Here is a 122,403-nt window from a genome sequence, read left to right as displayed (position 1 = left end):
TGTCTCTGAAAGCACATTAAAATGTATCCATTCACTAGGGTGGTAAGACCAAAGAGAACCTGGGAACTCACCTCTGAGTTTCAATACTCTTTCAGATCCAGTAGGAACATACCCTAAATTGACTTGGAGAAGTACAGAATCCCTCCTCTGCTAATTAGTTTACAAGTCAAATTACAGCTGTCTGATATACAGAAGAGGAATATAAAGTATAAAAGTAAAACATGGTTTGAAAAAGTCGTTTAAGACTATAAAGTTGTTTTCATTCATTCTTCTCTACGTCACAGCAATTAAAAAAAAAAAAGAAAAAAACACCTATCATAAACCATAGTCCTTTCTCTATAACAGCAGTGTCATCCTTTCCAACTTCTCCCTTGTTGGTAGTGGCACAACTGTTCTCTAAAGTCACTGTGTTTGGAACGTCTAAGAATACTACCTCCTCCCTCCACCCACTGTCATTAATTCATCCAATTCAATTTTCATCCCATTGAATTCATTGCTGTTTCTCCATTTCCATAACTATTCTCCCAAACCAGATTTCAGTGACCTCAGACTGGATTACAACAATCCCTCCCTTACTCTCTGTCTTTCTCAAATTTGTTCTCTCTCTGACTGTAGGTAACCTCGACTTCCTTCCTCAACCACCCATAGAGGACCTCTGTTGTTTTTCACATCAAAGCAAAACTCTATCTTGACATTTGAAACCTCCATCAATTCTCTCTTTCTTATTCATGCATTTACTTTTTATTCATTCATTCATTCCGTAAATAAAAACGCTTTTGAGCACGTACTATAGTCCTCCTTCCTGAGTCCCAAGAATAGAGCAGTGAAAAAAAACAAAGCTCTACCATCTTGGACTTCTCATTCTAGAGCAGGGAGGCAGACAGGGAACAAATCAATGCAGAAACTGTTAGATGGAACTAAGTGCTATGAAGAAAAAACTAAAATGCAATAGAAAAGGTAGAGTTTGTTGAATGGACATATATTTGTATAAAGAAGTCAAAATGTTGGGACAGTCAGAAAAGGTGACATTTGAAAAAGACCAGAAGAGATATGAAGATGAAGCAAGCTAATATTTTGGAGAAGAGATTTCTTATATTGGTGGCTCAGTTGGCTAAGCACCTAGACTTTGGCTCAGGTCATGATCTTGGGTCCTGGGATGGAGCTCCAAGTTGGGGGGGAGCGGTTTTCTTGTCCCTTTTCCTCTGCCCTTCCCTGTCACTCATGCTCTTTTTCTCTCAAAAAAAAAAAAAAAAAAAAAAAAAAAAACATAAAATATTTTTTTAAAATAAAATGTGAAGATTTTATGTATTTATTTATTTGAGAGAGAGTGAGAGTGAGTGGGAGGGACAGGGAGAGAGAATCTGAAGCCAACTTCATGCCAAGCACAGAGCCACCATCCAGGCTAGATCGCAAGACCTGAGCCAAAACCAAGGGTCCAGCGCTCAGCAGACTAAGCCAACCAGACACTTAACAGCGTGGAAAGAATACTTCAAAAATTATGTCATGGATGTGTTTGTAGTGTTATATGTTGAAAGTTCATTGAGTGGTGTTACCATTCCACAGTGGGGTATACCTATTCCATGTTACTTTCCTTTAACTAAGTGCCTTGCCAGTGAGTTTCCCCAGCACCTGTGTCAGATCAGCAGTAGCCAGATTTGCACTTAGATGTATAGTTTCTTAGAAGTTACATTAGTTATACTGTGGAAAGTCAACTTGAAAGCAGGAGCATGATCTGATTAATTTCCTTTGAACTTTAAAAACACTAAATAAATATCGTGAGAAAGTTATAAAGTATGCATGTGTATGGGGTACCTGTGGCTTAGTTGGTTAAGCATCTGAAGCTTGATTTTGGCTCAAGTCATGATTTCAGTGTTGTGAGAGCGAGCCCTGCATCTGGCTCTGCACTGGGCGAGGAGCCTGCTTGAGATTCTCTCCCTCTGCCCCTCTCCCTGGCTCACACCAGCTTGTTCTCTCTCTCTCTAAAATAAATAAATAGACAAATAAATAACTATGTATGAATATTATAAAACATCTTACATTATTTTAAAATGCTTTTGGAGAAGGAGTGGGGGAGGGTAAGGCGGTCTCCCCAAAAGAACACTTCACCCTTTTAGGGTGTGTGTGCATGTGTGTGTGTGTATAATGTATATGAAATTGTTTGCATATATGTATATGTATATATGTGTCTGCATATGTATGTGTGTGTGCGTGTGTGTATCATCTCAGCCTGAAATAGTAAACCACTAAATGTTCAAGAGATTTAGTCAAATATTTGGCCTTGAATTTTAGTCCTTAGATTTTAAATCAAACAATTGTAGTATTTGCACATATATTGTACAATTTCTATGAGTTATAGGATGTGTGGGGGTTTGGGTTTTTTGGGGGGTGTCAACATATTTCACACTTTACTGAGCATACTTACATACACAACACATTTTTTAGATGGGTTTTAAAATACATAATTTTATCACCTGGTTTACAACTAAATATGTTGTGAATATTTTCTCTTTTACAACAACTAAAATAATTGCATTATATGGAGAAAACATAACTTACTATGTACCTTGTTGGGGAAATTAAGAATTTTTTTTCCAATGAGACTTCATTCTCTTTACAGTGCCTTGAATAAAAAGGGATGTTCTTTTCTAATACAATTTTTAATAAATGATAGAAATCTGTCCTTCAACTTAGCTTTTGAACTTGCTTCTCTGTGCCCATCTAATCATCAATCAAGTAATTTATTGTATTTTTTTCCAAGTGCTCTCTCCCATTTGCTTCCTCTTTTCTATCTGTTGTTTCCCTGGTACACACACTTCCATTACTCTACCATGCTATCCCTTACCTCCAATATCTGCCTCCTCTTCTCTTCTTGGCTCCCCTTACAAATGCTTTCTTTCCTTTCTTTTGAAAATACTGTTTTGATTTTGATCAACTCTACTCAAAGCTATATCATCAGTACCACATTAGTAACAGCTTTTAATAATCTGAAGATAGAATTTAATTGTTTAAAGGAAAATATTAGTAAGTCCCTTCGTAGAGTTCAGATGTAAATATTCCTTTTATCAGGCACTGCATGTTGTTTTAATTTTCTCTGAAATATTTCTGATTTAAACCACTATCACTTTGTGGTAAGGATTTTAAAAATAGCAATGTTTGGAAACACAATCAAGTTTGAGGTATTCTGCAAAGGTGTTGATGAAGGATAGTGGCAACCCTCTTGGGTTCCCTCCTTCCTAGGGACATTTGTATTATCACTTCACTATTGTTCAGTAAACTTTGCTTTGCTGCCCACCACTCTGTCTGGTCTACCTTTTCATTCTTTGAAGTTGTGTGACCAAGAACCATGGGCACCGGTGGAGGAAGAACTCTTATAACAGTAGCATATTTTAATAAACCACTAAAACCTGCTGTTATGTTAGTTATCATCTCCTGGTAAGATGGTCTTGGTCAAAATGGAGCATTTTATTCATAATTGCTGTCACCAGTTTGTCGTTTGCTGATTTTGTTTCTCATGTTTCAGAGGTGTACATTAATGTGGTACATACATGCATTTGTGTGTATGTGTGTGTGTGTCTGTACTTTAGATGAAATACTCTTTAGGTTGTCTCACACCATCAATGACATTCATAGGATGAAGAATTTGCCTTTTAAAGATGCTGAGGTTGACAAATCTTAAGGAAATCATTGTACAATGCTGATGTTTTTTCTTTGAGTGAGATACCATTTAGTTGCTTAAGCAAGATTTGAAATTATCATAATAATGTAAATTGACATATAGTTTTTTTCTTAGAATTTTTTATGCAAAAGAAAAAACAAAAACAAAAAAAGAAAGCAGCAAAGAAAAAAATTCAAGTGAAGAAAATTGTTTCACACCCACACAGGCTAGCTCAAAATACATAAAATTTAGTTGCTTTAATGGGTAAATTCAAGGAACATAATAGTCCTCTGTGCCTTTCTTTTTTAAATTATTCATTTGTGTAACAATTTTATATTCTTCATTTCTAAGGAAAGCCAAAAGCTCTTCATGATTTTTACTTCTAAAAGAAATTTAAAATAGTAATTGGAAACACAGAATTTACAAGATCTTTCAGCTACATGGCAGAGACAAAAATCAACTAATTATAGTTTCCTACATACATAATTACATTCATACATAGTCAGAAAATATCATTGAAAATATGCTGTTTACAACTAAAACAAATGTTTTGGAACACCTGAAAATAAACCAAAAGAAAAGTGCAAGACTACAACAATAAAAACAAAACAAAACCCAACAAATGGAAGAAAAGAAACATTGTTAAGGACCAATTTTTAAAAAGCCGAAAGCAATGAATAGATTATGTTTTTATGTAAAAATAGCGTAGTATTAGAGAGACATTAATTTGGGATGTGCCCTACCATATACCAATGATCTTGAATTCAGAGTAATTAAAGTAGCATACAATTAACACAGGAATAGATCAACAATATAAGTGGCTAGTACAGAAAAGATATCTATTATTATTGGACTTTAGGATATTATAAACATAGCCTGATAGCTAAGAGCATACATTCTAGAGCCAGACTGGCTGGGTTCAAATCTGATTCTAACACTAACTGGCTGTGTCACCTTGGGAAAACTACTTAATCTTACTAAACTTTAATTTCCTAATGTGTAAAATGGGGATAATAACACTACCTACTTATTTTTAGAATTAAATTAGTTAATCCATATAAAACAATTGAAAGGCTAAACAATCCTAGGTAACAATCAAAGATATTGTCATCATCATCATCATCATCAGAAGACATCCATAACTATTATCAGGCCATTGGAGAAAGGATAATGGTTTATTCATTTACTTAAAACATCCTTGAATCAGTTTCACATCATTCACAAAAATAACTTCCAGATCTATTTGTAACAACTGATTGTTCAAAGTAAAAATAAAACAAAATTGTATTTGAAATGAAATTATGCAGGGAAATTTAATTACAGTTTTGTAATGGGAAGACATTTCTAAGTTAGATACAAACCCCAACAACTAAAGACATAATGAATAAAAAAATTATGGGCATACTAATTAAAACTTCTGTGCAAAATACCATAAGGTCAAAAGGCAAAAGTCAGTCTGAAGAAAACATTTAAAAAAGAATGTAGAAAAATTATTATTCAGAATATTAAAAAACTAAAAGTCAGTAAGTAAAATTGAATCTAATCTAAAAATAAGTAAAAGAGATAGAGGCAATTTAAATACAAAAAATATATAAAAAGATGCTCAATATTACTAAAAGCTAGGGAAATGTGTATTAAATAAAAAAGACCTACAGTTTTTTTATGTAACATAATGGCAACAATTAAAAAGATGTCTAGTTTTGACAAAAAGAGGAAAACTAATTTTTCTCAAGTATTGTTTGTAGGAAAATGTATCAACCATGATATTTTAGAAAGTAAAAGGGCAAATTTTCTAAAAAAAATTAAAGGAATATATACTTCAATCAGTATTGACTTCTGGATATACATTCTACAAAAACACAGGAGGATAAGGGCAAAGACACAAAGTTGGTTTTTTACATTATTATTTGAAAAAGAAAGTTAGATACAAAACATTACAAATATCTTAAATACTGGAATATTCATTGCAGGATGTACTATGCAGCAGTTGAAGAGTAAGGTAAATCCTTACTTACAAGAAGAGACATTTAAGAGGAAAGGCGTCAAGATGGAGAAGTAGTAGGCTGAGACTACATCAGGTAGCAGGAGATCAGCTAGATAGCTTATCAAACCATTGCAAACACCTACAAATCCAACAGGAGATTGAAGACAAGAAGAACAGCAATTCTAGAAACAGAAAATTGACCACTTTCTGAAAGGTAGGACCAGCAGAGAAGTGAATACAAAGGGACGGGAAGATAGACTGCGGGGGGAGGAGCTGGCTCCCAGAAAGCGGCAGAGCAACGGAGCAAAAAATCAGGACTTTTAAAAGTGTGCTCCACTGAGGGACATCGCTCTAGAGGCTAAACCGGGATGAAGCCCATGTGGGGTCAGCATGTCCCCAGGTCCTGCGGGGTCATGGAAGGATCAGGGGTGTCTGAGTGTTGCAGAGTTCGCAGATATTAGAGCGGGGAAGCCGGCTGAGAGACAGAGCTGAGGAATGAACTCTCATCTCGGGGTTACCTTGAATTGGTCGCAGGCTGGGTGAGGTCGGAGCACGGCCAGAGGCCAGGGAGATGGGAGTGATTGGGCTCTTTTATCTGAGGGCTCACTGAGGAGTGGGGACCCCAGCTCTCGGCTCCTATGGGCCGGAGACTGGGAGGCCGCCATTCTCATTCCCATCCTCTGGAACTCTACAGAAAGCGTTCAGGGGACAAAAGCTCTCAAAAGCGTTGAGGTCTTTTATCCATTTTGAGTTTATCTTTGTGTATGGTGTAAGAGAATGGTTGAGTTTCATTCTTCTGCATATAGCTGTCCAGTTTTTCCAGCACCATTTATCGAAGAGACTCTTTTTTCCACTGTATTTTTTTTCCTGTTTTGTCAAAGATTATTTGACCATAAAGTTGTAGACCTCAGCGTGAGACAAGAATCCATCAGAATCCTAGAGGAGAACATAGGCAGTCACCTCTTCGATATCAGCCACAGCAACTTCTTTCAAGATATGTCTCCAAAGGCAAAGGAAACAAAAGCGAAGATGAAATTTTGGGACTTCATCAAGATCAAAAGCTTCTGCACAGCAAAGGAAACAGTCAACAAAACAAAGAGGCAACCCATGGAATGGGAGAAGATATTTACAAATGACAGTACAGACAACAGGTTGATATCCAAGATCTATAAAGAACGCCTCAAACTCAACACACACAAAACAGACAATCATATCAAAAAATGGGCAGAAGATATGAACAGACACTTCTCCAATGAAGACATACAAATGGCTATCAGACACATGAAAAAATGTTCATCATCACTAGCCATCAGGGAGATTCAAATTAAAACCACATTGAGATACCACCTTACACCAGTTAGAATGGCCAAAATTAGCAAGACAGGAAACAACATGTGTTGGAGAGGATGTGGAGAAAGGGGTACCCTCCTACACTGTTGGTGGGAATGCAAGTTGGTGCAGCCACTTTGGAGAACGGTGTGGAGATTCCTCAAGAAATTAAAAATAGAGCTTCCCGGGGCGCCTGGGTGGCTCAGTGGATTAAGCCGCTGCCTTCGGCTCAGGTCATGATCTCAGGGTCCTGGGATCGAGGCCCACATCAGGCTCTCTGCTCAGCAGGGAGCCTGCTTCTCTCTCTCTCTCTCTCTCTCTCTGCCTGCCTCTCCGTCTACTTGTGATCTCTCTCTGTCGAATAAATAAATAAAATCTTTAAAAAAAAAAAATAGAGCTTCCCTATGATCCTGCAATTGCACTACTGGGTATTTACCCCAAAGATACAGATGTAGTGAAAAGAAGGGCCATCTGTACCCCAATGTTTATAGCAGCAATGGCCACGGTCGCCAAACTGTGGAAAGAACCAAGATGCCCTTCAACGGACGAATGGATAAGGAAGATGTGGTCCATATACACTATGGAGTATTATGCCTCCATCAGAAAGGATGAATACCCAACTTTTGTAGCAACATGGACAGGATTGGAAGAGATTATGCTGAGTGAAATAAGTCAATTAGAGAGAGTCGATTATCATATGGTTTCACTTATTTGGGGAGCATAACAAATAACATGGAGGACAAGGGGAGATGGATAGGAGAAGGGAGTTGAGGAAAATTGGAAGGGGAGATGAACCATGAGAGACTATGACTCTGAAAAACAACCTGAGGGTTTTGAAGGGGCAGGGGGTGGGAGGTTGGGGGAGCCGGGTGGTGAGTATTGGAGAGGGCATGGATTGCATGGAGCACCGGGTGTGGTGCAAAAACAATGAATACTGTTACACTGAAAAGAAATAAAAATTAAAAAAAAAAAAAAAAAAGGCTCCGGAAAGCAATCCTGAGTGGATTACTTAGCCCTGATCCTGGTAAGGGCGGTGCAATTCCGCCTGGGGCAAAGACACTTGAGAATCACTACAACAGGCCCCTCCCCCAGAAGATCAACAAGAAATCCAGCAAAGACCAAGTTCACCTACCAAGGACAGCAGCAGAATTCCAGAGGAGGAGAAAGCAAAGCACGGAACTCGTGGCTTTCTCCCCATGATTCTTTACTCTTGCGGTTAATTTAATTATTCTTTAATTTTATTTTTTTTCTTCTGCTAATTTTTTTAACTTTTACCCTTTTCTTTTTGAATGTTTTTAAACTAGTTTCTCTAATATGTATATATTTTTTTCTTTTTTATATTTTTTCTTTATTTGTTTTCTTTTTTTTTTTTTTTTCCTGAACTTCTCTTTATCCCCCCCCCCCCCCCCCACGATTTGGGTCTCTTCTGCTTTGGTTAAAGCACATATTCCTGGAGTCTTTGCCACCCTTTTAGTATTTTATTCGCTCCTTCACATACTCTTCCCTGGACAAAATGACAAGGCGGAAAAATTCACCACAAAAAAAAACAGAACAAGAGGCAGTACTGAGGGCTAGGGACCTAATCAATACAGATATTGGTAATATGTCAGATCTAGAGTACAGAATGACAATTCTCAAGGTTCTAGCCAGGCTCGAAAAGGGCATGAAAGATATTAGAGAAAACCTCTTGGGAGATATAAAAGCCCTTTCTAGAGAAATAAAAGAACTAAAATCTAACCAAGTTGAAATAAAAAAATTAACATGATGTGCAATCAGAAATGGAGGCTCTTACTGCTAGGATAAATGAGGCAGAAGAAAGAATTAGTGATATAGAAGAACAAATGATAGAGAATAAAGAAGCTGAGCAAAAGAGGGACAAACAGCTACTGGACCATGAGGGGAGAATTCGAGAGATAAGTGACACCATAAGACAAAACAACATTAGATAATTGGGATTCCAGAAGAAGAAGAAAGAGAGAGGGGAGCAGAAGCTATATTGGAGAGAATTATTGGAGAGAATTTCCCTAATATGGCAAAGGGAATAAGCATCAAAATCCAGGAGGTGCAGAGAACCCCCCTCAAAATCAATAAGAATAGGTCCACACCCCATCACCTAATAGTAAAATTTACAAGTCTTAGTGACAAAGAGAAAATCCTGAAAGCAGCCTGGGAAAAGAAGTCTGTACCATACAGTGGTAAAAATATTAGATTTGCAGTGGACTTATCCACAGAGACCTGGCAGGCCAGAGAGCTGGCATGATATATTCAGAGCACTAAATGAGAAAAACATGCAGCCAAGAATACTATATCCAGCTAGGCTATCATTGAAAATAGAAGGAGAGATTAAAAGCTTCCAAGACAAACAAAAACTGAAAGAATTTGAAAACACCAAACCAGCTCTACAAGAAATATTGAAAGGGGTCCTCTAAGCAATGAGAGACCCTAAAATTAGTATATCAGAAAGAACAGACAATATACAGTAACAGTCACCTTACAGGCAATACAATGGCACTAAACTCATATCTCTCAATAGTTACCCTGAATGTTAATGGGCTAAATGCCCCAATCAAAAGACACAGGGTATCAGAATGGATAAAAAAACAAAACCCATCAATATGCTGCCTACAAGAAACTAATTTTAGACCCGAAAACATCTCCAGATTTAAAGTGAGGGGGTGGAAAACAATATACCATGCTAATGGACATCAGAAGAAGGCTGGGGTGGCAATCCTTATATCAGATCAATTAGAATTTAAGCCAAAGACTATAACAAGAGATGAGGTAGGACACTATATCATACTCAAAGGGTCTGTCCAACAAGAAGATCTAACAATTTTTAAATATCTATGCCCCTGACATGGGAGCAGCCAACTATATAAACGAATTAATAACAAAATCAAAGAAACACATCGACAATAATACAATTATAGTAAGGGACTTTAACACTCCCCTAACTGAAATGGGCAGATCATCCAAGCAAAAGATCAACAAGGAAATAAAGGCTTTAAATGACTCACTGGACCAGATGGACATCACAGATATATTCAGGACATTTCATCCCAAAGCAACAGAATACGCATTCTTCTCTAGTGCACATGGAACATTCTCCAGAATAGATCACATTCTTGGTCCTAAATCAGGTCTCAACCGGTATCAAAAGATTGGGATCATTCCCTGCATATTTTCAGACCACAATGCTCTGAAGGTAGAACTCAATCACAAGAGGAAATTTGGAAAGAACACAAATACATGGAGACTAAACAGCATCATTCTAAAGAATGAAAGGGTCAACAAGGAAATTAAGGAAGAATTGAAAAAATTCATGGAAACAAATGATAATGAAAACACAATGGTTCGAAATCTGTGGGACACAGCAAAGGCAGTCCTGAGAGGAAAATATATAGCAGTACAAGCCTTTCTCAAGAAACAAGAAAGGTCTCAAATACACAACCTAACCCTACACCTAAAGGAGCTAGAGAAAGAAGAACAAAGAAAGCCTAAACCCAGCGGGAGGAGAGAAATCATAAATCTCAGAGCAGAAATCAATGAAATAAAAACCAAAAAAATAATAGAACAAATCAACGAAACTAGGAGCTGGTTCTTTGAAAGAATTAATAAGATTGATAAACCCCTGGCCAGACTTATCAAAAAGAAAAGAGAAAGAACCCAAATAAATAAAATCATGAATGAAAGAGGAGAGATTACAACCAACACCAAAGAAATACAAACAATTATAAGAACATATTATGAACAACTCTATGGCAACATATTTGGCAATCTGGAAGAAATGGATGCATTCCTAGAGACATATAAACTACCACAACTGAACCAGGAAGAAATAGAAAACCTGAACAGACCTATAACCAGTAAGGAGATTGGAACAGTCATCAAAAATCTCCAAACAAACAAAAGCCCAGGGCCAGACAGCTTCCCAGGGGAATTCTACCAAACTTTTAAAGAAGAATTAATACCTATTCTCCTGAAACTGTTCCAAAAAACAGAAATGGAAGGAAAACTTCCAAACTCATTTTATGAGGCCAGCATCACCTTGATCCCCAAACCAGACAAGGACCCCATCAAAAAAGAGAATTACAGACCAATATCCTTGATGAACACAGATGCAAAAATTCTCACCAAAATACTAGTCAATAGGATTCAACAGTACATTAAAAGGATTATTCATCATGACCAAGTGGGATTTATTCCAGGGCTGCAAGGTTGGTTCAACATCTGCAAATCAATCAATGTGATACAACACATTAATAAAAGAAAGAACAAGAACCATATGATCCTCTCAATAGATGCTGAAAAAGCATTTGACAAAGTACAGCATCCATTCCTGATCCAAACTCTTCAAAGTGTAGGGATAAAGGGCACTTATCTCAATATTATCAAAGCCATCTATGAAAAACCCACCACAAATATCATTCTCAATGGAGAAAAACTGAAAGCTTTTCCACTGAGGTCAGGAACACAGCAGGGATGTCCATTATCACCACTGCTATTCAACATAGTACTAGAAGTCCTAGCTTCAGCAATCAGACAACAGAAAGAGACTAAAGGCATCAAAATCTGCAAAGAAGAAGTCAAACTATCACTCTTCGCAGATGATCTGATACTATATGTGGAAAACCCAAAAGACTCCACTCCAAAACTGCTAGAACTTGTACAGGAATTCAGTAAAGTGTCAGGATATAAAATCAATGCACAGAAATCAGTTGCATTTCTCTACACCAACAACAAGACAGAAGAAAGAGAAATTAAGGAGTCCATCCCATTTACAATTGCACCCAAAACTATAAGATAACTAGGAATAAACCTAACCAAAGAGGCTAAGAATCTATACTCAGAAAACTATAAAGTACTCATGAAAGAAATTGAGGAAGACACAAAGAAATGGAAAAATGTTCCATGCTCCTGGATTGGAAGAACAAATATTGTGAAAATGTCTATGCTACCTAAAGCAATCTGCACATTTAATACAAACCCTATCAAAATCCCACCCATTTTTTTTTAAAGAAATGGAACAAATAATCCTAAAATTTATATGGAACCAGAAAAGACCTCGAATAGCCAAAGGAATATTGAAAAAGAAAGCCAAAGTTGGTGGCATCACAATTCCGGACTTCAAACTCTATTACAAAGCTGTCATCATCAAGACAGCATGGTACTGGTACAAAAACAGACACACAGATCAATGGAACAGAATAGAGAGCCCAGAAATAGACCTTCAACTCTATGGTCAACTAATCTTCGATAAAGCAGGAAAGAATGTCCAATGAAAAAAAGATAGCCTCTTTAATAAATGGTGTTGGGAAAATTGGACGGCCACATGCAGAAAAATGAAATCGGACCATTTCCTTACACCACACATGAAAATAGACTCAAAATGGATGAAGGACCTCAATGTGAGAAAGGAATCCATCAAAATCCTTGAGGAGAACACAGGCAGCAACCTCTTTGACCTCAGCCACAGCAACTTCTTCCTAGGAACATTGCCAAAGGCAAGGGAAGCAAGGGCAAAAATGAACTATTGGGACTTCATCAAGATCAAAAGCCTTTGCACATCAAAGGAAACAGTCAACAAAAGACAACTGACAGAATGGGAGAAGATATCTGCAAATGACATATCAGATAAAGGGCTAGTATCCAAAATCTATAAAGAACTTAGCAAACTCAACACCCAAAGAACAAATAATCCAATCAAGAAATGGGCAGAGGACATGAACAGACATTTCTGCAAAGAAGACATTCAGATGGCCAACAGACGCGTGAAAAAATGCTCCACATCACTCGGCATCAGGGAAATACAAATCAAAACCACAATGAGATATCACCTCACACCAGTCAGAATGGCTAAAATTAACAAGTCAGTAAATGACAGATGCTAGCGAGGATGTGGAGAAAGGGGAACCCTCCTACACTGTTGGTGGGAATCCAAACAGGTGCAGCCACTCTGGAAAACAGCATGGAGGTTCCTCAAAAAGTTGAAAATAGAGCTACCCTACGACCTGGCAATCGCACTACTGGGTGTTTACCCTAAAGATACAAATGTAGTGATCCAAAGGGGCACGTGCACCTAAATGTTTATAGGAGCAACATCCACAATAGCCAAACTATGGAAAGAACCTAGGTGTCCATCAACAGACGAATGGATAAAGAAGATGTGGTATATATATACACAATGGAATACTATGCAGCCATCAAAAGAAATGAAATCTTGCCATTTGCGACAATGTGGATGGAACTAGAGGGTATTAGGCTGAGCGAAATAAGTCAATCAGAGAAAGACAATTATCATATGACCTTCCAGATATGAGGAAGCTGAGAGGCAATGTGGGGGGTTTAGGAAAGGAAAAAAATGAAACAAGATGGGATCAGGATGGAGACAAACCATAAGAGACTCTTAGGCTCACAAAACAAACTGAGGGTTGCTGGGGGGAAGGGTGGTTGGGTTATGGACACAGGGAAGGTCTGTGCTATGGTGAGTGCTGTGAAGTGTAAACCTGGTGATTCATAGACCCATGCCCCTGGGACTAATAATACAGTATATGTTAATAAAAAAATTAAAAATTAAAAAAAAGAAAAAAATGGTGGGCATGATATGGTAGACTAAGTACATTTATTTATATTTCCTTTTTTATTAATAAGGTTGAGTGTATTTTCTATGTTTATGGGTGCTTCACATTGGTCTTCTGTAATTGCTTTTTTGTGTCTTTTGACTATTTTTTTCCTGTTAAGCTATCAATCATTTTCTTATTGATTTGGAGGAACACCTTAAAATATTCTGGATGCTAATCTTTTGTTGTCATATATTTGAAACTCTCGTAACTTACCTTTTAACTTTTTTCACATTATCTTTTGATGAACAGAAATTCTTATGTTTAATAAAGTCTAATGTACTAATCTTTCTATTTGTGTTATGCACTTTTTGAATCTTATTTTTTTATCCTTCTTTATCCCAGACTGAAAAAATATAGTCTCCTAAACTTTCTTTTTAAAGTGTTAAGGTTTTGCCTTTCATATGTAAGTCATAAATTCATTGCCAAGTGGTTTCTCTTTATGAGCCAATACTGTGATCCAATTTATTTTGTTTCCATAGACTTTGTCATTTGTCTTAATATCGTTTATTGAATAATCCGTCATCTTCCTGCTGACTTTGCCACCTCTGTTACTTACCAACTCTGTTTCTCTAGTTTTTCTATCCCTAAGCCAATAATATACTAAGTATTAAGGTTTAAATATCAATATCTCATAAGGAAAACTCATTGTATCATGGTTATTCCTAACCCTGACACTTCACATATAAGAATCAAGTTGCTAATTTTCAAAAAATAAATTTTGGGATTTTGATTGGCAATCTCTGAACTATAATAAACTATTAATTCTCTATTAATCCATTATAAAAAATGTGTAGGATACTGAATCCTCCTATAAACATTAATGTCAACCTATTAGCTGACTTAGGACTTATTTAATTTTTCTGAATAAGGGTTTATCATTTTCTTCAAAAAGTTATTCTACATTTCTTATTTGATTTATTAATACACATAATCTATTTTGTAGTTATAATAATACATACCCCTTTAAATAATGTTTTCTGTTTGTTATTGGTATATTGACGTGGATTATAAATTGATTCTTTTATCACACAACAATCTTTCTTAACTCTACTATCAATAATTTATCTGCATTCTTTAAGACAGTTTTGGGGTCAATAATAATATCAATAATTATATCACCTACAATGATTATTATTTTTACTCCTACTGCAATTCTTTTTTTAAGATTTTTTATTTATTTGAGAGAGAGAGAGAACACAGAGGGAGAGTGACAGGGAGAAACTGACCCCCACCCTGCCCCCAAGCATAGAGCCCGATGTGGGCCTCAATCCCAGGATCCTAGGGTTATAACCTGACCTGAAGGCAGATGCTTAATTAACTGAGCCACCCAGGTCCCTGTAATCCTTTTTTTTTTTTTTAAGATTTATTGATTTATTTTAGAGAGAGAGAATGTGAGCAGTGAGAGGGGGAGAGGGGAAGAGAGAGAATCTCAAGCAGACCTGAGATGAGTATGAAGCCTGACATGGGGCTTGGTCTCACCCCTCTGAGATGATGACCTGAGCCAAAATCAGGAGGCAGACACTCAACTGACTGAGCCACCCACGCACCACTCCATTGCAATTCTTAAACTAAATTTTTATTTTACTGGTACTGTAGAATCTCTATTAGAATATTGAATATAAATAGTAGTCTTTCATGCCTTTGTTCTAATTTCTCAAATGAAGTGTTTTTAATAAATCATCAAATATGCTGTTTGCTATAGATAATTTTTGTGGATATACTATATTGAGATGAGAATGTTTTCCTTTATTCTTAATTTAATAATATCCCATTATTACTATTTCTATTCAATATTGTACCAGAAGTCCTAGGCAGTATTATAAGATGAGAGAAATTAATTTAAGGCAAAGGATTTGGAAGGAAAAAAATTAATATTACTATTTTTACATTAGAAAATGTAAAATTTACTTAGAAAATGATTCTATAAAAAATTATATACAAGTCCATTGCCATTCTATACATTAACAACATGCAATTAAAACATATGCTTATCGATGGAACTAGAGAGTGTTATGCTAAATGAGATAATTCAATCAGAGAAAGACAAATACCATGTGATTTCACTCATATGTGGAACTTAAGAAACAAAACAAATGAGCAAAGGTTAAAAAAAAGAGGAAGAGAGAGAGCCAAACCAATAAAGAGACCCTTAACTATAGAGAATAAACTGATGATTACCAGACTGGAAGAAGGTGGAGGAATGGGTTACAAAGGTAGTGGGGATTAAGGAGAAGTTGTGATGATGTATGTATGGATGTGTTGAATCATCATATTGTACACTTGAAACTAACACTACAATGTATGTTAACTAACTGGAATTTAAACAAAAATGTTTTAAAAATATGCTTAAAAAGAAGACACTTTTAACAACAACATAAAAATATCAAGTACTTGGAATGAATCTAACAAAGGATGTGAAAGCTCTTTGGGAAAACAAAAAAAAATTATTCAGGTTCAGAAAGACAATCTAACTGAATAAAAAGATATACCATGTTAATATAGAGGTAAAATTCATGTCATAAAAATGATAAGCTCTTCAAATTGATTAATATACAATCCGATGAAATGCCCATAGAGAAAATTCACTACCGGTATTGAAAGAAATATCTCAAAATGTATGCTTTTTCTGAAAATAGAAATTTTTTTAAAAGATTTTATTTATTTATTTGACAAACAGAGATCACATGTAGGCAGACAGGCAGGTAGAGAGAGACAAAGGAGGAAGCAGGCTCCCTGCAGAGCAAAGAGCCCAATGCGGGGCTAGATCCCAGGACCCTGAGATCATGACCTGAGCCAAAGGCAGAGGCTTAACCCACTGAGCCACTAAGGCGCCCCTGAAAATAGAAATTTTAAGATCTCTGTCATACATGAAAAATATGAGTTTGTGAGAAACATCGTAATTTTAAAGTATTTGAGTTATTGATCACTTTGATCACATTTTTGTGAACAATATCTTTATTTTAATTAAGGTATAGCTGACATATAACCTTAGATTCGTTTCCTGTGTACAACATATTAATTCAACAATTACATGCATGACAGAATGCTCACCATGATAAGTGTAGTTACCAACTGTTACCATACAAAATTATTACAAGATCATTGACTATATTCCCAATGCTGTACTTTTCACTCCTGTGACTTTTTATTTTACAACTAGAAGTGTATACCTCTTAATCTCCTTCACCTATTTTGCCTATTCTGTCACCCCCCTCCCCTCTGGCAAACACCAGTTCCTTCTCTATATTTATGAGTCAATTTGTTTTGTTGGTTTGTTTTGTTTTTTAGATTCCATATACAAATGAAATTATATGGTATGCATTTTTCTCTGCCTTACTTCACTCTGTGCTGAATATCTTACATTCGACTCCTTCAAATTTGTTCTCCAACCAAGAAGCTGGCTTGAGTGGATCTCGTCAAATACCTCCTAAGGCCTCTGGATTTAATTGGAAAAGCCTAAGGAGAACCCCAACAGGAGACCAGAGGCAGGCAGGACAGTGAGGTCATCTTGAGCTGATTATGTCAGCCAATAGAAAAGCTCTGTTCTCAAGTAGCCTGCTCTACACAAATTTATTTTCCTGGGTTCCAATGACCACTCTGTCTTCTCATCTTTTTAAAACTATTGCCAATGGTGTCTCTGTTTTTGTTGTTGTTGTTGTTGTTATTTTTACAAAGTGTGCTGATAATCTCCTGTCTGGTATTTAACCCCAAATTATTGAAGTATCCACTGTGGTTTTTCCTATATCCAATTTACACCTCATAAATTGTAAATAAGCCCTCTTCAAATTATCTTAAATTGAGTATGTCTGAGTGAACATTTACAATAAATATCACTGAGTGAAGAATAAATCAAGTCAAAGTAACCTAGGATCATCAGATAAAAGAGTATCCTGGGGGTACCTATGGGGCTAGTCGGTTGCGCACGCACCTCTTAGTTTCTATTCAGGGCATGATCTGAAGGTTGAGGATGGAGCCCCATATCTGGCTCTGCGCTCAGTGCAGAGTCTACTCATATTCTTTCTCTCTGCCCCTTGCTGCTCTCTCTCTAATGAGTAAATAAAATCTTAAAAAAAAAAGAGCACCTTGATCTTTATGTACCATATTTTAGTATCCAAAACTTTAGTGACTAGACATTGAAAAAAAACCTCACTGATATTTAAGAACATCAAGAAAACAGAATACTAGAATATAAAGTATAGGTGGTATTTTACTTATTTTTCTATAACTGGATCAACTAAATATTAAATATTACTTTTTAAAAATTTTTTTATTTTTTCAGCGTAACAGTATTCATTATTTTTGCACCACACCCAGTGCTCCATGCAATCTGTGCCCTCTCCAATACCCACCACCTGGATCCCCCAACCTCCCACCCCCCGCCCCTTCAAAACCTTCAGATTGTTTTTCAGAGTCCATAGTGTCTCATGGTTCACCTCCCCTTCCAATTTCCCTCAACTCCCTTCTCCTCTCCATCTCCCCATGTCCTCCATGCTATTTGTTATGCTCCACAAATAAGTGAAACCCTATAATAATTGACTCTCTCTGCTTGACTTATTTCACTCAGCATAATCTCTTCCAGTCCCGTCCATGTTGCTACAAAAGTTGGGTATTCATCCTTTCTGATGGAGGCATAATACTCCATATACAATATGGAGTATTAAATATTACTTTTGCAGCTTATTTAACAAATACTCAGGCATATAATAATATAAAAAATGAGCAGATCCATTTACCATTAGTAGAATCTTTGCTTGATTATGTTCCTTTTAAAAAAATTTTTTATTAACATATAATGTATTATTTGCTCAAGGGGTACAGGTCTGTGAATCGTCAGGTTTACACACTTCATAGCACTCACCATAGCACATACCCTCCCCAATGTCCATAACCCAGACACCCTCTCCTTACCCCCACCCCCCGCAACCCTCAGTTAGTTTTGTTAGCTTAAGAGTCTCTTATGGTTTGTCTCCCTTCTGATTATGTTCTATGCAGAGAAGGGCCCTAATATAATTTTTTAAGACAGGATGGGAGAAGGTAAGAGTTAGAACTTAAAAACTTGTGCTAAAATTTCCTAGTGAAGTACCTGGTAACTTGGGATGCCATTCTTGTTGGTCTGACATAATGAGAATTAGCCTACTATACTTATATTAGGTCAGTTATTTATTGATGAAGGAGGATTTAGAGGTGAGATAAAGGGTTATTAAAACATTGCTATAAAAATCAACAATTTTTGCATTAGGGGAAATTTAATGGTAATCTTAAAAATATATAGCATTTACATAATAACTATAGACTTGTTAAAAATTTCCACTAACATTAAGATTGAAATGAGACTAAGTTAAAATCAAATATTTGACAGAATTTTGCTTATGGTGAGGGCCTAGACATTGGCTTGAATTACCAAGGGTAAATATTCATGAGCATTTATAGAAGCAGTCCAAGAGAATTTTGACTATGCAATACCTAACTGCAAACGTACACAACAGCAAATGCATGAGTAACTAAAGCCTTCATAGTACACTAGTAATTTCTGCCAATCATAAAGCAGCCAGAATCCAACATATGAATTAACAACTAGTTATTGGTCACAGTGTTAAGTTACAACATACATACATTTACTTTGAGAAATTGGAGCATAAAAATTAGGCAAAAGACAATATATAATATAGTTTGGGTAGTCTGCATAGACATAAAAAGATGAGTAATGATGTTTACAACCCAAGGAGTCTATGATTCATAAATCATAATCTAAAATGTAATCCAGAGAACAAATGTGGCTTGTGACTGCATACATATATCAGTAAAGGTCAAGACAATGGAACATCTCCAAGCTAAATTATTCTCTAAAAACAGGGGATGGATCTGAGAGTATCAGGTTTTCTCTGTCACTTGAAGTCTACCAGTAAAATTCCAGCCCCTGTGCCAACTAACTACTAGAGATAATGAGAGATACGGGAATGTTATTTGAAAATATCTATCATATTTACAATTAATTTTTAATTTGAAGTAGCACATTAGCTTGGGATGGACAATTATAAGATAATTCAAGACTAACCAAGTATTTCTAACAGTGTGACATTATTTATTAGTTCTATGGAAATGATTCTATAGAAATTTTTTCTAGAGAATTTGGTATAAACTAATATAATAATATTCCTCAAATATGAAAAATGACAGCAAGAATTAACATTTACTGGTACCTTACAGTGCCAGGCACATAGTAATTATCACTTAAAATTTGTTATGATTAGCACATGTCCCATGCACTGTAATAAGAATTACCTTCACCATTTTATAATAATCATCATCACAAATTAGGTATATAAACTCAACAATATACGTTAAATATATAGATAAATGAATGAATGAATGACTGAGTGGAAAAATACAGAGGCTCAGAAAGTTTAAATAACCTGCCTAAGTTCACATGACAGAAGAATTTGAGACTTAAGGTGAGCCTTAAGAGTAGCTTTTTTGTTTTTTATTTATTTGTTTGAGAGAGATGGGAGGGGCTTGAGCAGGGAGGAGAGGGAGAATGAGGGAGGAGTAAGGAGGAGAGGGAGTAGGGAGGAAGGATAAGCAGACTCCCCACTAAACAGGGAGCCTGTTCTGGGTCTCTATCCCAGGACCCTGGGATCATGACCTGAGCTGAAGGCAGACTGTCAAGTGACTGAACCACCCAGGTGCCCCATTAAGGGTAGCTTTTGAATAGAAGAGGAAGACAGACATGCTAAGTATGGAAAACAGCAAGAAAAATAATACACAAACAGAATGAGCCCTAGATGCTTAAGGGGTAAAGAGACAATAAGTACAAGTAGGAAGGGAGTATGTGTGGTGAAGCATTAGAAAGCACATTTTGGTATAGGATGGGGACAGTGCAATTCTTTGAAGTCTAGAAGAAGAGTTTGAACATGATCCAGTGCTTGTAAGCAGAGTGACATGAGGAAATTTTTTGCCTGAAACAAGTGTAAACAGGCAGCATTAGGTAGTATGGGTATGGTGGAAAGAATCTATTTAATATAGGAGGAATTCACAATGGTCTGGATTTTGGTATTCATTACACAGAAAATAAAAGAGATAAGTCTAAGAAATATTTTGAAAGAAAAAAATGGATACAGAAGGAAACAGATTAAGCAATAAAGAAACCAATGTTTAGTAAGAAGATGTATCAAATGATGATTTCATTTAAAAATCAATATAGAATATAGTTTTTCTTCACTAAAAGGAAAAGAAAATAAAACTCGATACCAGTTGGACAAGAGAGAACATTTTCATATGGAGTTTGAGTTGATAATGTTGCTTCCAAATGTAGGCAGTCTGTTCCTATGTCAAAAGATCAGCCTAGGTAAGACACAGGTACAAATCAGCCTTGATTTTTTTTTTTTAAGTCCTGGTATGAAAAAGAAGTATGTGGGAAGAATATAAAAAGCAGACTGGATATAAGAAAGGACCCAAGTTCAAGTTCTGATTGTGAAATTTAACTTAAATAAGTCACTTACCACCTCAAACTGTTTTAAGTGGAGAAAATAGTATCTACTTCGCAGTATTTTAAGCGTACAAAGGGAAATGGTCTTGCAAATTGTAAAGCTATATAAAGATACCTTTATACAGTTAAAGTCTTGAGAACCAAAGGGTAGATATTTTAAGCTATGTATTTAAGGACTTTGGAATTGAGACTTCAGCCTTCTTCCCTTGATTGAAGATGCACGCCATACTATGCTACAGAACAAGTAATTCATTATTACAGAATTAAAAGGCCACTTGGTCTGTCTGCTTCTGAGACACAGCAAAAATAATACTGACAAGTTCTGACAAAATCTTTGAATAATCATCTTTGGGGTTTGTCTTATTGAGTAAATATAATCTTAACTAGCAAATAAAAGAGTAATTTTTGAGTTCAAAAGTTCTCATGGCATATTTACATGAGTAGAGAAGCATCTTAATATTGCTTATTCTTATTCTTTATTAGTCTTCAAACTTGACATTGCATAATACTAAATTATGAAGTGACACATTTAAGCACAGTGACTACTTGATTGAAACATGCATGATAATAAATTCTTGGGTTTTTTTATAAGACTTTTAAAGTTACTAATTACACTGAAATAAATAATACTGCCTTAGGAAATAAAACTGAAATATAGATGACTGAACAGAGTGCAAGCTCTTAGAGAAGCAGGACGAGGTACATTTTGTGTTCATAGACTATGTTTATAATATCATTATTTTATTTGTAAGGATTAATCTGAAAAAATATTTTTATCCAATTTATCCACTTTGATTGAATGAGACCTATGGATCTTGGTATTTCTTAAGGAAACTACAACTCAAGTTTGAGTACATAACGACAAGTTGTCTAATATAAATTCCAAATAAGTTGTGATTATATTTTACTTTGTTTCCCCCCCCCCTTATTTTTGCAGCCTTGTTGAGGTCTGAGCTATTCATTATAGATGTCACAGATACCACATTTCCACTTTTAAAAAGTAGGAAAAGGGTTATGTGGAAATTATCCGATTCTCTTCAATATGCCTGAACCTCCCAGACAGGAAGTATTTGTTTTATATTTGCATACTTAGCACCTTGGACAGTGTCGGGCATAAAATAGGCATTTATTTATTCTAGACCAAATGAATACATGAATGTTTTGTCCTATAGATTGCTGGAGCTACTAATCACCAGGACTTAAACAGCTTTTTATTTTGCTGTAATTATGTTGCTTGTATGCAAACTACTCTTAAATTGTTTTTATTTCATTTTTAATGCAAGATGTTACACTCAGAAAATAAAATCTCTTACACTAAAATTCATGTTAGCGTAAAAAAAATAATATATTGACCTCCTTTGTACCTACAAAACCACATATTAATGAATAAATTAGAACAAAATTAGAGCCAAAAATGCCTTTTCTAATGCAGTGTTTACTTTTATTCTCATCTTCAAGTTCACCAAGGAATTCTTTGAGGTGCAAGGGAGACCTCCATACCAACCCCTCCTCCCCAAAAAACACCGGAAGGAAAAATAATTTTCCAGTCGGATTTTAAAAATACTATTGTGGAGCAGTATAGATTAGTGTACATTGTAAAGACATATATTCTGAATTCCTTCCTTTCCTCCCTGAATTTCCTTTAATCTCCTATTTTATAAATACACTCTATGATTTCTGTTCACCATATGCACTACTATAAAGATTATGGATTCTAGCAATTGCTTCTTGAATGCACAACAGAAACGAGGATTTAATAAAGGAGAGAAGAGTGTAAACCAAGGGCAACCCCGCTGTAAACAATCTCTGTAAACCGATATTTATTAGGTTTGCACTAAATTGGTGGTGGCATCTCAAGAGTCCTTTGTCTGTGGGACGGTGGGTCTGGCAACCATTATCTACTCGGGGAAGCAACGTCTGTGACTCCGCCCGGGCTGGGGGTGGGGAGGGTGCACCGCGTGGAGGGCTGTACGAGAATTAAAGTGAGCGAACAAAGAGAACTCCCAGCAGCCGCCTGCCAGCTCCTCGCAGCTGCATCGGGAGACGTCAGTCACGCCCGGGAAGGCTGTTCGAAGACGCCTCCCAGAGAAAAGAGCTCAAGTGAATAATTGATGGAGATTGATCCTCCCAGGACAAAGCTTTGCAGAAAACCAGCGCATCCGATTTCGAGCGGTTTTGGAATCCTCTGCCAAGTACAGGATATGGGAGCGAAGCAAGGACTTGGAGCACGGCTACAGATCTTCCATCTCGGGTGTGGCTCCGGCCTTTTTGTCTTCTAGCCACCTCCCCTGTCACCCCCTCCTTCCCCGCCGCCCCCCCCCCTCCCGGCCCGTCCCCGCCTTCTTCTCTTCCCTTATGAAAGTAGCCTCTCTTTGGTTACTTCTACCCTATCCTCCCTTGCAGTCCCGCCCTCTCCCCTGCCCAGTCCGGTGAGGTCAGCTCATGAATATCAGTGCACTTCCTGAGGAGCGTCTGGCACCGCTTGGTACCTCGCATGTTCGCCGGCTTGGAGCCGCAGCTCAGCCGAGTCGCGGACCACGGGAAGTAACCGGCTCTGGGGGCCGCCGAGCCTGCACGTTAACGCCATTGTCTGGAGAAATCGAGTGGGTGTGGAACTGGGGCGAGAGGGCCCAAAGTCGTGCTCAGCCAAAAAGTCGCATATAATACTACGAAGTTAAACTTTCCTTTTAAAAGACGTAAAAATAAACCCTGAAGTCGCCGGAGGATCGTAAGGAAAACGCTGTTGATGCAACTTCGAAACATCGCGTCTGCAGAGAAGTGAGCAGTTCTTCTGGATTTCTAAAGGGATGGGGATGAGAGATGGGGTGGGTCAGTGGGCAGATAAAATTTGAGATTAAAATTGTTGGTTTGTGCCCATCCGGGGTTGCTTGGTTGGCGATTTCCACGGGGGAAGCTTTGCAGAGGCACAGCATCTTGTCACTTTGTGAGAATCACGTGACAGCATGGTACCTTTGATTGTGGGAGCCGAGTTCCTGAGCTTTCTCCTGGGTTAGAGCTGTCTGGGAGCCGAATTTAAACGTTGTCAGGGGACTCTCAGCTCCTAAGTGATTATGCCTAATTCAAAAACTAAAATAAGGTTGCATTGGCAATATAGCTTGGTTAAGTGGTCCGCATTAGTATGACCCATGCCGTTGAACTAGACCAGACATTCTAGGAGGATGTGGCTCCGAAAAACGTGTAGAAAATGAGTTGGTGGATAACTTTTTTCTCCTTAGTGACTTCTTTGTTCGCCATTATTTTTTAAACAGTTGGGGGAGATCCCAAAAGAGAAAGTCAGGGGCAGAAGGAGACTTCCAGTAATATTTCTTCATAAAATGAGGAATTGCTGCATGTTCACTAAGTTATGATATTTAAAATGGACAATAACAGGAATAATGCTAGTAAAATAACTGGCAAGCATCTCTTCTCCTAATAGGAGGATTTTTTTTTTTTTTAAAGCAGAACTTTCTGCCTAGTCATACTCCTTTCGGTGCTTTAAAGAGAGATGGTAGCTCTAAGGGAAAAGCATCAAACTGACAGTCGACCAGGTAGCTGGATCACTAGGCAGAAGAACCCAGGAGGCAATGGCTTGCTATTTTCCAGATTTTAAAAGCTAGTGATGGATTTATCTTGGAAAAAATACACAATAGAGGTTTATCTTGCCACCATGAGTAAGGATGCACCAGGTTTCTTGACTGGAGGGTCATTCTGTCTCAGAATTTGGCTCCATAGAAGGAATCCGGCACTTTAAAAGTACAACTTTACCTATGATATAAACTTTACCTGTGATATATACCATATAATAAGATGTTTAAGAATGAAAATATCTTCTATCTGGCAATTACACTTAAAACTAAAATGACTCACAAGAACTATAAATTCTGATAAATGTAGAAGTCATCACGTGTAACTTAAGACATTGTGCAGGGCTGGCAATAAACTTTTCCAAAAGTATTTTAAAAATTGTTTACCAAAGCTTAAAGAAGAATGCTTTTAGGGTTACTAATAACTAAACCTTCTAGATGATCCTGAATGCCGTTACTTTCTTAAAATGAAGTTGATTTAAAAACCACTCATTACTTTTGTCTTATTTCTAGTCTAAAAGAAAATGGGTGAATTTCTCTAACCAAGAACAACAATAAGAGTCAGACATGTCTGCGAAATGTATCCACAGCAAATTTCCTGTAGGAACCTACCTACATCATAACCCCTTTCCTTTCATTGAGAATAGTAATTAAATAAAATGTTCTCTACTAAACTAGGTTTTAAAATGCGGATTCAATAAGGAGGAAAACCAAAGTTGAAAAAGCAGGGTATTCAACTCTAGCATGTGGACTTCTTTTCCTTCTGAAGCTTCTTCCTGACTTTATCCCCTCATCTTTTTTTTTAATTCTCCCTTCCCATCAATTCCTTTCTGACCCATATCTCACCATTGCCAGAACCTGCTACTGTGAGAATTTTAGGTTCAGCTGCTTTCCGATCATCATCATTTTACTGAGATGGAGTGAGTTGGAGATGGTGCCTCCCTCAACAAAATGAAAATAGATTCTTCTGCATCCTCTTCCTAAATTCAAGGCTTCTGTTAAGTGCTTTACAAATTTCATGATTTTCTAGGGCTTCTCTTTTACGGGGAAATCACCCTTTGCTCCGTAACAATGCAGACGTGTTGTGTGCTTCCCTTCTTTTGTTTCTATCTCCGATTAGAAAGGAAGGTTGGCGGATTTGAGAAGGGAAAAGAATGATCTGGTGATGAACCATTCTCATCTCATCTGGTAGATTCTTTCTAGACCGCTATGAGTCAGCCACCGATGGGGGGCGCTGCCCCCGCCACAGCCACAGCTTCTGCAGCCACCTCTGCCACTGAGGCTCGACTGCACCCAGAGGGCAGCAGCAGAAAACTGCAGCGTGCTCAATCACCTGCCAGACTAAGGGACAATTCGGTCCGACAGACAACCGCGACCACCAGGTCCCCCGTGGGGGCCGGCACTAAACTCAATTCTGTTCGACAGCAGCAGCTGCAGCAGCAGCAGCAGCAGCAGGGCAACAAGACCGGGAGCCGCTCAGTGCCTCCGACCAGCGCCCGAGGAGGCGGAGGCGTGGCGGAGAAGGCTGCGCCCCTGGCGCCCAAAGGGGCCGCGCCGGGAACTGTCCATCTCGCGGCTGGTGCTGAAGCGGCCCCTGCGGCGACCCTGGCCCCCGTGGGCGGCAGGAGGCCTGGCCCGTCGGAGGAGCCATCCAGGGAGCTAGAGCCAGTGTCCGCTAAACTCGGGGAACCCCCTCCGCTCGGGGAAGGAGGAGGAGGGGGTGGGGAAGGAGGAGGAGCCGGCGGCGGCTCCGGGGAAAGGGAGGGGGGCGCTCCGCAGCCGCCGCCGCCGCCCAGGGGCTGGCGAGGGAAAGGCGTACGCGCTCAGCAGAGGGGCAGCAGCGGCGGGGAGGGGGCCTCCCCTTCACCATCCTCTGCGGGCAAAACCCCAGGCCCCGGCAGCAGAAACTCCGGAAGCGGTGTTGTGGGGAGCGGGAGCGGTGGCGGAGGGAGCTACTGGAAGGAAGGATGTCTGCAGTCTGAGCTCATCCAGTTCCACCTCAAGAAAGAGCGGGCGGCAGCGGCGGCAGCCGCGGCTCAGATGCACACTAAGAACGGCGGCAGCAGCAGCCGCAGCTCCCCGGTCGCTGGCGCCCCTGCCATCTGCGAGCCTCTTGCAATCCCTTCAGTCTCCCCAATGGCGGCGGCAGCGGAGGGCCCCCAGCAGAGCGCTGAGGGCAGCGCGAGTGGAGGGGGCATGCAGGCGGCGACGCCTCCTTCGTCGCAGCCGCACCCGCAGCAGCTCCAGGAGCAGGAAGAAATGCAGGAGGAGATGGAGAAACTGCGAGAGGAAAACGAGACTCTCAAGGTGAGAAGGGTGGGGGGCAACCCCGTGGGGGAGGGGAGGTGTGGGTCTCGGAGGATTAGGGCGTGTCCCGCCGAGGGTGAGAGTCTGTTAACCTGTTAGAGAGCCTTAAAAAGGGAAGGGAAGAAGAAACAAGAGGAGAGGGCTCCTAGGCCTCTTCTAGATTTAAAACGGCCTAAGATTAGTAGCCTCAGGTTTTAATTTAAATCCAAATTTGGGACTTCGTTCTCTAATTATCATGGTTTGTCCCACTTTTTCATGCAGAGAGGTAGAGTAGGAGAGTGCGAGAAGGCCCACAGAAGGCCCGTTTTTTCTAGTTTTTTCTTCATTCAGCTCTGTCACTCCTGTCTCATGAAGAGGGGGCAATAAAACTGACAATTTGGAGTTGGCATGGGGTACGTACGGTGCAGGTCCGGATGGCAGGGGGCGAGGTTAATTTTGACCCACGGCCTGTCACCGCCTCAGAACGAGATTGATGAGCTGAGGACCGAGATGGACGAGATGAGGGACACTTTCTTCGAGGAGGATGCCTGTCAACTGCAGGAAATGCGCCACGAGTTGGAGAGAGCCAACAAAAACTGCCGGATCCTGCAGTACCGCCTCCGCAAAGCCGAGCGCAAAAGGCTCCGCTACGCACAGACTGGAGAAATCGACGGGGAGCTGTTGCGCAGCCTGGAGCAGGATCTCAAGGTCTGCAGCACCGGGGCTTGGGTGGGGGGGGGCACGGGGCAGGGGCGGCAGGTGAGAGAGACCTCTTTGCGAGGAAAGGCCTTTACTGGTCATTAGCAAAGACACGGAGTTTCGCAGCACTAACCACGAAATACCAGGCTTCGGGGCAGGAGAAAGGGAAGAACAGACCACTGGGTCTGAAGGGTCTAGTGTGCGTGGAAGGCCTTGAGGAAAGCGAGGTCTGTGGGCTTTCCTGGGAGTAATGGTGACTCCTCCAGAGATGGTAGGAGGAGGGCGCCTCCCCCTACAGAAACGCGGGCGTGGTAAAGCGCAGACTCTGGCGTTGGTAGATCTGTCCTCCAGAGGCTGTCTTCCGAGCGAAGGCCAGGTGAAATCAGGCAGTCAAGAGCAGCGCGATGAAGACTCCTGAAGGGAGAGGAATTGAAGACCAGAACAGGAACAGCGTTGGAAAGATATTAGAGTTAGGGTTTCTCGCTGCAAGTCACCCTAACCTCCTTTCAGGACTCCTTCCTTTCTGTACTTTGCTAACTCCATGAAAGAAAATCTGCCCAAATTACCACCCCTTGTGGAGAAGTAAAGAGCGAGTGCAGTAAATGAAAGAACCTCACTCTTAATGTGAAGCTGTTCCTTTAGAATTGCCCCCAGTGTGGAAATTTTAACCTTGAAATACGTTTTTTAAGTAGGTGTGGCCTGTTCGGTTCAGTTTGACTGTAGGCAGATTCACTGACAATGCAAACCAATGTTACCTTCATAACCTTGGACAACCAAACATAATTTTAATTATTTTAACTTCCTCAAGATATGAAAATCAAGTGTCATTATCCTATATTTGTTTTAAAGAAAGCTGTGAGAAAACACTTAATGGAAGTCATTGTATTATTTTTTTTTCTTTTCCTAACATTTGTTGAGTGCTCACAATGCACCAGGCACTGTGGCAAGCATTCTTATATATAACAGTGAATTATCTCTCTAAATGTTAGCAGAAGACAAAAAAAAAAAAAAAAAAAAGGGAGGGGGACCTATGAGGTTGGAATTATTACTAACATCATATTGTATGGAAGCTGAACCTTTTCAAAGCTAAAGTGCCCAGCCGCCAGGCCTGGGAATTGGCTAATAGGTGGCCAGGCTGTCTCCCCACCCAGTAGAAAACCACAGTCTATGTCCTGAGCCACTATATAATACCACGCCAAAGCAAAGGCAAAAATGTACACTGTAGTTAAAACAAAACAAAACTTAATCTCAAGGACCAATATATTTCCTAGGATTTCATATTTCATAGGATCAGAATTCAATCCTCACACTTCACCTGTGAAAACTTTGTTTTCTAGTCTTGAAAATGAGTAATAACAGAAATATATAATGTTGTTGTAGAATCAGAGGAGATACGTGACATTTCTCTACGCATGATGAATCACAGTTGAACATCTATTACGTGGTGTAGTGTAGAGGTTTAGGGAACAGAGTGAAGAGCCAGACTACCTGACCACTTGTTAGCTGTGTGACCTTGAGCATATTATTTCACATCTCTGAGTCTCCATTTCCTCATTTGTAAAGTAGGAATAGTAATAGTCCCTATATCATGGGATTGTTGTGATGGTTAAATAATTTATATATGTGAATGACTTACATATAAAGCATACTGGTATATGGCAGAAACAATTTGCATATCAACTCTTATTAGTTTTATTTATTTATTTATTTATTTATGGCTCTTAGTAGTTTTAATGTGAATGTAACTTTAGCTCACTATTTTATTGTCTTTAATTATATATTATTGTTAAAACACTTTAACTTAGGTTGCAAAGGATGTATCTGTCAGACTTCACCATGAATTGGAAAATGTGGAAGAAAAGCGAACAACAACAGAAGATGAAAATGAAAAACTGAGGCAACAGCTTATAGAAGTTGAGATCGCAAAGCAAGCTTTACAGAATGAACTGGAAAAAATGAAGGAGGTTAGTATTTGATTATCTTATGTTCTGCTACATATACATTTAGGTCTTTAGAAAAGAATCCCCAAGACAAATATGACTGCTAAAATACTTCCATCTTTTAATGATTATAGATCAGTTTGTTGTTCTCACCCAATATACTAACAGATGCATGACTTCATACTAAATTAATAAGTAGCAAAGAAAAACTGACCTCAGCCCTACCTCTAACTTGATATATATGAGCTCTGACTGAGGTTCCATTCTGTCCTCTAAGTTCATGTTAAAGAGGGGCATCTGGGTGGAGCAGTCGGTTGAGCTCCTGACTCTTGGTTTAGGCTCTGGTCATGATCTCAGGGTTGTGAGATTGAGCCCTGTATGAGGCTCTGCACTCAGCCCGGACTCTGCCTGGGTTTCTCCCTCTCCCTCTCTCCCTACCCACCCCCAAATAAATAAATAAATCTTTTAAAAAAATAAATAAATTTATGCTAAAAAAATTACACAACTATGCAAGCACAAAGGATGTCCAAGATTACGAAGGACTAAGTCTTGCGTTGAGAAGAAAAAATAGTCCTCTGATTACTACTGAGTTCATAGAACTACAGACTTTTAGGATGAAAATGCCATAAAAATCATTTAATTGAATCGAATTGAATCATTGCTTGAATCCTCCTTATGACAAAACCCCCAAATGATCAGATGCTTAGAACATTACCAGTGACTGACCTTTAAGTTCATTTGCATTAGCCAATTCTGTCACAACCTAGCTCTGTTTAAAGGTTTTCTTTGTTTTGAGTTGAAATCTATGTCATTGTAATTGAAATTGACCAATTCATCTTAGTTCTTACCCTTTAGGGTAGAAGGAAGAGTCAAGAGTCCTCTTCCACATCAGGTATTTGAAGTTTCTATTTCCCCTAAATTTTCTCAAAGAACAAAATTAATATCAAAGAAAATAATTGGAGGAGAAAAGAAACAGAAAGGATTTATCAAGAAGTGATTAGCTTTGTTATGGAGAGAGTGGTTGGGTTATGAACATCGGGAAGGCATGTGCTATGGTGAATGCTGTGAAGTGTGTAAACCTGATGATTCACAGACCTGTATCCCTGGGGCAAGTAATACACTATATGTTAATAAAAATAATTAATAAAAATAAATAAAGAAAGAAGTAATTAGCTTTTTGATAAGTAGCAACTGAATTAAAATAATCATCTTTGAAAACTGCCTGAGAGTATATGTGCAACTTACGAAAATTATTATTGAGAATTAGCAAATGCACAAATCGTCCTCTGGACATTGTCCCCTGCTTAAATATGCAGAATTTAAATGAAAATCCTAACCTTTCCATGGACTAACTGAATTATTGCACCTTGCATTGCTTTGCTTATCTCAAAATGGTATAAAAATATATTTACAATGTAACAGTGAAAAAAGTATCAAGTCTGGTTAGGAATATGTGTCAGGAATTTGTATGTAATAGTTTCAGTGGGGTAAACTATTTTGTGATCTAAGTTTCTATTTATTATTATATTATCCTGATTTTAAACATTTTTTAACATGACAAATTAGGGCAAAACCATTTTCATGATCTGTAATTCCTGGCTAATAACTAAGGATGGCTGTGTGCTACAGGAGGAAAACATGGAAACTGGGAGCCATGTGACCATCTTTACCATGTAACTAACTGTGTGACTTAAAAAGCTTCACACTTGCCTCAGTTTATTCAGTTGTAAAATGTTGTCTTAATGATTCTCAGCATCTCCTGCAGCTATCATGACTTTTATCATGAAGTCCAGGACATTATCTTTAAAGAGTAGCATAGATTTTTTTTTCCTAAAGTTAAGAGAATAACTATGAAATTATGTGAAGTATATGCTTCTTAAACAATAATGTACAGTTGAAATTAAAAAATGAAAAAAATTAATTTCCAGGAAAAACAAGGAAATAGGCAGCTTTACTAGTTTGATAGGGCAGCTGTATCTAAGTACTGCCAACTGGGTAGTGTAAATAATAGACATTTATTTTCTCACAGTTCTGGAAGCTGGGAGTCCAAAGTCAAGGTGTAGTCAGGGGTTACTCTCTAGGAGAGCAGGATCTGTTCCAGGCCTCTCTCCTTGGCTTGTGGATGGTTGTCTTCATGTTTATACTGCATTCTCCCTATAAATGCCTATGTCCAAATTTCCTCTTTTATAGACATCAGTTGTTGTAGATTAGGACCTATCTAATTGTAGGTCGTACATTGTAGATTGACTGCTTCTGTAAAGACCCTATCTCCAAAAAAGGTCACATTTGTAGTACTCTGGGTTATGAATTCAGCATGTGAATTGAGGGGACCCAATTCATTCTATAACCATAGCAATTAAACACCTTCTTATAAGCAAGTAAAGAGAAAGTTCATTGTCAGTTCCATTAGGCTCCATTCCATGTTCATACCGCACTTGCCTTCTCCCATATTCCTTGTTTATACAATTAAGAACATTCAAGTCAAAACAAACTTCATTTGATGACCAGGAATGAAAGAGAAATACTTTGTGATTTGGTATCATGTGAATGTTTTTTAAGTGAATATCTGAAAGTTGGATTTAAGAATGGCATAAGAGCTTCCTGATTCCATTCTGTGTCCAGAAAAGGGGAAAATGCCTGTAGACTGTCCATTAGCCAGATAGATGGGACCTCTGCCATTGTAAAATAAAAGCCAGAATAGTCTGGCGACCAGGAAGGAGGGCTAGAACCTGAGAATGCCCTCAGGAGAATCACTGTAGAGATGTGTTTTGTTGATTCTGTTACCTAAACTCTTCCCTTAACTTTGTCAGTAAGGGCTCTGACTCTGATTTGGGAAAACATTCTTGTAGCATCAAACAATGTGGGTATATGTTCATGCCAAAAAGGAAATTCACATTCTCCTTGGAGTTCTTTTTTTTTTAAATTTATTTGTTTATTTCTTTAAAGATTTTATTTATTGATTTGACAGAGAGAGAGATCACAAGTAGACAGAGAGGCAGGCAGAGAGAGAGAGGGAGAGAGAGGGAAGCAGGCTCCCCGCTGAGCAGAGAGCCCGATGCGGGACTCGATCCCAGGACCCTGAGATCACAACCTGAGCCGAAGGCAGCGGCTTAACCCACTGAGCCACCCAGGCGCCCTCTCCTTGGAGTTCTAAAAGCCAAACTCCAGTCCCTGATTAGAGACTACAACAACAATAACAAAAAGTGGAGGGAATTTAGGAGCATGTATTCAGTATATTAGCTTTTAAAGTAACCTTTGATTAAAAAGATGGGCTCTACAATAGTATTCCCAGTTTGAGAAAGTGAGTGGCAGTGAAGAAAGGAAATAGAAATAAAGAGGAAGAACGGGAGAGTAGAAGACAAAGATCTGGGGGATTCTAAATGCAATAAAGGAAAAATGAAATATATTCTCACAGGAAAGTTCTGAAATCATTCATTTGAGGTTAACCTTCATAGTGCTCAGAAAAGAGTCAAGAATAGAAAGGGTAGTGTAAAAATATATTTGGAAATCAGAAATGTTTCATTAAAATGAGATTCTTGTAATAACTTTGTTATCTTCCTAGAAGATCAGTATTAAAACTTAGTTGCAACATAAGTGTCTCACTGTGTGGGGTAGGAGCTGTGAGTTTGAAGCAAGAGTTGGCCTCGTGTGACTGTGACAGTTTCAGATAATCATCTGTTTACTTGGTTGTAAAATGAAAACCTATTCAAGCATCTCCTTTTGATTATATATTCATTCCCATTTCAAATATCTATTAATTACAATGTTTGCAATGGCATGGCTTCATAGATCCTGTTCAATAAATGTATGTTGAGGGGCTCCTAGGTGGCTCAATTGGTTGAGCATCTGGCTCTTGATCTCAGTTCAGGTCTTGATCTCAGGATCCTGAGTTAAAGCCCCTACTTAAAAAAAAAAAAAAAAAAAAGTATGTTGAAAGGTTTGTTGCATTTGCTGGTGAACCATATCGATGGCAACTAAGTCTCCAACCATGTACACTACCAGTTTAACGAGGTCCTGGGGCTCTAGGCTGAACTTTGAGAGATCTGTGTGAGAGGTGAGCAGTTTATATATGTTTAAATATCTCCGTGGAAGTTCTTTACCGACACAGGTATTAGAGTTGTTTACTTCTCCAGCTTCTTTCTCTAACCTACCTTAAAAAGGAATTTGAAACAGTTCTCAATAAATCATAACCCTTGAACTAAGGGTTTAAAATTTTGGTCAAGTAAGAATTCTGGAGAGAGGAAAGAAAACTTAATCCAAGGGATGTGTGTGAAACAGCTTTGAGCTCAGTAGCAGTCGAGGAAGGGAGAGAAAAATTCAGAGAAGTTGCTTCCTAACTGTGGCTGGATATGGAGGCAATGTCAAGCTTTATAGGAGGCCTTCAGAGCAACCATGAAGAAAATTAATCCTAGTACAGGAAAATGTTCACAATTATAAACAGACAACCAGTAGATGGCTCACATGACAACCGGTGGATGGCTGAGCCTTCATAACCACTGTCAGTTCTCATCTATCCAGTCTATAAATTAAGAATTACCCTTTTGCAGAAAAGAACATCTAGACATTTTGTCATTAGTTGTGAATTTGAGTGTGGTTTATTAGAAAGTTCACATGTCATGGCATCTAGAAACTAACTTTGAGCAAATAACTTGAAATGTATCGTCTTTATTCATAAATGTAGAAGTTAAACTAAATACTCTCCAAGTTTCCATAAAAATGTCATTTTCTACTTTGTTATTCATCTCTATTCTCCTTGAAAGCTTTATTTATAATCAAGCATGCCAGTCTGTTTCACTACTATTATTTTTATTATTGTAATTATCTTTTCCCTTATTCAATCAACAGATATTTATTGAATACTATTTATTGCCTACTGTAATATGGGCATATAGACACCCCGCCCCCAGAGCATACAAAGACACAGATGTCAGGATGTTGTGTTAAACTCAGAGTTTGTCCTAAATGAGTGAAGTCATCAGCTAAACATCCAAACATTTTAATTTTGCTATTATTGAAATGATATGACTTCTGAGATTTTCTGAAGGTTCATGTCTTTATGTTTCCAAGAGTACAATAAAAATCTCTTTGAGGTCACTAGGCTTTTGTGTGTGTGTGACAGAGAAAAACCTCACGTAGAACTGACCCCCATTAAACAACCAGTCTTTTCCTTAAGGGACTCTGTTGGGTGTAACTGTGACCCAGCTAGTCCCTGTGGTGACTTTAGGTTTTGGGGCAATAATTCGTAACATTATTCTCTCCCACTCCCCTCTACCCTTGACTTCCTGAGAAGGGGCCACTTTTAGTGGTGCAGAAAATAGCATCTCTCTGCCTCAACATCTTCCTCAGAGCTAAAAACCAAAAACTTTGATCTGATTTAGCAAAGTTTGTTTGATTTAGCAAACATTTTATTGAGTATATATATATATTTTTATATATAGTGTATATAAGAAGATAACAGTTAGTGTAACCATGAGGGTATTCCCTGACCTCAAGTTAATTACTTTCTGATAGAAAAGACAGCCTTGTGGGGCACCTGGGTGGCTCATTGGGTTAAGCCTCTGCATTCGGCTCAGGTCATGATCCCAGGGTCCTGGGATTGAGCCCCGCTTCGGGCTCTCTGCTCAGTGGGGAGCCTGCTTCCTCCTGTCTATCTCTGCCTACTTCTGATCTCTGTCAAATAAATAAATAAATAAAATCTTTTTTAAAAAAAGAAAAGACAGCCTTGTAGAAGTTGCACTTTGACAATATTTACACATGTGTGTTACTATACTGAATGCTTTGATGTTCATTATCTCAGAATGGAAAATTTACGAGGATGAGGCTGACACCGGCTTTGATCACTGTAGTACCCTTAACATCCAGGTCACTGCCTGGCATTTAATCAATTAGACCATATTGTTCTGTAATATAATAACAACCATTATTCCATTCTTAATTTGTATATATCTTTTTTCCACACTAGACCATAAACCCTCTGGGAGTAAGAACTGAATCGTGTCTTACTCAGCATCATGCCCACAACAATCAGAAATTGTTGACACAAAGGCCACAAAGAATAAATAATTTTGAGTGAGAGAAATATGTGGAAAGTAGGAGAGGTATTTCAGACCCTATTTTGTATAGAACAAGAAATAGGATTCAGAAACAGGACTCTTTCCATGGGGCCTGAGTATAATAGAAACAAGATAGGAGGAAATCCAGGCTCACCCTGCTTCCAGAATTAGAGATCTCTTGAGACTTTGCTATCTCCTAGAAACTCCTAGTCCTCTACCTTGTTTCTTTCAAACCCGTTATTCCCCAGAAACAACAAGCCTTTCCTGGAATAAGGTCTCATAGTCTTGGGATGGGAAATGACAAGAGCTCAAAAACAAGAGGAAAACTCTGACACCCTACATGTCAGTTCTGTGTTTGACTTCTATATCCTTTGGTGAAACAATGCAGAATGCAGGTTTAGAGAACGAGAGAAGACTGCAGACTGCAGATCTTGTCACTCCCAAAGACTATTCAACTATTTGCTTTAAATCTCTGATGTTTGAGAGAGTCAGCTCAGCAGTTAATTTGCCTGGACAGACAAGGGAAATTACCCCAGGGCTGCCGCTGCTCAGTGGCTACAAGCACTGAGTGCTAATTATAAACCAATCTCTGTGCCAGATACTTCATGTATAATGATGTTGTTAATAGTTTCGTTTTGGGGGCACCTGGGTGGCTCAATCAGTTGAGCATCCAACTCTTGGTTTCAGCTCATGGGTCGTGGGATCAAGCTCTGCCTCTGATTCCATGCTCAGCGGGGAGTCTGCTGGAGATTTTCTCCCTCCACTCCTTTCCCCATTCTCTCTCTCAGATAAATAAATCTTTTTTTAAAAGTAGTTTCATTTTAGAGGTAAACACTCAAGGCTTAGCAAAGTTAATATCACTCGTAAGCTGGCAGGGTCCACACTGGTCCGCCTGCCTCCAAGCCCATAGTCTCCACTGGCCAATGCTACCCAGCCACACTGTTGGGACACAGGGTGCCCCTTCCACAAGCACCTCTATCTTCTTCCAGACCACAAGTGACCTGCCATCTTTAGGGACCTTAATTCTCTTAGACTCTCCTAAGTTTGGCACCTCTAGCAAACATTTAGAAAACGCACTAACATTGAGAGAATACTTCCAAGGTGTCCAAAGGAAAATTATGTTTTCTCCCACAGAAGGGAAACCCTTACAGGGAAAAAAAAAAAAAAAAAGAAAAGACTAGAAAAGAAAAGGGAGGGGAAGGGAGAAGAAAGGAAGAAAGAAAGGAAGAACGAAAGAAAGAAAGAAAGAAAGAAAGAAAGAAAGAAAGAAAGAAAGAAAGAAAGAAAGGAAGGAAGGAAGAAAGAAAGTGAAGGAGGGAGGGAGGGAAAAGGAAGAAGGAAAGGAAAGGAAAGAAGGAAGGAAAGGAAAGGAAAGGGAAGGAAAGGAAAGGAAAGGAAGAAAGAAACTGGGAACATAGGGCTAAACAACATGTTTTGCAGTCTGTTGATACCATCTCTTCTTTTTACAGATTTCATACCTGTGTTATTTCAGATAAATCACTAATAGACTTAATTGCCTCTTAAAGGAAAATAACTATTTTCCCTCTTCAATCTATTCTCAAGGACAGCAGAAGAGAATATATGTGGCATGCCTTATAAGCCCTAAGGTGGTGCAGACATCAGATGCTCTTGTCATTATCACATAGTTTTAGATTCTCTGATTAAGACTTAACTCTTAGAAAGAATGTTTGAGTCCATGAGAATGAAATTTGAGATGTAGCCAGGACTCCAACTCTTCTACACAGGCTTTGAAACACTTCTGCTTTATCTTTCCCCATGAGTGTCCACGACCACGAAGTTCTTCTTTATAGGTCCCTTCACTATAAAGCCATTCTAACTTCTTCCACGTGTCCTGTTCCCTCTATCCATGAGGCATGTTATGAGACCCGACCACTTCACCATCCAGCACTTCACCTTGGCAGAGGTTTGAAGGGACATGCAGACACTGCAGCTAGATTGTCTGTCCCCACACTCCCCAACAGGGCTGACCGCTGATTTGTCTGGGTGAATGTCTCTCCTACCTCTGCTGCTCTATAAATATTTTTCTTAAAGAGAAACATCTTAGCAGAGAGAGAAGGGCTATTGTATTCAAGTACAAGACACTTTAGATTGTTTTGTTCCTTTTAGTGACTCCAAAGATAACTCTGTGCTCTCCAAATTTAGGAACCATATTTCTATTTAATTCACAGAAAGACATATATACAAAAACTGTAAATGCTTTTAAATGCTTGGGCAAGAGAAGAGGTGTTTAGGAAGATGTGATTGCTATCAGAGGAGCTCATCTTTAGCTCTTAGATTGGAAGCGTTTTTATCATCGTCTTTGTTTTATCTTTTCTCATCTGCTGCGCGTGTACATTTCCTTTCTCCTCGTACGTGTTCTTGGTTTTTATTATTTTTTTCCCCATCTTTAGCTCTTAAATTAGAATTTACTCAATTCCTTTGTTTTCCAATACTTGTGTTACATCTGAGTAAATATAACGAGCAATTTCACCGTATATTAAGAAGTCTTTTCTAAATTGAAAATTCAGTTATATCTTGAAGATTTTAGACTTCATTGCATTTTAATGGAAATACAATCACTTATTTGATGACTCCATTCTAATTCCATTTTTACATTTCAGGGTCAGTTAAACTGATCTTTATCCAGATGGTAAATGACATTTGAAGATGACATTTAAAGATGTCATTTAGCTTCTCTCCTGACATTTTCCATTTTATACTTGTATATTTCACTTAATGGAGCCATTTATATTCAGTGTGATTCAACTCAGAGGTGCTTAAAATTAAAAATTCAAAGTATTCTATACTCATCTGCTGGCTAGTTCAGTTATTTCCAATTTGTCTAGCCAATTAATAATGGTGGTAAGTGTTTAATAAAATTAACTACATTATTTTTTCTTTCCTTCACAAAATAAAAGTTCTTACCATTATGTTGGCCAGGAACCTTGAATAAAAGCAGAAATAATTAGACAGCCCAATTGATTATTGTATTCAAGGGCATAATGAGTGACTTATATGTTGGTATGTAATTGTATCTACTGCCTTCTTGCATATGGAAGAAAAGATTTTCATAGAACTTGATCAAATGATAACCATCTGTCTATTTAGGATGGTCTGTTTTATGGAAAGTATTGTTTTTTGAGGATAAAATAAAGCTATCAGATTCACTTCTTTTAGAGATATGGCTACATTTAAAATAGAATAAATATGTTCTGCAATGATTTGGAAGGTAATTACTCTATTTTTAATTCTACTAGTATTGACTTTAAGAGTTTTTTCGGTAATACATTTATGATTCTCAATTTTTCTAATCATCAAATTCAAGAATAAAACAAGGAATTAAGAATTCTTTCTTGGATTACTGTTTGGTCTTTGTTAATTTAACATAGGATTATAAACTAAGATTTTTACTGTTACTTACTGTTATAGTATATAGTTTTGTTTTAAAGAATATCTTTTGCTTCATATGTAATTCAAACAATATACTTCCAGTTTCAATACTTACACTATCAGTGATTTTGAACCACAACTACATTTTTGAAACCTCAGTTTTAAATAATCTTTAATTTGATTAGATAATGATCTTGACTTTCTTTTTTATAGGAAAAATTTGTAGATGTTCTATTTCTTGACTCTTTGTATTTTTGAAAATAGCATGTGGCTGACTTCACACAGAAATGGCAGAATGGCATTAGCAAGTGAAATTTTTTTCTTTTCACATTATATATTCTGTTCCATTATCTTCTGGCATTTGTTTTTCAGTGGAGAAATATGAGATTGGCCTGATTTTGATTCCTTTGTAGGTCAGATTATATTCTCTCTACATAGTTATGGATATTTTTCTTTACCCTTTGTATCAATCATGGTCCTCTGGTAGGAAAGGAAAGTCAACTAGATAGATCATATATTTAAGATTACTTACAGTGGTTGGGCAGGATTCAGAGAACATACTCTTAATTTGGGCTGGTCAGGCATTCAGAGAAGACTGGCAACCCTCCCTACCCCTAGATATAAAGACGCTGCTGAGGAAATGGTGTTCCTGGGACTGTGGAGGACGGTCCACCGAGGGGGAACTGTCATCTGAATGTATCTTAGCTACTGCTCAGATACAGTGTTGAAAAAGTGAGGGAGTACTGAGGGTTGCTGGAGGGGAGCGGGGGGAGGGATGGAGTAACTGGGTGATGGATATTAAGGAGGGCATGTGATATAATGAGAACTGGGTATTGTATAACACTGGTGAATCACAGACCTGTACCTCTGAAACCACTAATACATTATATGTTAATTTTAAAACGAAATAAAAAAAAATAAAAGAACAGTTAAAAGAAAAGAAAAAAGAAGAAGTGAGGGAGTGAGGAGAAGTGCCTTAGACTCTCCTCCCATCCCTCAGCATTTCTGCAGTGACTTCAATTGGCCAAACCCAACTAGAAGGCAACTGGCAGGAAAGGTAGCATAGGTAAAAAAGTATGCAGAGGTAAGCCTCCTGAAACACAGAGTAGGACAGAGAAGGGGCAAGAATGAGTCTGAATAACTAAGGAGAATAACCAGTTCAAAAATATCATCAGGACGTATCTAGGCGGTGGTCTTTGGTTATACGTACAAAAATGTAGATCTGAAAATGAATACTTATTTGTTAATTATCTCAAAGAAGCTTTCTTGAGTATAGGCTTGACAACCACACATGCTTTATTTTCTTCACTTTGTACCCCTACTACTACTCATCCTTTCACCTTTTTTTTTTTTTTTTTTTGGTCCTTTTCATCTGTGTCCTTGGACAAATTCGCAAGTTTGTTCTCAGTATCATTGAGTTAATTTTCTGCTGTGTCAGTTGTGGTCTTTGAAGACTCCAGTGCAAAATTTAATTCTTATATTAAATTCAAGGTTACATGTGCAAACACATACATGTATTCTTTTTAAAAATATTTTATTTATTTATTTGAGATAGAGCATGGGGGCAGGGTGGTTGCGGAGCAGTGTCAGGGAGAGGGAGAGGGAGAAGCAGGCTTTCCACTGAGCAGGGAGTCAAGGAGCCAGATATGGGACTTGACTCCAGGATGCTGGGATCATGGCTTAAGCCAAAGGCAGATGCTTAACCAACAGAGCTACCCAGGGACTCCCTAATTCTTGCACTGAAGTTTAGTGTCCTCTGAGTTTTCTTATTCCCAACAGCTTCCTAGTCTTCAGATCTTAATCTTGTCTATGACCTTCTATTTTTAGTTCATAGAGGCCATGTTCATTATCTCATTAAGAACACTGTATTTTGGGGCTCCTGGGTGGCTCAGTCAATAAGCGTCTGCCTTCCGCTCAGGTCATAATCCCAGGGTCCTGAGATCAAGTCCTGCATCGAGCCCCACATCAGGCTCCCTGCTCCCTCTCCCACTTGCTCTGCTTGTGTTCCCTCTCTTGCTGTGTCTCTGTCAAATAAATAAATAAAATATTAAAAAAAAAAGAAAACAATATTTTTAAAGCTGCCTTCTGTTTTCCAGAGTAGTTTTCAAACATAGATTTTTGGTTTTTTCCCTTTCTCTTTAGCTGAATACATTTTTCTTAGTTTACCCCAATACATTTTATTGTATACAGATTTATTGGGGTATAATTTACATACCATGAATTTAAGTATTCAGTTTAATGACTTTTAGTAAGTGTACAGAGTTGTGCAACCTTCCCCACAATACAATTTTATAAACTTTATTTATCATGCTCCCTTGCAGTGACCTCCTATTCTCGCTCTTAACCCCAGTCAAGCACTGATCTGTTTTCTAAATCTATAACTTTATATTTTCTGACTATGTCATACAGTTATAATCATACAATTTTTGGCCTTTTGTATCTGGCTATTTCACTGAGAATAATGTTTTATATCAGTACTTCATTCCTTTTTATTTGCAAATAACATTTGATTATGTGTGTATATATATGTAAAAAAGTATATATATATATATATACACACACACACATATATATGTAGCTATATTTATATATCACATTTTAATTTATCCATTCTTCAGTTGATGGGTATTACTTTTTTCCCATTTTTATGAATAATGCCTCTATGAACATTCACATGTAAGTTTTTGTGTGGACCTATGTTTTGATTTCTCTTGGGTAGGTATCTAAAAGAAATTTATGGGTATATGATGAATTTATATTTAACTTTTTAAAGAAATTGCCAAATTGTTTTCCAAAGTGGCGGCACCATTTTTTTTTAATTGGTAAGGTACCACTTGATTGCCACCGTTGTCTTCTTTTCTTCCTCCTCTTCCTCTTCTTCTTCTTCTCCTTTTCTTCTTCCTCTTCCTCTTCCTCTTCTCCTCCTCCTCTTTCTCCTCCTCCTCCTCCTCCTCCTCCTCATTCTTCAGTAGGCTCCATCCCCAGTGTGGTCCCTAACACTGGGCTTAAAATCACAACCCTGAGATCAAGACCTGATCTTAGATCAAGAGTCAGACACTTAACTGACAGAGCGGCCCTGGGAGCCCCTGCTCCATTTTACATTCTACCAGCAAAGGAGGGTTCAGTTTATCAACATCCTTGCCAACCCTTATTGCTTATCTTTTTTGGTATAGTTGTCCTATTGAGCATTAAGCAGTATGTCATTGTGGCTTAAATTTGTGTTTCCCTAATAATGTTGAGCATCTTTTCCTGTGCTTTTTTTTCATTCATGTATCTTCTTTTGTGTAATATCTATTCAATTTTTTTTCACTTAAATTGGATTATTTGTCTACTTATTTCTGGGTTCTAATTTAAACTCTATTTACTCTGGGGGTTCCTGGGATGCTTAGTCTGTTAAACTCTTGATCTCAGGGTGGTGAGTTCAAGCCCTACATTGTGCTTAAACTCTAAAAAAATATATCTAAACTATATATATTCTGGATATACTTTTTTTTATTAGAGGTATGATTTATAATGTTTTCTGTGTTGCTTGCCTTTCAGTTTCTTTATGATGTCCTCTGTAATGCAAAAGTTTTTTATTTTGATGAAGTCCAATTTATGAATGTTTTTCTTTTATCGCATATGCTTTTGGTGTCACTTCTAAGAAATCTCTGCCTAACCTACAGGAAAATCACTCCACTGTTTTTCTAAGAGTTTTACAAGTTTTAGCGATTACATTCAGGCTTATAATCCATTTTGAGTTAACTTTTGTGTATGTTGTGAGTTAGGCATCTAAATTTATCTTTTTGCATATCGATCTCCAGTGGTCCCAGCACCATTTCTTGAAAAGACTATCCTTTCCCCCACTGAAATGCCTTTATCCATTGTACTTCTATTTCTTTTTCTACTTTTTTTCTTAAAAAAAGAAATACCATTGAATGTCAAACTTTCCTTTTAAATTCAGTGTTGTCTCAAGATACACTCACTGTGTAACTAGTTCGTAGTCCCTCTCACTACTTGCTTTCAGATCCAAAGCTATCTCACAACTTAATACACACAGCTCCAATAGAAAGTTTGATGGCCGGTAGACATTTATCTAGTTCTGGCCTGATCGGAAGGAATATGAGAAAGTCTACTACTGCAGCACTCAGGCATGCTGACTATGGGGAAAAGTTGAATCTTAGAAAAATACTCTTTTCTTTATCAGTAGTGTGTGAAAACCAACAAACCCCAATTTGGGTGTTCCCAAGGCTTTTCTGCCTGTGGTTCTACCCATGAAGCCCTGGATTGTAAAAGAACCTATCTCATGATTCATTGCACAGTTAATCATCTAGCTCCTTCCCTGCTTGGCTCCTACTTGTATTGGAGAATTGTAGTTCTGACAACCTGAGAGTTGCTGATTACAAATCAGCCAGACCCTTTCTCCAGATACATGATAAAACAGTATCTGTGCAATATTTATGCATGTATTAGAGAGAGAAAGTAGGGCTGGGATATAGAAGTGTTGGCTGCCCAAGTGGTTTGCTTTTTGATAACTTTATTGAGGCACATTTTGCATGTCATATACTTAACTCTTTCCAACTATACACTTCAGTGATCTCTGAGCAAATTTTCCATGGCATGCAATTACTACAATAAATTAATTTTAGAACATTTTCATTACCTTATAAGATCCCTCATGCCTACTTACTGTTAATCCCCATTTCTTCCCTCCTTCTTGCTACTCCAGGCAACCACTAATCTACTTCTTCTACCTATTGATTTGCCTTTTCTGGACATTTCATGTAAGTGGAATCATACAGTATTGTCTATTATGTCTAGCTTCTTTCACCTAACATAGTGTTTTTGAGGCTCATCCATGTCACGTCATATATCAGTAGTTCATTCCTTCTTTTTACAATTGCTGAATAGTATAGTATTGTATGGATACCATATTTTATTTATCCATATTTATCCATTCACCAGTAGATGCACATTTGAGTTGTTCCCAATTTTGAGCTATTAGGAATAATGCTTCTATTATATTCTTCTATATGTATTCTATTTTATATCTAATAATGCTTCTAGAATATTCTTCTTATAGGTGTACATCCTATGCGAATGTAGGTTTTCATTCCTCTTGGGTATTTATCTAACAGTGGAATTGCTGAGTCATATGGTAAATTTGTGTTTAACATTTTAAGAATTAGGAGTGTCTGGTTTTGTTTGGTCTGTGTTTCCATTTCTACTGTTTCAGACAGTAAAGGTTATGTATAAGATACGTTATGTTTCTTCATTGAATTCCATTGATACTGCTATTAAGGGAAATTTTTCTTGATTCTGGAAAATGCTTGACTGTTAACTTTAGTTTCCAGTGTTACTGCATCTATATTTGTATCTTTGCCTTCAAGCATATTTAAATAGGAAGAAACTGATAGCTTCATATTTTATTAGCCCCATATTCTTTCTGTTTGACTAACAATGTAAATGGCAATTATTCTTTAAAATATAATACCTTAGGAAATGAACCTGATTCATCTGTGATTACTTTCCATAACTTCCTTAATATATGGAATATTTTATTTTTATATCACTTGTATCTCAAGCTCTTATATTCATGTGTGTATTCCCATCAGGTGCTTATTTATTATTTATAAAGGCATTACTATATGCATAGCTGTTAAGTTGCTCTCATGTCTAAAAAAGATGCGTGTACACATGTGTATATTCTTGAGCATTATATCAAGGGACTAAGCAAATTCATTTACCCTAGAAAATGGTACTTCTTTTTGTTCAAATTAGAATTTCAGAAATTTAGTGATTGTCCATTTATTCCAAAATTACTTAGAAATGGACTGACTCATTTGGTCAAATACAATACACTTCCAAAGGACATTACAATACCTCTTAATATGAAGTAAAATCAGATTGTAAGATTTCAATAAACGTGTTCTCTAGTGATATCTATAATAGATTTCAGGTTATGTGTTTGATCTATAGATAAAAGTTACAGAGATTCTGTTTGGCCTTGTGTTTTAGAATTCACTGAGCAGGGTTTACGATATGCTGAAATGCCTTCCAGGACCAAGCACACATACGTATATACACATGCATGCTCCAAGACATGTATACAAATATTCACATATACACACAGACCTGTGCACAGACTCATACTCATTTGTTTGGTGAATGGGAACATACATGTACAAATAAAACACACTCCATGGATGTGTTATTTCATTTTAAAAGCTTGGGTTCAGTTCTTTGCCATTTTAAATATACTATGTAATTTTTTTAATTAAACCAATTACTATGGAGGGCACGTATTGTGTGGAGCACTGGGTGTGGTGCATAAACATGAATTTTGGAACACTGAAAAAAATTAAATTAAATAAATTAAATAAAAAATTAAATTATAATTAATTAATTAATTAAATGATATCACTTTGAAGGAAAAAAAATTACTTCTTCCCCAACTTTCTCTATTTTTAAAAACGGAAAAGAGCCAGTTTCTCAGGAATAGTTATTACTGAAATTAACCATGGAAACAGATTTTTTTCCAATCCATTTAAGATTTGCAGAGAAAATATTCTATAATCATACTTTATTCATGATTTTTACTTACTTGGTATATGATAGAGACTACAGGATTGTGATTGTCCTGGTTTATTCATCAATGTTTTCATAAATTTGTTACAGCAAGTTAACTCAGTCTTCCTTCTTATGTCATTTGTTTCAAGTAATTTAATTATGTCTCTAGTAAGCACCTATTATACACTAAAGAATGTCTAAGCAAAAACAAAACAAAAGAAAGCAAAACAATAACTGAGCAGAAACCTCCTTAGTAGCAATCAAGAAAGATACAGGCAAAGACAGAACAAAAAATCAAAATGATGTCAACATAAGAGAGTGCTAAAAAACCCACACTAATAAGATGAAATTTAATATGAATAAAAGTGATGTCCTATGATGTGATTTGTAAAAATGTACACACATACATTTTGTGTATATAGAGAATATATACAGAAATATATTCATAGCTATTTACACAAAAAGAGGCTTAGGGAGTTTAGTTGACCCAAAGCTAGATATGAGACCATGTCATATAATAAATGCTTATAAAACTGGGGAGTGTGGATGTATACATATATCCTGAAGAAGAAGAAATTGCCGCATGTGTATATATATGTATATATAGGCTGAAGAAGAAAATACTTGACATGTGATTGCTCTCTTCCAATGTTTGGAGGGATTTAATATAGAAGAAAAGATAGACTTTTTTAAAAAATTTTTATTTATTTGTTTGACAGAGAGAGAGGGAACACAAGCTGGGGGAGTAGGAGTGGGAAAAGCAGGCTCCCCGCTCTGCGGGGAGCGTGATGTGGGACTCCATCCCAGGATGCTGGGATCATCACCTGAGCTGAAGGCAGAAGCTTAAAAACTGAGCCACCCAGGCACCCAAAATATAAGATAGATTTATTACTTGAATCACTTTAATTTTTTTTTAAGTAGTCTCCATGCCCAGCATGGGGCCCAATACAGGGCTTGAACTCATGACTCTGAGATCAAGACCCTATCTGAAATCAAGAGTTGGACACCCAACTGTCTGAGCCACCCAAGTGCCCCACTGTGAGTCATTTTTAACTTTAAGTGGATTCGGGATCGAAATACAGACATTTTACCCATTAGAGCCATGTAAAGGGATTGGCTTGCCTGCCTCATGTGGGAACAAGCTTCTGGAAAAGCACCGGCAGAGACTAGGTAGTATACAAAGGATTCCTGTAGGGTGCTGAATGGAAGATTGGTTTTCTTAGCACCTTCCACATACATGACCTTAGCAATCCAGGGCAGAGTTTGAACATTTTACTGTCACTAGGGGCCAAACATTTATATAAATGAAGGAACCTCTTTGTGTAAGGCTGATGGGGCAAACTCAATATTGTATGTCTCAATATTTAGTTCCAACCCAAGGATGACATGCCATAATCAGGACCTAACATTACCAGGTCTTCCCATTTTTCAAGTGAAGCTGGAAATCTTGATTCTTAGAATGTAAATTGTCCACATTTTTTAAAAAATTGGCAACAATTCCAAAAATGTTAAAGCACAACTATGGGCTATAACTTTTTAACCTAGTCTAGGAATTATTCCAGGAACTAACAACTACTCCTTTTCAGTACATTTCAGAAATGATTGAGTACTCTGACCTTTAAAATTTTATCACAAAATATCTTAAATGTATGTATAATTGTATAAAGAATCATTTTAAAGTACCTAAGTACTCACCCCTCAGGATCCTGGCACGCCAATGGTATTTTAAGCGTATTTCTTCCAAGATTCTGAACTTAGTACAAAAACTTCTGTATTAATAAGGTAGAAGCTTGTTGAGACACAATATAAAAAAGACTAGACAAATCATCATTTCAGCTTATAAATGCTGGCTGCAGTATATTTTTTCCTACTTTAGTTCGGGGCAGAAAAAGGCCATAAGGCGCTGCTATTACTGTCCAGCCATAATTTTCTAAATGCATTTTAGTTGCTAAATGCAACGGCACTTAGATCTCAGTTCATTAACTAGAGCAAATTAGAAAGGAATAGAAAGCTCTATATGTGCTCATGACATTCATAGCATAGTGAGGATATATTTATTGCGGATAAAGGGTCTAAGGCATAAAATAATTTTTTTAAAGATTTTATTTATTTATTTGACAGACAGAGATCACAAGTAGGCAGAGAGGCAGGCAGAGAGAGAGAGGGCAGAAGCAGGCTCCCTGCTGAGCAGAAAGCTGGATGTGGAGCTAGATCCCAGGACCCTGGGATCATGACCTGAGCCGAAGGCAGAGGCTTTAACCCACTGAGCCACCCAGGTGCCCCCATAAAATAATTTTTAACAATTACTTCAAAATTCATTAACCAGGTTTTCAGACTTAAAGAAGTAAGTCTAACTGAGAGAGCTTCCCCTTGCTTGTGTGAATCTTTCCGATGCATTTGCATGTTATTTGCATGACACAAATAACAGAGAAGCACTTACTATGTTGTCTTTGTTTTTTTAAAGCAAGATGGTCTTACTTTGGGATCCGTTTACCATCAGTAGTTTGGAAAACCCACTAAAAACCTATACACTACTCTGAAAGAGGGTTTCTACAATGACAAGAGAATTTCTTGTATTAGAAACTCTCTTGCCAGTAACCTGGAGCCCCTTGAGGGTCCTAGAGTAGTTTGGAGAATACCGAGACTAATTCTCCCTGAGGATCTTGTTTTGATCATATGGTATGAAGCACACAATAGAAAGCGGGCAGTTATTCGTTCCATGCCCAACTTGGGGCCTGAACTCATGACCCTGAGATTAATGGTTGAGTGCTCTCCCAACTAAGCCAGTCAGGCGCTCCTTTTGGGTCCTAACTTTAAACAGATATTCTTCACAGATATTTTATAAAACCCAACTATTACAACTTCAACTCCAGCTTCCTCACTATGTCACTTCCTCTGGTCCTATAGTATAACAACAACTCATTAATGAGAAGAGCCTCCATTTTCTTTTTCTCTTTCTTTTTTCTCTCTCTGATATCCCATGGTCTTTAAGATCTCTTACATTTTCTGGGGTGAAGTTGAATATTTTGCTGTTCAAGTTTTTTGGCTTACCTGAATTTCACTGTACTAATCATGAAAAGTGAGTTCCAGTGTAAAAACACTTATGCGCTATTAGCAAGCTGTTCTCCATTCTGTCCTTTTCCAAAGTTGGGTCTTCTTAACTAATGATCAGTAGAAATTTGAAAAATCTAATCCTACATTACAGTTGAGGATTTTCTGGGTACAGCTTCCTTTAAATTCTTTATGTTTCACTTCTGAAACATAAGAAGAAAGTCTTAAAAAATTAAAGTTATTTTTATTCCTCTGCCTGGGAAATTCACAGAAACAAAAGGACAATCAAAATTTGATAAACTAAAGGTGGAACTGACATATAAATAAGAAACCTATATCTAGGGAAACACTGTAAATGTGTATACATCACTTCTTCCTGAAAAGGAAGAATAAAAGCTAAGTTCAGGTGTGTTAACTTCAAAAATGTGCTGAGCCAGACCCTGTAATAAGCCTGACTGTTAGGATGAACTTTATTAGCTCTTAACTCATATCACACCTTTGGTGCTAACTGAACACCTACTTTTATTAAAAAAATCTGCAATCTGCAATCTGGAACTGGAAGGTGAGCCTTTATAATAATTTATTTAAAGTTCAGTTTTATTAAAAAAATATTTTATGGAATCAAAATATTGACAAAGGCAGGAGAAGAATAGAAACAAGGAAAATACATTGAACTTTATTTTTTTCTTATGTTTGAGAACCCCCTTCAACTCTTTTTCTTGATCTTTTATGTGAATCTTTTGCTTTTCTGGAATTTTAAATAGGAGATTTTTTTCCCCATAAATATCAACTGGGGCTTTTTCAATTCCAATGATGATAAATATTTGGTAAATATATCAGCTTTAGCTGTGTAACAAACCATCCCACAATTTAGTGGCTTAAAACAATAATTATCTATTTACTTAATTTCTGTGGTCCTCTATATGGATTATTTTGGTCTTAATTGGGTCCCTGCATTTATTTTTGGTCAGTAACAGCTGACAATCAAGTCTCTGTATCTGGAAGTTGCTGGCTATTGTCTAGGACAATGGGAGTAACTAGGCCATGTGACTCTTTCTACCTAGCAGGCTGTCCTAGACTTATCATATGAGACAGCCTGTGTCCAAGAGAGAGTGAGCATAAGTGTGCCAGATCCTTGAGGGTAGTGTCAGAACTAGCATGTCACCTCTGCTACCACACTTTACTCCCCACCACATTTTATTGTTGAAAGCAAGTCAAAGGGCCAGCCCTGTTTGAAGAGGCACAGAAATAGACTTTGCCTTTTAATGGGGCATATTGCAAATGGCCTGCCTATTGGGAGGGGGAAAATACAACCAGTTTTGTGAAGAATCTTACTGTGGAAAGCCTTAACCACTTAAAAAAGGTGTGAAGTCTAATGTATAACAGACAGTAGTTGGGGCTCAAAGGTTAGTTGCCTTTATACCCATAATTTCCAGACTAGTTTTTGTAGACCTTTAGTGAGTGAGATGACATGGAAAGCAACTTTGTTCCCATCAGAATAATCACACTGATGTTTCTCCAAGGCTAGGGAAAGTGAAAGAGTTGGGCCAGTCACTGACTTGGTCCCTCTGTGACTGAGAGCAGAGAGAGAGCACTCTAGAAGACAAGTTGGAGAAGAGTCCTAGTGACCTGGGCTTGAAGGCAGGAAGAGAAGAGAAGCCCAGGCTCTGGAGACCTTGATGGCCAGGGACAGAAGAGAAATTCTGTAAGAGGAGCTGATGAGTAGAAGCCACAAAAGCTGACAGCCCATCAGAGTGTTGGTACCAGATATCCTTTCCAAAATGATTTTGAGATCCAGAATCTTAATTTTTGACACTGGGGAAAATGGGATTGGTAAAAAAAATCAAGAAAAGGATTAGAGCACAGTGAAAATATATCATATGTCACACTGTAAATACTTTCCAGCACATTCATTTTTTGCTCTTCAGACCTTTTCTGTAGAAAACAATGAGACATTTTTATTTTTGCAAGCTTTAAATGGACTTTTATTTATTTTTTGACCTTCTACCAAGTGCTTGGGTTATAATGCTTCAAAAAACAAATCCGTGTAAGAATTAAGGTCAAAGTGGTCATTTCTTCATTCAGGTGATGCTGTCTGAGCAACGACCTTGTACCAGGTGGACCTCTAACAAAGAATACAGAGTTCCTTTGTGGGTAGAGCTCACGGTCCAGAATGAGGATTAGACATGAATCAAATATACAAGTCAGAGGCGAAAGGAGCTATGGAGAAAATAAAGCAAAGTTAGAAGACAACCAGTGCATGGAGCAAGAGAGTAGAGGGGGTTATTTTATATGGTGTTATCTGTTATCTCCAATGAAATGGTTGGGTAAGGTTTCTGGTTAGGAACCCTGAAGAATTTGCAGGGGTGGGTACGGGAGCATAGGAAGGAAGAATGTTGGTGGGCAGAGCAAAGGCCCCTATTTGGAGCACGCTTGGCATGTTTGAAGAACCACAAGGATGTCTGTGACACGAGCACCAGGAAAGCGGGGGTGCGTGTGGTGACAGATGAGGCACAAGAGCTTGTTGGAGGTGGGGGGTGGCAGACTAGTCAGGCAGGAGAGCAGTGGTTCTCAGAGTACATTGTGCTCACCCTGCAAATTCTGAAAAAAATACCTGGGCCTAACCCCAGAATCTGTTTTAATTGGTCTGGGTTGAAACCTGATGCAACCTTTAGAAGACATTACCAGGATAAATGCAGTGTGTGATCAAGGTCTCTGTGGCCTTCGTAAAGTGTGGCTCTGATTCTGAATGAGACGACCAGCTGCAGGACGATTTTGCACAGAACGGCATGACCTGATTATCCTAGCCTGCCTCCTTCACCCTCATTCCCTTTGGCCCCCCCAAGATCATGTCTTTGTATAAAGCTTGGGATCCTGCTTCCCCCCCCCCTCCTTTTTTTTTTAAAAAGATTTTATTTATTTATTTGACAGAGAGAGATCAGAAGTAGACAGAGAGGCAGGCAGAGAGAAGGAGGGAAGCAGGCTCCCTGCTGAGCAGAGAGCCTGATGCGGGACTCCATCCCAGGACCCTGAGATCATGACCTGAGCCGAAGGCAGCGGCTTAACCCACTGAGCCACCCAGGCGCCCCCTGCGTCCCCCTTTTAAGGGAGAGAGTGGAGAATGTGGTCATGAGCAAGATCTCTGGGTGCTATTGCCGGCCCCTGCTCTGGCACTCTCTCTGGTAGGTGTCAAGGATACAATAGGAGGGAAGGAGGAAGACTTCTAGAGCCTCTCCTGTTTCCCTTCAAAATGGGTTGAAGCCTGTCTTAGTCCATTCGAGCTACTATAACAAAACACATACTGGGTAGCTTATAAACGACAGAAATTTATTTCTCACAGTTCCTGGAGCCTAGAAGTCTGAGATCAGACTTGTGCCCTCGTGGCCAGTTGAGGACCTTCTTCCAGGCTGCAGACTTGTATACTCACTAGGCAGAAAGGGCTGGGGAGCACTCTAGGTCTCTTTTGGTAAGGGCACTAATCCCATCCATGAGAGTTCCACCCTTATGACTTAAGCACCTCCCAAAGACCCTACCTCCAAATACCATCATCACATTGACCATGAGGATTTCAACATATGAATACGGAGGGTGGAGTGGGACAGAAATATTCAGACTGCAGCAGAGCCAGAGCCAGAGTTCCTGCGTCTCGGTTTTCCTCCAGCCTTCCACTGGAAATCCCCATGCCTCTTTCCCAACATTGCTGGAAATTTAGAGGATGAGTGTGGGTGTGTATGTCACTGCTGGTGAACCCTATGTTGAAAATAGAAAAAACATATTGCTTGTGTGTAATGTATGTAAACTAGGGCCCCAAGCCCAGGCAGCAGTGGTGTGACAGCATAGAGAACATGCTCAGGGATAATCCAGTCCTGTACTTTTCTTCCTTTGGTGTAACACTGTAATGTAATTATTCAGAACAAGAACGCTGAAGCTGGATAAATTACACCCTGATTCTAACACTTATTAGCTGAATGATTTATCCTTTGAGTGCTTCAGATAATTGGTGTCAACCTCCTAAGTCTGTTGTAAGATCAAATGAGTAGTTACATGTTAAAAGATTAGAAATGCACGTGACGCACAGTGAGTGCTCAGTAAATCCTAGATATTAATACAGCTATAGTTTCCTTCTTGATTTCATCACTGTACAAATGGATCTCTTCAATTTTAGCAAAAACATAGGAGGCTTTCATACATATCATGTCTTTCAGTACCATTTTAGACAGGTTTTTCTTTGTTGTTTAATTGCTGAAAACATAAAGATGCTACATATTAAGAAGTAGACCAGATTTCAATTGAGAGGGGGGAAAAGGCAGTCTCAAAATATTTTTAGAACATGAACAATCCATTTTCTATCATTGCTGTGCAAGCATGTGTTTTTTTCGGAAAAACCTTCTAATTCCTGGCCTTCCTATGGATGAAAAAGATTAGCAGCCTCTTTGGGACTAGTTGAGCCTGGGAAAGAAAAGAATTAAGATGTGGACAAGAAAATGCTTCCAACACTTTTATCTAGAGAGCCATCTGAAAAGCCTACTTTGAAAACAAATATGAAAATGTGAGATTTAATTCTGGTGTCCCAAACAGCTTCCCTGAACTCGTGTCTGAATTCTTTCCTGGATTTCATGCGTGCAGGTGGGACAGGATGATGGGGTGGGGAGTTGGTGATGGAAATTTACACTCACAAGAAAGAGACTGGACTTATGGGGTGTCTGGGTGGTTCTGTCATTTAGGCGTCTGCCTTGGCCTCCGGTCATGATCCCGGGATCCCAGGATGGAGCCCCACATTGGTCTCTCCACTCAGTGGGGAGTCTACTTCTCCCTCTCTCTTTCCTTCTCTCAAATAAATAAAATCTTGAAAAAAAAAAAAAAGAGAGAGAGAGAGAGACAGAGAGAAAGTGGACTTATATTAGTTCTCCAACTTTCTCTACCCAAATGAGTCCTGTCTTTGTTTTATTAGAGTCAGAAAGTTAATAAAAGCTTACGGGAATATGAAAAGATGATTAAATATTTATCGAACATTTAAATGTGATACTTGAAGGTACTTGAGTTAGAAGCGCCTTACAGGCAGTTTACCTTTCGTCAAGGAGAAATCTTTTCTCAGAGCTTTGGGTTTGACACCTCACTTGAGTGATATTCAAATAAAAGTAAAATAGAAAATGCCTCTTAGGAAAGGATGGCCTGATTTCAGCCTTTCTCCGATATTAATTTAGAGGGCTCATTTTAACATTGCCCACAGGATAAAGTCTAAATTTCTCAGCTCCACAATCTGACCTCAGTGCTTTAAAAGTGTCTCCTTCTCCCTGAGCTCTGTAGTGTCTCTACCCCCATTACTTCTTTTTTTTTTTTAATTTTTTATTTCTTTTCAGCGTAACAGTATTCATTGTTTTTGCACCACACCCAGTGCTCCATGCAATTTGTGCCCTCCCTAATACTCACCACCTGGTTCCCCCAACCTCCCACCCCCCCGCCCCTTCAAAACCCTCAGGTTGTTTTTCAGAGTCCATAGTCTCTCATGGTTCACCTCCCCTTCCCATTTCCCTCAACTCCCTTCTCCTATCCATCTCCCCTTGTCCTCCATGTTATTTGTTATGCTCCACAAATAAGTGAAACCATATGATAATTGACTCTCTCTGCTTGACTTATTTCACTCAGCATAATCTCTTCCAGTCCTGTCCATGTTGCTACAAAAGTTGGGTATTCATCCTTTCTGATGGAGGCATAATATTCCATAGTGTATATGGACCACATCTTCCTTATCCATTCGTCCATTGAAGGGCATCTTGGTTCTTTCCACAGTTTGGCGACCATGGCCATTGCTGCTATAAACATTGGGGTACAGATGGACCTTCTTTTCACTACATCTGTATCTTTGGGGTAAATACCCAGTAGTGCAATTGCAGGGTCATACGGAAGCTCTATTTTTTAATTTCTTGAGGAATCTCCACACTGTTCTCCAAAGTGGCTGCACCAACTTGCATTCCCACCATCAGTGTAAGAGGGTTCCCATTTCTCCACATACTCTCCAACACACGTTGTTTCCTGTCTTCCTAATTTTGGCCATTCTAACTGGTGTAAGGTGGTATCTCAATGTGGTTTTAATTTGAATCTCCCTGATGGCTAGTGATGATGAACATTTTTTCATGTGTCTGATAGCCATTTGTATGTCTTCATTGGAGAAGTGTCTGTTCATATCTTCTGCCCATTTTTTGATATGATTGTCTGTTTTGTGTGTGTTGAGTTTGAGGCGTTCTTTATAGATCCTGGATATCAATCTTTTGTCTGTACTGTCATTTGTAAATATCTTCTCCCATTCCGTGGGTTGCCTCTTTGTTTTGTTGACTGTTTCCTTTGCTGTGCAGAAGCTTTTGATCTTGATGAAGTCCCAAAAGTTCATTTTCGCTTTTGTTTCCTTTGCCTTTGGAGACATATCTTGAAAGAAGTTGCTGTGGCTGATATCGAAGAGGTTACTGCCTATGTTCTCCTCTAGGATTCTGATGGATTCCTGTCTCACATTGAGGTCTTCTATCCATTTCAAGTTTATCTTTGTGTATGGTGTAAGAGAATGGTTGAGTTTCATTCTTCTACATATAGCTGTCTGGTTTTCCCAGCACCATTTATTGAAGAGACTGTCTTTTTTCCACTGTATATTTTTTCCTGTTTTGTCGAAGATTATTTGACCATAGAGTTGAGGGTCCATATCTGGGCTCTCTACTCTGTTCCACTGGTCTATGTGTCTGTTTTTATTCCAGTACCATGCTGTCTTGGTGATCACAGCTTTGTAGTAAAGCTTGAAATCTACTGCTGCCAGTTTTATTTTGTTTTTCAACATTTCCTTAGCGATTCGGGGTCTCTTCTGATTCCATACAAATTTTAGGATTATTTGCTCCAGCTCTTTGAAAAATACCAGTGGAATTTTGATCGGAATGGCATTAAAAGTATAGATTTCTCTAGGCAGTATAGACATTTTAGCAATGTTTATTCTTCCGATCCAAGAGCATGGAATGATCTTCCATCTTTTTCTGTCTTCTTCAATTTCTTTCATGAGTGTTCTGTTGTTGACTGATGTTGTTGTCTGATTCCTGTTGCTAGGACTTCTAATACTATGTTGAACAAGAGTGGTGAGAGTGGGCATCCTTGTCATGTTCCTGATCTCAACGGGAAGGCTGCAAGCTTTTTCCCATTGAGGATGATATTTGCTGTGGGTCTTTCATAGATAGATTTTATGAAGTTCAGGAATGTTCCCTCTATCCCTATACTTTGAAGCGTTTTAATCAGGAACGGATGCTGGATTTTGTCAAATGCTTTTTCTGCGTCAATTGAGAGGACCATGTGGCTATTCTCTCTTCTCTTATTGATTTGTTCTATCACATTGATTGTTTTGCGAATGTTGAACCATCCTTGTAACCCAGGGATGAATCCCACCTGGTCATGGTGGATAATCTTTTTAATGTTCTGTTGGATCCTGTTTGCTAGGATCTTGTTGAGAATCTTAGCATCCATATTCATCAGTGATATTGGTCTGAAATTCTCCTTTTTGGTAGGGTCTTTGCCTGGTTTGGGGATCAGGGTAATGCTGGCTTCATAAAAAGAGTCTGGAAGTTTTCCTTCTGCTTCAATTTTTTGAAACAGCTTCAGGAGAATAGGTGTTATTTCTTCTTTGAAAGTTTGGTAGAATTCCCCAGGGAATCCGTCACGTCCTGGGCTCTTGTTTTTTGGGAGGTTTTTTTATCACTGCTTCAATCTTGTTACTAGATATCGGTCTATTCAGGTTGTCAATTTCTTCCTGGTTCAATTTTGGGAGTTTATAGTTTTCCAGGAATGCATCCATTTCATCTAGGTTGCTTAGCTTATTGGCATATAACTGTTGATAATAACTTCTAATGATCGTTTCTACTTCCTTGGTGTTAGTTGTGATCTCTCCCTTTTCATTCATAATTTTTTTAATTTGGGCTTTCTCTCTTTTCTTTTGGATTAGTGTGGCCAATGGTTTATCGATCTTATTGACCCCATTACTTCTTGTCTGAAGTCAGTGAATCTGTAAGGGCACACCTATTCCCCTGAATCCTTGCTTTTTCTTTCTTTTTTTTTTTTTTTTTGGTTTTACTTTTGTCAAAATTTTGTACAGCCTTCAAAGATCAGCCACCTCAGATGATTTTCTCTCATCTCTCAGGATCTGGAACTATAGTTGCCTCTTTGTCCTCTGAATCTTTTGTTTGTTCTTCATCCATTGCTCTTCGTTAATTCTGTCTACAGTTTTAGCTAATTATCTACATCCTCTTACCCACTGTAAACAGTTAGCTCTTTGGTGGGGAGGATAGTATAGTATATATGGCAGAACTCAACAAATATTTATGGAATGAATGAAAAATAAAGGCCCACTCAAAAAAGTGCTCAGAATCTTAGAGCCTACTTTCCCTCATTTCCCTTGCATGATGTCCCTTTACCTTGTGGCCATTTGGACTTCTACTTTTGTGTCTATGTATTTCTTCTATGACAATCTGATTATGGATACTTTTTGCTTGCAACAACCTTATTCAGTATCCTTCGAGATCTGATTCATGCCATCAGCATCATTTGCTCTCCTCACATTTTGTTACAGACCTGCTGAAATGTGTCCCAGAAATGGTTTTTCTACATGGAATGCTTTGTTTTTCCCTTCCCCTCTTCTCTGTCTTCAGCTGGCTGACTCTTCATCTACCAGATTCAAGATACTTCTTTCTGGAAATTTTCCCTAGCTCCCCACACCATCTCCAGTTCCAGACTGGCTTAAGCCTTTCCCCTCTTCTCTGTCTTCAGCTGGCTGACTCTTCATCTACCAGATTCAAGTTACTTCTTTCTGGAAATTTTCCCTAGCTCCCCACACCATCTCCAGTTCCAGACTGGCTTAAGCCTTTCTCCTTTATGACCTAGTATATAAAGATAAAAAATACTTGGGTCAAAACCTGATCCTGCTACTTACTGAACTGTAATTTTAGACCAGCCCTTCTCAAACTTTATCATACATAAGAATCACCTGAAGAGCTTGTTAAATCTAAGTGGTGTTTTAAGGGTGCCTGGGTGTGACTCGGATGACTACATGTCTCCCTTTTGGGCTTCCAGCTCAGCAGGGAGTCTGCTTCTCCCTCTCCCTCTGCCTCTCCTCTCTGCTCATGCTCTCTCTCTCTCAAATGAATAAATAAAATATTTTAAGAATTAATTGAGATAATATATGTAAAGTGTTAGAGATGAATTAGTGTTCAATCATTGCCAGTTTCTATTGTTTTTACATTATCATTGCTTTCATCACACTGTTTTAAATTGCTGACTGAATAGACCCTTTGCCAATAAATTAGGAAACTCATAATGAGCAGTGACTCTGCTGGTTTTATCATTACTGTATCACAGGTGCCATATAAAGTACATTAGTTAGCAGTAAATTAACATAAAATACACTGAAAATAAAAGCATTCAGTAAATATTTAATAAAACGAATTTGGGTGCTTCTTTGTAGGCAGCTTCTAAACAGACTGTTCTGGGATTCCCTAGTTCAGCTTACTATTTTGGGGGGTTTTCTTGGGACTGCTTTTGTTGATTGGTTCCCAAACCACTTTTGGTTATGGCGAAGCAGTCCTCACAGCCTTTGTTTCTAAGATTATGCAAGCAACATAGAGAACATCTTTACTTCTGTAGAGAAGTAGAAATAAATAAGCCCACAGGCCATTCATTTGGCTCTAGTCTGAGTTTCATACCGAGTTTCATACCGAAAGCAGTTGCAGCAATATATTCCCCGGCCTTCTGGACCTGACCATATGCCTGCATTTAACACGGGATATGGGTTAGAAATTAACACGGGAAAAATGCAGCGTGGAGATCTTTGCAGATCCATGAAGCCTCCGTTCCTGCTTTTACATTCAGTCTACACCCCCACCTTCCTCTTTGACCCCAGAACCTCATATTTTCTGAATATAGTCATCATGAATATGTTTCATTAGTTCAGTAAATATTTTTTCCAATAGTTGCCCTGTGCCAAGTACTACTCTGATGGTGGTAATACCACAGTAAGACAAAGCACTATTACACAGAACCTAAAGCCTGGCCTTTCCCAGCTTGTACAATAATTGTTTGCTTCTCTGTCTCCCACGGTATATTATGAGCTTCCTGATGATGTGCGCACAGTTTAATTGATATTTGGATATTACGTTCAATATGAGGTATGTGGTAGGTATTCATACAGACAGACCCTCTGTATTTTTTTGCTTACAAAGTATTGTTTGTCAGGGCACCTGGGTGGCTCAGTTGGTTAAGCAACTGCCTTTGGCTTAGGTCATGATCCTGGAGTCCTGGGATCGAATCTCACATCGGGCTTCCTGCTCAGCGGGATGTCTGCTTCTTCCTCTGACTTCTTCCTTCTCATGCTCTCTCTCTCCTCATTCTCTCTCTCTCAAATAAATAAATAAAATAAAAATAAATCTTAAAAAAAAAGTGTTGTTTGTCTGAATTTCAATCTGGCCAACCAGTACATAACAATCCAGATTTCTAGCTTCTCTAGAAAAAGCCCACATTTCTGTATGACACCAATAAGCTGCAGCTAATTCCCTCTCAGCCCATTCCTTAGATAGAGCCTGTCCTCTCCAGTTCACTGTAACGATTCCCTATTGTATTATATTATATACATGTGTATGGGCATTGTATTTGTCTGGAGAGATGTGTGGTGAGGAAAGAGCAAAATTCTTCAAATTCTCCATAAATCCTCTGAAAGTTTGTCTTTACAAGCTTATGAAAACCTGCCTTCAACTGGAAATACCCTATTCCTTTTTGTTCTTTGGTGAGAGGAATGCTAACAAGGATTTGCGTTTGTTTGGAATAGGTGGTATATTGGGTCATCGGTCTAAATTTTATCCAAGTTGTTTTCTGCAGTTTCACAGTGGGTTTCCTTAAATTATTTAGATGGTTGCCACTTACTCATCTACTGAAAAGTGTATCCCAGTCCTAGGTAAAAATACATGAAATTCTATCTGGTTTGTATTTTTTTTTCTTCTGGATGATGATTGAACTAACACAATTTCTTTGGTTTTATTTTGTCATATGACAGTAGACACTTTTGAGACCATAAAATGGAGTTAAAATAATAGTTTACCAAACTAAATATGTTCGTGCTTTGTTTCAGCTATCCTTAAAAAGAAGAGGAAGCAAAGATCTGCCAAAATCTGAAAAAAAGACTCAACAGACTCCCACAGAGGTATGTGGAAATAAAATTTCAACTAGTGTATCAAACACTTCTAAATGTATATAAGAATAAGCTACATCTATAAGTGGACATAGTAGCCAGATACACTCATGTAAAAAAATTTTTTTTTAATTATGCCTCTCCATTCTGTAGCTGTAGATAGAGGTAGAATAAAGCACTCAGTGTCTTTGCTTATAAAGCTAACACTAACAAACCTATTATTGCTTAAAATGTTATTAGTACCTTATGTGTTACTATGTTTGACAACTGTACGCACAGTGCTAATCATCTTCATTCATAATTAATAAGGTCAAGAGAATGGCTGTTCCTATAGCATCAGGAGTGAGTAGAGAAAGAAATGTTGTAGGAAGGGATGGTGAGGGGTGGGAGAGGCTTGTGATAAGGCCGTAGAAGAAGTAATTCTCTATGCCAGTGATTAGGGAAGCAAAAGAAAGGAAATGAATAAAAATAAAACTTAAGGGATGTACTAAGAGATGCCTAGAGGTGCTGATAGATGTAATGGAGGAGGTTTTAAAACAGAAGAGGAAATATTTGGGGGCAGAAATGACATCATGGCTCTTCATAAAAATTGGCTAGTTATTGACTTTTGCATGCATCAGTTGGAATTGCATACTATAACATACTTTTTTTTATTCTTACAATTTGTTTTCTCATTAAATAATAATTTTAACTAAAGCGATATTGAAATATCCAAAATTTGGAAAAGTTGATCTCAATTTTTTTAAAAACACAACTTATTAAATTTTTTTTAAAGATTTATTTATTTATTCATTTTAGAGAGAGAGCATACAGGTGGGGAGAAGGGCAGAGGGAGAGAATCTTAACTAGCCTCCCAGCTGAACACAGAGCTGAGTGCAGGGCTCCATCCCACAACCTAGAAGATCGTGCCCAGAGCTGAAACCAAGAGTCAGATGACTCAACCGACTGAGCCACCCAGGCATCTCATAAAACACAGCATCTTGAATGTTTATTTTCCCTTTTCTTCTCTCTCTCTGCTCTGTTCTTGGTTAACTTTTTTTCCTGGTCCTGGCACAAGGATATCAAGAAGGGTCAGCAGTTCAAAAGTCCCAAAGAGTCTCAGAGCCAGAGCCTTACTCCATTTTGTTGTGTTACTAGGTTCAAAGATGCTCTGTCACTGTAGCTTTCTCACTCTGTCTTTGCCATGACTGTAGCCACCTTCTCTACATATTTTGCTATGGGTCATTTCACATGTTGCTGTCAATTCTCTTCTCCACCTCATTGATGGAGAAGGGGCTATATTCTCCCTGTTCTAAAATCCTAAGTCAGCTTTAATAAGCAGTTTATTTCTTTTAAAACTCACATTTGGCCTATTCTTATACTTCCCATGTTAAAGTTTACTTATTTCTGCAACAATACTCTCTTATCCAGGAACATCTAAGAGTTTGTAGCTCTGTGACCCTCCCACTCTACGCACATGTGGGCACCTTTCTGTAAAAGACATCCACACCTTTCATGGGTTTCCCAGTGGGACCTGGGACCTTACAACAATCAAGAAACATTGCGGTCCACCTATTTTTGTTTCCTGGCCCAAACACCTGGGAAATTTTAAGTGTGCTGTTGTGGCCATTAAAGTCCCTGCTAGTGTTTCCAGTTCATTTATTTTCAGAGATTATTACCTGTAGTTTTTCAAAAACCACCCCAGTGGATTGAGCAGGACTGTCTTGGATGGGAGATCTCAATTATAAAGTAGTCCGCAGATGATTCTATTACTCAGTCAAGGTTGAGGACCATCGATTCTTAGATTACTGCCAGCCTCCTATTGTACTGTTTATATATTCATCTCCCATACCATCCCATCGCCAGGGTGGATTGTCATCATGGGTCATGTTATGCAGCTTTGACTTGTCAGTGTCTAGTGTCTGATACTACAACATGTTCAGTATGTGCTTTTGAATACTCTCGTGTCTCCTTTATCTAGATTGAGCCAAAAGAAATTGCCAACATGCTGTGATTTTGACCTATGTAAATGACAATTCCATATGGTTCAACCTACTATTATTTGTACGGCTTCGTACTTCATTTTTATTTGCTTCACCTTCTTCGATGTATGATTTACACGTTCCTTCAGCACCACAGTGACTTTATTTGCTGAGAAATTGTATCACACACAGTTAAGGGCAGTGACATGCCAGATGTATGGCCTTAGATGACTTACTTATTCTTTCTATGCCTTTGTTTCCTCATCTGTAAAAGGGGATCATAATAGAGAGTGGTACGAATTAAATGAGTTTAATCCATGTAATTCATTAGGAATGTTATTTAGCATCTAGTAGTGGCTCAGTCAAAGCTGGGGTCAACTCAGCTCAGCTGGCCCCTCATCGTCCTAATGCTCCCCTTCTTCACATGTCATTCATATCTTCTTAAGAGTGAGTCTTTAATATACACAAAAATAAGAGACCACTTGCTTCACATGTCAAAGCACTGTAATGTTTCTTGCCTAGCATTAACTGTGGACAATAGGAGCAAGCGGGTACTGCCCAGACACTGTCAACCAGGCACTTCCCATACCATCTCGGATTTAACGTTTTCAGCATTTATACACAGTATTTCCATGCTCAGTTGTAAATGCAGCTACAATACTTAGGTTACAGGCTGAGCATGCAGGGCACACTGGGTTACAGGTTCTTAAGTTCTTGGCATTGTAGAAACTATCACACTTTGTATACTGAAAAGATTTTATTTTATTTTATTTTTAAGATTTATTTATTTGACAGAGAGAAACACAATGAGAGAGGGAACACAAGCAGGAAGAGTAGGAGAGGGAGAAGCAGGCTTCCCGCCGATCAGGGAGCCCAATGTGGGGCTTGATCCCAGGACCCTGGGATCATGACCAGGGCTGAAGGCAGATGCATAATGACTGAGCTACCAGGCACCCTGAAAAGATTTCTTTTTAAGCAAATACAAAATAATTACTATGTTGTCCATCATTTTCTCCGTCCCTCATAGGGACTTTCTTACATGTAGTATATGTCCAAGTCTTAAAATAAGGTTTATGTTTTCATTCCTTTAAGGCCTGGGATCATGACCAGGGCTGAAGGCAGATGCATAATGACTGAGCTACCAGGCACCCTGAAAAGATTTCTTTTTAAGCAAATACAAAATAATTACTATGTTGTCCATCATTTTCTCCGTCCCTCATAGGGACTTTCTTACATGTAGTATATGTCCAAGTCTTAAAATAAGGTTTATGTTTTCATTCCTTTAAGGCAGGGGAGTTTACATATATGCAAATCAGGTAGCCTTCCCTTGCTAAAACATTAAACGTTAGGCTTGCTTAATGTAGCCGAGTGAAGTGTTATTCTGCTCCAGTCTGTGACTTAGACCACATCCAGTGCTATTTTGGTTGGATTCAAACTGCAGTATTTTACTAACACTTTTTTTTTTTTTTTTTTTTTTTTTTTTTTTTACTAGCAAATAAAGGCCTAGACTTGCAATCAGGGAATATTACTACACTCAACCTAACTTCCCAGTCTCCCCTACTCTGACTTTTTAACAAAGCGTAGCTTATGTAAAGGCATATTGGACTTGCTCATTGCTGGTCACCTTTCTACTCAAGCATTGTTTCTAATTCCTGCATGATATTGGACTCTCTTGCCTGCCCCGCCACACCTTTAGCCATGTCTTATGTGTCTCTCTTTCTTTTCTTCTCTTGGGTTCCTTTCAGAACCGCTGCCATAGCTTCAACCATCACCTCTATACATCTCATTCTTTTGCACCTGAACTCTCTGCAGGGCCAGAGGTGTAATCTTTGTAATCTTGGGCCTGAGAGTTCACTTGCCTTCGATAGATGTTTCCGCTAGATACCCCTCCACTGACACACCTCGAAGACAGCATTTTAATACGCTTAGACCCATCTTCTTCACACCTCTTCCTCTTTGTTCATTCTCTTTTCCTGTCATTAGCAGCACCAACCAGTAAGATGCCTAAGCTGGAAACATCAGGGTTATCTTTGAGTCTTCTGCTGATTCAATAGTAAATATTGTTCTGTGTCCTTAGTTTCATACTCACTGAACAGGTTTGAGGGTCCAACATATAGTCTCTTGTAGAACAGCTTCTCTTTTGCCTTGTGAAATAGAGTTTCACGTCAAATCTTTCTGTGATTTACACTCATCCTTCTCTCTCACTGTGCTCCTGGGAATTCTCTCATCTCTTCTCTCTGTGCTTCTGTCCTTTCTTCTAAACCCCTTCTAGAGGAAAGTATACAAACCAACACATCCGATTTCTTTTCTTTTACCCCATTGTCCTACTTTCCTTCTCTTGTGCTACTTTTCTAGAGGCAACACAGTGGAAAGAATAAGATTTTGGGAATCAGTCTGGTTACAGATGTGCTCTGTCACTTATTAACTTGTGCTCTACCAGGTTAACCAACCTTCCTGAAGCTCATCTGCCTTATCTATAAAGTAGAACTAGATCACCTTCCTCATAGGGCTAATGTCAGGGCATAATGATATAAAGAATGTGATGGTCAGGCTCTGTGGACTCATCAGCTCTCAACCCTTCCATATTAATTCTCATTAACAGAAAGGAGGACAGGAGACCTGTGCCCTCCTTGTTCTACATCTCTTCCATCTCAAAGGCTCTGGGCCATATTTAATGAGCATCTCTGGCAGAAGCTCATTATTCCCACCTTCACTACCAGTGGTTGCTGCTACTTTACCACAATTCATTTCAAACACAGCTGACTCATTGCTGGGCAAGGAAGGCATTTTTATTTCCATTTAAAAAATGAGAAGGGGCGCCTGGGTGGCTCAGTCCATTAAGCATTTGCCTTTGGCTCACGTCATGATCTCAGGGTGCTGGGATCAAGCCCTCATAGGACTCCCTGCTCAACGGAGAGCCTGCCTCTCCCTCTCTTTCTCCCCTTTCCCACCCTCCACTCATGATCTCTCTCTGCCTCTCTCAAATAAATAAATAAAATCTTTTATAAAAAACATATTAAAAAATGAGGAAAACAAAATCCACAGAAGTTACGCAGTTGACCCAAAGTACATACTTAAAAGCAAATGTGGGGAAATTGCCCTCAGGAAATGTGTCCTTGGGCATAATAATGTACTTTGATATTAGCTCTCAGCAAGTTGATTTCCAATTTTAGTTTGTTTGTACTTTTCAACTTAGTCAGCAATTAGTGTTTGCAGGTTGCCTAAGAATTGTGAGAAGAGCTTCCATAAGATCTACTCCATCATCCATTTACTGGGCAGAACCAACTTTATTCGTTTTTAGACTGATGGGGAATATATCTTTTTTTTTTAATTTTTTAAGAATATTTATTTATTTATTTGACAGACAGAGATTACAAGTAGGCAGAGAGGCGGGGACGGGGGCGTGTGGGGAAACAGGCTCCCTGCTGAGAAGAGAGCCCGATTTGGGACTCGATCCCAAGACCTTGAGATCATGACCTGAGCTGAAGGCAGAGGCTTACCCCACTGAGCCACCCAGACACCCCCTTATTTTTAAAATGATCTGGATGAAACACTTGCCAGTTTCTCCTTGGAGGAGCCATTCCAGTGTTAAATTTTCCTTACTTTAAGTAAGGTCTTTAAGTAAACAATTTTGCCTTGAATGAAGATGGAGGAGAGAAGACTTTCTTTGCTCCTTCAGAATGACCATGAGCCTTCGAGTCAGACAGAATGGAATTCAAATTTCACTTTTGTTTTTTGCCACGTACTAGCTCTGTAACCTTGAAAAAGTTATGGAGTATCTTTAAACCAGGCATTTAGGCATTTCACTCTAAACATTAAATTAGGTCAGATGGATAAAGAACTTTCCAGAAATTGTCTGAGAGTCCGTGCTCGATAAGGGGCAGTGAGTACACTTCATGTGTTCCGTCCAGGGAATAGGTTTCATATTTATTATAGTCAGGGGAATTCAAATCATGTAAAAAACAAAACATGCAAAAGGAACGCTGTTGAGATGACAGCCCCACAGTTGTGCTCAGTTACAAGACATGATGGTCTCTGAATAGTGATGACCATAGTGTTTCTCTTTTTATATTTCTTTCTCTTTATTGTTTCCAGGATGTGATATTGTCCTCGTCTTTTATCCACCAAATAATTTAAATGATTTGTAGAAAACATACAGTGTCTACTTATCTTGGTTTCATTGAATCTTAATTACAAGGAAAAGGCAACTACTTTTGCAGGTGTGCTTTTTTTGTGTGTTTTCGACTTACATAAAAGTGACCTCCTCTCCTCTGCCCCTCTTTTTCCCAAACGAGGAGGACAGTGAGGATCTGAAATGCCAGCTGCAGTTCGCGAAGGAAGAAGCCGCTCTGATGAGGAAGAAGATGGCCAAGATCGACAAAGAGAAGGACCGATTCGAACACGAGCTTCAGAAGTACAGATCCTTTTACGGGGATCTGGACAGCCCTTTGCCCAAAGGAGAAGCCGGGGGGCCTCCCAGCACCAGGGAGGCTGAGCTCAAGCTGCGGCTGAGGCTCGTGGAGGAAGAAGCCAACATCCTGGGCAGGAAGATCGTAGAACTGGAGGTGGAGAACAGAGGCCTGAAGGCAGAACTCGACGACCTGAGGGGGGATGACTTCAACGGCTCGGCCAACCCGCTCATGAGGGAGCAGAGCGAATCCCTGTCGGAACTGCGGCAGCACCTGCAGCTGGTGGAGGACGAGACGGAGCTGCTGCGGCGGAACGTGGCGGACCTGGAGGAGCAGAACAAGCGCATCACCGCCGAGCTCAACAAGTACAAGTACAAGTCGGGCGGCCACGAGAGCGCGCGACACCACGACAGCGCCAAGACCGAGGCCCTGCAAGAGGAGCTGAAGGCAGCGCGCCTGCAGATCAACGAGCTCAGCGGCAAGGTCATGCAGCTGCAGTACGAGAACCGCGTGCTTATGTCCAACATGCAGCGCTACGACCTGGCCTCGCACCTGGGCATCCGCGGCAGCCCGCGAGACAGTGACGCGGAGAGCGACGCGGGCAAGAAGGAGAGCGACGACGACTCGCGGCCGCCTCACCGCAAGCGCGAGGGCCCCATCGGCGGCGAGAGCGACTCGGAGGAGGTGCGGAACATCCGCTGCCTGACGCCCACCCGCTCCTTCTACCCCTCGCCCGGGCCCTGGCCCAAGAGCTTCTCTGACCGGCAGCAGATGAAGGACATCCGCTCGGAGGCCGAGCGCCTGGGGAAGACCATCGACCGGCTCATCGCCGACACTAGCACCATCATCACGGAGGCGCGCATCTACGTGGCCAACGGGGACCTGTTCGGACTGATGGATGAGGAGGACGACGGCAGCCGCATCCGCGAGCACGAGCTGCTCTACCGCATCAACGCGCAGATGAAAGCTTTCCGCAAGGAGCTGCAGACCTTCATCGACCGCCTCGAGGTGCCCAAGTCTGCGGACGACCGCGGCGCGGAGGAGCCCATATCCGTGAGTCAGGTACAGTTCTGCCTATTGCGAGCCACGGCGATGGCCAGGCTGGTCCGCGGATTCGTGCTCCTCGCTGGGGCGTCTCCGCGCACCGACCTCCACGCCCCGCTTCAGGGTTCCCGCGCAGAGCCTCACTGGGCTTCGTAGCCCCACAGCACACGTGTTCTCTCACACTGTCCTTCTTCAGGCCTCGGGTTTTCGGAACCCGCTTGGTAACTCCCTCCCCTCTGTTTTGGTTAAAAAGGAAATTTACACACACCCCCACCATCAGTTTTTGTGTAAAGATTAAAGGATCTTAAATATATATCATTATGTGTCGATATGTTCAGTATTACTCCACCGATTCTAATGGATCAGGCTGTAAGAAGATCCCAGATGGGAATCTTTAATTGTGTATTTGCAGGTTTTGAACTAAGATTGAAATTGAGTTTTCAAAAGTGGTTTAATTACTTAGTATCCAGGGTTATTGTGTAACTACTGGCAAATGTACAAGCCAACAGTGAAGAGAGGATACTGTGTCTAGATCCCTACCAAAAGGAACAAATAGAAGTCACTCCTTTACAAGTGGAAGTAATAGGATCGTTATTTCTAGGGGGGAAAAAAATCACTGCCATCTCTCTATGTCAAAACTGGGGAAGGAGTGTTCTACTTTAACTTTAATCCAACACTGATTCAGAGAAATAGTAATAACTATTCCCGAACAGGGAAAACCAGCATTTTTCCTTCATCCTAATTTGTAGAGGCACAACTGATGAATTGGACTGAGCTGCTCTAGCCAGGTATGGTGGCCAAAGACCCATGCATTTTGTCAGAATTAACCACATAAGAGAGAATTTGTAAAACACAGCAGGCAGCGCTACCTCTCTGGCAAGCCTCCTGTCCTGTATCCATTGGAGAACACACGGAAGTACAACAGCATGCATGGCTTTTAAGACATGCAAGAGATTTAAATTTAAAGATCACTGTATACGCAGAAGCATTATATTAAATTAGCTGCCTGTTAGTCACAACTAGAAAAATCGCAACCCTATTGCTTATTTACCTTGCATGTTGCTCTGCTTTGTTATGAAAAAAAAAAGTTTTGTGATAAAACTTGTTGAATTTTGAAATATTAAGGCTTATTGTTTCTCTAATAATGTCAAATGGTTGGCTTTCGGTTTCCTTGTAGCAGATTTTTGAATTCTTGAAGCATGTGGGTTTTCAATTATACCATCAGGGAAAAAAGTAGAAATCAGAGTGAGAGAAAGAACTGTATGCATTAACAGGTTTCAGATTTTGTAAATGCAGGCTTAAGGGAGGGTTCTTCTTCATCTTAAATTGAATGAATGCTTAGATTAGTTAATATGAATTTAAGTTTTAAAAATTATTATTAATTAACTCTTCTCTTTGTCTCTGCATTTACCTTCCCAGATGTTCCAGCCTATCATTTTACTTATTCTCATTCTTGTATTATTTTCATCACTTTCTTACACAACGATATTTAAACTTGTCTTCCTTTTTACGCTGTTTTTTGTACTGTAAATCTTTCATCATTTACCATTCATTGTAGTATTTTCAGTTTATTTATTTTGTTCACCCTTCAAGACAAGAAGTAAAAGAAGTATAATTTCTGTAGTAATCAATGCTATAAAAACACTGAAGACTGCCTATTTCTTTAAAAAGACCCATCTTACCACTACCAAATTCAAAAAGAAGCCCAAGCATTAAAATATTTCAGGTAAGGAACTAATTATGGCTTTTTATGTAAATCATTTCAGTTTTTGCTTCTTTCTTTTACATCTTAGTCTGTACTCTTCTTGCTAACTAATTATGACTGTAAAAAATGACAAAATCTTTCAATTACTTCTCAGTAGTTGATTATTATGGTAATTGAAAAGCTGGACATTAACAAGATGGTCACATCTCAAAATATAGATGGATTTATAAAGTATCATTGCTTGGTTGCATTAGACCAACAAGATAGTTTTGATATCCAGTAAACGTTAGCAAAAATTATGGTGAATGAATGAAATGTGGCCATCATGGAAAGTAAGCAATTTGTCGTGATGCTTGCTGATGGTATTCTGTTTAGAAAGATGTGTTTGGAAGCATGAAAGTGAATTACGCATTAGTTCATTGAGAAAGTGATTATATCCCTCCTACTGCATTTGACCAGCTCCAAGCAAAACAGCCATTTCTGCATTTACCTATTATACTTGGGCATTTGTTGCTGATCAAATTTGTTGCCTGGAGTTCTGGCCTCTCTAATAGGTTATCACATAGAACTGCTTCCAGAACAGATGGTACAGTAGGGAAAAAATAGTCATTTTCTAGAATTTCATCAAGTCGAAATCCAAGGCCGTTAACATCATTCCAGTGGGAGTTGTTCTCTAGGTGTAAACTTGCTTTGGTGAACCCGAGCATCTCCCTTTCTCTTCATCCCTAAAGCGGCCTGGATAGGTTCCATGTATCCAAAATGTCCTGTTCTGTCCATCTTGCTGACAGTGTACCCAGTGGAAAACTGGAATGTACCACTGCCATCAGGATTCAGAAATATCAGCACTCATGGAAGTCAAGCACTCAGAAATGCTTTGCAGCTTGGCTGGTGGATATGAAAATCTGTGGTTAAAGTGAGGTATCTTAAAATAAATAAATAAATAAATAAATAAATAAATAAAGTGAGGTATCTTGCACCTCAGCATCAAGAATAATATGTGGAAAATCTTTGCTCTACTATGAAAGTTGGTTCTGGTAACAATCTCTTGAACCCTCATCCCCCAGTACCTCCATTTCCCTTTGAGCAGTAATTTTTTTAAAAAAGAAAAAAAATACACTTCACAATAGTTGAGAATTCCATTTAAAAAAACTGCTCTTGGAAAAAATTAAAAAATTAAAAAAAAAAAAAACTGCTCTTGGTCTCCCAGTTGTTCTTTACATTTTTCTTTTTGGCTTTTGTTTTGTTTTGGAGGGAAGAGAGACCAAGAGTGAGGAGGAGTAGTTAGCCAACAGTTGGAATCTGTCACTATCTACTTGGCTTTTTGTCTTAGAGATTCAAAAGGCTAGGTAGAACTTTATGGCAAAAAGAAATAAAATAATCTAAGTGCCGTATTTAATCAATTATTCCACTGTTTCTTTAAAAAAAAATTATCTCAGGGAAGGCAACTACTTTAAAAATCAAAGTCCGTCTGTTAGAGCCTTGATTAAGCCTCCAGACTGCCATCTCAGGGGGACCATTTTAGTAACAGTACTGAAAGTCAGTGTTCAATGGCTGAAATTTATCGGAAATGTTTATTGCCTTTGAAGCCACACCCACCCACCTAAGTGATGATTCTCAGCTACCCCTGGAACATTGGGTGGTTTATGGAGGTGTTGTAGGTGGTCACAGTAACTGGGAAGCTCTAATGGCAGTAAGAGGAAAGGAATCAAAATCTCAAATAATTGTCCCACCCAAATGGTTAATATTGTCCCTCTGATGAAGCATGGTATGCAGTGAACGTGCTCACTTCAGAAGTATCATGGATAGTCACTACCCTGTGTGACTTTAAGAAACAGGCTTCAGAATTGTAACTTCCTTTATCATGAAAAGAATCAAGAACTCAATATCTAGTTCAGTGGTTTTCAGTCCTAACTGCACACTGATGTTCTAGGATGTTTCTAGAATTGAATTCCTAGGATGTTTCTAGAATTGAGCCCCCACCTCACCAACTGACACTGAATTTTTGAGTCCAGGCTTCTGTATTTTCTAAAACTCCCTCGAAACATTGCTTTAGATATTTGAATTGTCTAAAATATGCATACGCAGTCTGACCCAAGGCTGCGGCCAACTGTGTGAGGCCAGCAGTATAGAATCCTGAGCCGTCTAGGTTTCAGCAGACCTTAAAGCTTCCGCCATTCAGTGGATGTCCACATGCTCTCTAGGGCATTTCCATCTTTAGTATATGGCCTTTGCCTCTAATGACCAAGCAGCTCTAATTCCACAGTGGTGCAGTGTTAGAAAACTCTCTTTCATTAGCACAGGTTCTCGAAACCAACAAAAGCAGAGAAGACAAATGGGAAGAGGACAGGAAGAAAGCAGGACCAAGATGAATAGTGGGCGGGTGCAGGGTCATGCGCACACCTGCAAGTGTAGGCACATACACACCCTCAATTAGAGCATCGAGATGACCACAGTTACACACACACACACACACACACACACACACGGACAATCCACCAGTTTGTGGATTTGTATACAGTTATCTACTCCACAAAGCTTCCCGTGTGGTGTGCCACAAATCCTCTGGGAACGATAGGTGCCGGCTGACTGGTGTCCAAACCAAGATGAGAAGGCATATACAAGAGGTGTGAGAATGCAACAGAAATACAGAACATGGATCCCTGTGTATTTATTTATTTACTTATTTTTAAAGATTTTCTGTATTTCTTCATGAGAGACAGAGAGAGAAAGGGAGGCAGAATGACAGAGGGAGAAGCAGGCTCCCCACTGAGGAAGGAGCCCAATGCAGGCCTCGATCCCAGAACTCTGGGATCACAACCCGAGCTGAAGGCAGACGCTGAATCAACTGAGCCACCCAGGCGCCCTGATCCCTTGTGTATTTAACAAACCATGTAAGGAGGTGGCTGTTAGGTGCAGACAAAATGGAATTCGGTTTTTACTCTCTTAGCACTTTCAGTTGGTTCATTGACCCGGACGAACATGTGAACAGCTAACTCTAACAGGTACTCTTAGTGAAGTGTCAAAACAAATAAATAAAAAGGCTCATGGTGGGGTGCCTGGGTGGCTCAGTGGGTTAAGCCGCTGCCTTCGGCTCAGGTCATGATCCCAGGTCCTGGGTTCGAGCCCCACATCGGGCTTACTGCTCAGCGGGGAGCCTGCTTCCTCCTCTCTCTCTGCTTGCCTCTCTGCTTACTTATGATTTCTCTCTGTCAAATAAATAAAATCTTAAAAAAAAAAAGGCTCATGGTTGCAGTTTATTTTTATTGGACACCTGAGAGCATGTTGGATTTCCCTAAGAAAACAGTAAAATCCCAAGACATTTTTGCATGGAATGAAACAATAAACACATATATGCATGCATGCATACATACATACATGCCTACATGCTTACTTACTGGGGTGCTGCATATATCTCCACAATATCTGGTGGCCTGAATTACAAAGGAGAGGCTAGCCAAAAGAGGTCTAGGCTGATCAAAACACCAGCCGCATCCTTAGATCTCTTGTTAGGAATTAAAGTCATCCTGGCAACAGGGATATTAATCTCACCTATGAACTTCTAAGGCACTGGTTTTAGAGAAGAATTCAATCCAGGCACTCCATCTATGGAACCCCAGTAAGAAACTGAGGAGGGGAAACAGGACTGACTTGGTTACTGCTGCCATGTTCTGAGAGAATTGGGGTCACTCTGACAGTTTCTCTGAAGTTAAGGAGGCAACTTTACAATTTGGTTGAGTTCCAGGGAGATGCTTTCCAACTCTCCACTACCCGCTACATACCCCACTTTCCCATTTGTGCCCACATATAAGCACACCCCTCTCCCACACTGTAGTGTACAGTGAGACATGCATTCAGCATCAGGGAGTTCAGACCTGCTTCTATCTCGTGGGACTGCTGGGAGCAAGTATGTTGGAGGTGGTTTTAGCAAACTGCCAGGAAGTGCAAAGCAACCTTGTCCCTTGCTGCCTTCTCCCTGGAACTTAAGACTGTTCTGTGAGTGCCCACAGTCTGTGGTATATCATCCCTACATCACCATCTCTTACTGTCCCTATAGATGTTAACTACATCTATAGCCTGTTAACAGAGATGGTACCTGAGACCTCAGAAAGAGCATCCCCTGTACCTTCTTCCCCTTCCCTTTGATCCTGTTACTTGCATTATCGTTGTTGTACAAAGCTAGTTCTAAAAGAGGAAGGCCCAGGTTTCTTTGTTCATCAAGAGAACAAAGTCCTCCAACTACTGAGACAGGAATTTTCTCCTATTTGTACCTTTGAAGCTGTGCTATTTAAACATGACACTGACAAGAAATTCAAACAAGCAAACCTTATTGTAGACAATTCCGTTGCATGCACATTCTTGAGCTTAGGAAAGAGTGTCTTTGGTAAGTTGGCCTGGATTTAAGAAAAAAAAATTTAGTTGGCTATTTTTAAGCATAACTGACTCAAACTCATAAAACAGGGGAAAATTCAGTGCTGAGCTTGGAATGTATATTAGCCTGCATTTTGCAACCTTCCTTTCAAGCCATGTGACAGAGTTGCGACACGGTTATTTAATCAGCTGCCAGAGAAGTTTGGTATGTCAATTTGGTAGCAAAGCCCTAATTCCAAATATTCACACACTCTTTGTAGCTATATTTGGGTAGAACTCCAGCCCACTTTCATCTGGTAGTCATGCTTTGGGTCAGATGCTCTAACTGAAGGTAAGGATTGAAGAGAAAGTGGTAGAGCATATCAGAAAGTGAGAAAAGCTGTCCTTCAATGTTGATTTTCCGTGGTCCCTGCTGAGTGTTTGAGCTGAGCTGCTTATGTATCTATGTTAACAAACAAGACGTGATTTTTTTTTAAGATTTTATTTATTTATTTGACAGAGATCACAAATAGGCAGAAAGGCAGTCAGAGAGAGAGAAAGGGAAGCAGGATCCCTGCTGAGCAGAGAGCCCGATGTGGGGCTCGATCCCAGGACCCTGGGATCATGACCTGAGCCGAAGGCAGAGGCTTTAACCCACTGAGGCACCCAGGTGCCCTTTGGTACATGATTTTCTCAAAGGCTGACAAATAACATTTGTTCCTTTTTGAGGTTGTCCAACATAATGTACCGTGAAAGCCAGCAAGTCAGCTCTTCAAATTCATGTTGAAAATACCTATCTTGGGACGCCTGGGTGGCTCAGTTGGTTAAGCAGCTGCCTTCGGCTCAGGTCATGATCCCAGCGTCCTGGGATCGAGTCCCACATCGGGCTCCTTGCTCATCAGGGAGCCTGCTTCTCCCTCTGCCTCTGCCTGCCATTCTGTCTGCCTGTGCTTGCTCTCTCTCCCTCTCTCTCTCTCTGACAAATAAATAAATAAAATCTTTAAAAAAAAAAAAAAAAGAAAAGAAAATACCTATCTTAACTTATCTATGCGTTTGAAAATTAAGAGGGCGTGAGGGGCAGAGAGAAGCGCATTGGTTTGCCCAGTGGCCTCAAATGGCTTATAAGGGAAGAGAATTCGAGAGCTTTTTTTTTTTTTTTTTTCCGAAAGATACCTTATAGAGTCTGTTATTTCTTAAAGTCAGAAAATTCTGCTTAGCATCTAGTTTATAATTTCCTTTCTTTATTTTCACAAATAGGTGCAACTTTTGCACAATCCATGTCATTTCCTCTGAATCATGAATTCCTGGACAGACAAAACAGAGCTTGACTTTTTAAATAGAACAACCTATGTGGCAGCCTAAATCAGTTCTTTAGAACTTCAGAGGGAGAATGTTACTTAACAAGTCAGCAAAATCAGTTTATTCTGGATTTTAGATGACTCTTAGGAATCTGAGCAACTTTACCTGGGTGGGGGCGGGGGAGCATATCTGCTGAGGCACCAGGGCCACTGCATGGAAGGTCTTAGCCTTATTCTAACTGCTTAGACTCCATATAATGAAAATATCCACATGAAGCCCCCAAAGGAGGTAACTGATGGAAAGTTAGGATCCCCCAGCCTTGGATGCTATAAGCTCTTTGTTTGAAGTCCTGCTATTTGTAGAAAGTAGATGGATTCAAAAAAGCAAGGTAAACTCAGAACAGATAAGAAAGAATGAAGTTGTGGGACTCTTCCTGTGCAAAATATTTCGATGGCAACAGCATCAATAAAAGAATATGGTGTCAAGGCCAAGGACAGCCATTGGGGGTACTGTGTTTGCGTCTCTCGTGGATTTCCTGAGAGACCTTGGTGTGGGCCATGGGTCTGGCTGACTCTGCAGAGTGCTCTGATCACAATGTTCACAGGGCTGCCTGGAACTGTGGCTTTGGGCCTCGCTGTTTGTACCTCCATCTTTAGAGCCTTTACCATAGTCTTCCCACGTCATGATGACATATTTCTTCTCACTTGGGCACCAACCCATACATTTGGCACCCACCCAGACAATCTCCCATTCTCATCACCCCTCCTTCTCCCCATTTCATGTCCCATGAAACTGATTCTTTTCCCAAGCTCCAATCAAAGCTAACCTATATTTACTTGTTCCTCCCAATCCTTTCTATGTGCTGGCTCTTCTTCTTCTTCTTCTTTTTTTTTTTTTAATTTATTTTCAGCATAATAGTATTCATTGTTTTTGTACCACACCCAGTGCTCCATGCAGTCCATGCCCTCTCTAATACCCAGCACCTGGTTCCCCCAACCTCCCACCCCCCCACCCCTTCAAACCCTTCAGATTGTTTTTCAGAGTCCATAGTCTCTCATTGTTCACCTCCCCTTCCAATTTCCCCCAAATGCCTTCTTTTATGTGCCAATGTGGGACCAGCCAATAACTGCTTCTTCTGTCAATAAAATGTTATTAGACAATTACAAACTGGAAATACAATACTACCACCTATTGGTGATAAATCTAACATTTCTGGTAGAAGACACAGGTGGGCCGGCAACTCAGCAACTCAGCAACTCCCCAGGAAGGCAGGCGGGGAAGGGATAGGGAGTAGGGACTTCTTGCTCTGTCTTTGGCTAAAGGGCATCTCCGCCCTGCTTTACTGCTGGAACTCCTCTGAGGGAGAAATGACTCTGGGTGGCCCTCTTGTGGTGGACCAGCATTCCTGAGGTTCTTTTCTGAAATAAGAGGTAACTCTAGAACAATAGGTCCCGTTATTAGTTATTATTTAGATTTTGTTCTCATCATTATCCAAAGCTCCCAAGTCAAGAATCTGTAAATAATATAATGAGGTGCTAAAAACCAGTTTGAGAACAGTAAGCCAGATCTATCTCTAATTTTAAATAGCCCATAATCCTAAAATGTTTTATTGCTTTATTGTTTTATTTCTTCAGAACACAGACCAACACTTAAACAGAACAGTTCGTTTAAGACTGTTTCTTTTGAATATTTTCGTCATCTGGAAATGCCTGTACATAAGCCCCATGACAGATATGCTTGGCTAAAACCTCTGCTGACATGCCACCAACACTCAGAATAGAAGAGAGAGCCAGCATCCCATGATTCTAGGGGGAAAACATCCAGAACTGGGGAAAAAGCACATTTGCTGAAAACAACAATCTAAATATGTGACAATCTAATACTTTGTGTGTGACTCTCATAATCTTATAACCCAAAACAGATTCTTATAAGTATCAAAATTATATTGTTTTTGCTAAGACAGAATCCAAACCCTGTCATTCTTGGACTGAAATAACACAGGACCCAATTTGAGAGAACTAGCTATGGAATTTTGTAAAAATTGAAATCCTGGCCTCATCACCTGATTCCAAAGTCTGGGGGAATGTTCCAACTTTCCATGATTTTTTTTTTTAATCATTCTCTGAGTGATTGCAGGGTACAGCAAGGCTGGGAATTAACACTAAATTATGGTCCCCTTGATGGAATGCTGTGGGGACTAGGAGGAGAGTCTCTTCACATTTGTTTATAAGTTTATTTTTGGGTAGTGGACTACTCAGGATGTGGGCAGTCATGCCAAAGGTTACCCTTCAGGAATCATCAGCATTGACCAACCTCATTGTGAAAAATGATTTGTCTTACTCTTCTTCTGGGCCTTAGGATCCAACAGTTTACCTCGTACAGAGTTGGTGCTCACAAATATTTGTTAAATGGAACATTAATTGGAGTGCCCAAGACCTCTCCCGAAAGAATGAAAGAGAATTTAAGGGTCAAGAGAGTTCTACTAAACAATCAATATCATGTATCATAAAACATTTTGAAAATTGCAAAAGACATTATTCCAGAAGGAAAGATTATTTTAAATGTATGCCCTATAATAGTCTCTACATTTTAATATGCATAAGAATGAGTTCAGTTTTTCAAATTCATCCCCTTTTCAGTTGTTTCCATTTCCTTGTCAAGGAAAATAGAAATACGATACCCTTTCAACTGGTAAATATGTTTGAAGAGTAAAAGAAAAGGGACTTTAAAAAGTATGCAAACCAGAAGTCAGAAGCCACCAGCCTCATATACAGCCAGAGTTGCCATAGCATAAAGAAATTAAATAAATGACTGCTTTGCAAGGCTTCAAGATCATCATTCAATGAAAACTATAAATTAAATGTGTGCTGGCCTGCTAAAGGCAAAGTTGGAACATTTATTCCCAGATTTTCTTCAACCACCAAATTAAAATCCTGTATCTTTGCATTTGGACCCAAGATGCAGATTATCTCAGGACACAGGCCTCTGTAGGTAGGCAGTCATCAAGATAAATACTCTATTTGACTCCTATGTTATACTCGGAAGATGGAGTAGCCTCTCCCTCATGTGGACTTAGAAGACAGAATTTAGAAGTTGACAAGGCCAGAAATCAATGTCTCATGCCCCGAATCTTTTTCCCTTGAACTCCTTGGCATTTTAAACTTCAAGGTACTCCACCAAGAATGAGAAGACCAAGATTCTATTCCCGGCACTGCTCGTAAATGGCTCTCTGACCTTGACCCCATGATGTACCATCAGGGCCTCCTTCCTCAGCTGTAAAATGAGAGGGTTGGCTAGATGATTTCAGAGGTCCTTTCTGGCTCTAAAATTCTCTACATCTAGAAACACCTGCCATGACATTTATGCACTCAATGTTCTTGTTTCACCCTTTCCAAAATGTTTTCGTCTGTGGTCTAAGATTATTATGCATATAGACCTCTTTAAATCCTTTTTGGGATTTTCCTTTTTGTATCTCGACACCTAACTGGTGTTGCTGCATTTACTTGACATGAAATGTTATTTTATTCATGTCCTCACATATTAGTTCTACATTGAGATAGGATTAGTATGGCACCAGATTTGCATGATTCTTCCAAATTCTCTCCAAGAGGCAGAGCAATGATTTGGGTCAATTTCATATTTGAAGGCATAAATATATAAATTGGTTTAAAAGCAATCTAGATTATACCACAAATTGCATTTTTGCCATAAAGTTTTCAGCCATTCTTGACATCAGCTTGAAAATGTCAGGCACTTCAAGATATCCAGATATCCCTGAGGGGCTGAGTATACCAGCCTTGGTCTTTTTATGTACCTAACAGTAGGAACTTTTCTTAAAGTTTTTTTAAAAGTCTTTTTCGTGGAAAGATTCAAGAGCACCTGTGCTGAATTTTTAATTGCCATCCTGTCCTTTCATCATATATATTTGTGTATATAGCATGGAAATTGAACCTAATACATATAAAAATTATGCAACAAAAAGGGTTGGTAAACACTAGAATAAGTGATAGACATGGGGTGAAATTCTTGTCAAAATTCCTAGTTTGGTTCTGCGTAATTTCAGGTGAGTTTTACCATGACAAGAAGCAGATGAAGCACCTATGATAAATAATTACTAGGACTTCCATGAAGAGGGCATTGGAATTGATCCTGTTGAGTGACAGTACAGAGGATAGCCCAACATCATTTCTCCCATAACTTAGCCACATATTATCTGAAGTTCCAATAGGATTTAAACACCAGTCTTAATTATATTTACAAAGGACACATGGAAATGAAGAGGTTCAGAGTGGAAGAAAGTATAGGGGCAGAAATGTTGCCAGATAATTCTGTATAGGTGCTTTGGGGCAATCCTTTCCCCCCACTCCAGGATTTTCCTCCTGTCCTGGTAAGGATAGAGGCAGGAATACACTACCATTTTTGGGGTGCATGGCACTAAAAGTATCCCCTCACACTCTGACAACAACCTCAGGAAGTAAATATAAGTATCCCTTTACAGAAGAAACACACTCAAAATTTCACACAGATGAGTGGTGGCAGTAGGATGGCAACCAAGATCTCCATGACAAAATTCCCTGGCCTCCAGTTAGAGAAACAAGTTCCAAACCCTACTCCTCCACATGGGCATCTTTGTATGAACTTTGGGAAATTACTTTCTATCTCAGGGTTTTATCAGTAAGACTGGGTGAATAATATCAATAGATATATTTGCTATGAGCGTGAACTAGGATAAAGATACATTCCAAGTACTTAGTGCAGAGCTTTGCAGAGAGCTGCCTCTCCCTGAGTAATTGTTGTTATTGCTATAACCATTATGTTGTTATTGCTTTTGAAATCATGATGGCAGGCTTTTGAAACACAGCATGATTTCCTTCAATTGCACTAAAGTGCTACCATGAGCAGGTTATTATTACTGAACTTTTGAGCTCCCACAAAATACTCATCTGGAACCATGCAAAAAAAAAAAAAAAATCATGTGAAAGTGAATGTGTAATGTTTTAATGACCACGCAGGAAACTCTTCAGACTTGAGGGTAAGACCTTAGTATTTAAACCTTTAACAGGCTTATTTGCCAAAATACACACAAAATTGTTTTAGACACTTTCTCATAACTCATTTAAACCGAACATAAGCAGAGGCATGCGTGTACAAGTTCATGCACAACCTGGAAATGTTGCCAAGAAGGCATCTCTCCCAGTATTTCCAGGATAGATTGATTTGGCCATGGTCTAGGGGGCCCCTCCATATACTCGGGCTGCGGTATACCTCAGCTGAAAGCAAGTACATGGGTATCTCGTGGTGGTGGTTGTTGTTTTCTTCCCATGATAAATATCATTCTTTCCCATGGTCTCTGACTTCCTCTGGTGGGAAGACATCACTATACAGAGAGCAAGCTGTCATAGAAACGTGAAGCGTATGATGTTGGTCTTTCCCTATGTCCCACTTCCACTTTATTTAAAGTCAGACATTTGATACGTTTTCACAAATCTCTGGAGACGGCTCCCAGTGTTGTTCTGCCACATCCAGACACCTACTTGTCAAGGCACTGAAGAGGGCTTTCTGACTCTAGCTGAAAAAGGGAAAGAGAGAGGTATTCAAGGAGATAATTCTTGCCTATAAAAACTGAGTTGACTTTTCCAAATGAAATCTAAAATTGGCCATTGTCATTGTGTGATATTAACACCAGCACTTTTGGCAAGTTTGAAAATACTGGGCTCCATTATAAAAGCTAAAAATGTCCTGGACCTGGAGTTGTTTACCCAGAGTATGAGCTGCTCTAAAGTTACAGAGCTCTGGTTGGAAGACTGGCTTGAAGGCCGCCTCCAAGTAACTGACGTCACAGTCGTCTCAGCTGCTGCTGTGACACTGAGCTGAGCAGCTTTTTGATTTGTGAAGGGGCTGAAGGTTTCTAAGGGACTTGTCAGTGCTGCTCTGTTGAATGGTTGGACAGATTTTGCACTCCCATTTCTTGCAAAGAAGCAAGATACACTGGGCTGAGACTTTCGTCTTTAAAAGAACAAAACCTAGCTATCCTTCCACTGTTAGTTGTGGTGGAACATCCGTAGGATTTCTCTCCAGAGCAAAAAGGTATGTTTCTTTCTATCAAGTGACTCATTGTGGCAAAATATAGAGGGGCTGCTGCTGATGTGACTTAAACTCTGGACACTGTTTAAGTGGAGGGTTAGTTCAACATCTGCCTCTTTTTGTGTCTGTGTCTGGGCTTAAAAACAGCGAGGAGGGTGGAGTAGCGGATTTTATTGACTCCCAGGGAAGCAAGGTTCAGCTGCTGTGGGTGGATTTCCCAACTCAGAGCTGACAGCGACATCCACCCTCTGAAACGGTCTTTTTCAAGCACTGCTTCTCATTACTTCGAGCAGTACTTCACCTACTGTGGAATTTCATTAAATGTATTTACGAGAATGCTGTTTTTTATCAGGATGAAGACTGTTTACATTTACAAAGTAAAGTTCACACTCCTGGAGATTGTTGGTATTTGAAAATTACAATGAAAAATAAATGTAGTTCATTCAAGATGATGGTTTGCTCACTCCATGACTAGTGCTTTTGTAATCTGAGTGGAAGTGAGTGCCATTCATAACCTGTGAATCTGTGGTTAGCTGGGAATCTTACACTACATCTTCTGTTGTTTAAGTTGATGGATTTTGGGTACTTACTTATCCATGACAGAAGTTCCTTTCGAAAGTTTTCTAAGTTAAGAAAAGTAAAATCAGCGTGTCTCTATCTTGGAAGCTTTTTTTCTTTCTTTTCTTTTTTTCTTTGTTTTTTAATCCTGGATGTTTTCTAGCACGAGTATATAACTGAAGAAAAACAAGGAAAGAGAAGGTAATCAAATGAGAAGGCAAGGATTTCTTCAAAATTGCATGTAGCATTATTGCTTTGGCCTTTTTGAAACATGAGGAACATGGTGAAATAAAAAGAAACAGCAATGAGAAAATACTCCTTTTTGCCCTGCATGAAATCAAATCGTGGTTGTCTTTGAAAGATGCACTTGCATCTTTCAACAATAGGGGAGGAGTAAGGTCTTAATTTGTTGAAATGATGCAAGTGATTTGTAACAGCCTGGAGAAAGAGCTAGAGAGTCTTGGAGGCTAATGGTGCCTAACGCCAATGGGTGTGGGCATAGGAATTCCTCATCCCTCAAGGTTAAAGAGAAGCAAAGCATTTCTAGGGCCAATGATTTTGCTAGGAATTGTGAGATTGATTGTACCTACTGTGTGTAGCATTCCTACATTCCTTTGTAACCTCCTACAAATGAAAAACCTTTGATTATATGAAAAGTAGCATGTTTAGAAAAAAGAAATAGGAGAGCAAGAAACAAATACTCAGAACAAAAATTTCAGAAGAGAGAAGAAGCCATAGGGTCAGCACCTATAACACTGTTTCATTTGTCTGGCTGACGTCCAGTTTCCAACAGGGGGGAGGGAGGGATGGTGGTTAAAATAGTAATGACCAAAGTATAGGAAGATTGGAGCTCTCCTCAGAAAAAGAAGTGTTACCATGACCAAATTGAGACTGATTTGGGAAATTAATTTTTTGTGAGGTTCCTGAGTTTCTCTTAAATGCTGCATGCTTATAAGGCAGAAGATAAGCAGAACTATTTCCCACCCCATCACCATGCTTGGGCTACCCACTCGCAACCCAGCAATTCTGGCTTCCTGCCTTAGCCTCAGGGACTCAGAAGTAGGTTACATAGATTATATAATGCTACCTTAGCCTTGTCGAGGGAAGGACACATGCATGACTAATGCAGTTCACTCGATCCTTTTATATTTGCTCTAATAAATTTGTATTCTGAATGAAATTCTGCATGAAGCGAAATGATACAGAGTTGGAGACAGAGGGATGCAGATGGCTCAAATCCTTCCTCCTCTCCCACATAGATTCCAATATCCATGGGCGAAAAATGTGAAAACTAGGAACAAAGAGAACTTTTGTATTTGCCTCAGTAGAGAGCACTGAAACGGAGTTTTAGAATCTGCTGAACCACTTTACCCTGTAACTTTTCATGATAGGACATTATGTTCCTACAAAGTTGCCCTATTACTTGGACTTTTTTTTAATATTTAAGGAGAATTATAATAAAAGCAGTTTAATGTAAGATTTGTCTATTCAAATTTTTATTAACAATAAAAAAAGTTGCCTACATGTTCAATTTGCCATGTATTCTTAAAATATTTGAAAAATACTGATGGCAAAAGAAAGTCATTGAAAATATGAGAGTCTATAAAATTAGATTTGTTCCTATTAATTTTCTAATTAAGTAAAGGTGAAAATTGTAAGTTTTATTCCAGAGAAAGAAAACATAAAGAAGGAAAAATGAAGGCAAGGAAGGAGGGAGGGAGGGAAGAAAAGAAAAAGGGAAGGACGGAAGGAAGAAACCAAGAAACAGGCATTTACTGAACACCCACTAGGATTCAAAACCATGTGAGGCACTTTTATTAAGCGTTCTCCCTGTTTTGTTCATGTAATCCTCACTACTACTCTTTGGACCCCATTGTATTTCTGGAGGGGAAAGCAATAAATTCAGTCATATTACGTTTGACATTTATGACATGACATAGATGCTAGGAAGACAACATAAATCCTCCCACAAAATTTGGCACAGAAATTGCTCTATTGGAATTTTCTTTCAAAGGCTTGCTTTTGATCCATAGCCATTACGTTTCCTGGCACTAGATACAGCTCTGGCCATGGAAAGGAGAAGCTCTGTAGATTGGCCCTCATCCAAAGTAAGTGATGAGTTTGGCTGTTCACAGTTAAGTGCAGGATTCTGTCTGCTTTGACAGCATTACCTGGGTTCATGTATAATGCTGTTACAAAAAGCAAGCCTGAAGTAGTTTTCCTGGATGACCTTCAGGTAGGTTTAAAAAAAAAAAAAAAGAATAGTCTGACACCTTTTAGCCTTGGTCTGGAAGTGATTCAGGAAGAAGAGTTAGCAATAGAAAGAAAAAATTGGAGGGCTGCCTGGGTGGCTCAGTCAGGTAAGCATAGGCCTTGGGCTCAAGTCATGAGCTCAGGGCCTTAGGTTCTCAGCAGGGAGCCTTCTTCTAACCCCACCCCCCACCCTGCTCCTGTTCTCTCTCTTTCTCTCTCTCTCTCATAAATCAATAGAATCTTTTTTTTTTAAGATTTTATTTATTTATTTGACAGAGAGAGATCACAAGTAGACGGAGAGGAAGGCAGAGAAAGAGAGAGAGAGGGAAGCAGGCTTCTTGCTGAGCAGAGAGCCCGATGTGGGACTCGATCCCAGGACCCTGAGATCATGACCTGAGCCGAAGGCAGCAGCTTAACCCACTGAGCCACCCAGGCGCCCCAAATCAATAGAATCTTAAAAAAAAAAAAAAAAGGATAGTTTAGAAAAGGGAAAGAAAATTGGGGCCATTTGCTATGTAACTATAGGAGAAACTTTGTGAAGATTTCTGAATATTTCCTGTGCTTAGAAACAGGACGAAACATGGGCTGTCATAACACCTTCTTTCCAGGTAGCTTGAAATTAATCTGCTCCCTTTCTATAATTTTCTTGGTTACCTTTGCAGCTACCTCTTGAGGTCTTAAACCATTCCACTCTCCCTAAGAAACTGCGGTGTTAAGTACCTATTGTAAGCGAGAGTTTCAGCTCACAGTCAATTAAATATAGCTTCAAAGCAGTCTGCCAGTCAAAAAATAGGCACTGTGCATTTCCTGTGAAGAGTTAGTAGATGAAATTAAAAGATTACTAGATAATCAAGATTAATGACAGATCTACCAAAACAAACAGAAAACAAGATTGTGTATACTCTTTACTATCTTTGTTTTGTTAGATCTTCATTAATGTATTTATTTTAGGCAACTTGCTTTGGGTACTGTGGTCACTGGTCACTGGCTCACAGGTGTGGAAGGTAGCAAAAGGACAAAAGGATGGACAGAGGAGATGGAACATGAGACTAGAAAAACAGCATGGCTAAGTGGATAAAATGAGACATGAGAGCATCTCAGACCTGAAATTAGCTCCTTTTCTTTACTGAATTAGTCACAGTATTAAGACTGTCAAAGAAGTAGGTAAAAATGACAAAGGCTCTGTACAAATTGTTTATGAGAATGACAATGTAGATCGCAATATTTATGGGCTGTTTTTGAAGGTAGAGCCCTGTCTAGGGCACTCTTTTTTTTTTTTTTTATCCTTATTAGTCTGTTATAATTCATTGATAGACTGCAGCTCAAAAAATATGTTTGGAGCAGTTTACCCCTTGGATATGCATGTTCAGAACAGTCTGATAAAAATGAAATTAGTCTTCAATGTTTATCTTACATTTGGGACGCGAAATACACGGTCATCTTCTGCCACTACAAAATGGGGCTTGCTAAGTAGTTATGTCAGCTTCATGCCACAGCTCCAATACCCAAACAGCTGTTGACTTTGGGGTCACTGTGCTCGTAATTAGCATTAGCAGCCACCTGGTAAATTAACACATTTCGGTCATGGCCCAGATAACCAAAGAGCTAGACTTCCAATAGCCATCATTATCTTCAATGGTGATTCAGACATTTTAAATACTCTTTTCCACCCACTAAAAAGTATCAGTCTGCCTTTTTTTTTTTTTCTTTCCTTTTTTTTTTTTTTTTTAAGTAGACTTTATACCCAACGTGGGGCTTGAACTTACAACACTGAGATCAAGAGTCAAACACTACACCAAACAAGCCAGCCAGGTCCCCATATGTCCTTCTTAATAGAAATTATTTTTGGTAGAAGTCAGACCATGATTTTTTAAAGGAAGAACTAGAGAAAATGTGTAGATTTCTCAAACGATGTTGCCTACCATGTCTTATATAATCTTTGTAACAACCCTTTGAGTAGCATCCATTTTAATGTAAATAAATCTCAGAGATTTTAGATGACATATAACAGAATTACTGATCTGGTATTTTAAGTTGCATCTTCAGGGGTGCCTGAGTGGCTCAGTCAGTTGAGCGCCCAACTTGTGATTTCAGCTCAGGTCAAGATCTCAGGGTCATGAGATGAAGCCCTGCGTTGGGCTCTGTGCTGAGCATGGAGCCTGCTTAGATTCTCTCCCCCTGCCCCCTTCCAACCACACACATGTGCCATCCAAATAAATAAATAATTGTTAATTAAATAAATTGCATCTTCAAAGCCTAAATATGCATACTCGAAATGCTAGAAATCTAATTATTTCAGTCACTGCTTAATGTGATCAAGGATATCCTTGCAAATGGAGCAGTGTTTTCTTCAGTGCTCTGTATTCAATAGGCTAAACAGATTGTGGTATATGGTCCATTAGAAGAAAATCAGAGCATGTGGTTCCCAGGATGGCTTTGTTGCTTTTACATTTTACTTGATGAACTAAAATAATGAACATATTTTTATGATTCAGTTTAGTTTTTTGTTGCTATGTCAGTCCCACCCAGATTGACTACCAACTCAGGGGTCTTATCATTACAGTCCTCACGTTTGTCATGGGCTTGCGACTCTGAATATAAATGGAGACTGTGATCCTGTACTACTCAGGACTTCAATTCACAGAAACACACAATCCAGTTGCATCAAAACAGGAGTAATTCTGTTGCAGCAGAATCTACCACAGTTGTATGGATAGGACAGACCACCCAGTGGAATTTCATACTTCTACTCTTAGATAGTTACACAAAATTTCCATCTTTAGATTAGGTGGTTGGTTAAAGGAATGCTTACATCTTACATATGCATTTAAATATAATTTTGCTGACTTGTTTCAGAAAGGGGGAAAAACCCATTTGAGAAAGGGGGTAAAAATCATTTGGACAATACTTACTTTTTGACTGTGTTAATTCTTTTTTTCTTTGTTTCTTTCTTTGTTTCTTTCTTTCTTTCTTTCTTTTTATATTAATTAAGTAGGCTCCAACATGGAGCCTAGTGCAGGACTTGAACTCACCAACCCTGAGTCAGTGACGTAGTCGACTGAACCACCCAGGTGTCCCAACTGTGTTAGTTCTTCTTAAGCAGATTGTTAATCATCGTCTGTCTTAAGTATGGTTTTCCTATAGTTTGTTTATGTCGATGGCTCTTAACTAAGTTATAACATGTTTCCAAAAAGCAAATGGATTTGGAACTCTTTCTCCTTATGTTTATATTAGGCTTTATTTTAAAGGCAAGTGAGACTGCTTTGAATAAAACAACTCCAAGCTTCCAAGAAACAGTTGAGAAGGCAGAGACAAGCAGAAATACCCCTTCACTAACACTCACACGGTTGCCATGGACCTGCATAAGCAGTGGGAGAACACAGAGGCTAACTGGCACAAGGAAAAGATGGAATTACTGGACCAGTTTGACAACGAAAGGAAGGAATGGGAGAGTCAATGGAAAATCATGCAGAAGAAGATAGAAGAGGTACAAATTGATTTGTTTTGAATACATTGAAACTGAAAGCTCAGAATGAAAATTCTGTTTGAGATTCTGTTGTACTGGAAACTATTTCTGTTTTCCTTATTCTACCTAAGAGATACACATCGAGTCTCAATGACATTTACTAGACCAAAAATAGCAGAACCTTATCCAGTGGTATTGAAGAGACTAGGTGTTTTTTTTTTTTTTAATATAACCCTGAATGAAAATTAAGAACTTAAATGTCACTCTAAAGTGTAGCAATTTATTATTTTCTGACTAAAGTGACTTGGTATCAAAAATGAGCTGTTTAAAAAAAATGAGTTTTGGTTATTGTTTTTGTTTTTGCATGAATTTTCAAGCACAAGGCCCAGGAGGAAAATGTAAGAAAAATGTAATTGGTAGAACATATATTAGCAAAATTACAATTGGGCTTTAAAATACAGATCTTTCCTGAAATGATTTATGAATCATGTCTACTAAAGGAAATTACATATTAGATAATTCAGTGTAATGGAGAGGAGTGTCGTATATCAAAATGGCGGTGGACATATTTATTCTGGCAGAATGTGCCACATTTATTGGCACATTTGTTAAGAAAAGGGTTATGAAAAACAACATGTCATGACTCTGACACAAATAGTCATTTTATCCCCATTAACCATCCCTCCCTGTTGGCCCAGGAATACTTCCTTCAAGTATTTACATTGATGTATTTTTGAGCTGATTTCAACTGAAAATTATTTCTACTTATCTTGCTTTCTTCTAGTGCCATCCATGTTGTCATGTGGTTTGTGCACGTTGCCAAAGTGATACTTTTAACAGACTCCTTGGCCTATATTCACAGGCTATCAAAGCTGGTGCTTTATGTGTTTATAGTATAAATATTTTTCTTATTAACAACCGTGTAATTGCTTGTGAATAAAATATGAATCAGCACACTACGAGGAAAAATTAAAAAGAGTAACTATTCAACTCTTCCTGTAACAGAGCTGAGAAGGCAGACATGTAGTGTGCTCATACCTCTGTAGTTTGGAAAGGATGTTTTGCTTATTCTCTTAACTCCTCTTTATCCAAAGACTAAGGGTGGATGAAAACAAGGAGATGTCTAAGTCAAATCAGAATCCAAAACTCCAAACAGAAACCTGAAGTCATGGGTCATTGTTTCCCAAAGGTTTGGAAGACCAGATAATTCTAGCATCTAAGCAAAAAAATAAAAAATAAAAAAATTAAGGAGTCAGGATTAGTCTAGCCAATTGTTTAAGCAATAGAGCTAAAATAATCTGCCGTCTGGTGAGATATTGTATTGTTGTATTGTCAAATAATTATTCTCACAACTCCAAAGATTCTATCTATGGTAAATATTAGCCTTTTTGATGAGCAGTCATTAAATGTGTTTTAAACATAGGATGATAGTTTGTAGAAATACTGTTCTTTCTGCATCAAGGAGATAGAAGGCTGTAATATTTTTTCTTCATCTTGGATAGTAGCCATGGTGCTATTTGTGTCTTGCCTGAAATATACAGCCCCACTACTGGGAGTATGTTTGCATAATGTGTTTCCCCGGAATATCCATAGATAATGTTCTTTCATACCTGAATAATAGCATTATACTCCCTTTATCATACTAATACATATTTCTTTTCCACTACCAGCTTTGTAGCCCATAAGAATGTACCTTTAATATATCTGTCTTACAGCCTACAAACGAGGGTAGAAAAATTTGAGGAAAACAGGAAGAAAGTATCCTCACATGTCAGAGAATCCAGAATTTTTTTAAACTAAAATTAAACATCAACATTTGAAAAAAATTATAACATTCCGTGAGCATAATAGACTGTATTTGTTTAACATATATCACTAAGTTGTGCATATTAAGTCAGACACAAGTTATTAATCCATGTACTAGAGAATTGTGGGTTCCCAAATGTGCACATGTGATTTGGTTACAAGAGATATCTTCCAGTGGGAGGATCCAGTGTTGAGTGTTAAGACAGATGCTAATGGCTCTTTGCTCAGCCACTATCCACAATCATTGCACTGCTATTGCAAAACCCAGACGTACATGTTATTGCAAAACCCAGATGTATTTGGAAACCTGGAGTAATCCAGATAGAAACCCTAAATAGAGGTCTTGGTTTCTGGAATTCTTTCTTTTTTTTTTTTTTTAATCACATTGCAGTCTTTTCTGCTTGTCACCTTTGTTCAAATGATCAGAGAACCATAAACAAATGCTGAGTATGAAGTAACACAGATTTTCTTGTACAAAATAACTTTGTTTTCTATCAATAACGTATTATTTGCTTATCTGTACCTCATTTAAATCCTAAGAGAATTTAAGATGGTATATAAAATTTTACATAAGGTAAAGTATTTCAGAACAAAACAGAACAAAAAGATGAGTTGAAGACAGGAGGAAGGATCTCATGTGAATTACATGCAGCAAGTCTATCTTTGTAGTAACATAAAAATTAGAAGTTGCATGTTTCTCAGTATTCAGAAGACAAAGGCAAACCTGTTTCCCAGGAATAGTACCTTTGTCCTTGATTTTGAAAGTAAGGCAATTTTGTTTTTACCCATAGCTCCTTAAAAAGCAGACAGTGTCACCATAAGCATCCTTAGATTTAACATAAAGTTTTGAGGGTTGCTTTGTATCAGATCTCTCAAGGTCAGCCCAAATCATAATGCCCACAAGAGCTCAGAACAAGTAATTTTATGAGGACAAAAATGATTGCTCCATGGCTATAATTTGATGCGATCTTGAGATCATCCAATGATAGATGTGTATCTATGGAAATATATGTACTGAATAGACTTCAGCCACCAACTCAGCATAGTGCTTCTCTCTGAGGTGTGAGTAAATATTGAACAGCAGTATTGTCCTCCTTGAATAGATATAGGTTGTGGCCATAAAATGTAGTCATTTGCTTAAATAGTTATCCGAAAAACTCCTTTGAAATTTGCCAAGCTTTCCCACAGCTCAAGCCTAAAAAGGAAGGCCACTTACTTCCTATATTTAGGGGTGAGTTGTGTGAGTGCCTGCAGGTTAAACTAAACTCTCATCAAGAGATAATTTAGGATCCACTTTAACATAGACTAATAAAAGATGGAAGCCTTAGAATTCTCATATCACAAAGGACAGGTCACATGTGTTTTAATCAGGAGAAGAAATCTTTTTATTTTTTTAAGATTTTATTTATTGATTTAACAAAGACACAGCAAGAGAAGGAACATAAGCAAGGGGAGTGGGAAAGGGAGAAGCGGGTTTCCCGCAGAGTAGGGAACCCGATGCAGGGCTTAATCCTAGGACCCTGGGATCATGACCTGAGTTGAAGTCAGATGCTTACTGAGAGCCACCCAGGTACCCGAGAAAGCTTTTTTGGGGGAGAAAAAAAATCTCTTCTTAAAAAAAAAAATCTCATTGGTACCTAGCAATACCTTAGTAACACCAACATATCTTCCAATGGAAACATCCTTCAGCTGCACAATGTCCACTTGGGGAGTGGAATGAACTGGAACATTACATGATATTGTCAATTGTTTAGACACTTTGCCATTGGCATGCAAGTAGAATCATATATTTTTAAAACATCACTTTAGTATCAGTTAAACCAGATTTTATTTATTTATTTGACAGAGAAAGAGAGATATAGTGAGAGAGGGAACAGAATCAGGGTGAGTGGGAGAGAGAGAAGCAGGCTTCCTGCCAAGCAGGGAGCCCGAAGCAAGACTCAATCCCAAGATCCCGGGATCAAAACATGAGCTGAAGGCAGACGCTTAACGACTGAGCCACCCAAGTACCCCTGACTGATCAGATTTTAGAAGCACTACTCAGAAGCATGAGCATTAATACCCAGGGTAGTTAGTATATCATGATATGGCAAAGAGAACTCAAAATAGTGTACTTGGTATGAAAAATATTGACCAAGTAAATTAGGAGGAGAAAAAAGCTTTATCTTTGTTTTCTTTGCAGCTTTGCCATGAAGTAAAGCTTCGGAGGAAAATCAACATGAATGAACGTGCTAAGATCATCAGTCACAATCATGAGAAAGCAATTCGAGATAAAGTGCTGGAATCTCCAAATGACCCCAGTTCAGGGCGATGTGAATTTACAGGGATAAATCACAGGGATGGTCTGGAAAAAGAAAATAACACAGAGCAGAACTTACTCTGTGAGGGAAATCAAATGTGTAAGGAACAAAAAGCAACAAAAAAATCACAAGTAGGGTTTATGGATCCTTTGGCCACAGAGAACCAAAAAGATTGTGAGGCCTGCCCTGGTCCGAGGACTTGGAGGGAAGAGAGCAGGAGGTGTTCTGGGGCCCTCAACTTGGTAAGTAAGACTGTGATTGGCCTAGAACTGTTCCTAAAGAAATATTTACATTTCAAAGCGCTAACGTGCTGTTGCTTGTCTGTGTAAAGGCTCTTGAAGAACTTGCCAAAGTTAGTGAAGAGTTATGCAGCTTTCAAGAGGAAATCCGAAAGCGGTCCAACCATAGAAGGTGGGCTGATACATCTATGATTATTTTCTATGAGAAAATCAAGACAAATATTGTTTTCAGTGAATGAATCCAAAGTGCCTCCTCTTCATACTTGGTTCGTGTGAATTAACCATGAATTATTAAAGGGTTATCTTAGATAGGAGATAAAAACTTTAATTGAATATTTCTCTGCTTACTAATTCTTAAACCAAATCTTCTCATTGTCTCCATAATTTGACTGTGAGGAATACTGCACTCTTTTGGTGTTAGGTTAAGGGACACTTTCCAGAATAATGTAACAAGTATCTTCTTGTGTAGTTCTTTCTCATCTTGAGTGTTAACTGGTGGACGAGTACACAGCGGGGCTAATCCAATTTAAAATATCTTCAGATTTAACGATGTGGAGTTTTAATTATATAATGATGTTCTAGTGGAGTATATAATACTTAAGTCATTTATTTCTCTACATTTACTATGTATATAATGGAAGCATACATAATTCAGAACAACCTATTTTAAGTATGCATACATATACAATGAGAGTAAATGGTGCTATTTCAGTTTAGAAGCACCTATATAATTATAAAAGTAAGTTTTCACCAAATTAAAAAAATAAGTTGGAATTGTCTACAAGGTAAGTAAAGATGGATTGTTCTAGGATCAACATTTATCTCCTAGTGAAGGAGTGTGTTCCTCTTAGAAACAGCAGCAGTGTTCCTCTTAGCTCTTAGGAATACCCTTAGTTCTCTTTAGCTCTTAGGAAGCTCAGAAAGAATTTCTGTATTGACTTACAATAGATTTTTTTATTCAGCCATATTTTATACATAATTTTGCCCTCTACCTGGCCATTTTGTTTTTGCCTACCATTCTCCATTACTGAGTATTTATCTGCACTTTACTGTATTCTATCCTGTAACATTTTACAAGCTGAAGAGATATATGATTTACATTTATCAGTATGATCAATTTAACTTGTGAATTTATCTTGTTGCTTTATTTAGGTTTTTTGTTTTGATTGAACTTAGAAAAGACTCACTTGCCAATTTTCTTTTACAAACCACAACTGGTATAAAGTTCTCCTTGTGACTCCATACACTTCAGAAGGATAGTTCAAATATTGTATTTGAATTAGTATGTAATACTAATTCATTACATTTACATTACAATTTAGCCTAATATTTCTTTCCTCCTTTCCACTCTGCTTTATGATCCAGCTATACCAAAGTACTCTCTTGTCCTTGAAGAGTCACCTATTTTTACTGTAGCTCACTTTGCCTATTTATTCCTTTTGGGGGTCCTTTTATTCACCCCCAAAATTCTTTTTTTTTTTTAATTTTAAAGCAAAAATTTTTAATGTTTATGGAAGCTACATGTTTGTCTTGAATTAAATTGGGGGAATCTTCTCTGTTCTACTCACTGAGACTCAGGCTCGAAAACACATCTCAGTCTAACATGGGCTTCCATGATCAGGTCAGCAGAAGAAATGGGGGTGGGGAACTCTGGAAGGTCTTACACCAGCAATTTAATAATCTAGCTTGGAAATGACCCACATCATTCATGCTCTCTGGTCTCATAGTTTCACCTCTATAACTGGGAGCCTGGAAATTTAGTTGCCCATGTTCCCAAATGGAAGAGATAACTGGATTTCAATGGGTAGCGGTAATAAGTAACACATTCTGTTAATATGTTCATCAAATACTTTGTTTACTCTCCTATACACATAAGAACGATATGCACTCCTCTCCGAGGATCACACCCTAAAAGTCCCAATTAGACATGACATTGAGAACTATTCCTTCAGTGTACTTTTTGCTGAGGCATTTTTTCCCCAACCAACAGAATTGACTATTCGGAGGTTTTTTTGTTTTGTTTTGTTTTGTTTTTGAATTTCTTTTCAGCGTAACAGTATTCATTGTTTTTGCACCACACCCAGTGCTCCATGCAATACGTGCCCTCCCTAATACCCACCACCTTGTTCCCCCAACCTCCCACCCCCTGTCCCTTCTTACTTTTGTTTCAAACCCAAATGACACCTTCCACTTGGTATTACTCATGTTTTACTGAGCTTGTATTCAGATTTCTGCCACACTGCTTAGTTTAGAATGTCATTTCAAATCCAAGAGAAGGAAGTTGAACTCACATGACATAATGGCTAGGCATTGAGTAGGCAGAGCAGAGATGAGAAAATGGTAGAAGGGAACCTGTAGAAATGGGAAGACCAGTGGCAGATACCCCAAAGATTCCATAGTCTAGTCTGAGTGTAAGAGACAGTTTGGGAATATAATGGAAAGATAGCTTGGGTCAGAGCATGTAGAACATGAATGTTAGATTGGGAGGTGGGCTTTATCCTTCAGGAAAAAGGACTTGGAGGTTCTGACTAGAGAATTTATATGAAAATGTTGTTTGAGGAAGTTGGGAGTCCTTTTCTTATTGCAGAAATTCATTGCTTAAGCCATGGTTTCTTTTGAGAACTCATCCTAAATAAAATTATCACTAATATATCATGTTTTATAATTGTTTAGGATGAAGTCAGATTCGTTTCTTCAGGAAATGCCAAATGTAATTAATATGCCTCACAGAGACCACATGGTCAATGATGGCCAGGGCATTCTTCCCCTCAATTTAGAAAAAGAAAAGCAGAAAAATAGGAAGAACCTAAGTACCAATGTGCTCCAAAGCAATTCTCTGAAGACATGTGAACTTGATACAATTGATCTGCAAAGAAATGAAATTCCACCACTTCCTCCTCCAAGAAGTACATCTCGAAATTTTCCCAGCTCCTATTCCGAAAAAGCTCATGAAAGTTTGAAGGAAAGTTTAGATCATTGCAGCCACGTGGCCCAAGAGGGTCAAGATGAAAGGAACTGCAGTTCTCATTTCCTTTTGAGGCACAATGAGATGCCTATCCTGTGTCTAAATGAGGGCAAGACTTTGAAAGATGGTATCATGTCTCCTTCTTTGGCCCCCAAAGCCAAAATAGGTAACAAGCCTTCATGTAATGAAAATGTTGGACTTAGCATGTGGTCGTATGACCCTGGGATCAGTGCAAAAAATAGTCCCTCTCCATTGTGGTTTCAGAAAACCTGCTTGACTCCCAATAAGCTAAAGTGTGAAAAGATGGTTCCAGATCAACCTACTAAAGCTCATCCTGATCTGCATATAAGCAGTGACTATAGCTCCTTGGTGACAGAGAGCAGCGGCCCACTTAAAAGTTTCAGTTGTGGCTTTAAGAGGACAACTAGGAATGAAAAACTGGCAGCAAAGACTGATGAATTTAACAGAATCGTATTTAGAACAGATAGAAATTGTCGGGCAATACAGCAAAATCAAAGCTACTCAGAATCATCTGAAGATCTTAAGTCCTGTGATACCTTAATTACTCATACAGGTAACATCTCAGAAAATGACAATGTGTCTGATATTCTGAAAACCAGTGTCCACGTGCCTGTGCCCAGAGAAAATGTGCCTGACAATCCTACCACAATATCCACAACAGGCCTCGTTAAACCAACGCAGGAACACATGAGCACCAGCAGTTACCGCAATATGCTCCAAGAGCATGACTGGAGACCCAGTAATTTGTCTGGTCGGCCAAGATCAGCTGATCCTAGGTCAAATTATGGTGTTGTGGAAAAGCTGCTGAAAACCTATGAGACATCCACAGGATCTGCAGTGCAAAATTCTAAATGCATCCAGGGTAACTGGACCAGATGTAATGCTGATGTCAGCAGTGGGCCCACGTTAAGTCAGCATTTAGAAATACTTCAGTTAGAACAAGAGCTTCAGCAAAAGCCAACTATGTGTGGAGCACAGCAAGTGAAGCAAGGAGTAGACTGGAGAAAGATAACAGAGGTGAGAAAGCAATTAACGTGCGTTGGGAGGACTGTGTCTACATGCAGCAGTGACTCAGAGTTCAGTCAATGGCCCATAGAATGTAGGCACATGGTTTGGCACCTTCTTAATTTCTTGATCCTTTATTTGTGAATAAGTGTAAATTTTAGGATTGTTAACACGAACCTCTTAAAATACGATTTTTAAGACTGCGAATAGTACCTTATAACTTCTTTAAAATTTTGAAATGGGACAACATAAATAAAATAAGTAGAACCAAGAACCTCAAGAAGATCCAATGTTTGCTGTTTCTTTCTTGAAAAACCATTCCAAATGTGCATTTATTGGTTTATAGAATTTTATTCTTTTAGTGTTTATATTTTTAAAAGAGTATTGGAAATATTTTAAAAATAATTTCTTGCACTTTTCAGTTGTTGGCTATGATTGGTTCAGTCATTCCCAACATTTGATTCATGTTTTTTCTCAAGGGATTAGTCACATGGATGTGACTATGGGTCTAACACATTGTAAAATAATGCTTTATAAAGTTCTCTTTTTTGTGTGTGGAGCAGAAAGGTGGTACATGGAAATAAAATATTATAGCTTAAAATTTTTTAAGGTCATTCTTATTGGTGTAAATTCCTAACATGAAAGTTGTTCCCTCCCAAAAAAGTATTTAAATAAACTGTTATTCTTTTTTTGTTCCAGTCTGTTTGCAAAAGGATATAGTTTTCCTTAGCTATAGGAGGAAAAGATAGTTGAAGAGATTGGTATTTATAACAAAGAGCTATCCAACAATCCCTTTTTATGCATAATTTACAAAAACTTACATGGTGACAGGTTGTTATAATTAGCTAATATTTCAAAAAATCATACTTTTGCAAAATTCAGTGTGTATGCAATATAGTTTTAAGCTATGCAGGTTGCCTTCTTCTGGTGTAAAATAAATTATTTTTATGTGGCTTTCAACCTCATAAAAATACCAGTTTTTATCCATTTTACCAGAAACCTTGCCTATTTGTACAAGGTACAAGTAATTACCCTGGTTTTGTATTTCTCCATTTTTTAGTTGAGTCCATAAATACCTGGGAGGCCTGTAAGCTTCAGATGGCAAATGGAAACACGTATAAGATACCGGCTAAATACTCATCAGCTACATTTTTGCATTGGTTGCAGGGGTCCTCTACCATAGATTCTTAAGTGTAGTTTTGCATCCCCTCCCCAACCTGTGGGAGCAAATCTAAAAAAAATAAGATTCCAAAGACAGAAAAAGAAATTTCAGGTTATTGTCATAGAAATAGAGGCCATCCTCACTACCCGTCTCAGATGAAAGAGCACAGGGTTTGTTGGGAAAGTCAATAATAATACTGGTATAAAATGTGTAGTGGAAACGTTTTTGTTTTTTTTTTTTTTAACTACAAGGGTCTAAGAATGTTTTTCTTCCATTAAAATAGAAAAGAAAGAAGAAATGAAAGAAAAGGGAGGGACAGTAAGGAAAAGGCTTTAAGTCATCCAATAATGCCCAATATAGATAATGATTCTGTATTAGCAATGAAGTTATATTTTGAAATATTTTAGTGACAATTTTGAAACTTTTGAGGAGTAGTAATAGTGGTTCTTGGTGGGGAAAAAAAGCATCAGATAAATCAGTGATCTGTGTGCCTTTTGCTTATGACCTCTGAAAGTGCCAATAACTTGACATAAATGAGCACAGTTTCTCTTATAAAATATTATCTTTTTGTTTTTTAATAACACTAAACGATCCTAATGTCCCACTAATAAACACATATAGTTCCATCTTCAAAGTTATCTAACACAAATTTTTGAATCCTGAACTCATAATTAGTCGTAAAAAGAGATCAATTGTATTAAAATGTGGCAGTGTGAAAAGATCTACAAGATTATCAAATACCATATTCCTCATTAAAAGTGAGATGCTTTTGATTCAAGACCACAAATATTAAGCAATCACCTTCTTCAGATATCCGTGCTATTACTTGCTTCTAAATAGGTTAGTCCATCACTCCTGAAGTTGGGATCCATAATATATATTAAGCAATTAATATATTAATATATTAATATATTATCAATTGTTGGTGCTTGTATAGTGAGATGGATGTCTTCCTTTGTCTCTTAGGAATCCATGGCAGTGAAATCTTCGCATGGAAAAGGATTTTCCCGACCAGCTAGACCCGCAAATCGCCGTCTCCCTTCCAGATGGGCCTCAAGATCTCCATCAGCGCCCCCTGCCGTGCGGAGGACTGCCCCCAGCTATACCATTTCTTTGAGATCCGCAGCATCAATGGTCTGAGTCTCTGGCCTGGATTGCTAGATGACAAAAGTCCTAATTGCCAAACAGAGCATTCCGAGTGTTTACAGCCAATCCTGTCTCTTCTCTGTCTTTCAAGATCACTGGGACAAAGGATTTCAATCTTAACTTCCCATCAGTCTTCAGTGTTTTTAATCTATGGAATAATTATCTTCCTGTATTTTGATTTCTTAGATCAGAATTTTTTAATGCCATCCTCATTAATTTGCCAATATGATTTTGAGTTGAAACAATGTACTATATTGTATATTCGAACTTTCTTGCAAGTAGCAGAAAGCAAGGTTATGTGCATGGCCATGTGTTTGTAGATGCATGTGTTGCAATGAGAAGTATCCTAGTATGTATTTAGATAAGAAAAACATATGTGCTAGTGTTGACTTTGAAATTATAACCTGTATACCTATGTATCTTTCTGTTTATTTAAAATTTTTGAAAATATACAGTACTATTTATATTTTGTATACCTTTTAATAGGTATCCACTTAAGGCATTTGAGGTAAATATATTAACTGATCACTTTCTGGGCCCCAACTACATTGAAAAATAAGAATTATATACATTAATAACATTTGGTAGATTTCTATTAACTATTTCATAAATAGTTTCTTAACTGACATAAGGATGGGCTAATACCATTGATTTCCTTGTTTACTCTCTTAAATAAATAAAATTGTCACAGGTTTAATAGTTCAGGCTTCTAAAGCAAACATAAAATGTTCACAAAAATCTTTTGTATATCATTCGGTTGTCTATTATGGCTTTAACTGAGTACTTGATCCCCAGAGCCATTATTATGATACAGCCTTAGAAACAACAGGACTTAAAAATAATATTATTTTGTCAACTTCAGTAACAGATAATCCTTAAATAGGATATGAAAAGAAATTCAGTTATGTTGAATTCTAATTTTTTGTTAAATTGTATAGCTTTTAGTTAAGTTCCTTTATTTGAAGGCGTATTTAGAGGTAAGTCATTTCCTTTTCCTTTTTTTTAACTTATCCCCAAAATTAGTAGACAAAAACTAATTTGCTTTTTTAATTAACAAGAAATATTAAGAATGGTATTTGATTGAGAGCTGAATTATAATATATTTCTTACAGTTTCTACATAAAAAAAGCCTTAAACTAAACCTTGGCATCCATGAGTAGCATAAGAACAGAAATGTGTATTTTGGCCACAATTTGCATCCAGTGAACACATAAGATCTATATTGAGAACTAAAAGAAGTATGAATGTTGAAGTGCTTGGATTTTTATATGGAAGATCTTAGAAGTAACTTTGCTCTCCATTGTCTCTCTATAAAACCAACTTTGGTATTAGATATGAATTCTATTTAAGCTTTTCTTTATTACCAGAAAGGTTGAGAAAGTCTAGTGACATAAGTATTCAAAGACCTTCTTCTTATGATGTATTTTAACAATTAAGAGAAATTCATTGCATTATACATCATGATCTGAGGTAAAGTAAATAATTTCTAAATTCCAGACTGCCTTAAAAGGCTCAAGACTGTTTGTTGTGTGGTGATAGACAGATTCATGTTTTCCAATAAGGAGAGTTTATAGGAAGGAGTTGAGATGAATAAAATGTCTAGAGTATGAAGCTGGAGCAGATGATAAGTAAGGGCTAGAGACCCACTCTTTTCTGGAATAGTTTGAGGAGAATAGGTATAAACTCTTCTTTAAATGTTTGGTAGAATTTGCCTGTGAAACCATCTGGTCCTGGACTTGTGTTTGTTGGGAGTTTTCTGGTCACTGATTTAATTTCTTTGCTGGTAATTGGTCTGTTCAAATTTTCTAGTTCTTCCTGTTTCAATTTTGGTAGCTTATATGTTTCTAGGAATTTACCCTTCTTCTAGGTTGTCCAGTTTGTTGGAATATAGTTTTTCATAATATTCTCTTAAAATTGTTTCTATTTCTGTGGCATTTAGATTCACGCTCTTAATTCTCATTTCTTTCAGGAATATCCTTTTCCATAGGAAACCTATCAGAGAAAAGTAACCTAGACACCAAGTGATGTCACTTACATCATATGCTTTTCATCTAGAAGGGTGGGGAGGAAAGGGAAGTGGTGGTGTACAAGGATGGACCCATTAGGAAGGTGCTGCTGTGTTACATTGGAGAGATTGCCCAAGAATTGGGCAACATACCTGCTTCCCTCCATCACTGTATCCCAGGTAGTCTGATATGGATCTATGGTTCCTACCTCTAACTACAAGTCAAAATATTGAGGATCTCTTTTCAAAAATTAGATTCCTGATCTCATCCCATAATTACTAAAGCAGAATTTCCAGGGGTTACACAGGGGGATCTGGAGTCTTTAATAAAACAATAACAACAACAACAAAAAGAAAGCAAACATTTGATGATTAAAGAGATTTGGAAGCAGTGACTTTGATGGATGCCCAAACAGATGAGCACCATTGGGTAGTCCTGTTACTTCCCTGGGACTTGATTTTATTACCTGTAAAATAAAAGGGTTATATTATCAGGCATACAATTTTAAGTCACCTTTTCTATTACTATTTGAATGAAACATGAGACACATTTTAACATCTTCCTATGTCGACTAAAATCTCATAGAATATTAGAGTTGGAAAAAAGAAAACTTAGTATCTAGTCCAATTCCTTGATTGTTAAGATGAAGAAACTAAAGCAAAGATTATTGAAATATTCTGTTTTCTCTTTTAAAATATTTTATAATTTTTTATGGAAAAACCTATCAGGTAAATGGAAATTATCCTTCAAAAATATTTTTTTATGTATTGTGATTTTTAACTGGTAGTTTTTCTACTTTGGATGGGCATTTTCTTCCCAAAAACATACCCTTCATTATGCTGGATTGAAGACATTTGTAAACATTTCAGAAATATTTGATTAGAAACACTTGTATTAATAGAAGCTTTGCTGAGCAGACTTTTTGGTGGGAAACCTCTTATGTTATTTCAAGTGAGGAATCTGATCTCAGAAAGTAATAAGAACAAGGCAGATAAAGTGCTTGAGTTTTTGTGCATGTGTGTGTGCGTGCATGTGTGCCTGTGTGTGCACGCGCACACAACCCTTGCACGAGTTCTCTATGTTGCCTTATCACCAAAGCCAAATATAAAGATGTAAGTTATGTTTGCATAATTCACTTATTGAAAATTAACCTTAACTTTCATTTGTTTTTACATAGACAATGAAGATGATTAGCTATATCATGCATGATTTACCTCTACAGAGAGAAGGTAACCAGACTCCATGTCATCTTGAGAAAATATGTGGACCTAAGAAAGAGAATATGCTTCCCTGCAGAGATTTTTAAAATTATTTTTAGGCACATTTGCTGACAAACAGCTACTTGATATTAGAATCTCCTCCAGTGATTGGAAGTTACTGAATTAAATAGGTGTGGAGACACGTGTTGTGGCATGTCTGTACATTGAGAATATTTTGATTTTCCTCCTTTCCTATAGCAGTCTCCAGGAAAGCTAAAAGTTTTATGAAGTCTAAAATCAAATATGTCCACAGTTCAGCTTAGCTTCTCCTAAAATATCTCTACATAATAAAATATAAAAGCCTGCATGAATTCCTGCACTTAGCCACACGTAACCCCAAATAGCTTCTCATACCCTGATAGCCACTCTGCCCATTTAAACTGTTTATTGAATCTGATTAATTTTTGTTTGAAAAAAAGGGTACTCCTCTGAAATTTGCCTTTACATGTGAAGTTAGTTTAATTATTTTAGGTAGACTCAGATTTCTATTATAGTGTTATTTTGCTTCAAATTCTGCATGTTTCTTCTTAAGTAGCAAGTATCTTTATTAGAATGTGCAACTATGACTTATTGTTTGATAGAGCCCAGAATATGCTCTCTCAAAAAATGGGCTTCATAAAGTAAAAAATTAAAACAAACAAAAAACAAAGTTGGAGGAGGCAGCTTTCAGGCAAGTGTCTAGTCAACATTTTTTACTGTAGGAATTTTTCTTATAATAGAAAATAATTTTCATTCCAGTGGGAAAAAGTAAAAAAATCTGATACATATTGTGATGATCTTTTGAGTCCAACATGTATGATTGGCAAATTCTGGAAAAGAAGTTCTGCTTATATGAAGCTATGATAAAGTCTAGAAATAAAGTCTAGAATAGCAAGGATCATAAAAGTCATGTGAAACAATCCTGAAACTCAGAGGTCTGTATGACGGCCAAGGTTATAAGGATGGTCACCACAGTAGGCTCCAACACCAGTGTCTTGCCTCCCTGTATGCCTGCGTGCATCTATGACTTGATGGTTTGCAAAGCACACTTATATACCTTGACTTGTTGACTTCTTCCAACAAATTTCAAGGCAGCCTTTGTGATTTCTAATTACAGATGGAAAAAATAAATAACCAAGATAATAAATATTTCTCGAGATAATACTGAGAAATAAATAGGTGGGTCTATGGACTCCTCATTCCGACACTTTTCCAAAAAAAGAGGAAGAGGAAGCAAAGAGTGAAGTTCTTTTTCACTTACATTTTATGCATGGCAAGTTGTTTATTTTGATTTCGTTGAGAGTTTCTCTTAATTTTGCCTTTCAGTCTTCTTAACCAAAGTTCTTCATTTTTATATGGTTTCAAAAGATTATTAAAGTCATGAAGAAGGCTCACTTTAACAAAATATGTTTCTTTCTTTTGGTGCCTATGCTCTGAAATTGTGTAAATTTTGTATGTGGGCCAAAATCTTGAAGGTAAACTGATAAGTAGCCAAAGCAATCCTCATCTGTAGTACCAAGTGAATCCTGATCTCCTCACCCTTCAAAAGAATCACAGAAAATTTTCATACTATATGGCTTAAATGTATTCCAGAATAAATGAGAACATTTCCCTTGGAACTTGCAGTTATTTCCAATTTATAATCTTACCCAAAATAAACTGTATCCGCCAATTTCTTTTTGAGGCTTTATTCTCCAATTCAATTATGTACTTATGTAATTTTATAAAAATCATTAAACAAATTCAATGTAGCTGTTTGGGATCTGCAGAGTTTTCTTTCTATATAACGTCATTCAGCCTCAAAATAATGTTAAATTGTCTAACCTCAATTATATATTTTAAACTTTGCACAAAATTTTGTGTTACAATTAACCCAGTTATCAGATTCTCTAAATTAATGATCTCTAGAGTGAAATAGTTAATGCACAATGAATGCCAGAGAACCATTTACATTATTTTTTAAAAGAAGTTACATGTTGGAGTAAAAGGGAGCAATAGTTGCTATATGCTAAAATTCGGGAGGTAAATTATGGGGAATAAAGGTTCTTTCTGGGAGATCCCAGGCAAGGAGAGAGGAACTAAGACTAAGCATGTCACCTTGTTAAAAAAGAAGCGAGTGGGGGCATAGCACGGGAGCCAAAGCTAGGTGAATTCATGACTTAGTTCAGCAAAAGCAACCACTAGGTTTTCCCAGGAAAATTGAGGACTTGGGGAAAACCTAACATCAAAGACTCCAGGGTGCCTCATGCTTAGGATTCAGGTAAGGGGTCATCTTCAAGGAAATTCTTCATAAGACAGCTAAGACCCTGAAACTGAGGCCAGGGCCAGAGTAGGAATGAAATGATCAGGGAAGGAAATTGTCAAAAGCAAGATACTAGATCAAGAAGCCTTGTCCTGGGGACCAGTGTGTAAGGGGGTTAAGAGATGCAGCTCAAGGTGGGCTGGGACATTGCCACTGGGACTAGGAACAGAGGGAGAGGTCTTCAGCCTCACACCAAATCTTTACTGAAGTTGGGAGCCAAGGAGACTTGGACAGCAAGTGAAGGAGAAACCAATTGCTAGTAGGCAGCTAGCAGTGTAACCACCACAAAGCTGAAATACATGGAGAGTCAGTACTGCTTGGGCTCTCATCTAGAATATTTTGAGGAACTAGAATGGATAGGTGGCCATCAGAAGACCTTGCTGTGAGGAATTCAAAAGACAGGTAAAGAGGATGACATGTGGACAGATATCCTTTGCTCTCCCCCTTTGTTTTATGTTTTCTTGTGACTGTATCAGCAGAATCTAAAAACCTTATCCAGAGAGCTCATAAAATAAGCCACCCACACCTTCATGTAATAGACCATGAGAGCAAAATGAGGTATCCCAGAAATGGAAAGTGATGTTCTTCTCCAATAGTAATATAAAAACAGGCACATCATCAAAGAGTAAGCCCATTTTTAGAACTTAGAAAATCACAGAAAATTGTCTGCATGACGTGGGTGAGCATAGGGAATCTCCAAGTTGCATCTGAGAATAGAATTTTGTCTCAAAGAAATGCAGTGTGTTTATAACTAAAGGCAAAACGTAATCAGCTACTCTGAGCTCTGTCTGAATGGAAAGGAGACGAGCCGCATGGAGTCCAAGAAAAGGTAGCCTGAGAGCAGAATATTTGTACTGTATCACTGCCATCCAGTGGAAGAGGCCAAGGTCTGAAAAGATGAAGTTCCTGGCCATGGCCTATTCTCTTCTATCCTAGGAGAGCTGATTCCCCCAGATGGATCTGTACCACACACAGAACCCTCAAGGTCCCCCAATTCCAGCAGCTCACTCTTCCCACTTGCACTCAAGCAGCCTTCTGAATCTCAAATTAACTACCCAGGTATTTACAGAAGTAAAAGAGCATCTAGACCAGTGTCCTTTTGACATGTGTCAGAAAATTCTCTAACAGCAGAGAAAAGAAATAGGTATCCCAAGGTCTGGGATGGTATCTACAATTCTTGAATTTTGGAGGGTTGTAACATGAACATTTTTCAGCTCTTAAACACGGGTATTTTCTGCTTTATTCACTGATTGTGCCAAGCACTTAGAAGGATGTCAGCAAATAGTAGGCTCAATAAACTTTGTTGAATAAATTAAGGCAAATCTTAAATGCTTTAATTGTTTGCTATCAGGAAAAACAAAAGGTTTTCCTTTCTGCTTCCCAACTAAATCACAGCTGGTAATGTACTTCTTTTATAGAATTGAGGCAATCTGATTTTACATGTAAAGTAATTTCTCTTCTTGTCATAGTGTCATCACATTTTGAGACCATGACTCCATTTAAAAACATGCATACAAAGCAAAATAGTTTTTCTCATTGTTAGGCAAACCTTATAAGCATAATAAGGTAAGAGATGCTTGCTGGTGAAAAGTTTAACTATTGTTTAGCTGAAAAGTCAAATGACTCATGTCATAGAAAATATTGTGAGGATGTCTCTTTTTTTATTGTCTTAAGGGGAAAATAGTTGAAGGGCTTTTTTTTTTTGAAAAGGCTGATTGCCACATACAGCCTCTCTCATTTGAATGAGTGTGGACTCTAGGAAACTTGACTACCCTGCCTTGTCCTACAAGTGGACCTGAGAGCTTATTGGGGGGTTCAGAGTGCAGCTACTCCCGTACCCTTAACCGAAGACAGGGCAACCGAGCACACAGCTTCAGGAAGGACCCATGGGGAGAGGTGAGGGAGGAAGGGGACATGGGTGAACCCACCGGATCAGCAGAATCAACCCTGGTGATCAATGCGATGACGGATATCACAGCCAGATCACCCTCACATCCTGAAGGGCTTTTTCAAAGGAAAAAAAAATTACATTATATGGGCTAAATTTTATCACACATAATTGAATTAAGTTTGCAAAATTTCATTGTCAATAAAGTCAACTCATGACAACTCTCACACTTTAATTCTGCTATGTCCTGTCACACCCAGTGAAAGTTTTCACAATTTCACTTCTGCAAATAATTCACCCTTCGAGTGTTTTTGCTGAATAAGCCAATGTTGGGAATTACTGTTTGTCATTAGGCAAAACCACAATTCATAGTTTTAACCTGTGTTTTAGCCATTGTTATAATGTTTTTAATTTTCCATTAAAAAGAAATTAAATTTAAAATTTTAATTTTCCATTAAATTGAAAATTTGATGAGCATTTTTCTCTGCCTAAATCAGCACATAGCTATGTCAAAGAGCAAGTTTTCAAACTCATTTCCCATTTCTTTACAAATTTATCTAAAATGATAAGCATCTAAATAATTATTTCTGAAAATTTACAACAAAAGCTCCCATTTTTTTGGCCAGTCCATTAATATGCAAGGAAAATCAAGAGGCAAACTCTTTGAGAGGAGATGTTATTGACGGGCTGCTACAGGGCTGCTGATTCATGCAAAATACAAAAGGGTGACTATTCCCACTGATGTCAGCGTCATAGATTTTTCCCTGTGTGTCTCCATCAATATCTGTCTTTCCACTCATTAGAAGGGATTCTCCAGGCACCTAGGTGGCTCAGTCAGTTAGGTGACCCTCTCTTGATTCCTCTCTTGATTTTGGCTCAGATCATGATCTTAATGGTCTTGAGATGGAGCCCTCTTACCCACCCCCAACCCCATCTCACAGTGGGTCTCTCTGCTCAGCCCAGAATCTGCTTGTCTCTTCAGGGTGCATGCATGAACATGTGCTCTCTTTCTCTCTCTCTCTCTCAAGTAAAAAAAATAAAATCTTTTTTTTTTTAATTAAAAAAGAGTACTTCTCACATTTTTAAAAATTATTTTTACTGGGTATTTTACTATAAAGCATTCTTTTAAAATTAGTGGGGAAAAGTCAATAACTGATCAAATTGCATACACATACACACAATAGTGTCTATGCTTTCCAATTTAAGATAAAGAGCAAGGTTAGCATTCAACTAGTACATTCAACTAGTACATTCTAAGATATTCTTTTGAAGTGTTAGAGCTATTGAGTGCTGCTCAGTATGGGTAACTTCTTCATCTCTTTTTAAGCTCCCAAAAGATTTGACCATAACCCTAGCATGGAGTTTTCCATGGTGTTTGTTTGTTTGTTTGTTTGTTTGTTTTTCTTTAAATTGACCACCAAGTAATTCTGTCTTTTTAATTGTGCTTTTCATACCAGCTGATATTGTTGTTTCCTTTGTTGGAAATTTTCTGGTTATTTGAATAGTTCATTTTTAATGTCACCCAAAAGAGCAATGATGGTTTATGCAATTACTCTCAGGGTTTTATCCATTAAAAGATATAAAGGATTAGACATCTGGCAGTGTTACAATATTATAGCTTATATTTTACATATGCCTCTAAATGTATCCTACTATTTTTAGATGGCAGCTACCTACTACCATCCTTTTTACCATCATTTTCACTGGTAAGGCTGACTGCTGACTCTGGTTGTACTAAAAATTTTCAACTATCTTTCCTATTTTACCCAATACCCAGCTTGTGATCCAAACTCCCTGTATTAAATCATTTAATATATTTCCTTTGGAAATCTAATTTTATTTAAAATTATTATACTTTAAATGTATCAGTGGAGAAAAATGGTAAATCACACACACAAGTACAGACTTTGAGGATACTTACTTGCTATTGGCAGAAAGTAGAACTAGAAGAAATCAAGCACTTGTAAACGAAATATGTAATGAGAATAATTGTTAGAAATCCTTAAGCTCTATTTTGGAATAAATGACTTGCCTGGCTGGGGTGGAGGTGTGGTGGTATAACCTAAATCTTAAAAAACAAACACTGATTGGGACGCCTGGGTGGCTCAGTCAGAGGGGTACCTGCCTTTGGCTCAGGTCATGGTCCCAGGGTCCTGGCATCAAGTCCCATATCAGGCTCTTTGCTCAACAGGGAGCCTGCTTCTCCCTCTGTCTGCAGCTCCCTCTGCTTGTGCTCTCTCTCTCTGACAAAATACATAAAGCTTAAAAAAAAAAAAAAAAAACACAGATTGCTACAATAGCGACACAATTTCTCCAAAAAATGGCTGTGCAAGTCCCTGAAGACACATGAAGAACTCTCAGTTTGAAGCTTTTCCACTCCCGCAGTCAGTGCATTGAGCAACCTTAGCACACTAAATTCTTCTAGCAGCATATCCAGATTAATTTCTTGGAACTGCAATATTGACAGTAACTTGTTCCCCCGGCATAGAGTTACCAAATTTTTCAATCAACAATTGTGGATGAAAATCTCATGCTTTCTGGGATTACACAAAAACAACAAAATAGTCACCAAAAAAAATGTAGATTTTTAAATTTTCATTTTGTGGGCAAGTAGAAAACAGTTTTTTAATGCTTTTTATTTTGAAATATTAATAGTCTCATGGGAGGCTGAGAGAATAGAATGAGTTCCATGCACCTTTTACCTAGTTCCCCCAATGAGGACATCTTATGAACCTGTAGCATAAAGTCATTGACGTTGGTACATGACTGTTTAAAAACCCACATTCGTGTGCGTGTGCGTGTATAATTCTATGCATTTTGCCATGTACAAATTAATATAATTGCCACTACAATCAAGATACAGATATTTTCTATTATCACCAAAGAACTCCTTTGTGCAACCTCTTTGTATTTGTATCCATCTCCCATAATCCCCCTGTCCCTAAGCGCTGAAAACCACTCATCTGTCCATCTCTGTAGTTTTATCATTTTGAGGATGTTATATGAATGGAATCATACAATATGTAGCATTGTGAAATTAACTTTCTTTCACTAAACGTAATGTCTGAGATCCACCCAGCTATTTGCATATATTATTATTTCATTAGTTTTATTGCAGAGTGGAATTCCAATGTGTGCATATCCTAGAGTTTGCTCAACCATACAGCCCCTTAAAGACACTTGAGTAGTTTCCAGTATTTTACTATATAAATCACTCTGAACATTCTTATACAGGTTTTTGTGTGAACATAAACTTTCTCTGGGTAAATGCCCCCAAAGAGTATAATGGCTGAGTCACTGGAGAAGTGCATATTTGGTTTTGTAAAATCTGGAAGACTATTTTCCAGAGTGGCTATGCCATTTTATATTCCCAAAGTCATGTGTAAGAAATCCAGTTTCTTCCCATCCTCACCAATGTTTGTAATTAATGATTTTTGTTTTAGACAGTCTGATAGAGATGTAATGATATCTCACTGTGGTTCTAATTTACATTTCCCTGCTGCACCAGAGTGGAGGAAACCAGAGTGGCACCCGGCCCAACACATCCCACCTTGATCCACCCTGATGCCAGGCAAGGGCAGAGGCCCCCCTTCCACTGGGTCCTGATGACAACAGCGTGGGTGGGAATACAGAGTGAAGACCAGCCCAGCTTGCTCCTCTTCATTCTATTTTATCAATGCCAGGTTGGGATGGAGGCTGACTCCCAGCCAGACCCCACTAACACTGCCCTGGCAGGAATATCAGTCCACTGGGGCCAGTATTCATCAAGTAGGAGATAGAATTGTCTCCTCCCTCATCTCTGCAAACCCATGGAATGTGTGCTGTGGGTGAGGTGGACAGAGTATTGAATATTGTATTGGTATTTTGTTTCAAGTAGTGGTAAGTATTGTCAAAAAGCTTTTCTGTTCCGTTAGGTTGTCTTTTTCTTCGTTCTTTTATCAGGGTGAATAGACTTGGAGTTCTTTCGGTTTGGACCAGCTGTGGCTCAGGTTGCAGGCTTCCCCAGTGCCCCATCTAGAATATATGGAAGGCAAAAGGAAAATCCAGGGACCCCAACCCTGTATTGTGCCTCACATCCCAGAGTAACTGGATGAAGTCTCTGTCTTCATCTCAGCTTTCAGAGACTTCTGGCATTTGTTTATAGTGACATGTCCAGGGTTTTTAAAGAAGAAGGACCTGAAAAGGGTTGGGCTATTTCATCTTGGCCAGAACCCCCAGTCTTCCCCCGGCCAATTTCTTTTGTATTTTATAATAGCTTTATTGAGATGTGATTCATATGCCATACAATTCGTCCTTTAAAATGTACAATTCAGTGGTTTTTAGTCTATTAACAGGATTGTACCATCATAACCGCTATCTAATTTTAGAACATTTTTATCATATGAAAAAGAAATCCTAGACTGATAGCAGTTAGTCTTCACCTTATCCCCAGCACACACAAACACACACGACCTGGCAATTACTAATTTACTTTCTGTCTTTAGAGTCTGGGCTATTCTAGAGATTTCATAGAAATGGAGTCACAGGATACGTGGCTTTTTTAACTGGCTGCTTTTTTTTTTTTCTTACTTTGCATAATGTTTTTAAAGTTCATTCACATTGCAACATGTATCAGTGCTTCTTTTTATTGCTAAATAATACTTCATTGTATATGTATACTCTTTTCCCCACTTATTAGTTGATATACTTTTGGGTTGTTTCTAGTCAGGGGTTATTATAAATAACTCTGCTAAGAACATTCAGATACAAGATTTCATGAAAATATGTGCTTCATTTCTCTTCAATAGATACCTAGAAGTGGAATTTTCTGGGTCATATGGTAAGTCTATGTTTAACATTTTGAGGAGCTGCCAAATATTTTTCCAAAGTGGTTTCACCATTTTACCATCCCACCAGCAATATACAAGGACTAAAATTTCTTCACATGCTTGGCAACACTACGTATTGTCAGGCTTTTTTAATTTAGCAATGCTTTTTGAATTCACATCCCTGGGTGTGAAGTAATATCTCATTAAGGTTTTGACCTGCATGTCCCTAATGACTAATGAAATTGGGCATCTTTTCATGTATTTATTGGCTATTTGTATGTATTCATTGGGAACTGTCCAAATCTTCTCCCAATTTTTAATTATGCTATCTTTTATTGTTGACTTGTAAGAATTCTTTACATATTCTGGATACAATTTCCTCATCAAATATGTGATTTACAAATATTTTCTCTTATTCTGGGTGTTGTCTTTGAATTTTTTTAATGGTGTCCTTTGAAGCACAAAAGTTCTTCATTTTGATGACATCCATTGAGATTTTTTTTCTTTGGACACTAATGGTTGGTGTCATATCTAAAAAACATTGCCTAATAATACAAGGTCATAAAGACTTACTTCTATATTTCTTAAAAACATGTTGTTGGTTTAGCTCTTACATTTAGGTTTATTATTCATTTTTAGTTAATTTTTGTACCTGGTGTGAGGTAGGGGCTGTGTCTATAAATAGACATTGTGGCAAGAGTGGACAATGGATGCTTTGAAAAGCAAGGAAGTTTTTAAGTTGATCTTCATGGGAGACTGACGGAGTTCCTAGTTGTAGTAAGACGATACTGATACGTATTTTTTAGGCTTAAAACTCTACAACTTGCAGCTCAGAAAAAAAATGGAGCATTGTCCAAGTCAAAAGATTTTGGAACACAAAGGAACTTATAGCTTAGAGTAGGGTAAACCGACAAAGTAATTATAAACTAATAATAAAAAGATCAAAAAAGTCATCATTTGGGGAAATAAAAGCAAATTATAAAGTAAAATATTTTCCACCACAAGCGTAATAAAGCTCATTATATAAAATTTGACATTGTTGAAGAAATATAATTAAAACACAATGTTTTCCCAGCCCAAAACAACAATGGAGAATGAAAACACTTTTATTATGGAATAAGACTTGAGCTAGAATGTAATGCACATCACAGATAATCTGCTAAGAAACTGCAGACACGGAAAGGAATCTCAGCCCCCTTATATATCTAAGCTGATTCAACTCATTATATAGATGTTTTCAAGATGACAATAACTAGTCCTTACTAAGAGGACTGGACAGCACCATTAGTCACACATAGTTAGCCCTAATTTCACCTGGTAATTGAAATGGCCATCTGTGCTAGCTAACTGAACTTATCCACAGGAAAATCAAACTTATATTTTTATAATAGAAGGTCGTCTTCCAACTTGGAGCAAGGTGCCCATTACAGCTAGGTTCCTGCCCTCCCACTTATCTTCTTTGATGTTTACATTTTCTTTTGGGGTGGGAAGGGAGATGTGGTTTAAACAGCAAACATTTATTTCTCTCAGTTCCAGAGTAGAGACTGGGGAGTCCAAGATAAAGGAACCTGGCAGATTGTGTGCCTGGTGAGAAGCCACTTCCTGGTCTATAAACAGGTATGTTCATTCTCACTGTGTCCTCACACAGTGGAAAATTTTGATGTTTGCATTTGCATTTTAAAGAGATGGTTCTCAGATCCTTGAGAGAGACTTCTTGACAAAAGTGTTATCTAGCCTTCAGAAGGAATTATATGTATTTCGAAGAGAAGAGAAAGTATTTGCAATGACAAGAATTCTAAAGTAAATGCTTTCAGAAAAAGGAAGGGAGAGAAATCACTTATCTTATTTTCAACAGGAATAATTAAGCCTCTGATTTTTAAATTGTTTTTGTCCTTATATAACATACAGGAAAATAAAAGAGTTAACTTGATATGGTCTATACCTAGATATAACCTCATTAGCATTTTGGTTATTTTGCTATAATATTTTATATAAATGACATATCACTTTGTTTTTTAAAGCTTTAATCATACGATATAAACAAATTTTATCTTTTTTCTCTTAACATTATTGCATGTTATTATAAATATCACACTTAATAGTAGTATTTTAATAGTTGCATTACAGTTAATTTATGTTAGGTAATATCTTAGTGAATAAAGCTTTTATTCTTTCATATTTCCTTTTGAAATATTAACAGGAATAGAATTTCTAAGTAAATAAGAATGAATATTTTTAAAGTTGTGATGTTGCTGAATTGCTAAAAGTTATTTTTCTAAATAGCACAATATGTTTTATCCAATAGTTCTATTTTCCCCTTGTTCTTCAAGAAATTGTAGCGTTCTATGATTTTTTTTTTTTTTGGTGACTTTAAAATTCCTTCTTCTTGTCCTGATTAAATACTCTAAAACATTCAAAATCATTGGGAGTCACAGGAAAGAATATCTCTGTTATTTTGCCCCCCTCCTTTTAGGGAAAGCCCAACCCTCTTTCTCCCCTTGGAAGTATAGTGAGACACAAAAATAAATTCAACCCAGTAGCAGTTATCAAAGATAAGAGAAGAGGATAGAATACTTGGTGAATTCAAGGTTGCCTTCAACGTTAAAGCCTTAACAAACACCTGTGATAATGTTATATAAACAGATTATTCAACTTTGTATTAATAACCAAATAGTGGCCTTTTTAAGTAATGTATTTGGCTGTGTAACGTTTTTTTCTTGCTCTGCTCCAGATTGTCACATTTGCCCTAGAGACCCATGAAACTATACCTTGGCTACTTCATTTGTCTGCATCTCTGAAGCAGCCACAGATATCCTGTCATCATTGGATGAAAAAAAAAAAAGTCCCTAAAACAAAGCATCTTTTCTTTTTGATCTACCCCACCTCAAGCTTTTCCACTTTTGTTAGCTGTTTGAAAGCTTTCATTAAAGCCACCATGTTTTGATACACAGCCAGTCCCCAAGAGCCTGACTTACAAGTCATTCTACAGAGAATCAAGGTAGCATCTTAGCTTTGAAAGTTAATTTATGTGGGGGCGCCTGGGTGGCTCAGAGGGTTAAAGCCTCTGCCTTCGGCTCAACTCATGATCCCCGGGTCCTGGGATCGAGCCCCGCATCGGGCTCTCTCCTTGGTGGGGAGCCTGCTTCCTCCTCTCTCTCTCTGCCTACTTGTGATCTCTCTCTGTAAAAAAAAAAAAAAAAAAAAAAAGAAAGTTAATTTATGTGAATTAAAACAGGGAATACAGGTGGCATTTCACCAAATCCAACATTGGTTTTCTAGTAGAGACAAAAAGGAGGGATACATAATTTTTTAAAATATATACAATATTACTCTTCTTTGTCACAGTGATTGTTTCAAATTATCCCAAACACACTATAGTTAACAACAACAAAAATGAATTAAGCACTATATAATAAATAAGATATCGAATGTGAGATGCTATGGAAGCATTTCATCACTGTATCAAATCCAGGCAATCAATTGGCAAATATTTTTGTTCATGTAGAATAAAAAGGATACCTGACCAGGCATATTAAGGAGACAAAGTATAAAAACTATACAGCAGTCTAGAGGATTTAGGATGGAATGGCTAAAATAAGATATTTACACATAAAATGATAACTAAAAACAATACATGATACTGAGCAGAAATTATGATATCCCTAATATTTCCATAACTTTTTAGCACTTACAAAGCTTAAACTTCACAATGACTCTGTGAATATGGTGTTATTACCATTCAAGAGATAAAAGAAATTGGGATTTAAGGAGACATGCTCATACCCATTATTTCACTTGTTATAAAAGATAAGGTCTAACATCAAATTCATGACTCTGAGTATTCCAGGCAATTAAATATCTGCAAGATCAAATCTGGAGCATGGCCCAGTCAGGAGAACATCCATGATAGACGCTGGATTCAACTGGACCAACACACATAGGTCATGTTAAGGGCAAAACAAGTTTGTTGCAAAGGTCTGGCAATAGGAATTCTAGAGGCCTCCTTTGAAGCTTGGTGAACAGTGAATAAACGAGCTTGCCTGGAGGGGAGGCTTCAGGTGAAGCTGGAATGGTAAGTCTAAAGTGTTAATACTTCATTAGATATATTAATGGGTAACTAATGAAAATGAAAATTTTAGAACAAGGGAGTCACTTTATATCTCTCTGAAGAAAATGGCAATAGCCTTCAACAAGTTACGTAAGTCTAAAGTTCTACCAAATGAAAATTGTTAAATTAATTAATTACTAATAAATAATGATTAGTTAATTAATCCCTAATTGTCTCTAGGAACTCAGGACTGCCACAATATGACAGAACCAATTTTCAGACCACTAATCTTGGCATAAACTCTACAGATAACACTGGGCTGTCAAAATCCATTAACGGATGCTTCCATTCTGTTTGATAGTAGCTAAAGGATATTCATTTATGTCAACTGTTTCTTTCTTACAATGTCCAGAAATTCTAAGAATCATTTTTTTAATAAAAAATTGAGGTCATATCATCTCTAATAAACAGCCTTTATTTCAAGGACTTTGAACATTTTCTGAGGTACAGTGTTATTTCTCAAAAGCCTTGAGATGCCCTAGAAACTAAGAGGCATGGCAGAGAGGAAGTGAATGGCTTAACAGTGACACTGGTTTGGAGTCTATGGAGTGAAGTTTTAAGACCTAAGAATAGATTCAGATCTAGGGTTTGGGAACATTGCTTCTTTGTCTTTTGCTTCCAGATCAGAGCTGAGCAGTGATCTTCCATTTCTCCAGTGGAACTCTGCCCTTCTTACAAAGTTCCTTATTGGCGAAGCAGGGACAGAATCTATGGGTTTGAAGGATTCGTTAAATTGTTCTTATGAATACTATGCCAATTAATTTTATAACAACATATGGAAGCAAGACATACCAGAATGAATAAAATTAGTAAACATTCTAAAGATGCTCTCAATGCTTAAATAATTGAACAGAAACACTGAAACAATATAATAGAAAGTTATCCTTTCATTTATTCCTTTTCTTCCATTCTCTGATTTCACATATCATGATATTTTAAGAACATACATGATTTGTTTGTGATACAGATCTTGAAAATCTTGGTATAACTGATATGCATGGGTTATGATTATAATTTCTATGGCATTATTTGCCTCTCATAATTAAGATTGTCATTACTGTACCAAGTCAACCTATATATATTGAACTTCTGTGCAAACCACCATTTTACACATCATAGAAACCTGGTCCTTCATCCCTAAGTATTAAAACTTGGTTATAAACAAAAACATACATGATTTGAAACATTTCCAAAGTTAGCAGTCAGTGAGCATAAAACAATATTGTAATAGCACAAATTAAATACATTACATATAAAATAGAATCAGAGAAAAATAACAAACTAGACAGATTGGAGAATAATATTTCTGACCATAGATGGTACCCACATCCCACTCAGCAGACGGAGATTTTTTTCCAAGTTTCAGGCTTAATGAGCCCATTCTATTACCTAGAAGAAATACGTCATTTTGTTCAGTCAGACTAAAACCCTGCTGACATTGTCAGTCCTGGTGGTGGTGGTGGAGCCGGGAGAGGATGAAGCCTCTATCACCCTAACCTCAGATACTCAGCAGGAAGAAGAAATTTATCTAGGTTTATAGAAATTCATCAGAAGATTAATAGTTTCTTTAACAAACTAAAAGATCCAAAGAAATTCTATGCTCAATCACCATAGTATAAAAGACCTCAGTTTTTCATTCAACAAATATCTGTTGAGGACATGTATGTGTCAGGCACTGTTATAGGTGTTATAGCAAAACTGATCAAATTTCTTCCCTTGGTGCTAACAGTGAAGTGGCTGAAGAGAGACAAGAAACAAAACTGTACATAAAAGACATAGGATGCTAGGTGGTGATAAGAAGTATGTTGAAAAATGAAATAGAAAGAGGAAAGAGTGTGATAGAAAGGGGACTCTATTTAAATAGAATGACTCTGGAGTCCCCATTGGGAAGAGGATATTCAAACGAAGATCACAAGGAGGTGAGGAGTTGAACTTGTAGGCATCTGGAGGAAGAGTTGTCTAGGCAGAGAGAATAGCAAGTGCAAATGTCCTGAGACAGCAGTGTGTTTAGTATGTTGGAGGCACACCAGAAAGGCCAGGGTAGCTGGAGAAGAATGAGGAAGAGAGAGAGAGTGAAAGAAAAGATAGACTAAGAGGGAATGGGGAACCAGACTGTGTAAAGCGCTCCAAAATGTTTTAAAGAATTATGCTTTCATTCCAAGTAGAACAGAAAGCTATTACAGGGTTTTAAACAAAAGAATAATAGGATCTTACACATGTTTCAAAGGGAGTGCTCTGACTGCTGTGTTGAAAATTAAAAGTCTAAACATATAATCCTCCCTTGCATTGGAAATAAGGAGTTCATAAAAGTATTACATATGAATTGAAAAAGAAAATGTCTTGTCCTTTGTACAAAGATGAGGCTGATTCATATTCATTTAGGTATGTGGCTAAAAAATGGTGGTGAAATCGGAACAGATCCATCCATCCTCTCTAACTTTGGCACCTTCATGACCGGGTTGTACACACTGAGGAGCCAGCTGGTCAGGATTATGTGCTTCCCTCCCATGCTAGAGATGAAAGAAAGATGTGGGCCTCAGGAACTTGTTATTGGCAGAAGCAAGTTGCACTACTTTTGTCTCCTCCCACTCCTACTAAGGTGAAGCTCAGCTTGCTCTCAACAGCAAATAAACAGTATTTTATTAATTTAAAAAAAAAGTAAGACTTCTTTACTTCAATTACTTTCTTCAAAAAATAGAGCACATATTCAGCAACTCTAGATCTCAGGGTCATGAGTTCAAGCCCAACATAGAGCTTAGTTGGGCATAGAGCTTACTTTAAAAAATCCGTAGCACACATTCATCATAGTAAAACCAAATCCCAAACCTGACATCCAAAGCTTCATCTACACTGTGCTCTTCTTTCCCATATTTTCTATTTTTCCTGAACATGGACAATGAACTTTAGCCAAACTGGGCAACTGTTGTCTGTTTCTTTGCTTATGCTGTTGGCTCTGCCTAAAATGCTTCCAGAATTCCCCCTTCTCCAGGTTTCCAAAAGATCCAAAATGAAGCAACAAAATGAAGTGGAAAGATCAAGAACTTAAATGAGAAGCCCTGGGGGAGTAGTTGCTAAACTGGAGATGTCACTCAAACTTTCTCAACCTGTTTCACTACCTCCTATTATCTACTAACAGAGTATTTCATACACCAAGCAGACAATATGTGAAAGTCCTTGCAGATTGCAAAACACCACGCTAACTTAATTAGTCAATAAATACTTGTTCCACTGAAAGGGAAAGGTTGGAGAGAATACAGGAAACATGGGAAGGTATTTAGGAATAAGAAGCACAGTGGTAAATGCTAGCACAGAGGGAGTCTATGACTGCTGAAGCATTCTCCTTATTTTCACTGTACCTGGTCATATGGTGGAGAGAAGGTAATCAATCCTACCCCTAATATTTATGGGGCTTGGGCCAAGAGCACAAATGGAGGCCCATATTCCACATGTCAGATACCTTCATAACAATAAAATTGCAAAATATACATATAACTACATTTTTTTCCTAAGAAAGAGAGACAGCATTAGTGTGTGTACACACTCAGTCTCAGAACCCCAAGATCATGACCTGAGACAAAATCAAGAGTCAGATGCTATAACCAACTGAGCCCCCCAGCCGCCCCTATAATTATGGTTTTGTAAACAACTGGAAACATGAAAAAAACTGAAGTTGGCAGAATTTAATTACGGTTACATGGGTCTAGTGTTCTGCTTATAGACTGGTGTTGTGATGAGTGTTAAAATACAGACAAACACCAATTAATAAATTATCATAAGTTCCATTACACTTACTTTTCTTGCCTTCATTTTAACAAAACCACTAAGGATGTGCACAGAAAATATACACAAAATTTGAAGATTTGTTACCAAAAAATGAATATAAAATATCCCATTAATAATTTTGGCATAATTACTCATTGATATAACATATTAGATTAAATAAAACATTAGTGAAATTTAAAATATATATACAGCTTGCATTGACTTTCACATATTTTAGATAAAACTAGGTACTAAGCAGTCTAAAGCTAATATGAGATAACGCCCCTTTTCATTTTATTTCTGAGACAGGGAAGATGATAGAACCTTCTATCATTGCTCCTTCAGTCTTTTTCTTGAACAGACATAACAAAATGTCAGAAGTAAGTGCTGAGGTCAAGAACCTGGCTGAGAGGTGGGAGGCATAAGTCAGCCAAAGTCCACCTTTTTCTGGCTGTGCCCTCATTTTTCCCTTTCAGGGTTACCATGAGCCTAATTCTTAGACTGTGTAAATGGGAGGTGAGGAGGACTCTGAACCAGCATTAGCTCTGTGGGCAGCAGGAGTCCGTAGCACCTGAACATGGCATGATCTCAGAGCCCCCAGAAAACTATACCCAGAAGGAACTCCCTCCTCACAGAACCTTGAAATACTGGGAAAAAATTGTTTTCTAAAGTTACAGGAGGAAAGGAATAGGATCCAAGCCACCTCCCAGAAAACTGTATTTCAGGTTTTATATAAGTCAGTGAGTATCTTCTGAAATCAAGGACTTCAGAGTTCCCAGAAATAACCCTGAAATTGAAATGTAACTGTAAGTGACAATAAGCCTGTCAGGTAGGTTCTCTCTATCTGTAAGCATAGCACTGATATGAATTATAATCTTGCTAATTCAAGTAAAGATAGCCGATTCAGTAAATCTAACTTTAAAAAAAAGTAAATTTCTCTCTTTTTCATCTGGATTATTTAGAGTATGAAAGTAACTTAGGGATTTAGAACATTCAGGACATGTAGGCATAGAATAGACCCTGGGGTTTGATCACAGAGACAGGTAAAGTAAATTTCCTTCTCGCCAAAAACGGAGAGTTTCTTTTCTTTCTTTTCTTTTCTTTTTTCTTTTTTATTTTTTGGAAATGGAGAGTTTTAGGGAGACATGCTTAAGCTATCTGTGTGGAGTCTGCTCTTTTCATGGAGCAGACTAGGAAGGAGGGAGGAAAAAAGGTCAATGTTCGCTTCCCCACGTGGCCTCAGAGCAGAACAAGGTGAGAATTGAGTGGGCAGAAGGTAAAATCATAATAAGAGCAAAGAAAGCAATGTCTTTCTCAATGTCTTCCTTCCCCCTTCCAACCCATGAACACATATACATACCACCTTGTGGGAGAGAGTCTAAATGCCAAGATAGTATCCAAGACACAATTTTATTTTCATCTAAAGGGATACAAGTGGGAGGACCTCCCATTGTCCTTAACACCGTGGTAATGAGGTACTTAAAGAAAAGCTCATGGTGAGTGCACAGAGGTGACCCGGGATGGTGAAAGCAGAGTTATGAGATTCAAGACCCAGGAGTAACAGGCAGGGATTTGTAAAAGGCCAAGTCAGGCCAGAAGGTCAAGCAGTAGCCTAAGACGTGTCAGACAGAGAAAGAAAAAGCCTGTTGGCATTGAGTGGCTGAACAAGCGTTTAAGAGAATGTTGTTTGCACAAGTGGGAGACAAAGGAATAATACAATTTGTCTTTTAACGGATGGGATACAGAACTCCTCTTCCTGAGCTGTTAAATTTAATATGCAGCTTTAGTCAGGTAGAGAGACAACTGAGAGGAAAAAGATCACATTAGGAAGGACTTAAGAACCTTGTCTAAATTTGAGTTAAATGTAACAAAAATGGGGTGCCTGGGTGGCTCAGTCAGTTAGGTGACTGCCTTCAGCTTGGGTCATGATCCTGGGATGGAGCCCCGCATCGGGGTCCTTGGTGGGGAGCCTGCTTCTCCCTCTCCCTCTGCCTGCTGTTCTGCCTACTTGTGCACTCTCTCTCTCTCCCTCCATCAAATAAATAAATAAATAAACAAACAAACATACAAGCAAATAAATAAATAAATATCTTTTCTAAAAAATGTAACAAAAACATCAACAAATGCCCATAGGCCTTTTTCTCACTAGATCACAATGAAAAACTAAAATGGCAAACTTTCTGATTTTTTGACTCATCTTTTTTACCTTATAATGTAAAAATAATTTTTCTAATTAAACATTTCTGAAAGAGATGATATTTGCATGATCACTTAGTAGTTTCGAATATGAGGAATATTTTGCTTTTAAATTCTGGTCTAACAGAGTAATTTGGAAATCTGCTAAAAGCATTTACAGGATCATGTTTGGGCAAAAGACACTTGATAATTATTGAAGTGACCATAAGAGAGTTATGTAATTGATAATATAGGCCACTTGGCACATCATGAAAAAAAAAAAAAAAGATTAGAGTTCAGAGCCACTTGCCAATCATTTCCAGTACTTTGAACCTCTAACTTGAAGTTTCCACACCCCTGATACATAATTTTTATCACTGTAAAAGATTTATTGATTAATTAATTAATTTACTAATTTTAAAAAGTGAAATTGTGCAAGTTGGGGGTGGGTACAGGGAGGGGTAGAAGGAGAAGAAGAGGGAGAATCTCAAGCCAACTCCACACCTGGCAGAGCTCACCTCAGAGCTCAATCTCCCAACACTGAGATCATGACCTGAGCTGAAACCAAGAGTCAGATGCTTAACACACTGAGCCACCCAGATGCCCCAAAAAGATTATTTTAAACTTGAAAAAAAAAAAACACCTCATTGCATAGTCATTGATTTTCATTATATAAAAAATAAAAACATGCATTAAAAAGACAATTACAGCAAAGTCCCACTGGTGTGTTTGTTTATGCTATGTGGTATGTTCTTTCCTCTTTCTTCTGTTTTCTAAATTTTGGAATTTCTTCTGTGATTTAAATAACAAACATAGGAGCAGAAAGAAGTGGTCATGTTTTTGTGCCTAGCCATGTCATTCATTTGGAAAAATCAAGATTTATACTCATCCTATAGTTTCTTTCCTTGGGTCTATTGGGATGGCTGAACAAATGAGAGGAAATCCTATGCCTGCACAGGTTTGGATATTGTCACATAGGTTAATCATTAAGTTCACTTGGACCTCAGTGCCTGGCATTGCTCCGATTTTCTTCTTATCTCACTTCCATTGCCCTATGAGCATTTTAGTACTCCACTTTTCCCAAGCCTTCTTTCTTCCCAACAATTGCCGCACCTCATTTTTAACAACAACAACAATAACAAAAAAAAAAAAAAAAAAAAAAAAAAAACAGGTCATTTGGGAAGAACAGGATCATCTTTCCCCCATGTCCATGCCAGCCATCCAACCTTGACTCTTCCTATCTCAAAGACTGGCTCTTTCTCCTACGCCCTGGATGCTCTCCTCCTACTCCCTTAAGAATTTTCCCTTTGCTTGTTGATGTATCTTAAATATTTCTATCTCTATAATCTCTTTCTCACAAGTCTTTAAATATACTCTCTCTAAAACATCCCCAGCTCAAAATGCCCCATGCTTCCAAGTCACATTAACTCTATAAAATTATCTTTTCCCAGGATCATCAATGATCTCCTTGTCAGAAATAATTTGAAAAGCTCTAAAATTATACTCAACCTCTTTTGCTGCATTTAGAGCACTGACTTTGCCCTTCATCTTGACACAGAGCTTCCCTGTTTTCCTTCTAGACCTCTGGCTTCTCCCATTCAGTATGCTTCTTCTCTTCCTCTAATCTTCCCTTAAGTGTAGATGGGGTTTTTAGTTCTCTTCTTTTTATACTTTTTTATATTTTCCCCAGGAAATCTCACTCACCACCATAGATTTGATTAACATCTTTAAATCAGTTTCTTTTTGATTGCTCCCTATATATCCACTATTCCACCTTACTCTAAAAATATTTCTGGGGCACCTGAGTGGCTCAGTGGGTTAAAGCCTCTGCCTTCAGCTCAGGTCATGATCCCAGGGTCCTGGGATCAAGCCCCACATAGGGTTCTCTGCTCCGCGGGGAGCCTGCTTCCTCCTCTCTCTCTGCCTGCCTCTCTGCCTACTTGTGATCTCTGTCAAATAAATAAATAAAATCTTTTAAAAAAAATAAAAATAAATAAATAAAAATATTTCTGCACACCCTAGTGACACAGAATGGGACAGCAGATCCTGCAACTCAGCAAGCATCCAGCTGTGGGGGACATGCTGGTCATCCCATGAGAAGGGACCAAGGAAAGGAGAGCTTTCACTAGTACCCTAAGAAAGCAGCCTCTCTTGCCCCATGCCTCTAAGGAGATTGAACAGATGATACTCTCTGCTGGAAAGCCCTTTGTTGGCAAATCCAATCATGAGACTGTCTAGTGTCATTTGTTCCCTGACATGAGCAGTCCTTACAGTGATCAGTCCCTGGAGCAAGGAAAGGTCTCACTAGGTACAACACCTTCGTGTTTTTCAATAACTTGTTTACTGAATATTAAATGTCCTCAAAAATATTTACAATCAAGTAGGAGAACACATGTTAAACCAGAAATTACACCAATAATTATTTAATTTTATTCTACTAACTCCTCTGAAAGAAAAGTATAGAATGTTGAGAGTACATAACAGGGAATCTTGCATAACTGTTGCATCAGTAAAAGC

General features: G+C 38.3%; 2 protein-coding genes across 10 annotated transcripts; both read left to right on the top strand.

Moving 5' to 3' along the window:
* The first annotated feature begins 23,130 nt into the window (after positions 1–23,130).
* On the top strand, positions 23,131–68,797 carry SOGA3 (SOGA family member 3). Of its 5 annotated transcripts, XM_047733236.1 has the most exons (8): positions 23,132–23,855; positions 25,854–26,968; positions 27,431–27,655; positions 29,452–29,610; positions 59,770–59,841; positions 66,086–67,261; positions 67,993–68,031; positions 68,663–68,797. In XM_047733236.1, the coding sequence occupies exons 2-7, from the start codon at positions 25,871–25,873 to the stop codon at positions 68,002–68,004; spliced, it is 2,742 nt and encodes a 913-aa protein (XP_047589192.1). In that variant the 5' UTR covers positions 23,132–23,855; positions 25,854–25,870; the 3' UTR covers positions 68,005–68,031; positions 68,663–68,797. The 5 variants fall into 5 exon arrangements, with proteins under 5 accessions (XP_047589190.1, XP_047589188.1, XP_047589192.1 ...); XM_047733234.1 differs by lacking the exon at positions 67,993–68,031 and having other exon boundaries at positions 23,131–23,855; XM_047733235.1 differs by lacking the exon at positions 68,663–68,797 and having other exon boundaries at positions 67,993–68,467.
* Positions 68,798–68,843: 46 nt separating this feature from the next.
* KIAA0408 (KIAA0408 ortholog) lies at positions 68,844–98,018 on the top strand. Of its 5 annotated transcripts, XM_047733240.1 has the most exons (7): positions 80,443–80,681; positions 81,400–81,437; positions 86,724–86,976; positions 90,944–91,303; positions 91,393–91,472; positions 93,974–95,303; positions 97,420–98,018. In XM_047733240.1, the coding sequence occupies exons 3-7, from the start codon at positions 86,842–86,844 to the stop codon at positions 97,591–97,593; spliced, it is 2,079 nt and encodes a 692-aa protein (XP_047589196.1). In that variant the 5' UTR covers positions 80,443–80,681; positions 81,400–81,437; positions 86,724–86,841; the 3' UTR covers positions 97,594–98,018. The 5 variants fall into 5 exon arrangements, with proteins under 5 accessions (XP_047589193.1, XP_047589194.1, XP_047589197.1 ...); XM_047733237.1 differs by lacking the exons at positions 80,443–80,681; positions 81,400–81,437 and adding an exon at positions 68,844–68,969 and having other exon boundaries at positions 86,738–86,976; XM_047733238.1 differs by lacking the exons at positions 80,443–80,681; positions 81,400–81,437 and adding an exon at positions 68,853–68,969.
* Positions 98,019–122,403: the final 24,385 nt, after the last annotated feature.

The sequence above is a fragment of the Lutra lutra genome, chromosome 6 (genome assembly GCF_902655055.1).
Source record: "Lutra lutra chromosome 6, mLutLut1.2, whole genome shotgun sequence".
Classification (NCBI taxonomy): domain Eukaryota; kingdom Metazoa; phylum Chordata; class Mammalia; order Carnivora; family Mustelidae; genus Lutra; species Lutra lutra.
The sequence above is the reverse complement of the archived record's forward strand: the minus strand, read 5'-3'. Positions and strand labels throughout refer to the sequence as shown.

Coding starts and splice junctions, on each gene's coding strand:
- KIAA0408 (XM_047733237.1), top strand. CDS start 86,842: ATGGACCTGCATAAGCAGTGGGAGAACACAGAGGCTAACTGGCACAAG. Junction 91,473..93,973: donor AAGCGGTCCAACCATAGAAG/GTGGGCTGATAC, acceptor ATAATTGTTTAG/GATGAAGTCAGATTCGTTTC. Junction 95,304..97,419: donor ACTGGAGAAAGATAACAGAG/GTGAGAAAGCAA, acceptor TTTGTCTCTTAG/GAATCCATGGCAGTGAAATC.
- SOGA3 (XM_047733231.1), top strand. CDS start 25,871: ATGAGTCAGCCACCGATGGGGGGCGCTGCCCCCGCCACAGCCACAGCT. Junction 27,656..29,451: donor GCCTGGAGCAGGATCTCAAG/GTCTGCAGCACC, acceptor ACTTTAACTTAG/GTTGCAAAGGATGTATCTGT. Junction 29,611..59,769: donor AACTGGAAAAAATGAAGGAG/GTTAGTATTTGA, acceptor GCTTTGTTTCAG/CTATCCTTAAAAAGAAGAGG.